General features: G+C 38.7%; 6 protein-coding genes across 7 annotated transcripts; 3 read left to right on the forward strand and 3 right to left on the reverse strand.

The window, feature by feature from the left end:
- Positions 1-16,433: 16,433 nt before the first annotated feature.
- On the reverse strand, positions 16,434-19,556 carry selenop2 (selenoprotein P2). The gene is made up of 5 exons (XM_057334197.1): positions 18,949-19,556; positions 18,574-18,822; positions 18,240-18,452; positions 17,669-17,777; positions 16,434-17,164 (listed from the first exon to the last, which is right to left on the reverse strand). The coding sequence occupies exons 2-5, from the start codon at positions 18,789-18,791 to the stop codon at positions 16,868-16,870; spliced, it is 837 nt and encodes a 278-aa protein (XP_057190180.1). The 5' UTR covers positions 18,792-18,822; positions 18,949-19,556; the 3' UTR covers positions 16,434-16,867.
- A 171-nt stretch (positions 19,557-19,727) lies between these two features.
- Positions 19,728-23,602, reverse strand: si:ch73-382f3.1 (uncharacterized protein LOC100151273 homolog). The gene is made up of 4 exons (XM_057334196.1): positions 23,120-23,602; positions 22,824-22,977; positions 21,288-21,460; positions 19,728-21,123 (listed from the first exon to the last, which is right to left on the reverse strand). Exons 1-4 carry the CDS (start codon positions 23,267-23,269, stop codon positions 20,749-20,751), a joined length of 852 nt encoding a protein of 283 aa, XP_057190179.1. The 5' UTR covers positions 23,270-23,602; the 3' UTR covers positions 19,728-20,748.
- A 176-nt stretch (positions 23,603-23,778) lies between these two features.
- On the forward strand, positions 23,779-26,485 carry toe1 (target of EGR1, exonuclease). Its single transcript, XM_057334194.1, has 7 exons — positions 23,779-24,244; positions 24,340-24,380; positions 24,469-24,565; positions 24,648-24,806; positions 24,899-25,158; positions 25,285-25,447; positions 25,759-26,485. The coding sequence occupies exons 1-7, from the start codon at positions 24,131-24,133 to the stop codon at positions 26,413-26,415; spliced, it is 1,491 nt and encodes a 496-aa protein (XP_057190177.1). The 5' UTR covers positions 23,779-24,130; the 3' UTR covers positions 26,416-26,485.
- Positions 26,486-26,666: 181 nt separating this feature from the next.
- On the reverse strand, positions 26,667-64,063 carry tesk2 (testis associated actin remodelling kinase 2). 2 transcript variants are annotated; one of them, XM_057334193.1, is made up of 11 exons: positions 64,045-64,063; positions 58,909-59,208; positions 47,847-47,968; positions 40,687-40,735; positions 33,171-33,317; positions 32,468-32,550; positions 31,845-31,929; positions 31,665-31,748; positions 31,491-31,577; positions 30,360-30,501; positions 26,667-28,711 (listed from the first exon to the last, which is right to left on the reverse strand). In XM_057334193.1, exons 2-11 carry the CDS (start codon positions 59,131-59,133, stop codon positions 27,807-27,809), a joined length of 1,929 nt encoding a protein of 642 aa, XP_057190176.1. In that variant the 5' UTR covers positions 59,134-59,208; positions 64,045-64,063; the 3' UTR covers positions 26,667-27,806. The 2 variants fall into 2 exon arrangements, with proteins under 2 accessions (XP_057190176.1, XP_057190175.1); XM_057334192.1 differs by lacking the exon at positions 64,045-64,063 and adding an exon at positions 63,509-64,038.
- Positions 64,064-65,069: 1,006 nt separating this feature from the next.
- tmx3a (thioredoxin related transmembrane protein 3a) lies at positions 65,070-76,469 on the forward strand. The gene is made up of 14 exons (XM_057334195.1): positions 65,070-65,094; positions 65,182-65,236; positions 66,581-66,626; positions 66,767-66,847; positions 66,959-67,058; positions 67,306-67,383; positions 67,482-67,548; positions 74,312-74,410; positions 74,660-74,717; positions 74,818-74,871; positions 75,001-75,057; positions 75,172-75,301; positions 75,389-75,457; positions 75,644-76,469. Exons 2-14 carry the CDS (start codon positions 65,230-65,232, stop codon positions 75,860-75,862), a joined length of 1,065 nt encoding a protein of 354 aa, XP_057190178.1. The 5' UTR covers positions 65,070-65,094; positions 65,182-65,229; the 3' UTR covers positions 75,863-76,469.
- Positions 76,470-76,608: 139 nt separating this feature from the next.
- Positions 76,609-81,817, forward strand: dsela (dermatan sulfate epimerase like a). Its single transcript, XM_057334189.1, has one exon. It carries the CDS (start codon positions 77,406-77,408, stop codon positions 80,985-80,987), a length of 3,582 nt encoding a protein of 1,193 aa, XP_057190172.1. The 5' UTR covers positions 76,609-77,405; the 3' UTR covers positions 80,988-81,817.
- The last annotated feature ends 62,362 nt before the right edge of the window (positions 81,818-144,179 follow it).

Here is a 144,179-nt window from a genome sequence, read left to right on the forward strand (position 1 = left end):
GTTGCTGTGGAAAAGCTCATTTTGTCTGATTCGTAGTTTAATCTCAAAGCGACAGATATTTCTTGCCATTATGTCGGAGGTACGCCTGTCAGTTATATTTCAGGTACACTTGGTGTGCAGCACCTGTTCTCAAAGGAGTTTTTGATGTGACATCTTTGCCTAGCCTTTCAAAATTTTGATTGTCTGAACCGGCATAGTTGGGATCGTGTTGCTAGGCTGCTGTCTGCAGAGCCCGCCCTCCACTCATTACACAGCAATCTTCATTTTTTGTGGGCTGCGAGCCCGTCTGTTGTTTTGTCTGCAGCGAAGCATCTTCGAGCAGATTTCCCCAGGATTCCCCAGCGCAATATGCGCTGGCAAATTGATTTTTACGATGTTTACCTTTCCCCATCTTAATAATCAATCCGTAAATTAGCCATTGTCTGACTTGAAGTCCCTCAGAGGTGTTCTGGAAATGAGCTGGTTAATTACCTTATCATACCTCTGGCGATGAGCCACGAATTAGGAAAAGGAGAGCTTTACATAGTTTCAAAGCATCTTAATAACTTATTCTACTTCCCAGTGAGCTTTTGGATCATAAATGTTAGTCAAAGTTATGTTCTTTTAAACGTTTTTATTTTTTTACTCTCTATGTCTGTAAAATGTGCAGAGTTTACTTTAAAAAGGCCATTTGTAGGTTGATTCTGTTACTGATGCATATTTTGAAAGTGTACATTTTTTTGCTCTGTACCTTTTAGCATTCCAACATCTAATAAAGGCACTTTAGAGGGCGGGACTATATGTTTGTCCAACAAATGCAAGACAGGGGGAATGTTTACAATAGAGGGTATGCACATGATGTCACCGCACACATAGCGTCACGTGAGGTCAAGCGAGTGGCTGAAAGACTGAATGCAGCAGTGTTTACCGTTATCTGTACTCTATTTAGAAAGGGAAAAAGTTGTTGTGCGATTGATTGTACAAACAGATTGAACACGAAATCTGAGATTTCTTTTTAAAGACTGCCGATCAGATAGAAAAAATGTGAACGAATCGCTGCAATTTGCTAAAAAACAAATGGATACTAAAACGTGGATGTTTGCAAGCCATTTCATATCAGACTCAGCTCAGGTAAGTTGTTTTTGTTGGTCCATACCATAATACCGTTACCTACTTACTTTCTACACCTTATATGTTGCTTAAATGTAAATGTACTTCTTTCAACATTCTAAGCAGATGTATGTCATTCAAACTTAAAGATTAACGTATTGTCAACACCGTAAACATTTAGATGATGTAAATCATGTAAGATTCGGTTTGTTAAACCCCACATGTTTTGCTCGAGTAGAAAATGTTTACTTAAGGCTTGCTTTGTGTATTTCCCCCGGGGTTGAAATCAGGTACAAAATAAATATCAGGAAACGCAATTCCGCGCAATATTTCAGTGTACAAGGATACCTGGTTCATATCACCGTCGAGTCCAACTGCTTTTAATTTCAGCAAATAATTGCGTTTAAATCCCGGTTTCTTTGTTTCTCCTATTGAAAGTGTTTTGCCACTCAAGGGGTGTGTTCCAGCATCTTCACGTGGTGTTAACGTGGAAAAGTGACGTCAATGCATACCCTCTATACCTGTGGTTCTTAAACTGGGGGTAGAGTACTTGGGAATTGTAATCAGTTACTGATTACAAACTACATGGCAAAATTTGTAGTCAGTAACGTAATCCCTTAGATTACACATTTTTTGTAACGTTTTTGATTACATTTAGATTACATTTGTTTACAAGTGTCTGTTTTATCTTTACCTGGTGTATCTATGTATCCACAACACTTTTCTTGTTTAAATTAAATTAAATTATTAAAAAAGTACATACTAGAGAAATAAGGCTAGTTACAGTAAAAATACATAAAAATAATTGTCTATATTGTATATTGTGTTTTTGCTGTTTTGTACATTGCCTATTTCTATATTATTGTATATTATTATTATTTTTATTTTCATCTGTGTCCTGTCCTGTTGCTGTCTTTCTGTTGCACTGTGGAGCTTCTGTCACTATAGCAAATTCATCGTATGTGGAAACATACTTGGCCAATAAAGCTCATTCTATTCTATTCTATTCTAAATAGTTAAAGAATAGAAAAAAGGCCTTACAGTGTAGATATTAAGTGTAGATACCAAATCAATGTAAATGGCTGTAATATTCATGCAGTGATGGGCAAAACCAAAAGTATTCAGACGGCAATCTGACAATCATCTTTTAATCTAAACCATAAACTTTTAAAGGGGTCATATGGCATGAATACATGTTTTTTTGTGTCTTTGGTATGTTGTAAATTGCCCATGCACTTTTAATCTAAACCATGTAAATTGCAAAAATTAAAGTGTCGGAACAAAAGATGCATTCTATCTTAAAGAGAATGCTCACCCAGACCTGCCTGAAACGTCTCATGTAACCACACCATCAAAAATCTACATCAGTTCATGGTATGATTTTACTAAGACCGCCCAAATGTATACGCAAGTAAGGTGGGCGTACCTGTCAGTACAATTGCTTTGGAACCCGAAGTTCCAAATATGGTAAGAGGCGTTACATTTCCGTCACACGCTTGCAGTATTCAACCAATCACTACGCACTGGTTAACTGGCCAATCATAGCACACCTTTCTTTTCAGAGCGATGAGCTTTGTAAAAAAAATCTGCGCGTTTCAGAGAGGCGGGGCAAAGAGGAGATACAAACATGCATGGTATGTGGAAAATACCGCGTTTTTGAACTTTAAATCGTGTTTACACATTGCATTACATCTAAAACAAACGATAATGTTCATTTCAGCTGTGTCATATCACCCCTTTTATTTAGATTAATAAATACCTGCATATTTTATAGCCACATTAATAACTGTTTGCTAATAGCAAATGTAAATGTTCACAACAGAAAGACTGGATTACAAATGAAAGGTACACACAGTCGCAAAAACAACAAAATTAAATTGTGAAAGATTAAAATTATCACGCGCCTGTGCTTGTGATTATTTTATACAACATCCAATTTAGGCAATGGAGAATATACTGTATAATCACATGTATTACCTTTGTGAAGAAAAATTGGACAATTCAGCAGCATCAATCTATTTGGATTTATGACTAATGCAGTTTCGCAATGAATGTTGTGATTTACACTTATCGTGCAAATCCTAGCATTATTGTTGCTAGATTGTGAAGATTAACACTGTTCTTGAACAATGCATAGCGAACATAAATGCTTGTAAAGAAAACCATGTTAGACTCGCTATCATGGGTTGGTTGGTTGTTTTAACAGTTAAAGTGGTAGGTTTACCAAAAAAATAAAAAAGTAATGTAATGTAATCTGTATCAATAAAATAGTCATTGTACTCTGATTACAAGTATTTTAAAATGCAACATAATTAAAATTACAAGTACTTGATTATGTAATCCAGATTACAAGTAATCAGTTACTACCCAGCTCGGTACATCATACATTTTATGCAATCAAACATCAGAAAAATAAGACCACCAACCAAAACAATTGATGTTCCAGCATTGTATAACTGAATATGTTTTATATTCAATTACAATTCTAAGTTTAAGATTATAAGTCTTTATTTGCGGCGCCGCAAAGCAATGCACCCTAGGGGGCCTTACCACGAAAAAGTTTGAGAACCACTGCTCTATACAATCATTTTTGACACAACAAAAAAATTACACACAAACAAAACATGAGGTTGGTGTTAATACTTGATTTACAAACGAAATATAGAAACCAGTCGGTCCTATAAAGGTTAATATAGGGCTAGACATTCATTTTTGTTCACAACCCATTTTAGCTGGCAACCTAATTCTGTCATTGATAATTACAATAGAAGTGACAGCAGACAAAGTGTTGTAAAACTTTGTCTGCTGTGTGTTCCAAAGTGGTGTGGAAAGATAAACCATTGATAGGTGAAGAGTGGTTTGTTACCACCAAGAGAGGGATTATCGCTGTGCTTTACATATGAGAGTGCACAGATTCTCAAATATGAGCCTCCGCTGGTCTCTCCACATGCTTGTAAGGTAGAAGAGTTTCTACTGAACACGTCTGCATTCCTTGCGAACTTCGGCTTCCTCACAGCTCTTCCCTTGCTGCTTAGCCATGTAAGCATATCTCTATGCTGTGGTATCTCCTCTTTCTGTTACTGAGACAGCATTTGACTCACTTAACAGTTGTGGAGTGTTATACAGAACCAAGCTGTGTTCAGCTCAGTGTAGGGGCCTGCAGGTGGGGGATCAGATGGAGAGAAGCCCTAGGCATCTTGTGGCCTGACTACATCCACTGGCCTGGAAAAGTCACACGTGCCCAGAAAAAATGACGCCAGATTACCAGCAGCTTCAGTGGTGTAGTGAGAAAAACACGTGACTAGTAGTTTTGTCCGCATTTTGCTGAACTCACGCTTCTTCATTTACACATCACATATCAGACCATACAGGCATTTATTTCATCAAAATGAAAAAAAGGCTAACCGGTGTTTTAATAATAAAGTGTATGGTAAGGTTAGGGGTAGGGAGGTCTTTGTTGTCCTGATTAGCTGGCATCCATTTCAGCATTTTAATTAATTTGATCATTTGCAGTCTATTATTATTGTTTATACCAGGTTGAATGTTTCAATCTGATTGGTTGACAAACGTTCTTTGGGTATGCATTAACTTTCAGTTAAACGCACACCTATGAAGGTGTTCCAGGACTGCTGACCGCATTACAGTTCCATATCACTTCGCCATGTTTAAACAACAGAACAGGTTATAGCAGTTCTCAACCCTGGCCCGCGAGATCCATTTTCATGCCGAGTTTGATAAAACACTCCTGTACAAGCTAATCAGCGGCTTCAGTAACAGACGCGTTCAATTTAATACGGGGCTGCGCAAATTGCTTGGCGTATCGCATTAAAGTACCGCGAGAGGTATTCAGACGCATATGGAGCAGTCGGCACTTGAATCGCTCTCGCGGAACTTTAATGACATACTGTACACCGAAAGATTAGCGCAGCAGCATCGCATTAAGTTGAATGCATCTGTTCCTAAAGACGCTGATTCGCTTGTTCAGGTGTGTTTCATCAGAGCTGGGGCTAAAAAAATGGATCTCGCGGGGCCAGAGTTGAGAACCACTGGGTTATAGTGTAGCCTACAGGACACCACCTCACACAGCACCCTGCTCTTGATCTGACGTTTATAATGTCAAACTTTACTGTTAATGGAAACGTGTGCAGTTTCGTTTCAATAAACAAAGCATTTCAAAAACAAGAAATACATATACTGAAATCGAATAAATAAAATAACTAAATTGAAAAACAAAATGCATTAATAAACACTGATAGCCTAGTTCGTTTTCCTCTTCAAGCTGCTTATAACTGATAACATACAGTATATATTTTGATAGACCTACTCTTTCAAAAGTTTGCGTGATTTTTTTTACTGCTGAAGATAGAAACAATATACGAGAAACAAATAATTTATTATCACTGGCTTTTCTGTCACATTACCGCAAACACGCAGGTGTGCGCGCGCGACCTCTCACACGCACACCACGTGGCTCAAGCTTCCGAGTCCGTTCGCTCTAACGGAAATGAGATGCGCAAGAAAGTAGTCCTTACCATCAACAGCATTTTAAAGACGACATTACAAACATTGAAATTAAACATTTGAACAATGTCCTGTGGTGTGGTAACCATGGTATAAGCGGAATATTTGACTCCGGTCCGTTCAATTATTCGAAAGTTAATGCACACCCCGAGGTGGTAATGCGGCCACGACGCGAAGCGCAACAATACTTTGTTTACCTTGCAGTGTCGAAACGGAATGGAGTTTAATTTATACCGACTCTGAATGAGCCAGGTGGAATGGATTTGATGAAGCAGACGCGTGGAAGTGAAGGCTAAAACGCGAAATGGATTTTAATTTATCAAGCATTCCTCAAGTGGAACGGATTTGACTGACCGCTGAGTCTGCGCTAAATGAGAGTCGCTAAAAGTGGGTGGGTCGAATGTCATTGGTCTTAAAAAGTGAGTATGTCCTGTTTATAAATGTTTATTAACAGCTGCTCTCATGCCAAATTCATTCATGTTTTGATGATCTTTTTATTATGGTGTGAGAAATCGGTGTAATAAAAATGGGAGCACTACAGAGAAAGCAAACAAAGATCTCTCATCGAATCATGTCATCCAGTCAGTGTTTCAACTGTAGGAAGCAGCAGTTAGTTTGCCAGAAAAATAAACTCTGGAGAATATAGGCCTATGTGACCATGTCTGTAAAAACCCAGCTAAAGTCACTTGTAATTCACTATTTTCAACATAAAATCATCCTACATAATGTAAAGAACATTCTGTTAAAATATAATATTGATATATTTAATATTGACTGAGTAAGGCCATGTCACAGATTAAAATCATAGCAATGCTTGAAATCAAACTTGTTAACCTGATTTTTCCTGACAGGGTCACATACTGCTAAAAACAACATTTTACACTTTTTATTTATTATTTTAAAGCATGTTTAGATAAATACTTAAGTTCTGTCATGTATGAAAATATAGAAACCGTGGCATATTTGTTTGAAAATTGTTTGCTAGCACCTTTGCTAGCACCTGGTCTTTTTTTGTTGTTCCTTGCCACAGCTGCTTTAGTTTGCTTACTGAGTGATATCTTTGCATAATATTTTTGCATATTTGTTTTCATTTTTACAAATATTTTTGCATGATTTTCCTGTACTAAAATGTTTTATTTTCTGCAACTATGCACAGTGGGTAATGCTACAGAAATAAAACGATGTAGTAAAATAGTCATAGTCGACACCTGAGGGGGCTGGTTCTGAGGTTCACAGTGCAGTTTGCTCAGCAGAGCACTGGCTGAACGCTCTCTCTGGCACATAAACCAGCATCATTTTGATGGAAAAGAAATAACAGATTAGCTAATGCTGGCCTAACTAGTACACTTGGGCCCGTTTTTTTATAGACAAGGCTTAGCCTAAACCAGGACTATGCCTTAGTTAATTTAGGCTATTTAAGTCGCTTTTATTGAAATGCCTTAGAAAAACAATGGGACTGGCATATTTTAAGATATGTCCCAGCAAGTTATTTTCAGTTAAGACAGCTCAAAATTCATTTTAGTCTGGGACTAGTCTTAAGCCTTGTCTGTGAAACTTGAGGTCTTGAGCACTACAGCCACACAGAAAAAAGTCTGTAACGCTGTGAGAAGTCCTGCTAGATAACATTAAAGAGAATAAAGAAGAAGAGAATTTCTCAGTATGTTTGTAAGATCTTTGAAGGTCCTTGATGACATGAAGAAGCTCTTCCTTGCAATTTGACATGTTGTTGAGTGTTGTCTCTCCTCAAATAACGCAGAGTGTGGAATGCAAAACCTGCCGCGATGATCCTCAAGAAGGCATCGTATCACTCCAAAGAGCAGCCCTCATGTTTATACCCCAACACTTTCATCTCGCTCTGCATGCATCATATCACCGTCAGGAGGAGGGCTGACACTGCGAGCGCTGATATGGCTGCTCCCCCCTCGCAATCTCTCTCCATCTCTTTCGTGAGTGCATCATAAAAGTGGGGGTTTTGCTGGAGTAAATTAACAAGAGCCCTTGATATGCAGATCAGTGCCTATTAATCAAAGAAATGAGATTAGGATTTCAAATGGGGATGAAGAAAGCCTCCATTATCTTGCTGGAGTGTCATGTTTAATAACGTGGAACGACGGTGTAATTCACAGCCACGGCAGGCCCGGGAGGAGAGACCATCCCTCGGCAGCCCCCTGCTCAGCGTCAGGTGACCCAGCTAGCTCGCGCTGGGGTGAGGGGAGCCACTCGATGTAGAAAGAGAGTGTTGGATAATCAAAAGAGCACGCTCCTGCGGGAAAGTGGAGGCCCCTGCGTTCGGCTTTGATGTTAGTGTCTTGCCGTGCTCGGTGGGGCTGGGCCTACGCATAACATAAATAATGGCTGGCTAAATGTAGAATCTGCTCACTCATGCATCTGTCGAACAGACAGCTTGGTCGGCATGCAGACGCTTTTGCTCGCCGTGGCAAGCCCCGAGGTCGAAACGCACGTACGCACATCCGCACACAAATAAAGTCCTACATATGCAGATGTTTGTGCAAATGTATACAAAGCAACCTTTGCTTGCAAAGCCTTCATATAAGGAAAAAAAGAAGGCAGAGGTTTAGATTCAGTAGTCCATGGGGGATGCAGGAAGTCTCTGCCACATTAGTATCGCCATTCGCTCTTAAACACGCCTTTAACACAGAGTTGTCTCACTGCCCTGAACACAATTGATTTTGACAATCTTTCCGCCATTGGGAAAAACACATAACTCACCGATGACTGCAGGCATGCATTGCTCAGCTCCTTGGGAGCCACAGAAATTATACCAGCATTAATGTTTAATATTGCCAGGGACTCAGGAGATGCACATGTGTGCAAAGTCCTTTGTCTTTGTGTCAGGCGAAATGTGCTTCGATGCAGAGCGAAAATCATTTCAAATAAAGCACACACAGAGAGCAAGGGAGAGAAAAGAGAGTGTGTGTGTGCTTTCCTTTGGTCACTTCATGGTGAATAATGCAGAAAGAGAGCAAAAGACGACGATTGGGCCATGCAGGCCTCATGAAGGCTTGGCCCACTGAGAGCTGACCTGCACAATTTCCTGTTGAAAACAACATTTTGCAGTTCTAAAGGAATGTTGTTCTTACCGCATATAATCATAGGAGGAGGGATTATTGCGTGTCTGTTTGTGGCAAGTGGTCATTAAGGTGAGCAAAGCTGCCACTGCATGGATAGCCGACAAAAATCCTTAGACTGAACACTGCAGTGCAACATTTAACTAGAATTGTAGTTCTGATTATTAAATAAAATATCTGTATAGCAGATACTCTGCAAAAATTGAGAAACAAATTTTTTCTCAGCTTAGATATTGGAGTTTTGGTTTCTTGCCACTGCTGACTTTAGGTTTATGGTTTTATACTTTGATAAGCTTCATTCAGTTTCATTCTCACAGACACTTCACATTTTTTCTTAGTAAAACTAATTTAATAGTATTATTGCAGATTCTTCATGTATATTATAATCTAACATCACATCTTGATACATTGTGCTCCCATAAGGAAAAAAGTTAGATTCAAGCATTTGGATGAAATGACAGGTATTTTGATGCACCATTATTTGAATGTTTTAAATATGATGTCATCAGGTCAGTCATCTTGAAATGCAAAGACCACCATTCCATGTACAGTGTTTTACATTTCATGTTTTCCTTTTTCTTTTTTACTTATCCAGTTTTTCCCTCATGTCTCTACTGCCTGCGCGCTAATATGCATTTACTGTAAAGTTGCTTTGCAACAACGCAAACGTTTGCAAAGCGCTATAGACATACATTTGAATTGAATTTGAATTGAAAAACTCTAAAAAGAGAATGTCCCACCCCATCCAGCCTGCAACCGAATGTAACAAGTCAGTTTTCATGACATAACTAAAGCCTATTGGCTTGAGCCCTCTCTATATCCTTTCCTAAATTCTTGTTCCAATAAAAACAAAAATGAGCACAATTTCAAGATGGCAGATCAGGTGAGAAGACGCTTCATTATACACGTATATTTCCTGCTGCAAAGTATTGATACAAAATAATATTTTACCCAGCGTATGTAAATTAATAGCCTTTAGAAATGTTCTCTGCATTCTAAATCTCATTCATGCTCAACTTTCATATTATACAAGTTAATAGAACCTTTCATCTCTAAAATAAACTCAAAATGGTGTTTAATGTTATGTTATTCAAAGCTCTGCTCTAAAGAAATCATTTAAAGGAACCCAAAAATGAAAATTCTGTCTTCATTTCCTCACCCTTAAGTTGTACCAGACCTGTATAAATTACTTCGTTCTGTTGAACACAAAGAAAGATATTTGCAATTTTTAGTTCTGGGACATCATTCACTACCATATTGGAAAAATCTAAATGGTATAGTCAAAGGTGCCCCAGAATTGTTTGCTTTTCTAAATTTTTCAAAATATAACAACAACAAAACACAAAAATGTTTTCTACTATAGTGAATGATGTCCCAGAACTAAAAACTGCAAATATCTTTCTTTGTGTTCAACAGAATAAATTTATACAGATTTGGAACAACTTGAGGGTGAGTACATGATGACAGAATTTTCATTTTTGGGTGAACTGTCCCTTTAACCAACAAGACTTTCAACAGCATGCTTTATGTTTGTATACAAGTCAGAATGTCACCTCTTTACTGTTTTTATAAAACCTTCACTCCAGTCCTTAGCAGATCTTCCTGCTGTCCAAAACGAAACGCAATAACACATTAGCCGTCAACCTTCTTGACACCGCATCCTCCAGGCCGCTCTGATCATGTAAGTGGCTGTGGGAGAGTTTCTCGGGGGGCTCAGAGGGGAAGCTAAGACAGGCAATGACTGAGATTTGCTAACCTTTTTGTTAATCCTCTTTGTGTGAAAACCATGGCTCTCCTAAAGCATCATCATCAGCAGTTCATTTGCTGGTACTCGGGGCATGTGTGATTACTGACAGGCAGCGGTGAGGAGGTCTCAGCCCCTCTCTGAGTGATTACTAATTACAGTTCAGACTGAGAGGGCGGCGGCTTGTGGAGGAAAAAAACTTGAGCCCGAGCACAATAACACACTTAAGTTCACTGCAGAAGGAAAACACTGCACAGTGCAAAAATGTTTTCTTATCTTGCTTTCCAGTAACATTGTCTAAAGGTCTTTAAAACAAGCTAAATTTACTCAAGAAGCAGAAGTGTATGTTAAGAGGTTTTCAGAGAATAAATCTTAAAAATATCATTTACAAATTGTTTTAAAGATACATTTTAAGATTAAAAACTCATGTGAGGTTTATGTTCATAACACAGCCGCCAATTTGAAAATAGTCTAAGAAAGGTAAACCTACTTCAGCATATATTCTCTAAAGTCGACTTAATTTTACTTATTTAGCTTAAAGACACACCAAAGTTCCATAAAATCTGCAGCTTTGTTTGATGCATTGACATAATTTACCCTGAAATTAGGGCATGACATACTGAGTGGCTCCTGTTTTCTAAAATAGCCAATGTTAGATTATCCAGATTCTAGAGAGCTTTTGATTGGTCAGAAAAATTCGAAGTGCAGAATGATGTCATAAAAATCATCCATTTAGGTGGAAGTGAGAGACTGTGAGTTTTGAAAGCTTATATCTTCTAAATGTGAATTTGGTAAAGTTTTTGATCTCACAGTTTATCTATATCCCTAATGCTAACATATTCATAAAACACACAAAAAAAGATTTTAACAAGCAAATTTCTTGTTCTAAGAATTTTTAGCTCATTTGTTTTTTCAAGAAAATAAGACAAATATAATAAAAATTTTAACTATTATTTATTACTAGAACTTCTACAGATATGACTGAAAGGTAACATGGACATGAAAGCCCATGTCAGATAAGGAATACTGCTGACACGCTTTGCAAAGAAACCCAACAACTTTGTGACCATCAAATACAAAACTAAAGAGAAAACCGAGCAAGGGGAGGTGGATAGATTCCTCATCTTCTTTTCCTCTTTACAAGCATTGTAATTTCTGTCAGTCTGCATGAGAGGTATTCACATCCTGCTCTTTATGCACTTTTAACAAAGAGAGGCAGAAGAAAGAACGACTGCGACTTAAAGTGACAGCAACATTAAACTATTGCCTTCATCTGGCATCTCACAGAGAAAGTGACATTAAGAGGGGCTCTAAAAGCTGTCTGTTCACTGTAATGGACTATGGAGGGGCCATTTTATATTGTGTTGATGGCATTACAGGTAGCATACATTTTAACAGAGGAAGCGTTATCTGGGCACATTCTGTCAGATGACAGAATTTAGTCTACTGCTGCTTCCAGTAGAATAAAAAATGAAACTTCTCACTTGGTCTTTAGGAACGAATGCATAGCCTGCTCTGTGTATTTATGACATGCAGTATTTTACAAAAAAAACTATTTTGAAAGGCTAAGAATATTACAAATATTCAAACTGCATTACATTTAAGAAGTAATTTGGGAGAGCACTTCCAATTTTAAGTGCCTATAATGTCACCTAATTTTATGCAGGAGTCTAAAATACTCCAGTCTGAAATAGCCTGCAATTCCATGCCATTACCTTCCCCAGCAATGAAAGCACATTCCCACTGTTTTGACACATGTCACTCAGGTGACAAGAGCGCTTGCACTGTATTTTTGGAGTACACTTGCTATTCAGTTCAGCACAGAGCAGGCTGGACCCATTTTTCAAATGAAGTCTTGAAGTGCCAATTTTGTGCAATAATCAGGTTGTAACATGCATATGACTATACAAAATTCTTTAAAAGCATTCTTCAAGCTTGAATCCCTGTTATATTTAACCTGCCTATTTATCTTATTTTTAAAATAGTAACACTTTACAATACGGTTGTATTTGCTAACATGAACTAGCAATGAACAATACTTCTACGACATTTATTCATCTTAGTTCATGCTGATTGCAATGTTTACCAACACATTTAAAGTTAAGGGTTGTATCTGTTACAATTAGTTCATGCACAATGAACAAACATAAAGCAATTGGCATTGACATTAGCAAAGCTCACAAAATGCAGAAAAGCAATATTGCTCATTGCTAGTGCACATTCGCTAATGCATTTTCTAACGTTAAAAAATACGTTACCTAAACAATGTTGGTTTGTTAGAGCTAACGTCGTTCAAAAAGAGGCCAGCTGTACAAGAGGCAGAGCCCTAACTAAGACCCTCCCCCCAGCTATGCTCTGATTGGTTGACCTGGTCCAGCGAGTGGTAAAACAAATGAAGTGTCACTGTGGGAGATTAGATAAATAAGTCAGAGGGGAGCAGAAGGTGGACTCGGGTTTATTTCAATTTGGCCAGATCACTAGAGCATTGCAGGGTCTCAATCCCTAATGACCAATGGGGGAGGGGATCGTATGAACAATCGTCTGTTTGGAGGAGGGGAGAAGATACAGACAAATGGCTCAGAGATAACAGATTAAAAACAATCCTTCAGACAAGAGTCCTGAGCGCCGCATTCGGTATGAGATCTGGGTAGACAATATTTTTATTCAAACAATCAGGTGTGTACAGTGAGTTTGTACGTTTTGTGTTAGTGGTTATCATGTTCTCTTGGTCTTCTTGGCGAGGTAGCTCTGATAATAAAAGTTGCTAAACAAAGCGATTAGGCTGAAAGCGTAGGCAAGCACTACTGCATTCATTGAGTCGGGGAAGTCACAGTCAGCGATGAGGTTGACCGCAGAATGAATGGTCACAATAAAGAACTGCAGCTGAGGGGACAAACAGAGGCAATGACACAAATACAGTGAGTTATGAAGCAAAGCTAAAGGATGGTCATTTCTTGATTAATGATTGTTTTGATGGGTTTGCAATATAAGCATCATAATATATTACACAAACAGAAAATTATTCTATACACTATACACTTATTATGAAACTTTACATTTTATATAATATGTATTAGTAAAACTTTACAATAAGGTTTCATTTTAATTAACATGAACTAACAATGAACAATACTTCACTGGGTTATACTTGTTTAAATGTACAATACATATTTAAAGTTAACCATTGTATCTGTTACCATAACACATATTCATCTTTCAAGTTCCCCTAATATATTAATTTACTGTAAACTTATTGTAAACGATTGCCTATATATATTAGATCGGCAGTCTATATGCTTTATCGGATCAAAGAAGGTTGGAGAGTGGAGACCCTAATTTACAAATTTACCAGCTGGAGACAAGTGAGGTAGCGTTTCCAACTCAAGTATTTCTGCATTTGGGGTCCCAGTGCAGCCAGACCATAGTACATGTACATCACCACATGAACAAATGAATTAATGAGGCCAATGAGGAAAGCTGAGGAAGAGTATTGGTCAAAACCAACAAATAAAGCTTTTAAACTTGATAAAATACCAAAAATCCATGAAATACTGGGTGTTTCATTTGTCTAACATCAACATTTGATTTTCCGAAGCAGGTCACCGTCTAGTGGTGCCAGGGCGCAACTGCAACTACCATACTCGGAGACAAAAGTGTCTTCATCTCTCTAAATGTTCATGCATATAAAACCTCTAGTGAAAATAATTGTTATTGTTATGTATATTCAGCAAAACCTTTATTTGAGTCTTTTTATTAAACATTTTGAAAACCTATTTTTATTGGGGTCTCTAAAAAATGCTGGGTTCTTTTCAGTCCACGATTGGGTCAAAAAGGGATGAACCCAACCTGTTGGATTAAATGAACTCAGAAAATGTCCATACTGGACCCATGGGTGGAAACAACACAACAAGTGTTAATTTATAACCCAGCGGTCGGGTTTGTCTCCTTTTCACCCATGTGTATTAATATAAACCAGCATTGTTAGACTTGCCACCAAACTAAGATCCTGTTGATTACTTCTGCAAACTGAAAAGATCTGTTTAGTAGAACTACTTACACTGCCCTCCTGCCACATACTTGACTCCTGCCCACCAGTTGAAAATCATTGTGCCATGATGATACACGTGCAAAAGTGTCAGCTGATTGTTCTTTTTCCTCAGAATGAAGAACATCTGATGATAATAGCATTTACTTATTAATGTTCATAACACCTCATATAACAGGCAAATCGTTTTCAGAGCACTAGATTATTTACTATCGCTGAGTTCAATTACTTTGGAGAAATAAAACCACCAGCACACTCTGGCCATCTGTACAGCATCAATATTGCATCTCATTTGTTTGTTCAAATACATCATGTTACTTTATAGCCTTTTAACGTATGTTAGCTGATATCAATGCAAATCATGTATGAAGCAGTTGTGATTACCCGCATTGCCAGTGGGCTTTCTGAGTAGTCAACAGGCTGACAAAACAAACTGTAATTTGCCAACCAAGATGATGCAGTGAACTTTAAAAATGAAAAGGTTAAAGTTTACAAAAATGAATACAAAATTAATCTAACTTGTGTTTGCCATGTCAGTTCTTTTGGCCCATACCTCATAGCACATATAAGCAGAGAGGCACACCATGGAGAAATTGTAAATAATAAGAAGAGCCTTAATGTTGACTGGTCGTCTGTGTGCCATCAGCTTTGGACCAAGCCAGATGATGAAAAGGTAACACAGGAAGATGAAACTGACAGGCAACGGAGAGTAAACCAACAACCATCCATCTGTCCTCTTGTCTGTGAGAATGCATGAAGTCTTTCGTTAGCCTCTTAAACGACTTAACGCCCTGTAATTTGTAAAGCATTGGTGCTGTAACGTTACGTAAATGTGAAAAATGAAACTACTTTCTCGATTACATATTGTTTATATGAATATTATATGAAGAGATCACATTTGTGGAAAAAACACAGGCATGAAACTCTTGAGAAATACCTCCGTTTTGTAAGAACCATTGATACAGTAGCTGTAGTTTTTGCCATGACGGTGGCGATGCGGACACCTGATGCAAAGCGATTAACCAGATAAAACGGGTGTTTCAATATTTATGAGCAAAAGTAAAAAACAAAGTAGGCCTACCAGACAAACATAAATACAAACATATAAAAAAAAAACATTTATGAAAAACTTTGTTTAATCTATGAAATTAAATGTCTGTTAAATGACTTACCATTGCGCTACCTCAGTTTTCTCATTCAAGAATGTTTGAATGGCGCCATCTATCGGAAAACAGACGACAACTCGTTACTCGGGTGTGTTGGTGTGTAACAACGTAACTATGTCAATTATGATCGCAATTCAAGTTGCGAGACACACACACACACAGGAAGAGAGAGAGAGAGAGCGAGAGATTCCTCATGCTCTGATTAGGAATAAGTTAAGCATCACTGGGTCACTAAGTAGTTTACAAATCTTCTCTTAGAGGGATTAAACAAATCTCTAACTAGTTTCAGATGTGTGTCTGTTTTTTAGTCGCTAGCCTATAAATGCAGTAGGCCTACGTACGTGTCATAAGAAATTATCCAGTTTTTGTAAATTGGCCAAAGACAATATTTATTTATTTATTTATAATTATATGTATTACGGCAAAGGTGACTGCAAGATTTTTTGTCAGATTGATTACCTTTTGTATTACCACAGTTTTAATAAAAAATACCATGGTTAAACTATGGTTATTGTGGTGAGTCCATGTTAAATTTGTGCTTACTGTGCTTTTACTATAGGCTACAACCAAAGAATCTATGGATATACCTGTAGTTAAAATATGGCTAATGTTTATATGGTTAATTATATTTGCAATCATTGTTATGTTCCACAGTATGACACAATCTTATTACAGTAGATGCTTTGATGTACTGATGTAAATTTATTTGAGAACACTCTGTCACACTTAACATAAAATTTCAGATATATTAACAAACAAACAGCAGTTTTTGTGGACTGACAATAAGCAAAGCTCTTTGTTTCAGCAACTTTAGGAAACGTGAAAGGAAAACTGATGCACAGTGTTGCTGTCCCCTCTGCTCAACATCCATAAGCAGAGCCCTGTTCCAGGTTTAAAGTGCACACTTCATTAAGAGCAGTGAGGAAAACACTCATCAGAGGCATCAGAAGTCCCACCTAATACAAAATCTGATATAATAGCAGCTTTGTTGTGTTTTTATATCTAGACAAACAAATTATGTAAAAAATGGCAAATCTATTCTAGTTGCACATTCACATAGTCTAACAGTGTGTACAGTGGACATTCATCTGGTTCAAGGCCTTCATATCTCTACAAGTGAGTGTTTGTGTATGTTGCCTGTAGAAATGTCTGTTGTGAAACTCTGTTGCAAGTCATGTACTATATGATCGTATCTGAGAGAATAATGTAGTCCCTATCTCTTTCTATTGTGGTAACTATGTTTTGGATGAGAATGCTGGGTTGTGCTCGTTGATTTGCTGGACACTTCAGTATCACCTACACTGCTGTTACGGTTAGGTTGATGATGATGATGATGATGCTCATGTTGATGATGATAGTGATGATGATGATTCTGTTGAGGACTGGATTCCAATGGCTCAACTTCAGCAGGCTCTGTATTCTCAGCATGTCGACTATTGTCTCCAGTGGGTGCAGTGTCATTGTTTTTCATGCTTTTAATGTCCTCTGATACTGTAGAATTGACACTCGTCTAAAACAGCGTATGAACACTTTGTGATTATTGTGAATATTTAGTCAGTGTGACAGTTAAAAACACAGTGCTGTATATACAGTGGCACCTGAAAGTATTTGGATACTGAAGCCAATCTTATAAAAAACGAATTACATCATTAGAAGCAAAAACGGGGCAAAGTAAATGAAGTCCCGTCATTCAGAGTTTTGCTACAACTGTTATACCATGCATGCCAGTACTATAAGAATAATCATGAAGACGTTAATTGTACAAGTGTGTTTGGTTAGGATTGGAGCTAAACTCCAGGAATGTAGTTAAATAAGCTTGAAGTACGTTTGACTTAAACATGCCCATTTTTATAAATAGTTTTTGTTTAAATAAATGTTTTAATATTTAATTGTGCTACCTTTTCTTTCAAATAAATGCACTTTTGACATATTCATATTTATTGAATGATCTTTTTCAACTTTAGTGTCTAAATACTTTTTGGGGGGGCTCACTGTATTGCATATTGTTACTCACTGAGCAGTTGCATATGTCTGTATGGTATGTGGCCCTGATGGCAGCTTCTACATAAGGGTAGGTAAGATAGCTGTATGGCAGGACAATATGGAAGGTCAAATATCCACATCTGTGGAGAATAGAAATACAGTATAAAACACTGAGCAAAAACATTGAAATCAGTAAACAATACATACAAATTGTGTGTTTTCCTAAAGCTGCATTCTATGGCACCATCTCTATAAAAAAAATCACTTGAATTGCAGGTTATTTTATTTACTTAATTTCACGTGTGTTTACATCAAATAAAAGCAATCAGGCATTTCTTGGGGAATCCAAACCTGAACACTCAAATTATAAATCATTATTATAAGATGACCATTGTGAATCGGGGAAGGTAAAGAGAGAGTTTTAAACACCGACCCTTAAGTAGCTACTTGTTCAATAACTCATTTTGTTCATTTTTAACCAAACAATACAGGTTGCAGCTTAAAACACTTCTACATAAGAATACAGCTGAGTCATGTAACCCCAACTGGTCAAACTGGTCATATTAGTGTGTAGTATGGTTCAAAGTGTGTTTTGTTCATACCTATCATACACAAAGAAATCATCTTTGTCTCCATCCAAGATCTCCCAGACATCATTTTGCAGTGGGCTTTGCTGATATACAGGGATGCCCTGTGCCACCCTCCTCTTGAGCTCCCAGTACATGGCTCTGGACTGAGCGTCCTGCTCATTGACAATCATGAACGCAACGTCTGTCACATTTCCATGAGCTAACTTGTCACGCAGGTCCCCCAACCTTCAAAACAGAGATCAACTTATTTTTAATACTTATTTCAAGTGGAATAAATATTGCACAGGAACTGAAATACTCAACAAATATAGGAACAGACTGAGAGACAGACAAATCCTGCTCTGACCTGGCAGCCTGCGTGAGACAGAAGTGTCAGCTCGCTTTAAGAAGAGCCACGACGACTACATTTCCCACAAGCTCCTTCATTGGAGCCTTGTTAGCAATCTTCCAATGAGGAGCAGGCTTACAGATCCTCAAGCCAGTAGTTTCTTTCTCCACAAACAGTGGTGAAGCCTCCAGCAGAGCCAGAGAAGCAGACAACCATAGAGGCCAGAGAGCCGTCATTATGTCTGCTTAACTTCATCCACTGCAATACCTAAAAAACCCCAGAAACAATCAGCTTCTCATTGAGTAACCTAAAAATGTATATGCTCGGCACATTGTTAGTTCCAGCACATTCATGTTATTCCACATGTTTATGATACAGAAAAACCACACAAACCTCAATCGCTGTTCCTCCTCTTGGGGTTACAAATAAGAACTGAGGGTAAGTTATTTGGTCCACAGTTTTAAGGGCACATTGGACATCCCCTTCCCCCTTAACAAACAAAACAAAACAAACCGAGACCATGTGATTACGCTTGGACATACTACAAAGTTTACAGAAACGTCTTTCATGTGTGCGAGTAATACAAGATAAATGAACTTTTTGGATAACAAATTAAGTGGCATCTTCAGTACTTGGACATTTTATTTGTTCCCACGGTTAAAGAATATTAAACATCAATTGATTGAAAATACTAATGAATCACACACTAACAAGTGAAGCTGTATATACTGGAAACTGTTTTGTCTATATATCTGTCAGGGAAGCTTTCTCTTTAGCGACTCAAAATTTCCTTTGAGAGGAAAAGCTATAAAACTTAAGTATTAGTTGGATTAGTGGTTTTGTTTATTGTGATTTTAAATAGAATCCTGAATATTATTATTTCATTGAAAATTCGGGAAGAGATTTAAAGTGAAGAAAAAATTGTAGTTTATGAGCGACTAATTCTTATCCGGATTTTTTTTTCTCTGGCTTGATTTGTTAGCCGTGTGCTACTGTTTGCTTGAGCTAAATATTTGGTCATCACATCATGCGGAAAACAAGGACGTCTATAACATTCTTGACCTGGTCAAACAATTTAAACATTACTCTTGTCAGTTGCCATCATTTTAGAAAAATAATTCACTAAGTATACACTTAACTATATTTTTAATTTAAGTCAATGAATAGCTTGCTCATACCCTTTTATAAAAAAGCCTGGGGTCTCAGACATCCATTATTGAATTAAATGCAGCCTATATAAATAAGAACATCTTTATCTGGCTTCAGACTTGCAAAAGTTAATATAATTCCTTCATTTACACAGAACAAAACATTCTTTAAAGGGTCTTACACAATCCAATGGACAGAGTGATTGATTTTTAGTTTGCAAACAGCAGTGTTCACCTTTAAAATGACTGGACCAAAGTACAAACTCTGATTCATGGAGCAACAACCTTTAGAAGGCAAAATCTCCACGGAGGCATAAAAGCCAACAATTAAGGAACTTGTTTCTAGTGACGCAGTAAAACCCTGATGAAGATTATGCAAAATATAGTTAAGAGGGAGCATTTTTGAGAAACAGTTGTAATTGCTAATGTCAAAGAAAGGGATACGTCAATGAAACATCTTAAATTAATAAAAATCTGCTCAGACGGCAGTGGCAAAGTGTAAGTAAAGGGAAAGATAAAACCAGAAATTCTGGTTTCCTAACAGAATTATCAGTACCCTCAGTGGCAGTTGCATGTGGTGGTTCTAGAAATGTAAGATGTGAATCCTCTATGACAGCTAAACTCTTTCACTAGGTGATACAGGTCAAACATAATACAAGATACAGCATTACACTTTATATAACGCCAATTTCAACCTTTACCAATATCGCTTGTACCAATAACTTTCCAGGTCTGATTCTCAGCATTGATTCAACGATTCCAGCTAAAGTGATTCCCAAATGTTCCTTAATATTTACATAAACAACAAACAACTGTCTAGCTAAACGTAGCAAGAGCAAAATATTCCTTCCTTTCTTGGAGAAAAGAAAACAATAACTCAGAAAACAATGAACCAACTTCAGATTCGTGAAGGATTTATGTAAAAGGTTTTAAATGCAACCCAAAAATAAATTAACCCAGTTGACAGAAATGTCCTATGTGATTCTTGCTATATAGTATGGCCTTTGGCAGATTTAACAGTCAGTTCGAGCATTAGTGCAGTTTCTTATGTCATAATTCCAATGAGTCCTTCATCACCCGTCGTGTTGCCCTCTGGACTGTCACAAGCAGTTATGATGCCTAGGCCAAGTTCTGCCAGTTCATCCTGCATGCTTGTGGTCACCATCATTTTGGGCTCCAGGCGATTACACAGCGTCCTGTAAGATGGCAGGGGGTAGCCCAGTTCCCTGAGATATTCGTAGCCTTTAACTCCCACTGCGCAGCGGATTTTTCGGGCTGTCAGTAAAGTGTCATGGGACCACACTGCCCTTCGAGAACGTTTGGCTAACGTTAGGGCACGTATCTGATCCTCATACAGGAACATCTGAAGCCCTTTCTCGATTTTACTCAGTTTGTAAAGACGTTTCTTCATCTCTTCTGCCTGTATAAATAAGAAATGATAAATACAGAATACTAGACAAACTGGGTTGTTTTCAAAGCATGGTTGGGTAACGACAACTCAGCAAAGACTGTAAGGTGAAAACTTCCCAGTATACATTTCATGAATCATGTTTTGAACACCAATTATTCTAATGATAAAATGACCTCTCTCTGCAGTCTGACTGTGTGCTGCTGTTGCTGTTCCAGTTTGGTTTTGTAATGCTGGCAGAGAGAGCAGGGTCTTTCCTCCTCTGACCCCTGAACTCCATCCTCCTCTGAATCCACAGGGGGCTGGCGACGGGCATAACCATGGTCCCCCATGTTCAAGTCCTTCTCCACTAAATAAATGACATGACGCAAATAGAGAGACCACAAATGAACAGTTTAATCCAAAAATATATACAAATTCTGTCATTATTCATTCTCATGGTGTTTTCTTAAGTTGGTGTCATAATAAAAAATACCTTATGGGTCAAAAGAAAACATATGGGTGAACATATAATGAAAGGATTTTAAATTATGGGCGAACTGTTGCTTTTAGGGCATACTTACATGTACATTACTGCTTTAATTGGCAGACACTTTTATCCAAAGTGACTTTCAATCTACAGGTGCATCTCAATAAAGTCGTGGAAAAGATAATTTATTTCAGCAATTCAACTCAAATTTTGAAACTCGTGTATTAAATAAATTCAATGAACACAGACTGAAGTAGTTTAAGTCTTTGGTTCTTTTAATTGTGATGATTTTGGCTCACATTTAACAAAAACCCACCAATTCACCATCTCAACAAATTAGAATACTTCATAAGACCAATAAAAAAAACACATTTCAAGTGAATTGTTGGCCTTCTGGAAAGTATGTTCATTTACTGTATATGTACTCAATACTTGGTAGGGGCTCCTTTTGCTTTAATTACTGCCTCAATTTCGGCGTGGCATGGAGGTGATCAGTCTGTGGCACTGCTGAGGTGGTATGGAAGCCCAGGTTTCTTTGACAGTGGCCTTCAGCTCATCTGCATTTTTTGGTCTCTTGTTTCTCATTTTCCTCTTTACAATACCCCATAGATTCTCTATGGGATTCAGGTCTGGTGAGTTTGCTGGCCAGTCAAGCACAGTAACACCATGGTCATTTAACCAACTTTTGGTGCTTTTGGCAGTGTGAGCAGGTGCCAAATCCTGCTGGAAAATGAAATGTAGCCAAGTGAACCAAACTGAGAGACCATTTTGAAGGCTCAGGAAACCTTTGCAGGTGTTTTGAGTTGATTAGCATGTCACCATATTCTAATTTTTTGGTGGGGTTTTGTTAAATGTGAGCCAAAATCATCACAATTAAAAGAACCGAAGACTTAAACTACTTCAGTCTGTGTGCATTGAATTTATTTAATACACGAGTTTCACAATTTGAGTTGAATTACTGAAATAAATGAACTTTTCCACGACATTCTAATTTATTGAGATGCGCCTGTATATTTTTTAAGTGGTATGATGTGCATGCCCTGGAATCAAACCCATTGCCTTTCGACCAACACCAATTACCATTTGAGCTAAATCGACCATTATTATAATAAATTAGTAAGATTATATATTAGACATAATAGATAATCTTATTACATTATTAATTAAAGTTTGTATTACACTGAATTGTTTGGGGATGTTTTCTCTAAAAAACATAAACAAATGAATGCTTCAATAAGTTTACCTGGCTCATTTTTAACAGGTAACACCATCTGAGGGGTAACAGGAGAGGGAGGGTCCGGTACATTGAAAAGTGTTGGTATAGCATTGGGTTTGAGTTTCCTTCCCCCTGCTGGTGATCTGGCAATCTCCTCAAACTGACTCTCTTCGAAATGATCCTGCCAAGTCATTGAAATAATGATTTATGACAATAATATACATCGTTAACTTAAGAGGACATCAGGAAGATGACTTTATTTGCTTTAATTGATCAGTGTAGATTAATAAAGTGATCGGAATACTTTTCTGGTGCGTACTTGCCTGGCACAGTCTCGAGCAGGGAGTCGGTACAAAATCACGGCGACAGTTTACGAGCCACTTTCTCGTGCGCACGGGGTCTTTGGGAAAGCGAAACAGCTGCTTTCCTATAGATGTGGAGTTCGAGCAGTTTGGAGCGGAGCATCCACCCATTTTTATTTACAGTCGCCAAATGTGTAACTTTTCATCTGGGCAAAACAACGATAACACGTAACGATAGAGGTCTGCTAGCAGAGGACTTAGCAGGTGTATTAATAAAAACTTTTCGCTTCAAAAAATAGATCCTAGTTGCTTCAGTAAACAATAGCGTTGCAGGCCGTCTCTTTAATGTACTGAGTACGGCGATTTGCTTGAGACAAATATATTTTTTTAGTATTAAGTGAAATGCGGAGTTTGTTTGAGCCAAAATGGCGGCGGTAACTTCTTTTGGTGATTGGGATGACGTAAAATATGTGCGGTGACTTTAGATTTGCCTGTATAAAATTCGTTAATATTTGGCACATGTAAATTATTGTAAATCGTTGCACATAGGGCTTAGGTATGTGACGATAATACAATAATTTAAAAAAGTTATAAGTCAATTTTGGAATATTTGTTTTTTTAGAAAAACGATAGATCAAAATAGGGGCCACCTTTGCCAGTGACGTAAACTTCTGCCGGAAAGAAAATAGACACTCACATGATGCGCGGAAGGGTGCTTTATGAAAGTGTACGGAACGAAGTTAAGGGCATTAACGTTTATTCACTCTTAAGAAAATTAATAATCCGTTAAAAATTACTTATGTAACTGAACTATGAACAGTGTGCGTATATTGAAATGTGGGCTCGTCGATTAATTGCCGAAAATATTGTTTCTCCACATACAAGTAGAACAATCACCCAATTTATTTACCAAAAACATATCCGATATTTAGCGTTTAGAAATACTGCTCTTAAGTCAGGCCCAAAAGGAAAAACCTGTAACGTTATTCAGCGAAAATCAACACTGGTCATTTTAACTAGTGGGTTTAAATAATGACGTCCTCAATGATAATTCCAGTAATAGATGTGCAGGGCAATAATTTTAGGCAGCTGTGGGCAGCAATGGTTCTGGCCATTAAAACGTCTTCATTCATTGCAGTTGATACGGTGAGAACGACGTCATTGTTTATGAACGGAATAAATTGAATTGATGTGTTTAATACTCCAATGCAACATTATTTATGTTGTCTGGTCTCTTTTAGGAGCTAAGTGGTCTTGGGTCAAGGAAAGCTCTTCTATCAGAGTAAGTTATATTGGGGTTTGTGACTTTGCATTTTCTACCACGCAATTTTAGTTTAATTTACATGAGAAGATTCTCACTCTCTTTAAAGATCTATTGAAGACAGGTACAAAGCCATATGCCATGCAGCGCGCACACGATCAGTACTGTCTTTGGGGATTGCATGTTACAAAGAACTTGAAAACAAAGTAAGATTTAGATTTAATGTGCTTTACCTATGGTAACATAACATTGTCATTACCTCGATTCCTTATAATGTTCTGTTTCTAGGCAGACAGCACATACCTGGTCCAGGTTTACAACCTAACCTTGCTTTGCACAGAAGAATACATCATTGAACCCCAGTCAGTGCAGTTTCTTGTGCAGCATGGATTCGACTTCAACAAACAATACGCTGAAGGCATTCCTTATCATAAGGGGAATGACAAAGTAAGTATCTGTTAGTTATTCTATAAGGAAAACGCGGATTTAGTACAACATTAGCATTCATTGTAAACTTTATGTGCTTGTTTTATGTTTAGGGAGGTGATGCCCATGGGGTAAACATGCGATCATTATTCGTAGAGCTTCTTAGGGCAAACAAGCCTTTAGTGGTCCATAATGGGCTGATAGACATGGTGTTCTTGTACCAGTGCTTCTATGCCCATTTACCTGAGCGACTGGGCACCTTCACAGCAGATCTGTCCCAGATGTTTCCTTCAGGCATCTACGACACAAAATATGCAACAGAGTATGAGCTGCGATTTACAGCATCATACCTGGAATATGCCTATAAGAAGTGGTAAGTCTAATGTCTCAGTATGCAAGTTATAGGAAATGTGTTCGTGGTTCCAGAGCATTGCAATTACAATATGAAAAAGATGTAATGTACAATGTATCTATACGATCTTTTCTTTGTCCTCCACAGTAAGCTGGAAAATTCCAGAGCCATTGAAGGTGGCAGAAAAGGGACTCATGTGTTTCTGGAGTTTTGTAAATATACAGGGAACATGCAAAGCTACATAGACTACAGGCCTTGTGTGGACAACCAGGATCATGATAGTGCCCTCAGCATCTGTGTTCAGTTTTCAGTGAGTTCTTTCTTTTGTCCTAAAAAGCTTTGTAGAAATATACAACCATTTTTTTTCTTAAAGGTAAACATGCCAACTCTGGTGTAACGAGAAGTTTTTTTGGAGCACATCACAGAAAAAGTATAACAGCAGCAAAATAAAAAAACAGACATTCAATTGTCAGACAAATAAAGATGCCTGTTGGCCATTTATTATTATTTACTGTGGTAGTGATCTTCCATTATTATCCATTACAGGACGAAATTGTACAGTACAATTGCTACTGTATGTAGTTTTGCCAGTGTAGTAATCTATTTGTGCTCTGCTTTTAGTCATATGGATGGTGTCCCAATGGTTCTCAATGCCCCATGTCACATGACACAGACCTTATAATCCAGAATGACGAGATCAAACGAGACAAGAAAAAGAAGAGAAAGCGCAAGAATAAAACGAAAGATGGTGAAGAGCATACGGACCAGCCTCCTGATACATGCGAGTCCCCAGAGGGCAAGAGGACACATTTGGAAAACATGGAACTGGATCTGCTGGATCAGTCAGTGCCCATACAAGAACCCACACTCTCAGAACAACAGGAGACAGTGGATGAGGAGCCAGCCGATAGTGCAAATGCATCAGAGCCTACAAAAACAACTAAGAATGGGAATGAAGAATCTCAGCCACAAGGGTCCTCTATGGATCCCGATAGACCAAAGGAGAAGAAAGTTGAAGGAGGAACTCACAGGGCAGGCTTTGATGCGTTCATGACAGGTTACATTTTTGCTTTCGCCAGGAATCTGACCGCAATGACGGAAGAAAGCAAATCTGCAGACCACGTCCCCGGATGTCTCAATAAGCTGTACCTCAGTGGCAAGTCTGTCCCTTTACACATAGCCAAAAGCACCTTCACCAAATCTTCAAAGGCTCATGTGCACAAGATGGACTTTATCTGGGGGAAAAGCCCTGCTGTTCAGACTGAGGGAAGTGCATAAAAACTTATTTTCTAGATTTATTTTTGTGCACATTTTCGACAAATAAAATTTGAGTTTTTAAAGTAATTGACTGTTTTCTTTTGTTCTTGGCCTGACAGTTTTGTCTTGTATTGTATTTTAAAGAACTCATTGGATATTATGCCCTTGTGATTGTGTATATAATATAAAGAATCAAGAGGCTTCAGAGTTAAATGCATAAAGTACTGTTTGGTATATAGTTAACATATGTGGGGCAATAAGTAAAACCACTATAAAATAAGACATTTTGAATTTATTTAAAACAAATATAAACACACACATGCATTTCAACATTTAAAGCCATATAAATGGTAAAATAAGTCCTGATCTGTCTTTGGTAGAAATATACATCTCTGATTCCGATACAAATCTACAAACGCTGAGCAAACAGTCGGGACCAAACAAGCAGAAAGTTTGAGTTAAAAATACACTAGCAAAACATTTCCACATTTACATCTCTATTCATTAAACAGTAATAACAACACAGTTTTCACAGACATGTAGTAAGACATGGTAAAATTATTTTTTGCTCAATATAAATATCAAAATAAATCCTCTCTATAAAACTATCATGCCTCGGTTAAATTTATTGCATAGAAATGTAGTGACAAACAATAGATTAAAAAGTTCAAACCATTAACTTATTTCAAGTGCAATTATGATTTTAAGTAGATACAGACATGGACATTTGTGAAGACCTGAGAGGTCACAGAGTGAAAAAGATGTTCTGAAATCACAATGGCACGCACCACTGGCAGAGGACGCCAACTCCCAGGAGATTAAGCGAGAGCAAGATGTACTACAAAAACTTGGAATGTTTCTAGGATTTTTTTTGTCTAGGCCCATGCAGTGCAAAAAAATAAAAAACACCCTAACAAACACCCCAAATAACCTTTCTCCTAAAGATTTGTTCTTCAGTAACTTCTAAAAACAAATGGCAATAAATTGATGGCCAAAGCTGCTCCCTTAAATGTGCGTGGACAAACTAGAAGCATGTTTTAAAAGACAAAACAGCATATGTGGTATGTGCAATCAACAGCATATTGAGTTTTAAAGGGGTCACAGAATGTGTCTTATTTGTAACCCTGTGTAAGGTGACATCCCATATACCCTCAGTATGAGTTCTTCATAGTGTGATGGGTAACTAATACATGGACCGGATCAGTATCTCACACCCGTTTCTTGTTCTCATTTCAGACACTGTCGTTTACTCCAAGTCGTCCTGTATGCTTACGTTACAAGGATTACTCTTTTCACTCCAAGGAACAATATTTACATCTTTAAGCGCTTTAAATATTTACCAAGAATATGATCTCTGTTCACATGTCATCTCATCAGTTCAAACCTAAGGGAGTCAGACTCCAGTCTACCATCTAGATATCACATCTGGAGAAGCGGTCTGTCGCTGTGGACGCTTTGCCGGCTGTCAGGACAATTGGACACAGCTCCTGGGGTTCAACGGACATGCTCAGAGTGAGCGAGTTCTTATTGGAGATCAACACATCCTCCTGGTCTTCAGCCTCCATGTCCACACAAAGGCCCCCGACGCTTCCGTTCTGCATCTGGCTGAAGATTCTCTCTCTCTCATCTGCAGGGCTGCCTTTGCTGCTGGAGCAGTCCATGGCCTCTGCCTCTCCGCCATCAGAAGGGATCAGAGGTGGCCAGCTCTCTAGCGCCTCTCGTTCACCTCGTGGCCTGTACGGAGGGATCTCTGTTACCGCATACTTCCTAGCCCAGCTACTCAATGCCCTCTGCCTGCTTTCACCGCCGGGCTGTCCTGCTTCGCTCTTGGATGCGGTATGAGTTGAGAAGATGGTCTCCGAGTGGGGCAGCTGAGGGGAGACAGGGAGAGACCGACATTGCCGACCCGGAAGCTGCCAGGGCTCCGGCCAGGTGGCGGCGCAGTTGATGCCTGTGGCTCCTGTGCCGATGTTGGGCTGCGGCTGGTATGAACTCTGACTGCCATGGGGCGAGTGCAGATCGAACATGAGCGAGAAGACTGATTTGCTGGGCATGTCGTAGAATTTGATCTTACCACCCTTTAGGTCTTCTCTAGCATTAAATGGGTTGACTTTTGGGACCCCGTAAATGAACTCTCTAGGTCCTGGGTTGTAGTAAGGGTCCTGGACGTTCACTTTGCGGGCAGGCTTGCGAGAGAATATGTCTGACTGGCTGCGGGAGAGCCAGATGCTGCGACGTGGACGAGGCGACTTGGGTGGAATCTTATCATCTTGGAAACCGTGAGGATTTAACCTCTTTATTCCCTTATCAACAAGTCCTAGAACAAGAGTAGCGATTGAAACCACATTAGTTTTTGATTCTCATATAAAGCCTAAGAGTGCATTTAAAAAAAATACAAACTCAATCAAGGACATATTTTAAGTATTTAACAGGTATAATTTTGGTAAGATTTTTTCCTATGAAGAGACAACTATATATTTTTTACTTGATTGTTAGATTGATTCTCCCAATAACATAAGTTATGACAATGGAAGAACGCAAAAAACGTCTTGATGGCAAAATTACACACTTTAAAGTGATAGTTAACCCAAAATTAAAATTCTTTCATCATTTACTCACCTTCTTGTCATTTAAAACATTTATGACTTTTCTTTTGCAGAACACAAAAGAAGATATTTTGAAGAAAGTTGGCAACCGAACAGCACTGGACTCCATTCACTTCTATTGTACTGACACAAAACCAATGCAAGTGAATGGCGGCCAGTTGACAACATTCTTCAAAATATCTTCCTTTGTGTTCTGCAGAAGAAACTAAGTCATAGGTTTGAAATAACAAAAGGATGACAGGATTTTTATTTTTGGGTGAACTATCATTTTAAGCTTTAAAGGAGCAATCTTGAACACTAGGGGGTACCAAAGTAATGTTTGTTTGAGTGAAACTAAATACATGCAAAGCAAATGGCTCGGTCATGTTTACACATGCCCAAATCCAAAAATACAGCTGAGTTTCTCTACACATTAAAGTATTTTAGAGAAAAACAAACCTGAGCTACTAAAGTGGTAAACATTCCTGACAGCATATAGACCCAAATTTAAAGGCAGCCTGCATCTGGATATCTGACATCTTCATGCAGGCTATAATCTCGTCCAGCCACACAATATTTTGTTACTTATTCCTTCTATGTTCAGGATATAATTTAGTGCTAGGCGGAAACAGGGCTGCACGATTACCCTTACAGAAAAGACACACGAAATTCTCATGTGCAAAAAACACATGTGATCACACGTGAAATGTGTTTTTGGAACATTTTGGTCTGAATTCCATGTGAATTCCCATGTGAAACCCATGGGATAACATGTAAAAACCCATGGGATAACATGTGACATGTCTCCACATGTGATCACATGTTCTTCACATGTCATCACATGTTGCACAATGGGTTTTTACATGTTATCCTAATGTGTTTCACATGGGAATTCACATGGAATTCAGACCAAAATGTTCCAAAAACACACATTTCATGTGTTTTTTTGCACATGTTAAACACATGTTGTATACATGTGATCACATGCAAAAAACGTGTGAAATTCATGTGTCTTTTCTGTAAGGGTACAGAACAGCGAGGGAGTGAGAAAATCTGGCAACCAGACACTGTGTGTGTTATAAAGCAATTCCTATTAGAAAAGGAGAGTCCAGCTCATGAAAGCCCCTGGATATGAGATGCTACTGCCTTTGGCCCTGCTTGTTTACTAGCTACTCTGTATTACATGTGTGGGTGTTGGATAGCATGAGCATGGCCTTAGGGATGACTTGGGAAACCATGCAGTGGTTCAATACACATTTTGTGTTCACCACCACAGATAATGAATGAATGAACACCATTCGTAATACAATCATAATGATTTTAGTCCAATCACTATTTCACACGAGTTTGTGTGAATTAACACAACCCTACAGAACTCACCTTTAGGAATGGGTTTTTTGTCTACCTCCACTGCAGTTAACAGCATCCTCTCTCTCTCGGATTCATCGCCTTTCAGCTTTTTCTGGATCTCCTCTAGCCTCTTTACTATGTCTGGAAACGACGGCCTGAGCTTTGGATCCATCTGGGATGTGTGTGGAGGCAACAAGAACATAAAAATACATCAGCATCTAAATCTGTAGGTTTCTATCTCAAGTATGCTACGCTGCACAAAAATCATAGTGGGAGAATAATCTTAAACACTGTTGATGTGTAGTTGCTTTTCTGTTGTTCGACTGCTAAAATTTAATTGCAACAAGAACAATAAAACAATATAGAACTATTTTAAGTAGGGTTAAAAATCCGGAACTGGTTCTTTTTCAAACTTGATTCCATTACAAAACAAAAACAGTGATGCATGATGAAAACAGATCTTTGTAATGTTTGTTTGTTGTTGAGTTCAGCCAACAAGGTCAACACATCTTGCAGGGCTCTAGACTCATTTTTCCCACTGGTCGCACTGGTACGACCCACTCTTTCAGTTGGTCACGCCAACTTACAATTTGGTCGCACCCTTTTTTATAGTAATCATAAAGACCTTGCATAACTACCTCAGTTGATGAATCATTCTGTTATTTTGTCACTCTGTCTTTTAAAATAGTTGGATATAGACTGCTTCATATTTGCACTTTAACACTTGCGAGCCCAATAAATCCAAAATAAATGCAAAGAAACTTTGTATTTGTTATTTTATACAGTTACACTTACTAACCACTCTTGTTAAATGGTCTAAGCACGCTTGTGTTCTAATGTGTTTTGAGTGACAGACTTGATGGGTTCAGTCAGTGAGTCTCGTGAGTTCAGTGTTTGATATACGAGTTGTTTCAACAAAATGAATGTTCAAATGAGTCATTATGTCGCGAATCGGACATTAGCGGACATTGACGCGCTGTTTGTTTTTCACGGCTGTTAGGACATCGGTCAGATCAGACTTTAAATAAACCAAGAATGGTTACTGTTTTCTGCTATAAACATGGATTTAAGGGAACAAAATGTAATAACTGGAGTCAGAACCAGAGGTCATCCCATTTCCTACAATGCGAGATGCAATTTGATAAGAAGAAACCCTCTCACATTGCAGCAGTTAAAGGCGAGTTGTAGGAAGTCAGGTGGACAATCTCCAACCATGTGCTGGAAGGCGTGATAATCCAGACCAAAGTTCTGTAATGGAGAGACATGACTTTTTCATGACAGGACACTAAATGAGAAGTCATCATACAGAACTGTAAGATCAAGTTGTGGACTTACTTCAGTGCGTGGTAAATAGTCAGGATCAGCCTGTATCCTCGCAATGATCTCGCATAAAATAATTCCATATGAAAAGACATCAGCCTAGACATGAATACAGAGTAATGATAATGTGTTGTGATAAAGGCTGGAGGAAACCATTTAATAGTGTTGAGCGCACAGTACAGCTGAGAATCTAACCTTCTCGTTGTACGGCTCGTCTCTTAACACCTCTGGAGCCATCCAGAATGGAGATCCCACCACGGACAACTTCTCCCCCTCTGAACTGAACACATAGACACAAATGGTTAAACACCAAAGCCAGATGTGTACAACTGCTTACATATGGAAGAAAAATACAGGTACTTATTATGGATAAGTCCTATTAATATTATAGATGAGATCTATTAGTTGACCGGTGGTTCAGACAACCCATCGACTTGTTGATTTCAAAATATGTAGTTCAAGAAACAATTGAACCATCTGAATCACCTAAAAGTTCAGTAAGGCCAGAAGCACTCACAGGAAGTCTTTGATCAAGCTAATGTGTTGTGAGGTCATGGGAGAGAAAGGGTTTTCTTTGAGCCGCTCTGGTATTATTAGCTCTCTTAAAAGTTGACTTTGGACGGTATGTTCCTTCCAAATCAGATGTCCCCACCCCACGCTGGCCTTATCGTTTGCATCTCACAGTCAATTTTACTTTTATCAAGTTTGCACCGCAAATCATTGCATTTGTAACTGCTACTGGTGGTACATTTATTGCATTTTCCATAGATTTTCTAAACTGGAAGAAAAGCATCACCCCCACGTTGGCTCTTACTTACTCATCACTGGGGATTTTCTCTGCAAGGCCAAAGTCTCCGACGACCGCAGCATAACCATTCTCATCTGACTTGATCAGGCAGTTCTGAGATAACATTAAAGAGAAAAGACAATGAGTACTAGAACATATTGCGTCTCCTATGGGACACCCTACACTTGAGATTTCAACTGAAGTCAATTAGAATCACTTAAACAGAAAGTAATGATGTAGTGTGCAAGCCAAGGGGTGATTCCCAGAGCTAATAATTACAGTAAGTCCCATAGGTGCTAAAAGAGAGAATGCAACAGCCGGCGGTAGAAACAGCATGTCAGAGCATGCCACCGATAGAAGCACCTGTTTCAATGCTGGCTGGTATACTCCTCTTGTTTATTATGTAATGATATGAAACCTGTGGACAAGTGTACCATACAGGTTCTCTGAAGAGTCTTAAGAGAGATATACATTTTATTAGCTGCATGTTTCCTGGTAATCAAACCCATGATCTTGGTGTTGCATGCACCTTGCTTTACCAGTTGGGCTACATGAAATGAAAGTCATTTTTGTTTAGTAATGACAAACCATTTTGGTTCGGTGTTAGGTCCCCACTTATTATCCACTGTCAAATTTGGGTGCTAAAAAAACCTAGTTGAGAACCACTTCTATAACTTAAAAAATCAATCGATGTGATTATTGCTTACGATCACAATGTTAAAGAAGGCCTTTACCTTGGACGTGAGATCTCTGTGGAAAATGCCCTTTGAATGAAGGTAACTAAGGCCCATGGCAATCTCTAAGGCCAGTTTGACGCGCGTGGCCCAGCTCAGGTACTTATTGCTGTCCAGCAGCTGTTCCAAGTTGCCACCATTAATGTACTGAGAAAAAGAACACATCGGGATCAAGTTAATCCTTTATAAAATCCCAAATCATTAAATTAAAGAATGAGAAGTAGGCAATACAGTGTCCTCATTATCCCATAAGGAAATTAAACAATATACAGCCGCAGAAAAAAAATAAGAGACCGCTCCAAATTTTCATTTCAAATCAGTATTTCTAGACGTACTGTGGACATTTCAGTCCAGTGTCTGTTGAATTTCAACGGAATCAAACCTCAGAAGCAAATGTGAAAGACCGACAGCATGACAAGACACGTGAAAACTGTGATAAAAATCCAGGTTAGCATACAAAACATTTTTTTGAACTTTTCCTAAACAGATGTGTTGATTAAAAGTGAATACAAACTTGTTTTCTATGCAGTATTTGAGGTCTGAAAAAATACAGAGCATATTATTCTGTTATTTTGACCTGTTTCTCCAGTTTCCATTTTCTGCAAATAAATGCAAATAGAAACAATATTTTTACTTGAAATTTGGTAAAAATATTGTTAGTAACAAATGATAATTTTACCTAAACACATACCTGTATATAGTAAATTTTAAAATCAGGAAAACAGTCTCTGAAATGGTGATTTTTTTCCGTGACTATATTTATTACACTAAGGGCTGGAGCCTGGAAGTTCATTTTTATGGGTGGGGGGCAGATTTCCACCGTAAAATTTCTATCTTTTACCAATGAAATGGCCTCTGATCTGTATTGACATTTCATACATAAATATAGTGGTATTGTCTGCATCTATGGTTCAAAAATTTCTCAGTGAATCTCGCCCATTTCCACCACTGGTTACACTTGACAGAAACTTTTGCATTATGGGGATCATAATTGTTTTGATGGCCACACTATTTACTTTTTAAAACAAAGAAGTTCATCCAATCAATCTCCTGTGGTTAAATATGGTCAACTCTCTAGTGGACTGGTTTGAAAAAGTCATAAAAGCCTGCAAAACAGCAGTGCTCAGTAGGAGGCCTTTAAGTGCTTAAAAGCAGCCTTCTGTTTCACCGACCATATGCATGACAGCGCCATCCAATAATTAAAGAATTATTCTGCAGGAGACATTGCAGCACTGAATGGTTTGTGTGATTAACTAATCTCAAAGATTTGTTTCAAAGATAATGTGCCACACATGCTGCCACAGGACACCGTCTCATCTATGTCCTAATTTTGGGTTTTCTGAAATGATTTGCCACGGCTGACTTAAGGCAAAAGTATAGTCCGGCCGTCCGCGTCCGCCCACATGACGTAATTTTCGTCATCAGGAGGGTCCGTGGTCCATTTTTGAGACCGCGCAGACGGGACGTGTACAACAGCGCCTGCGCGAAAAAATGTTGAATCAGCCGAGTCCACTCGGTGACGAACTGCGCATATGTCGAACTCTATCTGCACGTATCCACAATTGAGTATGCTCAAGAAGCTGACCGGACATGTTTGTGCGCGAGAAGGACAAGGAAAGTCAAGTATATCCGGCGCTTTAGCTGAGGAGCCCTTAGTATGCCCTTAGTATCACTGCAGTGAGATATCAACAGAAAGACGAGACGGAGGGGTCGAAATGACAGCACCTAAGAGTCGGTACCATGACCCCACTTTGTTTATCAATAGACTGTACCTTTTCAATGCTTACTAGTAGGGCTGTGTATTGGCAAGGGCCTTTCGATACGATACATATCACGATAGATAAGTTACAATACAATATACTGAATACATTTCGATACGATACATAATTGCAATATATTGCAATACTTTTCAAATAAAAAAATGTTAAAAGAAAATAGAGCTGAAAATACAACTTTCTTTGGACCACCTGGGGTATTTTTAACATCCCACCAATAGAATCCATCACGTACCAGTAGACACCATTATAGTTTCAATTAAAACTAATACAATTTCTATTACAACCGTTCAATCAATAACATTTTCTATTGTGTTTTGGGCAGAGTTCTATTGTTTTTTTTCAGCAAGGTTGTTTTGCTGCTCTTCAGTTTGATAGCGTTAATGTCCGTTTGTGCATTCTTTAGATTGCATTTTAGGAGACAGAATATTTATTTACTCGCAGTTATTGTTTGACAGGGAGCACAAGGATAGAGTCACTTTCGCTTTTGCAACCTAATAGTCTCGTGTTACCGCAGCAACAACCTCATAGTCCGTCAATAAAAAAAAAACTGTCTTTGCTCCACATCGCACATCACAATGAACACGTTTCATGCGTGCTCTAAACATGCATCATTAAAATCAAAGCGTGCCCACGCATCGGCTCTGGAAGCTGGAGCGCCATTCTCACTCCTGCTTGAGACAATGGGCGTACAGTATGTACTGTATGTGACGTTAAAACGTGATTTTAATAAATGTATCGATAGTAGAGGTTGGACTATCAATACTATCATGAACAAAAATATTGCGATAGTTTACTGTATCGATATTTTTGCACGGCCCTACTTACTAGCATATGATGAAGATCACCGGTTACAGCGTTAGCACACTGCATGACTTCAAAGTTAAAAATTTAGGTAAAACTGGACAATAAATAAAGTCATTTCTCATTTAGCATGACAGTTATTGCATTACAATAAAGATACTAAGAGGCGTCTTGGATTTCCAAAACTAAATATATAGGTCCCACACTCTTTACCTCCTTGGGCATTGCTATTTTTGCTCAGTTTACTTAAAGAGACCAGAAAACCATGTCCATCAGTATTCAGAGGTCCAGACAAGTACTGGAATAAAACCTACTACTTATCAGGGTAGCATTGTAAATTATAGATGCACCGATATATCGGCAAATAATCGGTATCGGTCGATCGAAGCAATTTTTCCCACTATTGGCCGTTAGTTTAAAAACAGCACATAGTAAACGTTTAGCTAAACTGTGTGGTTGGCTACGCACTTTAATCCCATTCCTCTTTCTCTCATCATCCCGCAGACCTGATCTCTTGTCCAACATACATCCCCATTCCATCTCAGGGACTCCTGGAGCTGCCTGGCTTATGCCGTCAGTCTGCTTCCTCTCTCCAGGGTTGAACCTCTAACGCTGCTCTCTGCATTGCACCATTTGATCAGCGATGACTAAGTACTGCCTGGATGATGAAGCTCAACAGAATGAAAGACCCATGCTCACCCACCTTCTTTATAGGTCTATATGGAGCTATAATCCACTTGGTGAAACGGTAACCTAGAGTGCCGGAGATTTGCTCGGTGCTGCTGACGCAGACTAAAGCAGAAGATGGTGACAACCATCAAGTGGGTTGATTTCCTAGCTGCTGAGTGATAAGAGCTCATTTGAAACACGGTCAGCTCACTCAACAGCCTTTAAATGAGGTGGCTTTGCTGGTATAATAGCTATTGAAAAAGGAATTCTTAATGACAGGAGCAACATAAGGCCATTGTGGCTTTCAATATTAGTATAATCATTCAGCAGGCCAGTGATTACCCACGATTACTATAGCACTAATACCCTCTTTCCGTCAACATCCATCAGGAAAGCAGAGCGAAGGTCGAACGGCCACTGGCACGCACAATGCTGTGGTTTGAAAGCTATTGCTTATACTTACAGGGGCTTTGCACTTGCTATAAGTAAACTTCATACCAGATGTATCCAGGTGTCAAGACATTGAGCAGTTTACCAAGCTTGTATACTATAAACCAGGGGTCGGCAAGTAAGTTTGGCATCGGGCCAAAAAAACCAATTACGTCGCTAGATGGCGGGCCAGAACATAGTCAAAGTATAATTTAAGAAATTAATTGATGAAAAATGCAACTAGAATAGCCTACTTTAAAAAATATAGTTATTATATAATTATATATAATTACATATAGTCATAATTATTTAACGTAGCCTATTTAACGTAACGTAACGTATTTGACGTAATAGCGCTGGGGGGTACGCTATTACTTCGTGTCGTGTGATGATAACATTTAAGCTAGCTAGATGGTGAGAGAAAATGGCACTATCCTGACTTAAACTGAGACATTTATTCAAGAAGTTTATTATAAACTGAAAACAATTAGGCTTACTAGACACATTTTATGTCAGAGCGGGATCTGAGCGGGATTTTGTTTACCGGTGAGTGCGAGCGTTTGCTTGGTCCGTGAGCGACTGAGCGAAGCCCACAGTCATTGAGCGAAATATTAATAGTAGGCTGAAAAGAGCAGTTATGTTTCAGTCTGACATTCTGTGATATATTTTTTGTATTTTTTATTTAAAGTGTGCCTAAAATATCTGTATAATAACTGATAAAGTATATTTGATTTTCGTTACTTTATTTCCGTGAACATATAACTGCCATAGTGCAACATTCAAAATAAACGCACAAAAGATGAAATGCACTATGAACACCTTTATTATTACTGCGGTTAATAAAATAAACAGGCCCTAAAAAAAAAAAGACAAAACCAAGGGGAAATGCGGTCTTGTAACGTCAAACCTCAATCGTTACAGCATTTTAGAATGTACTTTTAGAAACTTGGACAAAGTAGCTGCGTCTTCGAAGGCTGCATGCATCCTCCGGAGATCACATTTGTCGGCTGAGGCCGGAGGTTTATTCAGGTTTTATTTCAGAAAAGCAACTGTTACATTGGGTAAGTGACACAATGTCTTCTTAAGAGAAATAAATATAAATGTTATAATGTTTTTTTAACTGAAATGAGCCTGTATCAAACCTCTTGTTGCCCGCGCACCTCCGCAAATGGACGAGGCGTTTGTAGTTGACGCGCATGCCGTTGCCGTTGCGCTATTATTCAGGCTTAAGGCTCATGCATTGTACATGGGACAATAATCCAGCAGCAAAAAAGTAAATCACCAAGAGGACTGAGCGAGCGACTCTGAGATTGAGCGAGCCTGTTGCCGACCCCTGCTATAAACTATAAAACTGGTCCCTTGTGATTTGATTCAGTTACTTCACAATGCATTAACACAACTCTTTAAAAAAAACCCCCAATTTACAATGCAAAACTTGGACAGTAGCCTCAAGAGTACTTTTGCTGTACATCTAGGACCTTAAAGGGATAGTTCACCCAAAAATATAAATTCTGTCATCACCATCATCATTCTGTCATGACCGCGAGCGCGTTTTCCAAAACAGACCAGGCATTTGTAAGTAAGCTAATGAATGGGAATTCACACAGTGTGTGCATGCGTGCCTTTGCGATCGCGTTCAGGGCAGGGGATGTAGCCTACCTCCTGCCGCTCACAGTCACGTTCAGTCCATTCACGATCATGTTCTGATGAAAGAGAAATGATAGAACGGGGTATTACAAATTGCCCTTATTGTAATCCGTCATAATGACGGACGGCCTTCAGATTTTTCCATCACTAGTAAAAAAAATCTGTCAATTATGGAGAATGTTCGGTTAATGCGACCTCGGAGTAAAACATGGGGGAAATTTTGTTTCTTGGCTGAAATATCCCTTTAACTGGCCCCCATTCAGTACAATAGAAGTGAATGGGTGCCAGTGCAGTTCGGTTACCAACTTTCTTCAAAATATCGTCTTTTGTGTTCTGCAAAAGAAAGAAATTCATAAAGGTTTGAAATGACAGAAGGTTGAGTAAATGATGACAGAATTTTCATTTTTGGGTGAACTCACACTTTAAGTACTTTAGAATGAACCATTAAGGGGTTTTGCATTAACAATTAGTAACCATATTATATTATATATTATCATATCATTTACAACCAACAACCCTACATAGTCTGAAATGTTAAAAATACGTTACGCCTTAGGGAACGGCTGGTGGGCTCTCTCTAATAGAAAACTTCCCCTCAAGCCATTCTGAACAGAGAATAAACTGTTCAATGTCACAGTAAGTCTTTTTTATTCACAGGGGGAAATGCCAGTGATTAAGAATCAAAAGTACCCTGCGAGCACACTTGGATCAACTTATTCCAGTCATGAATTAACATTGAGCAAGTCAAATGCTATACCCGATTTTTCAGCAAAAATATGACAAGATTTACAAAAGTTTAAAGTGTGTTTTTGGCTTCTCCTTGGTCTCAAACATCAACTCTTATTTAACATACATTCACAAATATTTGGATTGCATTCGTATGTAGCAAGAATAACAGTGAGGCTAGAAACCATGAAAACATGATCAGGTTTACATTTACAATTACATTTATTCATTTGGCAGACGCTTTTATCCAAAGCGACTTACAAGAGCATATAAACATTTTGTCAACACGCTAAACAGTACCGTTAGTTTACAAGGCCATGCTACTAGGAGGATTAAAGCTGGAGTAAGCCAAGGAGAGAATGAACAATATTTACAAGGTTATAGCATAAATTCTATTAAAAGGCATTTTGTTGTTGAATTGTTAAACTGCTGGTTCCAGTTAGTGTTGTCAAAAATATAGATATTTCGATAAGTATCGATACTGAAGAATCTGAAACGGTTCCAATACCCATGTCCCACGTATCGATATCAGCTGCACGGCGTTCCCGCTCTCTTTCTTTTTTCCGACAGTGAGTTAACGCACACTGCACGTGAACGCATAACAACAGAGCCCCGCCTCCTCTCACAGACTTGACTCGTTTGTGGCAGTTAAATCGTGTTTATGTTAGAAAAGATGGCCAGTCTCAGTAACACATCTGGCATGGTGCACATCAACAATTACAGTATGGGCCTATGTGAATAAAAGCCAATTTAGCCAAATAAAAATGTAGGCTATTAACTAACATTAATGAACAATGAATGAGCAATACATTTGTTCAAGTATTTATTAATCTCTTTTAAATGTTAGTTAAAAAATACAACTATTTATGTAAGCTCCCCTGTTGAAAAATCCAGTATATGCTGGGTAAGGTATGTTTTTATCGATGCTGGTTTGATCTTAAACCAGCTAAGAACCATCTTAAACCAGCATATGACCATCTTAAACCAGCACATGAACAGTTTAAACCAGCACAAACCAGCAAACCAGCATCAAAACATACCAAACCAGCATAGGCTGGTTTTTTCAACAGGGTCTGGTCCATTAATACTGACAAATACAACTTTGATTTTAAATAGTAAATGTATTCGTAAAATTAACATTAGATTAACAATGAATAAATAATGTAAAAATATATACCTCATTGTCTAGTCTTGTTCAATTTAACTTCAAATAAAAATAAAAAAGGCCTATATTGCTATTGCTTATTAGGGCCTTATTGCTATGGCAGTTTATTCCCCGTGGTATCGAAAATGGTATCGAATATCAATTTTTTTTAGGTATTGAATCGAAGTTAGAAATTCCAGTATCGCGACAACACTAGTTCCAGTGCAGGCAATGGGAAAGAGTATGGCCATGTTTAAGGTGCTGTCCGTGGTAAAGAGTCAAACTTATATTATTATATTTAAACCTATAGTATGTCACTTACCTCTGTGAGAGCATGAAGCTGACCTTCCTGCACACACACGCCCATAAATCTACACAAACACAACACAAGAGAGATGTTAGTTTAATGCTTTGCAATACACAAGTACAGCTCCAAAACATCAGCATCTACAAACCCGATTCCAAAAAAGTTGGGACACTGTACAAATTGTGAATAAAAACAGAATGCAATGATGTGGAAGTTTCAAATTTCAATATTTTATTCAGAATACAACATAGATGACATATCAAATGTTTAAACTGAGAGAATGTATCATTTTAAGGGAAAAATAAGTTGATTTTAAATTTCATGGCATCAACACATCTCAAAAAAGTTGGGACAAGGCCATGTTTACCACTGTGTGGCATCCCCTCTTCTTTTTATAACAGTCTGCAAACGTCTGGGGACTGAGGAGACAAGTTGCTCAAGTTTAGGAATAGGAATGTTGTCCCATTCTTGTCTAATACAGGCTTCTAGTTGCTCGACTGTCTTAGGTCTTCTTTGTCGCATCTTCCTCTTTATGATGCGCCAAATGTTTTCTATGGGTGAAAGATCTGGACTGCAGGCTGGCCATTTCAGTACCCGGATCCTTCTTCTACGCAGCCATGATGTTGTAATTGATGCAGTATGTGGTCTGGCATTGTCATGTTGGAAAATGCAAGGTCTTCCCTGAAAGAGACGACGTCTGGATGGGAGCATATGTTGTTCTAGAACTTGGATATACCTTTCAGCATTGATGGTGCCTTTCCAGATGTGTAAGCTGCCCATGCCACACGCACTCATGCAACCCCATACCATCAGAGATGCAGGCTTCTGAACTGAGCGCTGATAACAACTTGGGTTGTCCTTGTCCTCTTTAGTCCGGATGACATGGCGTCCCAGTTTTCCAAAAAGAACTTCAAATTTTGATTCGTCTGACCACAGAACAGTTTTCCACTTTGCCACAGTCCATTTTAAATGAGCCTTGGCCCAGAGAAAACGCCTGCGCTTCTGGATCATGTTTAGATATGGCTTCTTTTTTGACCTATAGAGTTTTAGCCGGCAACGGCGAATGGCACGGTGGATTGTGTTCACCGACAATGTTTTCTGGAAGTATTCCTGAGCCCATGTTGTGATTTCCATTACAGTAGCATTCCTGTATGTGATGCAGTGCCGTCTAAGGGCCCGAAGATCACGGGCATCCAGTATGGTTTTCCGGCCTTGACCCTTACGCACAGAGATTGTTCCAGATTCTCTGAATCTTTGGATGATATTATGCACTGTAGATGATGATAACTTCAAACTCTTTGCAATTTTTCTCTGAGAAACTCCTTTCTGATATTGCTCCACTATTTTTCGCCGCAGCATTGGGGGAATTGGTGATCCTCTGCCCATCTTGACTTCTGAGAGACACTGCCACTCTGAGAGGCTCTTTTTATACCCAATCATGTTGCCAATTGACCTAATAAGTTGCAAATTGGTCCTCCAGCTGTTCCTTATATGTACATTTAACTTTTCCGGCCTCTTATTGCTACCTGTCCCAACTTTTTTGGAATGTGTAGCTCTCATGAAATCCAAAATGAGCCAATATTTGGCATGACATTTCAAAATGTCTCACTTTCAACATTTGATATGTTATCTATATTCTATTGTGAATAAAATATAAGTTTATGAGATTCGTAAATTATTGCATTCCTTTTTTATTCACAATTTGTACAGTGTCCCAACTTTTTTGGAATCGGGTTTGTACTGTACAATTGAACAATTTTATGGGACATCCGTAAAATGTGAGCATAGAGGTACATTAAATGTGAGCATAGAGGTACATTAAATGTGAGCATAGAGGTACATAGTATACTACAAACTCTGATGCAATGACATAAGGACAGTATTAAAAGTCCTGACAATCTCTGAGGCATTTGCCTGAGAGGTTTAGTTTATGCTCTGTATTTGTTTCATCTGTCAAAAACTGCTTTTACAAATGACACCATAAACTCAGACAGGTTAATAGTGCTGTACATCATCACAAGCTCTAAAACATGAGAAAGTCTTCAGTACACAAGAGCAAAACTCTTATGTGAATAAGAACAATGGCACGGCAAAGCAAGATTTCCGCCATAAAAAAGTTTGCTACTTCATCACCGCCTCCTTTTGTTCAAAGGGTTTATATAACAATAAAAGAAGCAAAACAAAATGCTATGAGTTTTCTACTGGTACATCTTTACCATGTTCAATTTCATGTGGACATTTAGTAGTTAATTCACAATGGCTATGTTGAAGCAGGCAACAAAAATAAGATTCGTTTCACTAAGGGAGTATTCACACCAGGAATGTCCGCTAGTTCACTTGCTTTGGTCCGGACCAAAAACAATGTTGATTTTTTTTGTTTGGTGTGGTTCGCTTTCACACTGCCCTTTTTGCAAGTGAACCAAAATATGTAAACAAAACCACATGTGTGCCAAGGTCATCCATTCATTCATTGGTCAGAAATTCTCAGGCGGGGGCAAAAATTTGGAGCTCCAGGTCAAATTAGGGGTGTGCACAACTAGTCGAATGATCTGCAATAATTATTCGAAAATTAAAAATGCTATTCAAATAGCTATGTTTCATAAGATTTAAAAACTGCGTCACCACAGCAGACACTATTAGAATGCTCATTCTCATTTAACGATTCCTCGCTTCATCTGTAACGACTTTATAAAATGCTACATAAAAATTTACTTTTATTTGTTCCTAATCTTTGTTCACTCAGATCACAAGCTAATTTAAATATTTTAAATTTACACACCAGCTCTTACCCCAGATTGCATTATGCTTGGCTCACATCACCATATGAAAATGTTTAAAAAAACTAGTAAGCTGGTGAGCCACAGAATTTGTTAACATTACTTAATACATTAGCTATCAAAAAAATACCAATGTTATATTAAATGATACCATTATTTTATTTATTATCATTAAGAGCGGTTGTTCTTTGTAAATTCATGTTTGTTCGTTAAAAGTACATAATAAAACGTTAAAAGTTATTGCCTGTAAATAACTTTCTAATTGAAGTTTGCACAGATATTTTTCATTTCAAAACGACAGACACTGATAATAAATGACAAAGAGAAAAACATTTATATGCTGTGGTGATCAGTGAATTAGTAAATATCTCAAATGACGGTCACATAATAAACAGACTAACAAGCACTAATGTCTTGGTTGCGGGATGTTTTAGGATCTTAACTCACACAGTCAGCATGGAGGAATGAAGCCTGTTTACTTTATTTATATCAACATTATAAATTAATATAAACGAGTGTTCTTGTCAGATCCGGTTATTGTTACTGAACAAACGAACAGCAGCGCTTTTTCTCCGCTGTCAGCCTTATTGTTAGGGTTTAAATGCTGTTTTTATGTATTTGTTTTCTTTTTCTTTTTCCCAACGTCGCTAATCTTTTCAACTTAAAAAACACATATACAGGATATAATATTAGTGCGATAGGAATATGTAATTATAAGTATAAGCTTGATGTGAAATTGTGACGTAAAATGACATTTTCATTAACTTAAATTAAATAAACGAATATTCGTTTTTATGAGCTCAAATATTGTAAAATGCCCATCCCTATGTCAAACCAGTGAGCTGTGTTGCAATTAGAAAACTGCGTTCTCCCCAGTTCGGGCTCTACATCATTGACGTTTATTTTGTCAGGTTTTATTTCAGAAAAGCAAGCGTTACATTTCAGGTTAATGAAATTAAAAGATTGAAACTACAATGATTAGGCTTCGTCTTAAGAGAAATAAAAGTTGATTTTATATTGTTTTTTAACTGAAAGGAGACAACCTGATGACGTGAGCAGTGGACAAAAGCCTCCAGAGGAGCGCAATATTTCGCTATGGGTAGCAAACAACACTTTCCCATAACGCAACTCTGACTACAGGAGCTTGTTAACTCTAAAAAGGTGCAGTTTCGGCATTTGGGTCGGATCGAGGTCAGGCCATGTTCACACCTTAAACGAACCGCACCAGAGGTCGTTTTGAACCGGACCGAGACCACCTCCTCAGCTGGGTCTTGGTAGGGTTGTTTGGTCCACACTCGAGTGCGATTGCTGTATTCACACATGCCCAAAAGATCCGCACCAAAGATGGAAACGAACTTGAGTTCGATCCAATCGAACCAAACAAGACAAGTGTGAATACCCCCTTAGTTATACAGTATAGGGCAGTATAGCAAAAAAAGGCTAAAGTGTACATTTTTATAATGCTGGATCGTTTCATTCTGAATTGAGTATAGAATTGAATGGTTTCGCACACAGCCAATGCGTGAAGAGCAACGTGGCATGTTATTCTCAGTCTCCCATCCTCTCTTCCACAGTGACGGCTGCTCCTTTATGTCTCTTGACCAGTGTTGGGTGTAACTAGTTACTAAGTAATTAGTTACTGTAATTTAATTACTTTCCCCTTGAAAAAGTAAAGTAAGAGATTACTCTTTTTTCTGTAATTTAATTAGTTACTTTTGATGTAATTAAACTAAATACTTTGTGTAATATATGTGTGCGTAATAGTGGAATTGACATCAAAATTCAAAGTCTAACTTTAAAATGTATGCTTTAATGTATAATTCTCACATTTGTAATACTTTGGTCAGTTAATAAGAGTACTTTATGTGGTTTTATATTATATATTTGAATTAATTAAAAGAGCTCTTTCATGTCTATCCTTGAATCACTTAACTAATCACGGTTGATATAGGATATAGAAAGCAATTAGTAATAAGTAACTAAATACTTTTTGGAGAGAGTAATTTGTACAGTAATCTAATTACACTATTGAATATGTAATTAGTAACTAGTAATTACTTTTTGAGAGTAACTTACCCAACACTGCTCTTGACATCTAAAGCATTACTATAGTAACTAATGTATCTATACCAACCACTGTCAAAGCTGTCTGAACAAACAGATCTGATTTCAACACTTTCAAACACTAGCATGAACAGCAACACATCACATTTACGATCAGACTGAACACCGAAAAAAGGCACGATATAGACATGCAATACAGTTAGGTCCATAAATATTTGGACAGAAGCACATTTTTTGTTATTAAATATTTATGGACCTAACTGTAGCCTTTTAATTTGCTCTCAGTGTATCAATGTCCGCCTTGCACGACTCATTAGACAGGGTACAAATTTGTTGCTGTTTTGGGACTTACAGCCTCATAAACTCAAGGCATGATTTTTATTGTGGCTCTGTGTGTTTGGATTTCATTAACAAAGACCCCCTCAGCTCTCTCCTGTCTGCAATACAGTCTCTCCACCCCCGTTCGACAACACGCAACAATGGTGAAATTGTCAAATGCGCACAGCCTCTCGCTCTCTCTCCCTCTCGTCCACCAACAAACTCATATTCTGCTGTACACACAATAAGCAATGTGCCACAAAAATGGAAACGATACTAAATGTATTTAAAAAAAGACATTCAAATGTGAATAACAACATTGCTTCTGTAATAAAACAACCATTCTAGGTGGCCTACTGACAGACAAACACATTGAATTAGGCATTAAAACCAAATTTTGACTAAGGTAAAGGATCTGAAGATCTGAACTACATGTCCAACATTCAGTTAAATTCTCATGTGCCATGTTCTGTTTCAGCCCCAGGTAATCTCATCTGACAAAACTCACTAGCTTAACTCGGCTGATGTGAAGAACCAAGACGACAGTTTTTCCAAGGACCCTGATCTCAATGAAATCTACACTGGATATGTAGTTTCAGTCCATCTATTGTTAATGGATTTCTGACCTGAGACTGGAGGCAGAGGTCATCACTGCATTTCCATCCAAAGTGGAAAAAGATTTAAATTGAAAGCAACGCTCCAAAGCCTCACCGTGTAAAAACCTGCAGTCATTTGGAGACACTGGCAGTACATAAAACTCCTTGTTCAAAGAGTGGGGAATCTAATATTGATATTAAACTACATCAGCCACTGCTTTTTTGTGCATGTTGGTGCCACATTTTCCTTTGAAGTCTATGTTAGCTTCATTTTCCTATTTAGTTACAAGCTTGTTAAATGTACTTTTATTGCATCAGCTCCTTAGTTTGTTACTGTAAACCTCAACTGAAATAAAAGCACTTCATAAAGTAACCACACAGACACACAATGAGCAGAGCCATAGACTGAATTTACGATTTGTGGTGTTCTTTTTGGTCTTGAAGTTCTCATTGCATGTTTAATTTTAACTTATTCTCTAAAAGTAAAGCAGATGAACTTCTTAAATTAATTTCTCAGAGTGAGTTCGTCAACTGTAGTATAAAGCAGAAGACCCTACTGGTACATTCAAAAGGGGCGTCAGCGTTAACGCTTATCATTTACTTTGAATGGGTGATGTCATGCGTTGCCGAACTGAATTGTGGGTCCATCGCCATTGTGTCACTGGCGGTGCTCGCAGCGAAAATTGAACATTTCTCAACTTTTCAAGCGCCAACACAGACGTCAGCCATTCAGATTCGCCATATGCAAATAACCTACTGCAGGCACTAGCCAATTGTGACCATGCAAGACCGGAGAACAATGTGATTGGCTGTTGTCACTATGACGATCGTGTCAGGGCCACACTTCAGACACGCCCTCCGTCAAGCGTTGACACCCCGTGTAAATGCAGGGTAATAGATTAATACAAAAACAACACTTTAATAGATTAACAGGGAGAGAGAGAACTGTATACATAAATACAGTGGTGGCCAAAAGTCAAAATGTCAAACTTTGGAAAATTGACAACTTTACTTTTTATTCAAATTTAGTATAATAGAAAAAAAATTTGTATGCATGTTAAACAGTGCTCAGAGTTGTGATAAAATTTTAGAACACATAAACAAAGCTTAATGACTAAATGGTCAAATGGTCACAAAATATTACTAGAAAATCTACAACTTTCCTGTGAGCTTTTTTGTATATTTGTAAATTTTTGTATATTTCTGCTAAGAAATAAATGTGGTTTGCCTTTTTGCCAAATAATGTCCAATAAGTACCTTAAAAGTTTTGTCCATTTTGTACCATACAACGCTACATACAACTAATCTAACCAGAGGGAGCATTAAAAGCAAATAAATCATAAATCCTACGGTGTCACCGCAAACATGTGAAGATGGTAAAAAAATGAAGATAAATCTCTCTATTAGGGAGTGTACAAACCTGAGAATGTTGGGATGGGAGAGTCTGTTCATGAGCTGAACCTCTCGCAGCATGTTGGCACGATTACTGCTCAGCGTGTTCATCTTCAGAGCCATGACCTGGCCTGACGCTCTATGACGCACCTACAACACACAGACCAAAAGCCATTGCTCATGTTGCGTCATGCAAAGATTATTCAAATACAAACCAAAGAAATGTGTAAATGGAATGTATTTGCACATAATACATCTTAAAATGAATAAAAACAATGCAACAGTGCAACTAGACCCATACCTCTCACATGATACTATGATTTTCGACTAGAGATTGTTAAATTGCATGGGAGTCAAGTAAAATCCATAACATTCAACTGCCAACAGCACTCATAAGAGAAGTGGGGCCCTATTTTAACAATATAAGCACATGGTCTAAAGCGCAAGTACATTTGGGGTGTGTCTGAATCCACTTTTGCTAGTTTAAGAACGGGAAAACTGGTCGGTGCGCCAGGCACGTGGTCTAAAAGGGTTGTCCCTATTCTCTTAATGAGTCATGGGTGTGTTTTGGGCAAAACGTGCAGTAAACTATTCTGAGTCGTTGCGCTCGCACCTTTTACATGGCGAAATTTGCAAGTTTCTCCTGAGAGACCATCTACAGGACAAGCCGGATTTTTTATCTTTACGTAGCCTACACAATAATAATATTTTAAATTGTAATCCATTTATTTTTTATATTTGGCATGTTTGTGTGCTGCTGCGCATTCCTCTGTGTGTAATAAGCAGAATGTACGTGGGCTGTGCACCCGCCTATTACTAACGTGCTCTATAAATAACAAAAAAATATTGCGCCGTTGACTTTAGACCAGGTTTCAGTTTCAGTTGCCTCAAAAAAGCAACGCGCCAACAATGCACATGAACACAACTCGTTTTCAGACCAGCACGCCCATGGGCGCAATTGCATTTGCTATTTAAACAACGTGGCTCAGGACATGAAAATGCGTCAAGCTGAAACTAGCAAAAAACACTTGCGTCGCACCTGGCGCCGCATTGCGCCGATTGTATGATAGAGCCCAAGTGCCATACATTTCTAAACAAAGATATTTGTTAAAGATCATTCTAAAGCAACCAATATTTTAACACGATAGAAAGAAAGGAAAGTAACAAACAACAAACGCTGCACAAGAATGGATGTTAGGGCTTTCACAACAACTGGGAAATGTGCTTCTGCAGAACAGTTTCCTTGTTCCCTATTTCATCTTGCTGACCAATAACAAGTCATTCAGGAAATAGATATCAACCACAGGATGTCCTCATGAGTAAAAAAATAATAATAATCTATTCCTGTAAAATGCTGAATTTTTCTGAAACTGCATGGGAGTCAAAACACTGAGATCTGTTGTTAAATTATGTGAACATACAGCCAAACATTCATTGCTTTTTACTATAAATACATGATGCTTACATAACTAGTTGATATGCAATGAAAACAATTCATCATTTCCTGTACTGCAACCATAACACCCCACTCCTGTTCTGCTATGCCCACCTGCAGTGAGAGCCGACTGCCAGACATGGACCCAGATGTTGCCTCCTTTATACAACTCAAACTCGCAATCTGTTCTGCTATTATCAGGTCGCAGCTTGTTGCCCAATGAGCTTGTCTCTACGCAACAAATCCAGTGTCTTAGGGAAATATTACAGTTCCGCAAATTTAGATGGATTACAATATTGCACAACATGATTATTTAGGGATTCTCTATCTTGCAGTGGGGGTGTTGATATTTGTTCAAGCTCCTGAAGTGGGTAGAGATTCAAAGTCATTTGTTCCAATCAACTGAATAAGACTATTGTTGCATTCGCTTCCTAGACATGTTCGAACAGATCCAACAAAGCAGCTGGCATTTGGCTCATCTCATTACCCCTACCTGTGCCACATGCAGACACCCCCTGCCTGCCACCCTAAAGCCATCCGCTCAGTTCTAGGTCTAAGCCACCTGTGGGAGGAATAAATATAATGAAGGGAACCAGTATAATGGATTTCCTTTCTGGACGGGTAATATCCCATCAATTCCAGGATAATTGGGTTCAGGGTTACAAACTGAAACAAAAGTCCTACTCACTAGTTTGACAGGGCTCTAAAATTAACTATTTACGCTGCTAAAATTAGCTGTTTGCATGTTGAATTCAAAGACCTCAATATTTACATATCTCAGAAACTTGCCTTATCAGGGCTCTAGACTGCGACCAAATGCTCGCATTTTGCGACTATATTTCAGGCCGGTGCAGCCATTAAGAAAAACTGGTCGCACATGCTGGAAAAACAGTTGCAAAATGTGACTGCCAAACTGATCATCAATAATTTTTGCGTGTTATAAATTTAATGTGCAGAAATGTTATATTGCACAAGCGACGCATCCAGTCACGCCAATTCGTCTCCCCTCCTTCAGCCATTCCCTTATATGTCAGTGCCCCCACCCGCCAATGATGTAATTTGCACGCTTGCAGAGCTGGTGAGAGACGCATTTAATGCTATTGATGATGAAGCAGAAGGTACAAAACAGCAACGATAACAAATTGTGTTGCGTGTCTTGTATGCAGTGTGAGGCTAATGCAGAAAACATGTGTATAAACGGAGAGTCCGAGAACAAACTACTAAACTGAGTTCTCTTCAATGTCTTCTTACTCTAAAACGGACATATAAACACAAAATTACGTCAAATGTGTATACTTGCTCTTGAAGGGGCAGCAGCATAATAAAGACCTCGGTTTATAATGTTCATCAGAGAACAAAAGGATGGGCCCAAAACACTCACTGATATTAAAGGCGCAGTTCTTGAAAATCAGCGGCCACTAGCTTTGTATTATAGTTTTGCAACGAATCTCTGAGTCATTTGCCCACCCCTCCCTTTCGAATTACGACGGAGGTCGCAACAGTAAAAAAAGATGTCGTCTACTGAGACAGCGGATAGTAGTGATACAAGCAGGTAAGGCAATATATTAACGTAATTAATCATTTAACATGTATTCTATTGCGAAAGTTACTGTTACAATTCTATAATTAGATATATTTCTTGCGTGCTATCTAGTACACGCTGAGAGTAGTGAAGTAACTAAAGTTAGCTAATCATAAATAGCAACGCTGTTCAAAGCGTTTGATCTGACAGCGACATAGGCAGTTAGGTGCAAGTTAGTAGACGTTTGTCTCCCCCTTTGTAAAGTCAGGAACAACCGGAGTACGTACCGCAGGGACGGAAAAACATTATTATTCGGAGGTTATATGGCCATTTGTATAAAATGCTAACGTTACCGTTTCAACAAAACAGTTGTTTGGTAAACATTGAAAAAGTGGAAACATTGAAAATGTTGAATTATCTTACCAGTCTAGCAGAAAACAGACAACTTCGGCATCGCCTTGAAAACATTTGTCTTTCAACAGTGCCTTCCATCTGGTAATAGATACACCGATGTTTATCCTGGATTTCTGCCGCCGTTTGTCTCTAATTCGTCTGGCAGCATCACGTTTGCGCTTCTTTGACGACGGAGATTCACGCTCTGTCGGCGCTTGTGCACAATACGCATGGTCCTCCATTTTATCAAAACTTCTAAGACAGAACAATCAGTTGCTTCAGCTAGACGACGACTACTCCTCCTCCTCTCCGTACTACGACTTACTACTTTGTGCGTCTTCAACTCAGTGATGACGCAAGCTGCGTCTAAAAACAGACACGAAGACCAACATATACGAAACGCGCTCTGTAGAGCTGTTTGTCCGTTAGAGATTACTGTACAAAACATGGCTGCGCAACATAAATTCGATGTAGATAGGCCCGCTCCCTATGTAGATACAACTGGTTTATTCTAAGGTAATAAAAACATAACTTTTCATTACGTAAGGTTTTTATACACATCTAAAGACACAGTTTTGTATGTTATATTGCATTTCTGTTAATAGATCATACAAAACATCCCGCACTGTACCTTTAAAGGAAATGTGTTCTCCTTATGACTTGTTTAGATAAAGAAAAAAGTAGCATAAAATATAATTTAGTTGTTAGTTGTTAAAATATAATTTAGTTGTAGTAGTAAAGTCGATTACGATTATTGAACAATTATTTTGTTTTTGTTTATTTTTCTTTGTTTTTTGCCCACGTAGATCACTGACAAGGTTTGTAGTGTAAATATGCCCAACTTATTTATCATTTACATAACATTTATCTCATGTTATTTTTAGATAATCAAAGAAAATACAAAGTATTTATGGTTATTTATTGACCATTTCGAATAATAGACATCCTTGTTGTTATTTTTTGGAAACATTTCCTCTGCCACTGAAGACAGGAGAACAAACGCAACACAAATCATCTGTCTGCATGTGTCGTGAGAAATCGGGTGTACTTTGGGACCCTGCCTGGAGACCAGTCCTGCCGTCATAAGAGCTGTCACCTGAAAGAAACAGACGGAGTTTAACCGAGTTTTTATTAGTTGAACGGATCTTAAAACTCATCAGTCTGTCTAAAGAAATATTTAGTAAATGTGTTTCAGTATATCTATATTTCTCACAATATGCACATTTTTGGACTAAAGTTCTGGAAGAATGTCTCGTATCAACTGTACCCGTTTTTCACGTATATTACATAAACACAGAATATTTGATTTCCATTTGAATCAGGTCATTTAAAAGTAGAGATTTTAAGCTTTCTTTAGACATACATTTCATGTTTGTGTGATAAGTATTTGCAGAGTTTTGGATCAGTGATGCATTTCAGAAATGACTTATGTGAGCGGAGTGGAGGCGGCTTATAACGCGCCCTGTTTATTTTCTTTATTTTACAAAATAACAACACTTTGATGTTATTGTAAGCGTACACATGTAAAAGTAGACAACTTACAGTTTCTAATAATGTCTTGCATATATGTGTATGCCTAAAATAAATAGAATATTTGAAGTCTCTTTTGCTCTGATAAGAAAAAAGTGAGGTATAGCGGCACGCGTCAAAATGGATATTAAAGGGAAAGTAATCGAAATAACGACATTAAGAAGCTCTAACCGACATAATTTTCCAAAGTCGCTTTCGATTACTTTTCGATTAATCACACAGCCCTACTTGAAGGCAAGGAACAGAGTCTTGAATTTGATGCGAGCGACTATAGGGAGCCAATGTAACTTGGAGGAGTGACGTGTGCTCTCTTCGGTTCATTGAAGACCACTCTTGCCGCTGCAAGGATCATCTGTAGAGGTTTGGTTGTGCAAGCTGGAAGTCCAGCCAGTAGTGTATTGCAGTAGTCCAGTCTGGACAGAACAAGAGCCTGGACTAGGACTTGCGTAGCATGCTCAGATAAGAAAGGTCTAATTTTCCTAATATTGTAGAGGATGAATCTACAGGATCAGGTGGTGCTGGCAACATGACCCGTGAAGTTTAGCTGATCATCGATCACCACTCCCAGGTTTCTGGCCGTTCTGGAAGATGTGATGGTTGATGAGCCAAGTTGAATGGAGAAGTTGTGATGAATCTTTGTGTCGGCTGGGATTAGAAGCAGTTCTGTTTTTGCAAGGTTCAGCTGCAGGTGATGGTCCTTCATCCAGAGCGAAATGTCACCTAGGCATGCTGAAATGCATGCAGAAACAGTCGGATCGTCAGGCTGAAATGACAGGTGGAGTTGTGTATCATCCGCATAGCAGCAGTTATAGGAAAAGCCATGTTTCCGAATGACAAAGCCTAGGGATGTCATGTATATAGAAAATAGCAACGGACCAAGCACTGAGCCACCCCTGTGTCGAGATGTTCGGACTCCGAGACCTCACCTCTTCAGGATACTCTAAATGACCTACCTGAGAGGTACGACCTGAACCATTGTAGCACCATTCCAGAGAAACCTATAGCCTTGAGGGTCGACAGGAGGATGTGGTGGTTAACGGTGTCAAAGGCAGCAGATAGATCTAATAGGATAGGTACAGATGAGTTAGAGGCGGTGCTTGCCAGTCTCAGGGCTTCTATGACAGAGAGCGGTGCAGTCTCAGTGGAATGACCACTCTTGAAACCAGACTGGTTTTTGTCCAGGAGGTTGTTCTGCATGAGAAAGGATGAGAGCTGGGTTACACACAACACGTTCAAGAGTTTTAGCAATGAAGGGGAGGAGAGATACCGGTCTGTAGTTACCTAACAGTGCAGGATTAAGAGTGGGTTTCTTCAGTAGTAGGGTAATACAGGCCTCTTTGAAGACTGTGGGAAATGTACTAGTGGTGAGAGATGAGTTGATAATGTGGGTCAGAGCGGGAACCACCGATGGAGAGATGGCCTGGAGGAGACGAGTGGGGATGGGATCTAGCGGGCAGGTAGTTGGGTGGTTAGAAGACATGACCTTGGAAACGTCATCTTCAGATAGGAGAGAGAAAGAGGAGAGCGGGCATGTGTCGGGGGTTTGGGCGTGATCAAGAGGCAGCGGCGCAGAGAACTGACTGCTGATGGTGGTCGTTTTACTAAGAAAGACGCAAAATCATCAGCTGTAAGTCCGATGGAGGTGAGGGGGCAGGCGGGCAAAGATGAGCAGAGAAGGTTTTAAAGAGAGTACGAGAGTCAGGCGCGTTGTTGATTTTAACGTGGTAGAACTGAGTTTTCTCAGAGGAGACATCAGCAGAGAAAGAAGAGAGGAGAGACCGAGGTAGTAGGTTCTTTAGATTTGCGCCACTATCTCTCAGCAAACCTGAGTGTGGCACGATGCTCACACAGAACATCAGATAACCAGGGGGCAGAAGGGGATGCACAAGATGGCCTAGATGTAAGAGGGCATAAGATGTCTAAACAGGAGGTTAGTGTGGAGCAAAGAGTGTCGGTGGCGCTGTTAGTGTCCAAGAGAGCTGTTCAGAGGGAAGGAGCATGGCGGATAAGCGGGAGGGAGAGAGTGTTCGTAGGTTGCGCCAGAATGTGACCAGTGGGGAAGCATGTGTAGTGTCTGGAGAAATTAGGTCGAGATCAAGAGTGATGAGTAAATGATCCGACGTGTGTAGCGGGGTGACCTGGGAGTGATGAGTGGAGCAGTATCGTGTGTAGATAAGATCTAGTTGATTACCAGACTTATGGGTTGCTGAAGTGGGGACTCGCTTGAGGTCAAATGACGCAGTCAGGTTGTTGAAGTCGGCAGCCTGTGGTTTTCCAAGGTGGATGTACCACCAGAGGAGTACCATCCTCAGGGAAGGATGACAGAAGAGTATCCAACTCCTCCAAGAAATGTCCATTTATATCTATGGAGCCAATTATTAAATTGGTACTATAGCTATTGTATTCTTTATAGATTGAGTCACTTAATGTTGCTCTTAAAATGCACCAGGTTGCAGCATTTACTTTTAAAATATGCAAAATTTTCTTCGGAAGGACCATGCCCCTGGACCCCCCTAGCGGAAAATACATTTAGCCCCCACAGTCTCACAAAATTTCTGTGGGAAACACTGCAATGCATACCACAAACAACACAGAGTGAGAACTTCACAAGGCACAAAACCACAAGCCTGCTACTTTCACTTTACGAAGCTAGTGAGAAACAGAACTTCCTCACACAAACCCTAAAAGCTACTTTAAGCAAAAAACTAATTAAATCAATGGGATATATAAACACTGGCAGAAAACTTTTGGAGTGAGAGAATGGGATCAGGGCATGACCCAGGTAAGATTTGAACACTATGTCCATGTGAGCCAATGACTCTAAGTTAAACATTGTGATCACGTGCACTTCTGCACCACAGCTTAAACAATATCTTAACAGATTTAAAGCCAGAGTAACTCTGACAGCCAAAACCATCAAATAGATTGTATGGGTGGGTTGCACCAACAAGGATTAAAGTAAACCGAGTTTAAAGCTAATCTAGGGTTTGTTGATACTAGTTTTATTTTAATTCGAGTTGTGTTTCACCACTTAAATTTAAACAAAGATCAACAAATCATAAAACATTAGGGCCCGGTTTCACAGACACGGTTTAGCTTAAGCCAGGACTATGTCTTGGTTGAATTATCGCTTTTATAAAAATCCCTTAGAAGAATACATTACTGGTGTGCATCTTGAGACAAAACAGTGGCACTGATATATTTTAAGATATGTCTGGGCAAGTTATATTAAGTTAAGACAGGTCACACATCCATTTTAGTCTTTTCCTTTTTGGTCACACTAGCCTTAAGCCTTTTCTGTGAAACCGGGCCTAGATGTTAACTTTTTATATACATATTCGACTGGGCTCAACTGATTTAATATTATTTATTAAAAAAAGGATTGTCCGGACCTCGGCTGCAAAGAAAAGATAGAGAGCACACTCCCAACCCCCCCCCCCCCAAAGCCGTAAACCTAGGGGAAACACTGAAATTATTATATTATAATTAAAATAACAAGCATCAAAGATTAATTTCAAGCATTAATTCTTCAAAGACTTCAATCTTTGAAATGGCATTATTCAGTCAATGTTGAAGATGTTGTTATATTTTCACAGAATATTCTATAGGATGATTTTATGTAGAAAACAGAAAAAAGACTTTTGATGGGTTTTCACAAGCAGGGTCACCTTTTGTAATGAACAACGTTCTTATTGGGAAATTATTTAAAGATAGAAATATTTCTGGTATGAATGGCATGGAAAGGCCAATTTAGTAAGTAATTTTGTTTTCTGTTTATGATGAGAGCATTTTAATTGTTACATCACATTTGTTGTTTGTATGTTGTCAGTATTTTTTTATTTACAAATATTAATTATCAGACTTCTATTAAGAGGGCATCCCTCTAGCCACAGAGCCTACAATACAAACACATACACACACACACAGAATCACGAGCAGGTGGGCCTCTGGTGGCCGATTGCGACTGACCCTGGCCACTGGTGCGGGAAAAACAACTTTCCTCTTCTCAGGATGTCAGTCTTTTTCCGTTTAATCACAGACGTTGTGCTTGTATGTATTGGATAAGAAAGCAGGGCATCTTGAACTTGATGCTTCACAGCCGACCACCCAGTTTACCACCCAGAGGGCCATGCTCTCACTTCAGCACACATTACATTTTATTATAGATGTGTGTTTTTTTATTATGTAAACCTCATCAGAAGCTAGTTTAAAGTTAATCCCTAACTGAGAGATAAATCAGGTTGCTCCATGCTCCATTAATGGTTGCTCCATTAAAATAATGGAGCAACAGAATTAAAGTTGATCCAGATTTACTGTAAAATTAAAACTTGTATCAAATGATAGCTTAAATATAAACCTGATTATCTTTAAACACGGTTTACAGTTTGGTGCAACAGAATTATTAAATAAACCTTGATTTAATCTAGATTTAAGACTAATCCTTGTTGGTGCAACCCACTTTATGTCTACAGCTTTCAAAACAAATCTATCTGTTCAAAAAATAGCTTGTTTTACCACATTTAAAACAAAACACAGATATCAACTTGTATCAGGAACAAGTTTAGGGGTAAAATGTTCTGGCATCAATTTAAAGGATTATTTTAGCCAAAGCTATGTTGGTTTTTACTAAAAATACCAAAAGTTGATATCAAAACGGACAAGGGATTCCCAGATCTGCACCTTTGTGCTCGACTTATCACTTGGTTTTCAGATCAAAAAACAAGTTATACTGAACGGCTCACTTTCCTCACAACAATACCACAGGGAACAGTACTTGGTACGTTACTGTTTTCCAATAACATGTCTTCTATTAGGGCTTGGCGGTATGACGGAATATTCCGTTACCACGGAATAAAATGTCAACCGTAAGAGATTTTTCTATTCGGTGGAATGTAAATAAGTAGGCGTGGTTAACGCAGCGCTCTGCAAGTTGGGCGTTATTCTGAAAAAACAAGTGAATTAATCCACCCATAACAAATTAACGTATCAAATATTCTTTTGACCTTCTTTCAGTCTGTAGTTTTGTGATCTGCTCCAGTCCGGCGCTTTCTCTCTCACCTGCAGTGTTCGTGCAGGGATCTGCGCTGTTAATAGTTTTAATAAAGTTTAACTTCGGGAGAGCCAAGGTGAAACTTGTGTTGAAACGCGTCATGATGCTAGCCGGGTGAGCGTTTTGACGTGACACGCCACTTTCCCTCGTTTTGGGAGACGCATGTGGAGTCACCAGAGACTCGCAGTGCAAAGACAAGCGCCACAATAAACAAACCTAAAGACGCAACACACTAAAAATGCGCATCTAATAGAGAGTCAAGAGCGATAAAGACCTTCAGAGACCTACACCTACGTTTTATAACACCAGTCATATACTGTACTCTCATTGTTTGTGCATATATTCATAATTAATTGTTATACTTGTTGTCTATCTTCCTTCTGTATACATATGATATAGTTAGAAGATAAATATAAATAAATAATAAATCTCATTATCAGAACTTAATCTGATATCTTCAGTACATTTTCATAACTTGGCTGTTTTAACTACAGTATGGTGAGCATTTAAATTAACTGTAATAAATAAATAAAGGAAATCAATCTAAGAAAAATGAGGTATAAGATATAGAATTATAATGGAATACTGTTACCGTGAAATATATCGTTACCGTAAAATAAAATTACTCATTCCATGAAAAAGATTTTTGGCCATTCCGCCCACCTCTATCTTTTATTATTACTGCAGTCTGCAGGCAACATTGAATTTTATTAATTGTACACTTCCATTTCTATCAGGGTAATCTCAGAAAATGTCCATTCCATCTAACCTGCATGACTACGATCATCTCAATTTAAATCATAAGACTGATCTCCTAACACTGTGTCTACACCTGACAAAATTTTAAATTATAATGGGTTCTAATGAGTTTTATCTTTTGCCGAAAGACAGTAAAACGCCTTAGAACCCATTATAATTTAAAATTTTGTCCACACTGGATGCGATGCGGCACGGAGCACCGGTCGCGTCGGGTGTAGACAGTGTTATTCTCCTAATTAAGACCTCTTGCACTAAATCTCTCAGTTATGGAAGCCACACAACTATCAACATAAGGGGCCTCATGTAGAAAAGTTGTAGAGATTTTATCCATATGAGTGTATGCATATATTTACTGTATGTTTAGAAATCTCGATATATTCATGACATCATCATCATCGTACCTTGTAGACTTCAGAAAAGAACCCAGAGCCAATCCATTCGCAGATAAAGTCATCAAGTCGGGTCAAGCAAGAAAAGGCACTGATGAGAGCTCGGTATGAAGAGGAACACACTCTGTCCAGCTGTGCCGGGCTGGTATCCACTCCTCCTCCCCCACCATCAAGGTCCTCCAGTCGATCTGGCCTTGTGGGGAACCCAGCAATGGAGTTGCGTTTGCTCCGCTCCATCGCTACCGTTGCACAACTAATCTGGTAGAGTCCTAGTCAATCACCTGTTCACATATTTGACTGTCCTTGCCAGACCTAGAGAAACAAAAAGATAAGCAAAATATTTCAACATGTTTTTGAGCACATTCACACACAGCTGTAATGCAGGTAAAAAATATCTGAACTATCAGTTTATAATATCTGAATGCGCCACGTGATTCAGATACTACAATTATCAGCTTATAATATCTGAATGTGTAAATATAGGTCACTAATAACAACAAATTGCGCTATTTAGCCACCTAAAAACACAGCAAGGAAGTATAGTTCACAGTGATCAACCCAATTTTCACGACAAAAAAAAATGCACATAACATTACATTGCAGTATATATCGTCAGGTGTCTTTACGGGATCTTCAAGGGATGTGTGTGAACGCACGCACAGATTCCAGAAAATCACTGGTAGTGTGAATGAACAAAATCTAACGATCGTATTTTCCAGGATCTCTGTGTGAAAAGGGCTCAAATTAAGTCAAACGCACACTTTAGTTTGGAGACAGAGGGAGTGCACGAGCTCTCTGCTTTCCTGCACTTATCACAAGCGTGTCATTCACCACTCATAAATCGCATTAAATGTTCAAATAAATCTTTGGCGGGGCAACTAGCACCAATGCAACACATCGATCGCATTCGAATATAGAGCCCCGATTCATCTAAATAATATAAAATCCAATTGTGGATACAAGTTGTCCAAGTACATTCCATTTTTAGGCTTACACATAAAATGGGGTGACAAAACACAAGACTTTGCCAGTATCTAAAAATTGCCTTTCAACTCTTGCAGTGGTGCACCCAAAGTAAAAAGCCACTTTAAAAATATCAAACACCCATGCAGTCCATACAGCGTTTAACAGATGAGTCCAAGGCTCTATACTGCATACTGCATTTTGCGACTATTTTTCCTGCCAGTGCGACAAGTTTTTCTTAATGCAATGCGATACAATGAGATTTAAAATTACGCCCACCTTAACTACGTGTAGATTTGGGCGGTCTTAGTCAAATCATGTTACGAAGTTACGTAGATTCGCCGGGGTGTGGTTACACGAGGTGTTTCAGGCAAGTCTGGTTGAGCATTCGCTTTTAGATAGACTGCATCTTTTGTTCCCACACTTTCAGTTGTGCAATTTCACGTGTCTAATTATGCATGGGCAACTTATAACACACCAAAAACACAGAAAAACACATACTTCCGCCAAATGACCCCTTTAAACTTTAAGCACTAAACTATTGTATAAAGCTCTCTAACAATACTGCAAAGCATACAAAACGTTATACATCACGCTACATACTATTTATTTGTATGTCGCTATTGATAGAAGCCAAACGTGTATCAATGCAGCTTTCATGAAGAATAATCACTGAAAGCCTTCAGGTCTCGCGGGTTGTTTGAGATATGCGCGCGCCCAGAGAGTCAGAGCACAAAATACTAAACGGAGTTTTCTTTCATGCCTTCTTGCTCTGAAACGGACATATAAACACAAAATAACGTCAAAATTCCCATATCAACAAGAAACCTTGTAAAGGTATTCAGTTTCGTGACCAAACAGTTGGGTAACAAAACATGTGTGTTCCAGTATATTGCGCAAGCTCTTAAAGGGGCAGCAGCATAATAACAAAGGACGGCCCCAAAACACTCACTGATATTAAAGGAATTGTGTTCTCTTATAGGGGTTGTTCACAACAAATAAAGGAAGAAAGTAGCTTTAAGAAAGATGTGCTTTAAATATGGTAAAGTGTTGAAAGAGAGTTTACATATACAATAAAAATAATTAAATCATAAACAATTGTATTAATTTCTAATTGATTTATTAATGTATTAAATACATTTTAATTGAGTTTTAGTGATTCTTTTTTCTTATCTCACCCCACGACTCTGGTGCTATCAAATTAAGGGCTGGTGCCACCAAGTGCCACCTCTCTCAAGTGTTAGTCTAGAGCCCTGTGGGTCTACTCGCTAAAGTGAGATAAATCAACAAAGTCCATTTCAGTAGTTATCTGCTGTAATGAAAGAGACACTCATTTGGCAAACTTATGATATAAGACTATGCAGGCAGCCTTTCTGTTTCCATTTAAGAAAATGTTGAGCTGAGAATGTGGATCTGTGCAATTTACTGTAAAAACTATCAAACCCAGGGCACCAAACTTGAGGGTTTAAGAAATATTTTATTACAAATTTAGTAACAACTAGGGATGGGCGATATTATATCATTTGCGATATACCGGTAGAAATTCCCCACGATAAATTCTAGTTGATGACGTATTTCTTTGTGAGACCCATTCACAGCTCACATGTGAAGTGAAAACGGGTATAGCGGAGGGCGGACGTGAAGCTGAGAACTGTTTAATTCGATTTCTTTTATCCGCATTTTTCTGTTCTCTTTCTGTAGCGCGAGTCATAGACAGATTCAGTGTATGTTGCTGTGAGAAGAGAAGGTTCACACAGTTCAAGAGAGAGTGATTGACAGCATCATGCGATCGATCGTTTCCACCCAACAATAGAATATATACAGTTTTAGGTATGACATGATGTGTTTATTGAGCTTTAGTTCATTTAACTTTTCTTTACTACAACCTTTTGAAGTCGAATCTCACTATTATATTTTATATTTACAAAAAAACTGTAGGTATATTTTAGGAGCTGTTTGATTTGGGGTAAGTTTTACTTTTTGATAATATTTGTTTTTCTGAGGGTCTAGACTACATGCAGCTACTATCACTTGACACAAAAAACAGCGGTGGATGGCGTTATGGATATATCGTCATTTTTATCGTTATCGCAACAAATACCAGGAATTATCGTGATAGAGTTTTAGGGCCATATCGCCCATCCCTAGTAACAACCTTTCAATGAGTGGCAACTTTCAAACTTCAATTATTACATATTGAGGAGTACCTTAAAGGGACAGTTCACCCAAAAGTGAAAATTGTTCCAAAGTCCAAACCTGTATAAATCTCTGTCCTGCTGAACACAAAGGACGATATTTGGAAGAATGTCAGCTACCAAACAAATCTCATACCCTATTTACTGCCATAGTAGGGAAAAAATATTATGGGAGTCAATGGGATGAGATATGTTTGGTTACTGACATAATTCCAAATATATTCCTTTGAGCTCAGAAGAACAAAGAAATGTATACAGGTTTGGAACAATCTGAAGATAAGTAAATGATGACAGATTTTTCACTTTTGGGTGAACTGTCCCTTTAAGGGCACACATGTTCACCTTACAAAGTTATCCGACATGTAGCTATAACCATATGTCTATGGCCACGACAATCTCTCATCTGTCAAAACAACAATATACACCTTTAAATGACAACATCACGAAGCAGGGCAACAATGATTCAGTAACACTAACAAAACAACATTTTGCTGACTCTAACCTTTGCACAGTTACTGCACAGTTATTTTGATCCAGCACTACTCCTATAAAAATATCTGACTCATGATGATATGTAACAGCTAAGCAAGACCAGTTAAGAGCAAACAAATGAGGAAAAAGACAAACATAAATTCCAACAGAGACTGTAATGGCTTGATTTACAGAAGGTCATAAGTATTTTAAATCCAGTGAACAGTTGGTGTGACTCTTACAGGCAGAGGATGTGAACAACAGCATGCCTGACATTCCACAGATGTGAAAAAAGTAATGAGAAGGACTTAGCTACCTTGTAAAGCTCATACCTGAGATGTCTGCTTGCATTTGATAAAGATTACACTGGGAGAACAGAAAGGCAGTGTTTTAAAAACAAATCTTCTTAGGATGTTATTGTAATTTACAACGTCAAAAATGTAATATATACAGGATTATGAGCACATATAAAATGTAAATAGAGGATGTTCAGCCAAGATCACCATAAGGTAACCAAGGCTTCGATGTAGGCCACAAACGACGAACTTTTTAACTCGTATACATTTCCTACGAATCTAGGTGAACATGTAAGCAGGTTTATGCACTAGACAGGAAGTCCAATAATTTAGCACACGTTTGAGCGTTACATGGTTACCAAGGAAGCCAACAGCAAGGCGACGCGAGATACAACTCGGAAGTGCAAGTGTTGCAATCCGAGATCGCATAATAGATGCCGACCGAAAGTAAACTCTGTTGCTGCGTCCCTGTTGCCTGAGCTGCAAAACAATAACTAAGTTATCTCAATACCGCTGAGAATAGCGATCAGGTGCAACAGCATGCTGCCATTAAACAAGATCCCAAAACGCTTTTTAATTGTTTACTGACACGAGCAACTGAACGCCTGGTTAAAAAAATACTTCCTTCCAACTAAATACTTTGTAATCAAGACACCCGGTAATTCCTTTCAAAATGAAATGTCTCACCTGTTCACCATGCTCGAAACTGAAGCAAAGCAAAGATACGCTGATGGTCGACAGGCCTCATTTAGTTCCATTGCATTTAGGCAAAACAGACGAGGCCCGTACACTGCAATCCATCTTTTTACATGCAGAGATAATTGCTTGTTTTGACCGTGCGTCAACTGGGCTATATTTAAACTCCTACACGACTGAAACACGAACGCCCCATGACCTTCTTAAAACCTAACTTAAGGCGAAAAACACAAGCTTTCCAAAAACGAACTCGATATACAACGAGTGTTCAAGCATGCACAAACACACAACTGCGTATGTTTTGCTGTCCGGTGAAAGAAATGAAGTGGTCAAGGGAAGATAAATAACGCGCGAGTTCTTTCTGCCTCCTTCCAGGCGCTGCTCTTTGCCCAGTTTCTATTATGTACGACTAATTTAACGATCAATGCATTCCCAAATGCGTTATTCCCGCTCAGAGTGAGTAAAAATACAGTGAAGTAAATTCAACACTTCCAAAACAGTTGCCTCTCCCCACGGACCAAACTTACGTTTTCTTTGATAGAGAGATTGACGTCAGCGTCGGCCATACAGATACAAGGGACTTCTTAAACGCTATTATTTTTAACCAATCAGCGAGGAGGGTATACCAGGATGGGCGTACACTTATATGGATTGATGTGTCTTCGCGCCAATCAAAATGGTATCTGAAGAAACCGTTGTCCAATGGTATGTTAAAAGGTCTGGTACAACTACAAACACGGAATATGATGGCAGTAATGCGTTCCACGGCACGTAGGCTTTTAATCGCATTTTATTATACTGTGAAGGATAATAACGACAAAATTGAACTAGATAAACAATTGGCAACATTTTTTCAAGCAAAACAGTAACGTTACTATAGTCGTAGGATCAATGCATGATACTTTTCTTTAAGCCCAGTTATGCATCCGAAAGGAATGCAGAATTGCAAATGGATTATAATGGCGCCATCTATTGGTAGACAACGCGGTGTTTTCCAGTCAACATTGTATAAATGATCGATAGACGATTAGTCACTGGGTTATTAACAAGTCAAGTATTCGCAAATCATTTGTATAAAATGATACAAGCCTTTGCTTATGCAAAGGCTTCTCCCTTATCAATGTCAGTTAAAATAGCCAACGAGTGGTGTAACAAGCATTATGCAACGATTTAACGTCTGACCACTGAACATAGTATCCCCAGGCCCATCTGATGAAGAGTGATCTTATTTAATTAAATGTATTTATTTAAGAGTTATTTTATATTTAAATCTGAACTTTAATTTAAGCCCTATTTAAATGTTTATTATATATTCATTACTTTATACACCTATTATACAATGTGTTGAATTGACATGCATAGCGCAAATGTGGATAAAATAAATGCATCGAGTTCAATAAAGTGGAGGCTCGTCCAGAACCCGCCCCAATTCTGTAAATTCCTATTCAATGGGGTTAATCTGTCAATCGGCCAAGAGCTTTACAACCAGTCTTCAATGTCACTAACCTCACACACCTTGTGTGACATTTAAAATATACGGAGACAGGACAACAAGATGAGGAACGTAATAATTTCAGGTATTGTAATGGCACCCTTCTAATCTGTAGCATACAACTGCAAAATGTTATATTTAACTTAATTATTTAAAACGATATGTTTGATAGCGCTTCTGGCGGTCGTTGCTGTGGTGTCAGGATACGTGGAGGAGCTCGATGAGAAGTGAGTGATACATAGGCCTATTGTAAAGAAACAGATCGTGTTTTTTTATAGATAGATAGATAGATAGATAGATAGATAGATAGATAGATAGATAGATAGATAGATAGATAGATAGATAGATAGATAGATAGATTTAATTTAATTTAATTTAATTGACTGCAACATTCAACTATTACAGGTTTATGGAACACCGTCAGAATGAGCTTTGGCTGGTGGAGGTGAGGGAGCACATTACGATTAATATAGATTCTGTAATAGAGTTATAATTATAAATTTGTGTCATTTTAGCTGTGCGATATAATGATGTGTTATATTGCAGTTTTATGCTCCATGGTGTGCATACTGTCACACATTTGAGCCAATATGGTATGAAGTGGGTGCAGAGCTGAAGAGTATGGGCTCTCCTGTTAACGTTGGCAAAATTGATACCACAGCTCACAAGTAGGTTAAACTCAAGTGTCTACATACATGTTAAGATTTCCTCATAGATTGCATTTCTGAAATTATATTAAACATTAGCTAAATGTGTGGCATAGTCCATGTGGGATATTAATATAGTATGTAGGATATTAAGTTTGTATTCTTTTGTAGTATGTAGTAGATGACAGTATGGTAAGGCCACACCAGGCCATTGCTTAGCAACTAATTAGTAGGCTACTTAAATGGCAGGATAGGCTTACCCGCTGTTTAATAGGATTAGTTATGCAAGCCTCATGCTCTCGTGAGAGTCAGTTCGTCAGACTATTTACTTATTCTGTATTGAGCTGAGTGTCTTGTTAACCACATGGCCATATGGCACAAGTTACATTTTCAGCAATTAGAAATCCTTTGACGTTTTTGGAAATGAGCTTTTCCGGGTCTGCCTATTGCAGACACTGTTTTCTCAGTTTAATTCCTTATTAAATCCTGGCATAAATCCTGGCATAATCCTTATAAGTAAAATGTAGCTCACAGCCTTACACCTTATGTTTAACCCCTCTATAAAACATTATTTTGAAGGGATAGTTCACCCAAAAATGAAAATTCTGTCATCATTTACTCCCCTTTAGATTGTTCCAAACCTGTATACATTTCTTTGTTCTGCTAAACACAAAGGAAAATATTTGGAAGAATGTCAGTAACCAAGCGGATCTCATCCCCCATTGACTATAGCATTTATTTTCCCTACTATGGGAGTCAATGGGGGATGAGATCTGTTACTGACATTCTTCCATATATATTTCTCTGTGTTCATCAGAACAAATAAATGTATACAGATTTTGAACAATCTGAGGGTGAGGAAATGAACTTTCATTTTTGGGTGAACTATCCCTTTAAACACAATATTTTTTTCTCCCTCTTTAGGTATTGCCTCAGAGTTTAATATTCATGGATATCCAACGATAAAACTGTGAGTGTTTACAGAAGCTTAACTATAATCACATGAGAATTATGTGCAGTATATACTCTGTATTCTTCTTTTCATATTATATGAAGAATAGTGTATTGTTATTGATGGATTTCTACTTTATTTTTCTATATTTTAAAAAGCTTTAAAGGAGAGCTGTCTTTTGACTACAAAGGACCACGAACAAAAGATGCTATTATAGAATTCACCAATAGAGTTGCAGGGTAATGCTTAAATTAATATCATCAATGAATTGTCTTTTGTGTTGCGCAGACTTGCATAGTGTTATTCCAATGCTAAATCTAATGCTGTCTCTTTTCCTCCATTGAATCTAGACCTACGGTAAGACATCTCTCTAGTGTACAGTTGTTCCAGCATGCCATGAGTCATCATGATCTTTTCTTTGTCTACATTGGAGGGAAGTCGCTCCTTAAGGTAAAAATAAATGTGAATGAATAGGGACTATGCATGTGCAATGAATTAATTACTTGTTGATAATTATGAAACATTAGAATTAAACATTGTGTTTATTATTGTATTTATTCCCATGTAATGCAATGTTATACAGTACACAGATGGTTCAGTGTATTTACTGAATTCATTTAATGGTAACACTTGAAAAAAATCTCTTGAGAAGTCATTACTGTTATGTGGTATTACATTTATTCTTGTTATTTATTAGGCACAATACCACAAAGTTGCAACTGAGTATATTATCCACACATATTTTTTCTCTGCCTCTGTGGACGTTCTTCCAAAAGTAAGACATTATTTTCTATTTATACTGATTATTATTCTTTATCAAAATCAAATGAATTAATATTGTAACATAAACATGTTTATTCATGGTCATTGCAGGCAGTGACTCTTGATGAAGTTCCTGTCATTGCTGTTTTTAAAGATGGGACGTACTACCTGTACAACGGTAAGATTTCCTGCAGTCCGACTGCAATGTATCTTTTTAGTAAGCGATATCAGAAACTCGCAGGGTTTCCAAGCAACAAAATCAAACTCGCTGTCAGCGTCTGAGCTCCAGGCTATTTCCCCTCATTGCCTCCCGAAGGGTACCGTTCCATTGGGGCACAGATGGCAGGTGGTAGCGGAATGCTAGGGCATCAAGGCAGAGTGTAACTAGGAAAGGGCACCAGTAATGGGAATTAGGCAGGCGTGAAGAACGATGCAGCACCCTCAATACAAATACCAAGCCACGACAGCCATGTACCATCAGGGTGTTTGTTTGCTGCACTTCTCCATTGTTAAAGAAAGTCTTATTGAGCCAGTGGTTGAGCAGGAAGGGATTAGCACACTGAACCTGGACATGGAACACTGAGCTGTCAGATGAGTCCTCCAAAACATGAATAGTTAGCACATCCATGAAGCCAGGTTAAAAGATTGGCCAATTTGCAACAGGTATTATGTACAGCATCTTTTGTCTTGCCTTAAAATAAATACAAAATAGAATTTAATTATTTTAAAATGTAATTGTTTTTTGGTTTGAGCATAGATACAGCAGTGTTATAGCCCAGAGTTCTTGTTTTATCACTCCAAAGAATTTCCTGGCATCCATGCAGCAGTGTAATGTTCAGTTGGCTCAATATGTGTTTGACACAGACACACAGGCTGTGTGATTTCGTCAACAGACAGGCTGTGGTGCACTGTTAAGAAATTGCTTTCATGACATAGTTTCTTAGTAATTTGTGACAGTCATTTTTCATAACATGCATCACACTCCTTCTGACTGACAAGATGTGTTAAAGTAACAAAACATTATTGTGAAAAAACATGTCACAGCACACAAATCAAAATGGAAGCACATATACATTTTCCCAGCATCATATGAGTATAGCTTATATAGCAATATATGAATAACAGTTATCTTGAAATAGTATAATATACTGTAAGTACTTACCCAAAGCTTTGCACAGGTTCTTGCATTTATGAAATAAACAAATGAAAAGTCGTAGTACGTGAAGACATTATTATTGCAGTAATGGGCTTTTACCATTCTAATCCAAAGAATGAACAGAGCGCAGAGAGATAATAAAGTGCTTCATGTGTCACATGGCCTTTCTGAATATTTTGTATAAGCTATCATCCAATACCCACCCTATAAGTTAACAACTCGACTGTGTGTACTCTGTATAACCTATTTTGCATGATGTAATACATAGTCAATAAAGAAAAACACCAGTCTGGTAATAAAATGTGAGATAATTTGTTGCTTATGAAAAGATGTGAAACATTCAGAGAAATTTGCATAGACTGTAAATTCATTCTTATTATTTGGGAATTTTAACTAGAAAAACCCGTGGAACTAGTTATAAATAATTGCACATTGGGGTTGTTACCAAAAAATATTAACTGGAATCTTTCAAGTCACAAAAAAGTAAACCACACAAATAAACCAATAGCTTTTAATTCATAACAATCACTTGTCATATAGACTGAACATACATGATTAAGCGCTCCTGTTGACAGACATTACATTTGAAATACAACATCAAACTTATTTGCTGAACTACAAAAAAGGCCTATTGAAAAAAAAAACGACGCAAAAGATAGGTATTTTGAGTTTGTGAATTCCTGTGGAGAAAATCACTTGCTGCCCTCCATCGATGCATGGCTATATATGTGGTCTGCAATAAAGAAAACATAGGTTAAAATATAGAAAATTAATTTATTTGAGAACAGTGTGCATGTGTGCCTCATCTACGTTAGGCTTGTTAGTATAGCATTTAACTCATCTTGACTATCACCTCTTCTGGATTGATATGTCCTGATCAGATGTTTAGCACGGACTTCCAAGGCTTTGTGGAAAGTTGAGTGCAGATTCCTCCAGTGATTCTTTTAAATTCTGCATAGACCTGGAAATAACATTGGAAAACAGAGGAAAACATGAAGGAATAATTCACCCAAGTTCTCAAATAAATTACTCAAAACCTCATGCCATCTTAGCTGAATAAACTGTGCTGGCAAAAACACAAAGCAAGCCCACCTTACCCTAATATAACTTATTATTATAAGTTTAATAGATTTCAGTCAGTCGCATCGAAATGGAGCACCATACAGCAACATAACGTACACAACTTGGCTTTTGAGAGAAAAAGCACATGCATATCTTAACTTTAAAAATATATATATCATACACGGCAAAATTACATTTAAAACCTTCATTATACAGATTTAAACATTGCGTGTTATTAATTAGCAGGGTGAAAGACTTTGTTCCATTGACTAAAATTGAAAGGTACAGTGCGGGATGTTTTGTATGATCTATTAACAGAAATGCAATATAACATACAAAACTGTGTCTTTAGATGTGTATAAAAACCTTACGTAATGAAAAGTTATGTTTTTATTACCTTAGAATAAACCAGTTGTATCTACATAGGGAGCAGGCCTATCTACATCGAATTTGTTATGTTGCGCAGCCATGTTTTGTACAGTAATCTCTAACGGACAAACAGCTCTACAGAGCGCGTTTCGTATATGTTGGTCTTCGTGTGTGTTTTTAGACGCTGCTTGCGTCATCACTGAGTTGAAGAAGCACAAAGTAGTAAGTCGTAGTACGGAGAGGAGGAGGAGTAGTCGTCATCTAGCTGAAGCAAATGATTGTTCTGTCTTAGAAGTTTTGATAAAATGGAGGACCACGCGTATTGTGCACAAGCGCCGACAGAGCGTGAATCTCCGTCGTCAAAGAAGCGCAAACGTGATGCTGCCAGACGAATTAGAGACAAACGGCGGCAGAAATCCAGGATAAACATCGGTGTATCTATTACCAGATGGAAGGCACTGTTGAAAGACAATGTTTTCAAGGCGACGCCGAAGTTGCCTGTTTTCTGCTAGACTGGTAAGATAATTCAACATTTTCAATGTTTCCACTTTTTCAATGTTTACCAAACAACTGTTTTGTTGAAACGGTAACGTTAGCATTTTATACAAATGGCCATATAACCTCCGAATGATGTTTTTCCGTCCCTGCGGTACGTACTCCGGTTGTTCCTGACTTTACAAAGGGGGAGACAAACGTCTACTAACTTACACCCAACTGCCTATGTCGCTGTCAGATCAAACGCTTTGGACAGCGTTGCTATTTATGATTAACTAACTTTAGTTACTTCACTACTCTCAGCATGTACTAGATAGCACGCAAGAAATATATCTAATTATAGAATTGTAACAGTAACTTTCGCAATAGAATACATGTTAAATGATTAATAACGTTAATATATTGCCTTACCTGCTTGTATCACTACTATCCGCTGTCTCAGTAGACGACATCTTTTTTTACTGTTGCGGCCACCGTCGTAATTCGAAAGGGAGGGGTGGGCAAATGACTCAGAGATTCGTTGCAAAACTATAATACAAAGCTAGTGGCCGCTGAATTTCAAGAACTGCGCCTTTAATTTCTGTCAGACATACAACGTAAACACTTAGGCCTAACGTTATATCTTAACTAAAATCTTTACTTTCCCTCGGGCACATACCATATAACACACCCTTATATACAGTATATCTTCACAAAAACATGGAATATTTGTGTCTTTGTCAATTAATTTAGTCAAAAATTAACATTTATTTACTGCTATACTTACCTGACGTGAACTTGAGAAAACGGCTGGCTGACTTAAAACCGGCGGAAAGTGACTCCGGCAGTTATGTGCGGATTGATCCCGAATGAGCAGTGATCCTTCCAACTAAAGACATCTTAAATTCAATAGCATATACACTCTCACAAATGTACACACACATACAGTATATGTTCTCCTAAATATTCATCTAAATATATATATTCAGAAGAAGGTTTATTTCAATTGTGGTATATTGGGGATTATTTCTCCATCCGCTCCTTCAGACTAAAGTTAAAGAAAAGATAAGTTATGAATGTTAACTTTGCCCTAGGGCCCAGTTGCATAAACTTAGCCGCTAAGTTAAGACAGCGTCTTAACAACTAGTCTCACTCACTAGCAATTAGTTAGGACTAATCAGCATAGGCGGAGTTTCAAATTTTTGCCTGGAGGGGCACCTATCCGTCTATCCATGAGCTCAGATATTTTTTAAATACCATACCATATTTTCTACATTTCAATTAGTTATTAGTTATTACCTATATAATTTATACATTTAAAATACATTTACCAATAACAAGGCTAAACAAAGGAGAAATAAAAACGTATATCTTACCTAATGTAGGAGAATTCGCCTCTTTTTCCGATTTGCGTAGATGTCCACGATCTTCTCTTCAGGTAAATTTGCAGTCAAATCGTTCTCTATGTGCCATTGCAGACCAGAGCCAGTTTCTGATTCTTCTCATAACTGAGAAACTTCTTTCTGATGTAACAGAACCAACGGGCAGTGTGAGAGCAAGCTGCAGGAGTCGGTAAAAGTTTGGATATTGATCCTTCCGCACTTCATTTTTAAGCTTTTCAAGGGTGATCGGCGATGCAATCGCACATTTCACTACATCCATTTCAGCAGTCACAAGCTGAAAGCTCACATACGTGCTTAGTAAAGGACCGATGCCGTTCTTGTCACAACTGAATACAGCATCACATGCCATGCTCAGGGCCATTGCGTCAGTTGAGAATCGCCTGTCCAATTCGGCCAGCATAGTGTCTAAAACAGGGAGATACAACTGACATTTAAACGTCTGTGATTCTGATTTGCGGTGCAAATCAGATATAATTGAAATAATATATAAATGAAATAATTTTCATCACGCTGGCCAAGTGTGGTTGGTACCAAGTACTGCGAAAGCCCGGAAGGTGGTCGCAAGGTTCTTTTTCGTTTTCTCACAGTTTGAGGGGAACTCTCTGCACAAACACCAGAAAAATCCTCACAAAACCTTTTCACCTGCATTCATATTGCCTCCCATGAAATCTCCTCTCTGCAATGCTGGAGATGTGTTCTCAGGCTCCTTACTGCTGTGGCTGCATCGGCCATGGTTGTACTTGCACCTTGCAGTCTTTTGTGTGTTACGTGTACAACTCTAAGAACTTCCTCAAGAATAACTATGGAAGTAATGAAGCGGAGACTTGTAATGTAGTGATACAATCCACTTGCCTCCACGGACCACTTTTCTCCCTCTTCTTCCATCTCTTTCAAACAGCGAGTGATGGCAGCATACTGTGATTTGACAGCATAAACACATCTAAATTTGCAAGCCCAACGTGTTTCGCTTTGCTGTACTAACTCCTTTGATTAAAGAGCCAGTGTTTTCTGCATCATCAGAAACCTGCAATGGTTGCTTGGCTCTGCAAACATAGAGTACAGTTTGTCAATCACATTTAAAGACGTTTTAATATCTCTGTTCACAGTGCATGATTCAACCAGGACAAGATTCAGCTTATGCGCCATGCAATGCACATACACAGCAAAGGGGAATTCCTCTTTGATTCGTTGCTGAACACCACTCAAATGTCCCGACATTACAGAGGCTCCATCGTATGCCTGGGCAATTATGGGAATGTCCTTCAGCCCACACGACTGCAATCCTTCTTTAATGCCAGAAACAATTCCTGCAGCATCACGAGAATTGGAACAGTCAACAAAGCAAATAAAACGCTCCTTTATCTGAAGCCCCTCTGTGTATCTAATGCAAACAGAAAGTTGCATTAAAAAAAGTTGAAAGTCTTTGACGACTTCGCTTCATCAGCAATAACAGCAAGAAAACCTGTCTCGTGTACTTTCTTGGATATTTCTTCACGAACGAGCTCTGCACACAATGCAATAATTTCATTCTGAAAATCTCGGCTTGTACAGTTAAAATATTTGGACTGCATGGATTTGAAATCAGGGTCGTATTTTGAGAACAAATCGCATATACTCAAATAATTCCCCCTTGTTTCTGCATCAGCATCTTCACGATGTGAAGTCAGTATTAGCGGCAGTAGAACAAAAATCAGACGTTTCAGAGTTAGGTACCTCCACTCCTTTAGCTGTAGGTTTGTAAAAAAAACGTTGAATATCCATTTTGCATATCTCTTTTGCGTTTAGACTTAAGCGGGAACAGAACGAGAGGAGAGGGTCTTGACGTTTAGACTAAAGCGGGAACAGAACGAGAGGAGAGTCTACTCAGGCGATACTTTGAGTTTCGTGCCAGAGGAGAAAACATTAATTTTAAAATAATTTAGGCTTAACTTACTTACACTAAAATAATAAGATAATATAAAAAATTGAGAAAATGTGAAAAAAAAAATTTAATCATAGCTCTGGCAAAATCAATTGGCTCTTGTCTGGGGCGGTGCCCCTCCAAACTCCGCCTATGCTAATCAGTCTTACTTTTCATATTTCAGTTAGCCCAATGTACCTTTTTATGTAACGGATTTAAAGAAGGTATGACCAGTCTTGAAGAAAAAAAATAGATGACTAACTTCTAAGACTAGTCTAAGCAGTTTATGCAACCGGCCATGGCATGGACTACATTTGTCTTAATTAGTTCAGCCAACATTCGCCATTCTGAATGTTGACTGGATTTGAAAATAACCCTTCGTTTAATGCTTTTCAAATATATTTATGCTAACTTAAAATAATATGTCTTCCTAACTAAGCCTGAACAAGAATATTGGTTCAACTTGTATATTTTTGCCCTTCCAACATTTAATTCCGTTTTTACAGTGTATGACGCTCTATGACATTTTATGAAGTACATTCGTAAACTCTAATCCTTCATTTTCTTATTTACACAGAAGTTCTTGATGGTGATCTGTCGCCCTGGGTAAACCGAGAACGCTTTCCCTCTTACTTCCAAATTGATAACTTCAGTCTCTACCAGATGGGAGAACTAAGTAAGCCTGTTTTTCATCATCATGAGCGCAAAGCCAACTGTTTTTTTAATATATATTTACTTGATCTTTTTTACTCGAGTCTTATATTTACACACTTCATTATCATTAATTAACAGCATGTTTATGACTGCAAACGTTCTGCCACTAGGTGATAAATCATAAGTGTGCTGATGCTTTGACATTGTGTGAGCATTTGCATGCATGCATAATCAAATGCACTGTTCAACACATCTCACACTTCCCTCACAGGTAAACTTGTGGCATTGGCAGTAGTAGATGAGATGACGCCATCTGAAGAAAGCATTCTGTAAGAGACCACTAACGCAAAAACACCTCTGGGTTTTCCAGCACGAAATATTTGACATCTCTATTCTTACTCGTAAACATCAAAATTTCCTTCCTTTTAGTTACAAAACTCTGATTGAAAGGTTATCTACAGAATACAGAGATCAATACAAAAAGTATGCAACAAATCCATATTTATTTTGAAAGTGTGAATATATCATGTACTTTATCATATCATTGAATTGTTATTCTTTCTTTAACTGAAACAATGATGCGTTCACACATTCAAATGTGTTTTATCTCAGCGATTACCAGTTTGGTTATGTGACTGATACTGAATACATCAACGGAATTATTATGGGGTGAGTTAAACTGACCACTTCAGCAGTTACAAAGAAAAACAGTAACATACTAAAGGTGAATATCAAATACTACATAATATACACATATAATAATATAATTTGTTTCCTTCTTAGAGAAATCATGATGCCATCCATCATTGTGTTGAACATGTCCGTTGATGGATACTTTCTACCAGGAAGTAAGATTGAGACCATTGAGGATGTAATTCACTTTCTCAACAGTGTATTGAGGGGCAGTGTAAAGGTACAAAGAGTTAGAGGAATCTTTCCGTAATTGTCTGCTTGTGAAATACAATGTTTTAAATGAATTATCTACTCTTACTCTGATCAGTTACTCGGAGGAAATGGAATATTGCAGCAAACTAAAAGACTTTTCTATAAAACAAAGTCTACCGTGGTGGTAAGACTCACATACTTTGTGATAGATTCATTTTTATTGTTTTTCATCGATACATGAACTTACGTAAATATTTACCAGATTCACTAAAACACACTGCTGCTGTACTCTTTACCTGTAATATTTACCTGTGTCTGATATTTAGGTCACTGGTGTCCTACTAACTAATGTAAATCTCTCTGATCTCAGACGTTGTTCCAGACAGCTCCGGCCTTCTGCTGTGTTGTGTGTGCACTGCCAGTGGGTATAGTTGTAATAATTATCTGGGGTACGTGTACCGCTCTACCAGCAGATGACGAGAGACTTGCTGAAGAAGCCACAAGCAGCGCTGCATCTGATGGCAAGAGGGCAAAATTATTACAACCTGACAACAGAGAAAAAACCTCAGAAGAAAAGAAAGAGGATTAATGTGGAATGTGATTATAGGATTGTGTTGACAATGTTGTCATATACATACTACTGCTGTTCTCATTTCATTTTATAAATTATTCCAAAGCCCTGTCATTGGTCTGTATATTCCATTTTTACGGTCATGAGTCCAACTTTCTAACCATTAGGCCACGACTGCCTGAAAAAAAAGGTTTATTGCTTCTGTATAGGCTATTCAGTGGTGAACAGTACTTAAGTAGTTTTACTCTGTCTGTTCTGTTCTGTAGTTTTTACTTTGAAATTTTTTACTTCACTATTCACCATTTTTTATTCAATTTATCCTACATTTCATACAAAGTAAATACATTTTACCTGTAATACTTGAATACATAAAACTTAGTACTTTCTTACTTTTACTCGAATAATATTTCTGAGTAAAAATACTTGAGTAAAAGTAAGAACTGCTACATTTTTAACTTACTGAAGTATTAAAGGTAAAACGACATGCATTTATGAAATGTAATTGAGTAAAAGTATATATGCTTTAGTAAATAAATTACCTGAAAATTTTCTTGAGATTAAAATAGTACTGTCCTGGCTATATTTATTTACCCTTATTTTCTTCGTTTTCAATAGCATGAACTATATTCTAACCTGTGCCTAATAAAAATGAACATGAAACTGCAGTTTAATATACCAATTTTATTGAACAAATCATTAAACTCATAAACGACCTGGATGCGATTTTAAGGCGCCATCTATTGACCACAATAAGACTAGCAATACTGATGGTTCTACTAGATAACTCGAGGAAGATGGAAAAAGTGACATGCTTTAACTATAGCTCACAGAGACAGTGCTGTGACGGGAGAAGAACTCAGATTTATTTACACAAACCTCCAGTAATCGCGTAAAAGACCCAACGGACTATTTTATTTGCCACAAATCAAATCAGGAAGGATCACCATCCGGACGAGCCTCCGAGCAAACGATGAGTTGTCTTCAGTTTAAAGTAAAGTGGATTAGCGGATTATCTCGCCTCTCGTGTCACAGAAGCACTAAAATACGTTAACGTCGATGTTACAAACAGCGAGGGAAATGAACTGGCGAACACTGCGACTTTTTCTGGGACTCTTTTTCATCGAAACCAGCAATAACCTTACGGTCAGAAATGGATCGACGGCTTCTGTGTCACTGCAGAAAAGAAAAGTTTCTTCTGCGTTCCTGGTATCCGCTAACGCATGAGACTAAACATATATATAAAAAAAACATTTCCGGGAAATTATTAAAATGACGTGCAAACAAATGCGAGGATTTTGTTAAGATTGCTGACAGACGCATTTCTTTTGTGGACTCTTATGAGGTTTTTGCTTTTTATTTAGTTTTTCAAACACAAATCTATTTTATGCGAGTTGGATGCAGTTTCTCAAGGGAATTTGAACAGAGCTTAAACACCCGGGAAAAGAGGTCTAGAAAAGAAAAATAAATGCCGCCCTACATGTAACTATAACTTTGACTCATTTTTTGGTTTCTGTGAAGGAGGAGCTATTCAAGAGAAGCCTTCACATCTGTTTCTTGGATCATGGCTGTGGAGTGCACACAGAGGTCTGCGTCTCTGCTCTGTCTCTTGGCTGTGATTCAAGTTTTCTTTGGCATCTCCTCTGCGTCTGATAGATCTTTGAATGAGGACGCTGAACAGCGAGCAGGCAATATCACCATGTCAGCACATCTTCACCCCAAACTATACTTTGATCAGAACGAGGTGCATTTGATGAAAAAAAGGGCCGGCACCACACACGGACACATATTCACAGTTATCCACAATGCTGTTTCCACCATGTTATCCAATGCAGCCGTTTACCAGCCGCCGGAGAACCACGAAGATTTCGGCAAGAAATGGAATGAGATTTACGGCAACAATTTACCCCCCCTCGCTCTATACTGTCTGCTCCAGCCCAACGATGCGGCCGCCTCTCAGTTTCTGATCGAGTACATGGATCGAATGGTGAAGTATCCAGACTGGATGGTATCCAGTGCTCCGAACGATGAGGTGCCGGTGGCCCACTCGCTCACTGGGTTTGCCACAGCATATGATTTCATTTACCCCTTTCTCGACACGCAGAGACGATTCCGCTATCTGAAGAAAATCAGATCGGTTACGGAGGAACTTTTTGAGTTATCTAAGCACAGAGGATGGGGGAGGCAGTTTCTCCAGAACCACCAGACAACCAATATACTAGCCATTCTCATCGGCGCTCTCGTGGCGGGGGAACATAATGACCCCGTGACCATGATATGGAAGCAAGTCTCAGTCAACTACATGGAAAAGACGATGTTTCTTCTCAGCCACATTGTTGATGGTTCTCTCGACGAGGGTGTCGCGTATGGAAGCTATACGGCAAAATCTATAACTCAGTATGTTTACTTGGCATTGCGTCATTTTCAAATAGACAACACGCAAAACAACTGGTTGAGGATGCACTTTATGTTTTATTACGCTACTTTGCTTCCTGGATTTCAGAGGACGGTTGGCATCGCCGACTCCAACTACAACTGGTTCTACGGGCCAGAGAGTCAGCTTGTGTTTTTGGATACGTACGTGCTCCGCAATGGCTCGGGGAACTGGCTGGCACAGCAGATCAGGAAGCATCGTCCAAAAGACGGACCCATGACGCAATCGGCAGCACAGCGCTGGGCTACTTTACATACGGAGTACATATGGTATGAGCCTGAGTTAACTCCTCAGCCTCCGGCGGACTTTAATAAAGCAAACATGCACATATTCTCCAACTGGGGTGTGGTGACATATGGAGCGGGGTTACCTCGAGCTCAGGGTAATACGTTTGTGTCCTTTAAATCTGGAAAATTAGGAGGCCGGGCCGTGTATGATATCGTCCACGCCCAACCTTATTCTTGGGTGGACGGCTGGATGAACTTCAACCCAGGGCACGAACACCCTGATCAGAATTCTTTCACCTTTGCTCCGAATGGACAGGTATTCGTGTCTGAGGCCTTGTATGGCCCTAAATACAGTCACCTGAACAATGTACTGGTATTTGCCCCCTCCCCCACGAGTCAGTGTAACCAGCCCTGGGAGGGGCAGTTAGGCGAATGTTCAAAGTGGCTGCGATGGGGAGAGAAAGAAGTCGGAGATACAGAGGGGGAGGTCATTGCTGCCTCGAAGCACGTGGACATGTTATTTGTGAGCGGAGAGTCCGTGTCAGCCTATTCATCTGCCATGAAGCTAAAGAGCGTGTATCGAGCGCTGGTGCTTCTCAACTCGCAAACATTACTAGTTGTAGACCACGTGGAGAAACAAGAGCACTCGCCTATCAATTCTATGAGTGCGTTTTTTCACAACCTAGACATTGACTTCAGGTACGCTCTTCAAAGATCTTTCGAAAAGTACAACGGAGCTTTTATGGATGTGTGGGATGCCCATTACAAAATGTTTTGGCTAGACATGCAAGGATCCAGCCCCGTTGCCAGGATACAGGAGGCAGAGCAGGCTGCCGAGTTCAAGAAAAGATGGACGCAATACATAAACGTGACCTTTACTATGGAGAGCCCTGTCACCAGAGTGGCGTTTCTGATGCATGGCCCATATGTGAAGGTCTCGGACTGTAAATTCACAGACGTCAGTAAAAACGGAGTGCGGCTATCCGTGATTATTAATGACACGGAGACTGTTGTGTCGGTTGTTACAAACTATAAAGATATCGAGGCTAGACAGAGGTACTTGGGCTTTGCAGGATTTGCTAAAACAGAGAACAAGAATAAAATAGTTCAGTTCGGCCAAGGAGTTCAACACTTGCCGAGTCATGTCACAAATATTCACAGGCAAATATTTGACTTTGGACTGGTGGTAAACATCTCTGCCGTACTGACTCTGTATTTTGCAATAGGTTTTATGATAAGGAAAAGAAAGTTTCACATGTCTTTTAAAATGCTCATTCGTTGCACTCTCATCTGCGTGCTGTTTTTGTGGGTGACTGAACTTCTCTCAATGTTTTATGGCTGTGAACAGCTCCTGTGCAATATTAAACTGAAAGACCAAAGCTTGTACGATAAAACAGACGCCAGTGAAGAAATCCCTGATGGTTTACCTGTGATCAGCATCACATCTATACCAGGCTCGGGTATGGAGATCCTCCAGCACCTTTTCGATAACAGCTCTGACTTCGTATTCCTCCGAGTCCCATCCATGTACCTCCGATTCCCTTCATCTCCATTGGTCTCTCTGGTGGACTCGTGTGAGTGGTCCAGAACAGATGCACAGAATGGACGATTTAGAGTCATTCAAGGATGGTTCCACTCCATAGTGCACAATGCGAAACTGCATCTGCAGAACATTCAGTTGTACAAGAGCAATGATGAGACGGGGCGTAAGGTCAAGAGAAAGAAAAGGATGCTGCTGTCAGATCAAAGGAGCGCTGGAGGACGCAAGGCTGTCCACATGGACACAAGCTACATACAGGAGCTGAGACGGCACCTGCTGAAGTACCCAAATGCCCGGCCGGTGTTGAGCATGGGCACTGGCGGGTGGTTCTTAAAGCTGCCGTTTCTTCAAGAGGTCATTGGGCGTTCTCTTCGCTCGGTTCATGTGGTCAGAGACCCCCGGGCGTGGATTTACATCATGCTGTATGGCAGTAAACCCAGCTTGTACTCAAGCAAGAATATTAAAAGACACATAGCCAACATGTTTAACAGCGATGGTCATGGACACGGGGGCGCTAGGACGAACCCAGAGTTTCTATCTTTAAAGAAAATCCTCTCTCAGTCAGACCCCAATCCTGTACGGCTGCTTGCTGAACTGTGGCTGGCTCATAATTCTGCAGGGTTTAGGGTGAGCCAAAGCCTCCCATCAAACACTTATCTAATAGTCAAATTTGAGGATATTGTACATTTTCCTGAAGAAACAGCTGGAAGGATCCATGACTTTATTGGAATACCTTTGGCACCGGCGGCTTTAAACCAGCTGACATTTGCCACATCCACAAATCTGTATAATCTGATATATGAAGGAGATATATCACCTGCCAAAGTCAACGTTTGGAAAGAGAATTTGGAATCAAATGAGATTAAACTCATTGAGGACACATGCTGGCCTGTTATGGAAAGGCTGGGTTATACAAGACATACTGTCAGTCACTCTTTCTTGTGAATCAATGTCAGTGTTTTATATGCATTTTTCATTATTTACAGACAGATTGTGTTTTTGAGGAAATTTGCATTCAAGACCCTTTGCAATTTTTCTTGTGAAGGATTTCAAAAACGACTTGTTTTGTGCTCTGATTCCAGTATATTAAAACAATGTTTACATGCTCCTTCAAGTGTTATACACAAAACTGATTCGTGAATATATGGTATGTGGTCACGGCTCACCGACAATCATGGAAGTATTTCCCACCAGATGGGTTTCTTTCGGGTATGATCACTATTGTTTTTAGGTCTGTTGAAAGATATTAGCTACAGTATTTATGGTAATGTTATAGTTTTGTTCATTGTAACTGTTCTATAGAACGGTAATGTGAAAAATAATTGACTCAAAAATATTGAAGTCTGGTGAGTTCAGTAGTCAGTCAATCTTGTTCATTGTTCATTTTTAAAGCGTCACCAGCACTGCCATGCAAGGTATCATATATGTCTACTAATGTTGTTCTCTCTGCGTTCCTACAGTTAATGGCTAGAAGAAAAATGTCTTGACACCATGTATTTTTTTAATAAACAAATGTACATAAACTCAACAGCAATAGCAAACCTGTGTTAGTTTGTAAAACAGTATGCTCATGTAATCCTAAATGGAGCATTTCACAAGCAAAATAAGTACCTTCTGTAAAATCACTAAACATCGTATTTCTCATTTTAATGGGAAGAGTTTTAATGCGGTTTGAGGAGACTACTAATGTGAAATGTTTTAAAAGGCACAATGCAAATGGGTTTTCCACTGGCTCTGTGTGCATATGGAGTGTGATTATCACTGGGATAACTGAAATGGAGGAAAATAAAGAGAATTTATGTGATTTTCCATATGCATATGCAGAGGCTGTATGTATGTGTGTGTGTGTGGTCAAAGTCTTTGTGCTCAGCATCTGTGAACTCGACAGCAAGCAATTTTTCAAAGAATAGAATCTGTTTTAGAGAATCTGTATTATATTACACGCAGGTATAGTCAGCTCATTCATTTGGTCATATAGTGTGGAAAAGACTCCTGGTTGCTACTGTATGTGTAATGTGTATGTTTCCTCTGTGATTGGCATGAAGTGATTCTCACAAATTATGCAATAAAATGCACTTAAATTCTTAACTAAAACGACTAATATGCATATACACAGGTAAAAGAAATACATCAGTGATTGTAAATTAAAGATACATTGAAATGACAAAAACAGTAGCCAGTACACTTTCATGAGTAATAATGACTCGTGGTAGTGTACCTTTGCTAATCCAGAGTTCAATCAACTCTGTCGATGCATGTTTTTAGTCCAAATAGACTCCATATATGTTGTGATGTAACATTCTATGAAAAACTTTAATTATTTTACTTTGAAGTGAAAAATGATGTCATCATTTATTCACCATACCATGGAAGTCAATGGAGTTCAATATTGTTTGGTTACCAACATTCTTCAAGATATCGTTTTTGTGTTCTGCAGAAGAAAGAAAGTCATACATGTTTGGAATTTCATGAGGTTGAGTAAATGATGAAAGAATGTTCATTTTGGGCGGAACTGTTCCTTTTAGACATGGGCAGTTGTGGCCTAATGGTTAGAGAGTCGGACTCATGGCCAGAAGGTTGCCGGTTCGATTCCCAGGGCCGGCGGGTAACAACTGAGGTGCCCTTGAGCAAGGCACCTTACCCCTACTTGCTCCCCGGGCGCTGTAGTGATAGCTGCCCACTGCTCCGGGGGTACGTGTGTTCACTACTCTCTGGATGGGTTAAATGCAGAGGTCACATTTCGTTGCCTTGTACATGTGCAATGACAATAAATTGAATCTAATTCTAATTTTAGACGAGACACTTTATTCTATAGATTCAAAAATGTATTTAAGCCCACATAATTTCATTATTGTCCTTTTGCTTTTATCTTAGGTGATAAATCTTGCAAATTTTGCTTGTTTTTTTGTAATAAAGTAGTTAAAAGTCAGCAGCAAATCTCTGGTGTGAAACAGAAGGTAATAAAACATCTTATTATAACTCATAAAAGTTTCACCAGCAGAGGGCAGCAGATAAATAAATATCCCACACATGTACTTGAGCTGAATTAATTTTGTTCCTAAGTAGTGAGTACCTTACTACTGTATACAGAACATTCCTTAATATTTAAAGCATTAGTGCTAAACTTTTTTTTAACACCAAAGTTCATCATTACAGCTAAAAAGAGTGTGACATTGTGGTTTCATAAAGGTGTTAACGTATTAGCGACGTGTTTAATTCACTATAGTGTTTTAGGCAGAGGCAAACAGTGACTGTGTAAAAGACAGATACAGCAACAGCTCCTGCATTCAAATGAACAAATCCTGCCTTGATGCTAGATCACTTGCTCCGAGCCGCCAGAAAAATGTATTTGTTTCCAGATGACGGTATTGAAACCCTAGAATCGTGCCCCTCTAATGGGTCTCATGAAAGGGATTGATAGTTTTCCTGATTAGCAGACAGTTCTCGTGCCTTCTAATGCGCCAATGCCTTTAGTGAGAGTCAAGAGCCCAGCCTGTATTTGATCATTCACACTGGGCATGTACCCGTTGCAGCGACTTTGATGAATTAGGTGGTGTTGTGAAACCGGTGCTATTTATTCTTCTTAATGTCAAGCCTTTGGAAAGAGCCTACTGATAGAAACATGTTTTAGCATTATCTATTGCAATGAAGAATTCACATTCGCAAGATGAATGAAGTTTATTCGGTTTATGGTCATGTGGTTGCAGCAGATGTTAAATTTATACTAATAAATGTATCATATGATCAAATTAGTCTCCGCGATCAGACTTAGTGGTTTAGGCTCATCCCAAAAGAGGAATATGGCATGACGTGGTTGAATGCTATGAACTAAAAAATATGATAAGCGAGTAATGGTAAAGCCCAGATTGCTTTAGATAACAGAGCATTCCATTAAAACAACAACAACAATAAAATGGCAGAAAAATACAATCCTAGAGGAAAACATAAAATTGATGCCCATGTAAACGCATCCATTTACTGTCCGTTTTCAAAATCCACTTCTAAATCTGCTGCTTTCAAACCATCTGTAGCCTCTCCTCTGAATCAAACGCAATACAATCTAAATGCTAATCAATTTCACCAACAAGCCCTTTTAGTACTGAAGGATTTTCTTCTGCGCTCTGGTGTCCAGGAATCACGAGGCATCGCTGACATGCTGGAGATCAGAGGACCTTTAACATTTTTCTTTCGGGAATTAAAAGGTTTCGCTACTTGTGCTGCCAACACCTCCCACACATTATTATGAGAATATAAAACATTTTGTGATTATTTTCAATCGTACATCTGGAAAATAAAACTCACATTTTACATCCGCACTCAAAAGTGGGTCTACAGAGCACGTATTATTATAGCTTTAAATATATCTAGTGTCCGTGAAGGGAAGGGCCAGCGCGCAAGGTGAGGTAGAGCTGTTGTAAGACAGTGGATAAAGTGAGATCCATACTCCATTTTGGAGGATCAATGATTCAGGAGACCGTGAGGAGAGTGGGATTAAGTTAATAACACTAATAACCACGGCCCTCCCTTTAACTATGCCAATCTCTAAAACTCAGCTCACGATAAGCCCCTGTACCCTTTGTTTCAACTGTGTAAATAATTAATGTTATTGTCAAGACTTATGTTTACACTGTCAATTCCACTATATTCCTGATTGCAATTATACGGTAATGATTAGCACTTATTGTTTACTAAATATGCTATTTAATGGAAAATGAGCCTATTATTATAACCTAATGACTCAGAATCTGCAAACTCCCTATTAACACGAGGCACAACACACCCGGCATTAATTAAATCCGGATCTGTGTCCTCCGAGCACTGCAGTCCAGTTCTCCCTGTGGCTGGAGAAGGGCAAATTGAACACAACCTCAATCCAGGATTTTTTCCCAAATGAAATAGTGAAAGCAGCGCACACAGTAATTAAGGAGACAGCGCCCCCTGAGTGCCCTCGCTCTGGCCCTGCATCAGCTCACAGCCCTTTAATATTTCATCAACATCTCTCCAGACCTCACCTCTGCTCATAGAGAAGCTACAACAAAGCTGTCTTCTGTCACTCTCTCCAAACCATTGACTTGACCCCACAGACTACAACTGACTTTCTCAAAACTACTTCTAATTACCTGTTACACGTCTTTTCAACATGGAAGAGTCTTTTCCGAGGATATATTCATAAACTTACACAGGACAAGAGAATTGCCTGAGATCATTTAAAATGAAATGGCGCAGCTATAGGGAAGAAATAAATTGAAAATCGCAATGTACAATTTTGGTCTTTACAGTATCGGAATGAGCGTATCCTAAACCCATGGGCGAGGACCCATTGGAGGGCAAGTCTGGTGCCAGCAGCCACGGTAATTCCAGCTCCAATAGCATATATTAAAGTTGCTGCAGTTAAAATGCTCGTAGTTGGACCTCGGGCGCGGGCCGGCGGATCCCCGGATGCCCTTGGTTGGGTGTCCGCCGCGGGGTCCGAAGCGTTTACTTTGAAAAAATTAGAGTGTTCAAAGCAGGCCGAGCGCCCGCCCGAATACCCCAGCTAGGAATAATGGAATAGGACTCCGGTTCTATTTTGTGGGTTTCACGAACCAGGGCCATGATTGAGAGGGACAGCCGGGGGAATTCGTATTGCGCCCCTAGAGGTGAAATTCTTGGACCGGCGCAAGACGGACGAGAGCGAAAGCATTCGCCAAGAACGTTTTCATTAATCGATGAAGTTGAAATGAAAGTCGGAGGTTCGAAGACGATCAGATACCATCGTAGTTCCGACCGTAAATGATGCCGACCCGGCAGCGTGGGGTAAACCACGAGTCTTTGGGTTCCGGGGGGAGTATGGTTGCAAAGCTGAAACTTAAAGGAATTGACAGAAGGGCACCACCAGGAGTGGAGCCTGCGGCTTAATTTGACTCAACACGGGGAACCTCACCCGGCCCGGACACGGAAAGGATTGACAGATCGATAGCTCTTTCTCGATACCGTGGGTGGTGGTGCATGGCCGTTCTTAGTTGGTGGAGCGATTTGTCTGGTTGATTCTGATAACGAACGAGATTCCCTCCTGCTAAATAATTACGCGGCCCGTGCGGTCGACGTCCAACTTCTTAGAGGGACAAGTGTCAGCCACGCGAGATGGAGCGACCGGCTATCCGTGGCCTTCCCACGGCGCTGCGGTATCGCTGCCTTCAGGAGGGATTCCGACTTAGAGGCATTCAGTCGCAATCCCGCAGATGGTAGCCTCACGCCAGTGGCTCATCAGCCAAGCGCACAAACCAAATGTCTGAACCTGCGGTTCCTTTCGTACTGAGCAGGATTACTGTCGCAACAACACGGCATCAGTAGGGTAAAACTAACATAAAAAGATGATAAAAAGGTGATTAAAAGATGTCCAAAGGCATTTCCTAGATTCTAGAACGTGTTATGGTCTTCTACTGCAGTGCGTATTTGGAGTTTCCGCACGAGAGCGCCCTCTGGCTTTCACATGCAGCAGCATTTTCCCGTACTTCACTCAAAAGCTGTGCATACATCACGTGATATTTATCGTCGGTTTATCGTGACAGCCCTAATCATGAGGCCCCGCTTTCGTAGTCCGTACTCATACTGAAGATCAAGCGAGCTTTTGCCCTTCTGCTCCGCGGGAGGTGAGGGAGGCTGCTCCCTGAGCTCGCCTTAGGACACCTGCATTACGGTTTGACAGGTGTACAGCCCCAGTCAAACTCGCCACCTGCCACCTCACCGGGTGAGTGAGGAAACGATAAGAGTAGTGGTATTTCACCGGCAGCGCCTGCGCGAGGCGGGCTTCCCACTTTTCCTACATCCCTCATGTCTCTTCACGGTGCCAGACTAGAGTCAAGCTCAACAGGGTCTTCTTTCCCAGCTGATTCCACCAAGCCCGTTCCCTTGGCTGTGGTTTCGCTAGATGGCAGGAAGGGACAGTGGGAATCTCGTTCATACATTCATGCGCGTCACTAATTAGATAACGAGGCATTTGGCTAGGTTTCACTGGACGAAAGTGAGGAGGGCTCCCCCTTCCGGCGGTGTTCAGTAGGAGGCCGTCTCCCATGCTACTACAAAACGCTAATCCGAGGTAGTCTGTAGCATACTCACATCAGCCGAGGGGGGCCAGTTGCCCGAGCCGAGCAACACAGCGAGGCCGCGTCTTGACTACTCACGGTTGTGAGAGCAACCGTAACCAGGACTCCCGTCCAGTTTCCGCATAGAGGCCTGGATGGCGGTTCCCCGCCATCGTACCTCCGTTAGGCAACCAGCACCTGACAAGAATTACCTCAATCAGGGCCAGCCCACCCCCAATACAAGGTCGTTCGATCACATATGGGGCGTTCTTGCTACCGTAACGACACAAGGCATCCGAGACTGCTATAGTGCCATCACAGCCCGAACTGTTAACCTGGGGCGACAAGCCCCACACTCACTGCCAGTGCCAAGACACTAGACCACGGGCGGGGCACACCATTGCCCCTATGCCGGATGCTAGTTTTGGGTCAGAAGATGGTAGGTATGGCAATACCTGAGAAGACCCGTACCCCGGAGGAGGCCATTCCAGCGAGCTAACTCCCATAGAAATTTGAATAACTATTGGCAGACCACTCGACCATCAGCCTAGGTGACTACCCAGCACCCCATTCCTAGTGCTGTGTACCCGTGGTAGCCACACTGGACCCCGACCCAAGTGTGTGATCACCCACAATCACTATCTCCGGGTAAGAGTCCAGCTACTAGATGGTTTGTTTAGTCTTCCGCCCCTATAGCCAGGTCTGATGACCAATTTGCACGTCAGGACCGCTGCGGGCCTCCACCAGAGTTTCCTCTGGCTTCGCCCTGCCCAGGCATAGTTCACCATCTTTCGGGTACAGTTGCGCGCGCGCGCGCTCTCGCTCCGCCTTCACCTTCATTGTGCCTCGGGGGCTCTCTCGCACCCTGCGACTCTCGCGTCAGACTCCTTGGTCCATGTTTCAAGACAGGTCGGGTAGGTGGCCATCTTTGACGCGGACCCTGTGCACCCTTGTCGAGGGCCTGGCTCCGCCCTGGCCGCCCGACCGAGGAAGGTCCACTCCGGTCGACGTCCGAGCGGGGAGCGGGGGGCCCCGTCCCTCCCCCGCGAGGGGGAGAGAAGGCGCGGAGACACTGCCCGCGGCCCCGGGGGAAGCGGCGAAGTCGGGGCGAGGGGGCGCTGTAAAGCTAAACCAGAGCCCCGACCCTTCCTGTCCGACCTGGACCCGGTTGCGGCGCACCGCCGTGGAGGAAGTGCAGTAATTAAAAATACTTTGCTTAAATATGCTTAATAAAATGAACTTAAGTAAACTTATTTTTTTGTAGAGCAACGTGATCTCATTCATTTCAATGTAGAGCCGGTGACACGAGCGGCAGGAAGTGGGCATGTCTAACGACGCGACAAAGTTGATTTGCTCAACTTTATGCAAATGATGAGCGACTTTCGGGAGCGCCTACCAATAGGAATAAAGCAGCGGAGCTCACGTCATCTGTCTCTCCTGAGTTACTGCAGGGTTTGTTTATAAATGTTCCTAGAGCTACCAAAGCTAGGAATGCCTTCTGACGACCTTGTAACAAGAAAGCACAGTTAGGATGTATATAGCTAAAATTATTAATCATTTTTATATGCTTACCATTGTGAGGTAAGGAGGTGGTTTTGAACAGTGACTTATGTTCTTGATCATTTGCAGTTTTTTATATTGTTAACAAAAACAGCTAATTATAATAATCAATAATAATGTGTATCTTTTTGAATGGATATATTGACAGAAATGCAATATAAACTATGTACATATATACATATATATATATATGTATATGTATACATGTTTTTTTATCTTAGAATGGGCTATTTCTATACACCGCGGGTCCCCTTACATGAAATTCACCATGTTGTTTCTACAGTAGACCTAAACGGACAAACTCTACAGAGAGTAAATACGTTATCTCCTTCGGCAAAGAATCGAAAACTTGACGACATCTTAGGACTGTGTCAGACAGCCACCGTAATGCTTTGAAATGGAGGGGTGGAGTGAGCTGTTTGTTGCAATTTGCAAACCCGACTGCTAGATGCCACTAAAATCTCCACATTGCTCCTTTAATGTGAAAAAATAATGAGTGTTTGCAAACAGGTTTCTTGAACACCTCTCGCCCAAGCATTTACATTTTTACTGCATGTACATTAAACTAGGATAATAATTTAGGATTTTAACATAATGTGCCATCTAGCACCTTTAAGCAACATCTATTTGAACCACACTGTCATAACAGTTCAGTAATTGATGAAATGCAGAACGTCGTGACAAAGAGGTAGTCTGCAATATTTATACAGCAACCATGCGGCAATTTGGGGATCACAACCATTTGATCTCTAAACTGAGCTCTCAAAAAAGCTTTCAGCGTGAAGAGAGCATCGGGTCTCAGCAGTGCACTGAGATCTAGTGGCAGCAGCGTTAGTAAATCATCAGAGTAAACAGAGATGCTGTGCTATGGCAGTCATCTGAGTGAGAGCCGCACTCCTCTGGCCAGAAACTACTCCTGCGCACCTATCAATCACAGCCGGTGATGACTGCTGAAAACATCCACTCAGTGAGTGCTACCCCTGCACATCAAAGTTATGGGTCACTCGTATGGAGCGCTCTACCTCCCGGATATTGCACTTCTGAGGCACAATGCCGCTTTTATCACCTGTGTTGGAAGCGTCTGCCTAAAGGAGACAGGTTATGGTAGATCGGTTGATCTGTTTCCTGTTTCGCTTAAAACCCTTTGCAGCCTGGCTGGTGACATAGAAGACATAAACAAAAAGAAACTAACAAACCACTTTTATTGTTTAATTTATGTATTCATTTTGTGCTGGTATGGTGTCAATGGAGCATAACTTTGTAACATACGCAAAGAAAACAGAAGTGGTAGATCTTTAAACCTTGCATTCAACACACATTACTTTTCACCAAGGTCTCGTTCAACCAGGAAACCCGGTATAGGCTTTGGTAACAACATAATGGTCTGAAAACTCCTTGACATACACTGTACATCTTAAACAGAGTCCATGTGTTCTCCCTCAGAACGGGGACTACATGTCCTATACTGTCTCTGCGGGTAGCATAACCTCCACTTACTCCAGTGGGTATGGAGACCAGTATTCCAAGGACATGCACTACAAGCTTGTCAAGCCACTACTCTGAACAAGCCTACTGTCTTTTAAAATATGGACAACCTTATTTTAAAGGGGAAGTAGTCTACATATCACACGCTTTCCATTAGTAATTTTAACATGCATAAACTTATACCTTTATTGTTTAGTGCAGGGGTCTTCAAAGTTTTTCGGGGCAAGGACCCCTTAGATGAGAGATGCACGGAGCAGGGACCCCCTGATACTAAATGTGTAAAAACAGAGCTATTTAAATAGAAACAACCCATATTGTCACATTAATATTATGTTAAGACGGTACATTAGGACTGTTATGCATGTTATAGTTGCACACACATCATTTTCTGTGTATAATTTTTTATGTTAAAATAGATTGCTTGATTATTTTAAGGGATTCACAGCATCATACATTTTCATTTTACTGTGAGATGGACAATTTAACATTTACTTGCTCCTTTTTCCTCTCTCGTGGATCAGTGTTGTCACACCTGTTACATGCAGAGCACCATATCAGACTAACGAGAGCAACTGCAACGAGTCCGTGGCATTTTTGGGGGAACTTGGTTGACTTATACCATCAGTACCACAGTGCACATTTCATTGATTTTAAAAGCGAGTGATAGTTTTGTCACAGTTTATAATTCAGACACGGTGTGTCATTTGCCTGTCAAATTTAAATTTGAACAGCCTTCCAAGTTTAGAAATATATGAGAAAGCTGTTCATTTTCGTGTGCACTCTGAACTCATTGGGAGGGAGAATGCAGTGATTCTAAACCGTGTGTAAGTTGATAGATATATATGACAGCATCCACCGTAAACTTCCATGGTGTATCCAGATTAAAAAACATGACTTTGAATTAAGTGTAGGACAACACAGAAATAAAATTATAAACCTTTTCTGTAACGTGTCCACAGATGATGGTTTCAAGGAACGGATGGTGAGTAAAAAAAGGTTTAATAATAAAAGGTGTGAACAGGAACAAAACAGGGAAATCCAATAAACAAGACATCCACGGAACAAGAAAACACAAAGAGCAAAAACATCCACAGAACAAGGGGTAATCCACAACAGCAAACCATGAACCAAGTAACATTACATTAATAACCGATCATGAACTGACCTAGAGGGAGAACTTAAACAGAACACATAACAAGGGCTAAACAGGTGATGGGGATGAACTAGATGATGGGGTGCAGGTGCAAAAGTCAATGAGGGACTCGTGAGGGAGCGTGGGAAAAGGACATCCTTGGGGCAAAAACGGGGAAAAAAAGACCAGGGGCAAACGGGAGTGTCACATTTTCAGGACTAAACATAATAGCTGAAAAGAAGGTACTATTTAAATTATACTTTATCTGTAGTTTTGATGTTAGGATGGTACTTCAAAACACTTGATGCTTACATGAAGTTATATTAGCCTAGCCTATTAAAAGAGTTAAAAAAAAAACATACCATCCCTTCCAGTGCATTCAGGGCCCATACTCATGAAAAATCTTAGCGCAAAGAGTTGCTCCTAGTGACAAAATTCTAAGAAAATTCTTAGAAATGTGGGCGTTTCCCCTTAAAATTACAGAAAAGATCCCAGTAAAGAAGAAAGTAAATCATAAAGCATCTTAACCCTTAAAAGAGCTCTTAAGGTCCAAAATTTTAGGAGTAGCGAGGAGGACTTTTAAGAGACTTAAGAGTTTCTTTAGCAGCAGAGAAAATGGACAAAACACAAAAAGTGAGAAGAAATGTGTTGCAATCAGTGGTGGACAGTAACGAAGTAAATTTGCCTGAGTACTGTACTTAAGTACACTTTTTGAGTATCTGTACTTTACTTGAGTATTATTTTTTCTGAGTACTTGTACTTTAACTTGACTACATTTGAAAGACAAATATCATACTTTTTACTCCACTACATTTATAAAAAGGTCCAAAAGTAGAAAATGGTTTCTATGCAGCGGGTTTTCCTGTGTGCGCAATTTATCTGGCTTGCGATCTTCCAGGACCTTTTACTGTTGCCAAGTATTTCAGTTTTTCTAAGCTCGCGTTTTTCCGGCAAGTTTTGAATGGCCATTTGGCAGATTGTTTTAACGCAAATCTGGCAACTCTGGGATCTTCCCCGCTAAACTAATGTAAACGTACGCGCTGCTACACCATTGATAGCGCTCTAAAAAGGCAAATAGAACAATAAAAGACGAAAAAGGCACATGTTAAAGTGTGGTGTAATCATCTGTGAGTTACGATCAGTCAAAGATCGTAGAAACATTGTCATGAAAATGATCGGCATAACGGCTAAACGGTAAATAAGCATCACATACACCCTGAGCTACCGTGCATGTTAACTTCTGATCTGCTGCTTATCATTAAAGCGATTTGGAAATGAATGATGTTTTTACTGAAGTAACTATAGTTGAAGTATTCCTGTTGAAATAAAAACAATAGAACCCTGCCCAAAATACAACATAAAATGTAATGGATTTAATGGTTATAATGGGAATTGTACTATGGATACTTGTTGTCTACTTGTATGTGAGGATTTATTGGTGGGATGGTAAATCCTATTGGAATAAAACCCCAAACACACTACAAAGAGGAATTTTATTTAAAAATCTCATTCTAATTAAAAAATTCATTGTTTTTTTTCAGCAGGGATGGTATTTGCAGTAAAACCACAGTATCCACAAATTTACCATTTTCTAAATATAGGAACCATACTCCAATTAATAATCTTTAGTAAAACCACAGCAACTAAAAATACCATAGTTTCATTATACTAGCTATAGTTTATGTTTGTAGTTAAATTATGGTAATACAAATGGTAATAAATCCAACAAACACATGGCTTCTACACTTTACTATTTACAAGAACCTTACTACTTACTGGTAAATTGCTGCTAAAACTGGTAAAGGAATATACAAAATAAAAGAACACTGCTCATAAATACATATAGGCTAGGGGGCTAATGAGGATAATTAGGCTAAATGATCATACAGGATTATATCTAAACTAAACATATATGTGCTAAACATATAAAGCTCTTAAAGGAGTTGCTCACTGCAAAATTTGCCCCCATTGACTTTCCATAGTAGGAATAAAAATGACTATGGAAAGTCAATGGGGGCAAATTTGAAGTGAACTACTCCTTTAATACCACTGATACTGTGAGCTACTCGTGTATTCAGTAGGTTGCTTCAGAGGCATAAGGTATACGACAATAAAACAATGCACAACTGACATAAAGGAAATTTACTTTTAATACTTGAGTACTTTTAAAAGCACGTACTTCTGTACTTTTACTTAAGTAAGAATCTGTCTTTACAACTTTTACTTGTAGTGGAGTAATATTTGACCAGTAGTATCTGTACTTTCACTCAAGTAAGGAAGTTGTGTACTTCGTCCACCTCTGGTTGCAATGCATGACAATTTCCATATTACTTTTAAGGTTTTCAGATTGTGTGTGTGTGTGTGTGTGTTCAACTTTTGATTATCTTGGTTTTGGTTTTCTTCTATAGCTGCTTTGATGCAATGCAAATTGTAAAAGCGCTATAAAATAAAATGACATTGAATTGAATGACAGTGAGTTAATAAGACACAACACATTAGATGTTTGTGACCGATCCTATTAGAGACACGCTAACATCTCCAAAACAGCGCAGAAATGCTAGGCCAGAAATAGAAGAAATCACTACATTAACATATTTAGCAACTGGAGAAATGCAGCTATGCAGCAGAATGATTTGGTTCTGTCACAATCTTCTATAGTGATCACACAAACAGTTACAGCACTTACAGAGACTTATTGTGTCACTGTTCATTTTCTATCAGATATGTTGACATTAACAGCATGGTAAATAAAAAAATAAAGAATATATGTGTGTGTCTGTGTGTGTACGTGAGTATGGTAAAACAGAAAAAAATGACGTGCAATTTCAAACTAATGACCCTATACTTAAAAGCGCTCTTCTTCCTTCTTGGCCAACCAATCAATCACAGTCTTCAAAAGACATAGCAACGGGGTCAGCCCCGCCTCCTCACTAAGATAAAAGTTGTTGTCTTTTCCTTGCTCAGAGTTGCTCTCAGATTGATCCTGAATCACTTTTAAGCTAAGACTCCTACGTAGAAGTTTTTAAGCTAAATTAAGAGCTTTCTTAGAGGATTCTTAGAAGCTTTAAGAATACGGGCCCTGGTCTTTATAAAACATTCCTGGGGGTCATAAATCACTTTGTATTTCTCTACCTCAATAATTAGCCGAGCGTCATCCATCGCGCTGCCGTCTTGTACTTTCTGGACCACCTGCTCGTCTGCATAGAAGCACGCAATATAAACACTGTTGAATATTAATTTTGTACTACACAACATTTGAATCAGCTTTTATTGCTTAATTAAACAAATAACATAAATAAAAAAGGTAATAAACTTCATTTATATGCATTTATGGTGATATATATTTTGTGTCAATTCGTGTTCATTTTGAGCATGATACGTGTGCTATCGCTTTAAATCAGTCCGTGCTGTACAGCAAAAATAGACTCGATGCGTAAACGATCGCTGCACTGACACACCGCATCTGCAACGGACGGACCGCATCCGCAATGATCTAATCCATGGGCACTTAAAAAAATATGCACCGCATACGGAGTATGTGTGAAACAGGCATAAATGGGATTGTAGCCACGCATCCAGTGTGGACAAAATTTAAAATTATAATGGGTTCTAATGCGTTCTATTGTCTTTTGTCGTGCCGCAGTTACAGTCTTGAAAGAAAGACATACTGTAGGACAGGTACTTATATGATTTAGGCACTACCTGTTTTTTACGATGCAGATGTAGATGGACGTTTTTGTCCGCACGCATAGTTAAAATTGCAATGCGCGCGACCTTCAATCAGTCAGGGAACATTTTCACATTTTCAACAAAAAGTTGTCTGAGAGTAAACATTGATTAGTGGACCCCCTGCAGTTCCACCCCCGGTTGAAGACTCATGGTTTAGTGTACTTAGTGAACAAGGCACAAAACAGTAAGCTTATAATGATTTAAAGGATTCCTAGGGCATATCAGTTTCACGTCATTGTTTGTGGTTTCATGTAGAGATGCAACACAGAGGCTAAAGTTATGGATTGCAGCTTTTATGTTAGTGTTAGAGTTATAATATGCTTTAACTGTATATTATTGGAACAGCATTTTGGATGTGACTTTTTCAGTCAAAACTTGAAATAAAAACTCAGAGAGTGTAATTATTACCAATATATTGAACCATTTGTTTATATTTTCCTAAACCCCTGATGATAGAGTCCAGACATCAGGAAAACATCAGTCTATACACGGTTTATATTTATGATGAGGGAAATAAACATGGGTTACAGATATTACAAAAATAACTCTTTTTTTTTGCAAGACAACACTGTAGGATTTCTGTGAATTAAAATGTAGAAAGCAGAAGCAACAATACCAAACAAATGAAGATGTGTTGTCCTTAACTTAACACATGTGTTATTTCTTCGGACAACACAAGTAACGGTTTTATGTTATAACTTGTGTTAGAAATCAACAAGATGTGTGTTGAAAGTAACACATGATGTGTTAAATAAATAACACAAAACCAGGTCTTTATTATTAACACAGGAGTGTAGAAGGAGTGTAGAAAATAAAACAGTTAATAATACATAATAATATTTTATTCATAATTTTCATGTGCCTATTTATGAGGAATATGGGCTGTTATGGTTTTTGAAAGCAGAATTTGTTTGATTATGGAAATAATGCTTTAAAATTAAAAAAGGGCTTTAAAAATGTAAGAGAGACTTCACATTTAAACTACCAAATATTGACATCTAACCCATCAAAATGAACAAAAACTTATTTCATGGTAAGGTTGGAAAGACCAGTGTTTACATATTAATTGAAAACACACACCAATCATTTATTATGACTTTTATTTGAAAGCCATACATTCTATCATTGTTCCAGCCTACACTCACCTAAAGGATTATTAGGAACACCTGTTCAATTTCTCATTAATGCAATTATCTAATCAACCAATCACATGGCAGTTGCTTCAATGCATTTAGGGGTGTGGTCCTGGTCAAGACAATCTCCTGAACTCCAAACTGAATGTCAGAATGGGAAAGAAAGGTGATTTAAGCAATTTTGAGCGTGGCATGGTTGTTGGTGCCAGACGGGCCGGTCTGAGTATTTCACAATCTGCTCAGTTACTGGGATTTTCACGCACAACCATTTCTAGGGTTTACAAAGAATGGTGTGAAAAGGGAAAAACATCCAGTATGCGGCAGTCCTGTGGGCGAAAATGCCTTGTTGATGCTAGAGGTCAGAGGAGAATGGGCCGACTGATTCAAGCTGATAGAAGAGCAACTTTGACTGAAATAACCACTCGTTACAACCGAGGTATGCAGCAAAGCATTTGTGAAGCCACAACACGCACAACCTTGAGGCAGATGGGCTACAACAGCAGAAGACCCCACCGGGTACCACTCATCTCCACTACAAATAGGAAAAAGAGGCTACAATTTGCACGAGCTCACCAAAATTGGACAGTTGAAGACTGGAAAAATGTTGCCTGGTCTGATGAGTCTCGATTTCTGTTGAGACATTCAAATGGTAGAGTCAGAATTTGGCGTAAACAGAATGAGAACATGGATCCATCATGCCTTGTTACCACTGTGCAGGCTGGTGGTGGTGGTGTAATGGTGTGGGGGATGTTTTCTTGGCACACTTTAGGCCCCTTAGTGCCAATTGGGCATCGTTTAAATGCCACGGCCTACCTGAGCATTGTTTCTGACCATGTCCATCCCTTTATGACCACCATGTACCCATCCTCTAATGGCTACTTCCAGCAGGATAATGCACCATGTCACAAAGCTCGAATCATTTCAAATTGGTTTCTTGAACATGACAATGAGTTCACTGTACTAGAATGGCCCCCACAGTCACCAGATCTCAACCCGATAGAACATCTTTGGGATGTGGTGGAACGGGAGCTTCGTGCCCTGGATGTGCATCCCACAAATCTCCATCAACTGCAAGATGCTATCCTATCAATATGGGCCAACATTTCTAAAGAATGCTTTCAGCACCTTGTTGAATCAATGCCACGTAGAATTAAGGCAGTTCTGAAGGCGAAAGGGGGTCAAACACCGTATTAGTATGGTGTTCCTAATAATCCTTTAGGTGAGTGTATTTCTTCACTTACAGTACAGCAGCATTGTAATTTTGTGGTCTGTGGTATTCTGGCACTGCTAATATTGTTGACTCCGAATGACTTATTGCTTGTGTTGAAATTTTAATCATTTCTATATCACATTAAAAACCATCTGCTAGAAAGAATTAATGTAAACACATTCAAAATATTCTATGCTTGAAATACTGGTTAATTTACCATTTTTCATATTATACAACAAGGTACAAAACAAAATTAGGTGTTTTTGAAAAAACATGCAGCTCTTTAGCAGCAATTATAGCAATTTGTGGTGTAGCTGACCTTCTATACTGATTCAAGATCAACCAAGTTCAGCACGCTACATTCAGTTCTTTGTACTTCACCTTCAAAAGACTATAAACCTCTTGTTAATTCATGAACTGTACATCAACAACAATGTTCTTAATTAAATTTATCAAATCAAAGGAAACAAATTAGGGCTGTCAAAAGATTAATCGCGATTAATCACATCCAGAATAAAAGTTTGTGTTTAATAGGGCTGTCACGATTATGAAATTTGATTGACGATTAATTGTCTAATAAATCATTGCGGTTATGGCGATTAATTGTCTGTTTTAGGGCTTTGACATTTAATTCTCATACATTTTTGATTCAGCGATTGAAACGACCATATTGTTCTGAATACAAGACTATGTTTTTTTCTTGGAAATACATCGGAAAACATTGGGTCATCATATATTTAAGGTTTAGGCTTTTACCTGTCAATAATACAAACACCAAATACTTGTAAATGAAGTAAATTGATCAGGTGTGAATTGAAGCCACCATTAAAATGCTATCAGTCATAGAAAAGCTTCTAGTCTGTTTTTTTCTCAATTGCAAGACTACAGTAAAATTTTACTTGTGTGTTAATGAAATTTTGGTAGACTGGTTTTCACACTGAGATTTGCTTAAATAATATTAAATTGTACTGCAGGTAATTTGTATATGTTTTAGTCTTTTTTAAGTGATTGTGTTGTGGTGGTACATTTGACAAGTATTACCATGCTTTAGTAACAATATATACACTAAAATATGCAATATGCAGATGCACTACAGCTCCCCCTAGTGTCTTCTATAGAGATGTGAAATAATTGCGATGATCCGAAATCATCGCGATGAGGTCAAACAATCGCGATGAGACGATTATTTAATAATCGTGACAGCCCTAGTGTTTACATAATATTTATCTGTGTACTGTGCATAATAATTTTGTATTTATTAACACATACACATCCATGCATATATTTAAGAAAAATCTAAATATTAATAAACATTTATATATAATTTCCATTATTGGTAAATATAAATAAATACATGTAAATATTTCCTAAATATGTATACTTGTGTATGTGTTTGTATTTATAAATACAAAATTAATATGCACAGTAGATAGACATATATTATGTAAACACAAACTTTTATTCTGGATGCAATTAATCACGATTAATCTTTTGACAGCCCTAAAACAAATATTATTTTGCTGCTGTCCTTCTGAAACCGTATTGCTATATTTTGTGATGTTGCCATAAACCTTCATTGTAAGTCACCCTCTATGTTTGTCAGTGGGTTTTGCAAATATCTAACAAATAAAAAGTATTAAAAAGTGTTTGTTAACTTTGACAACACAGTATGTAATTATTTTAAAAACAAATTGGGCCTCATTCTTGAAACATGAGCAGTACTAATTTTTGTGTAAATCGTTCTGAAATAAATTTTTGGATTCATAAAAATGTTCGTATTTTCAAAATGTTAGTTAGAAAAAAATGTACCTGCTCCCTACCACGTGTAAATGGTGCGTAAAACATTCAAATGTTCTGTGTTCTTTTTGACAAACTGATTACACTGAATTTTTGATGCACTCTATATTTCACGAGTTCCTTTGCCCTGTCTTTTGGTTGTGGTTAGAAGGGATACAGCTACCTCCACTGGGCATGAGCACTTCAATACGGCATAATTTATCACGCTGACAACAGTTAATTACTATTTTTTTTAAATTGTAAGGTTAGGTTTAGGGTTGGGGAGGTGTAGGCGTTAGCTAATGTAATTTATTGTAATTTTAAGGTGAGATTTTGAATCACTTCCAGCCGTAGCTGTATCCCTTCTAGCCACAACTATAGATATTAATAACTAGATGCCGCATTAGCATCTCTTTCTATGGGCCGCTATACATAGGAAACGGTGCAAGCCGGTCTGTGTTGCCAAGTCTGCAGCTTTTAGCCAATCACGAGTGATAGTTTGCCACCGCCAAAGACAGTTTTGCAACCACCAAAAAAGAAGCAGCAGCCAGCACTCAATATAAACAGGAAATATAAACAGTCAATATGACGAAGTCTAAGTGGGCAAAATATAAAAAATGTTATAAAAAGGTGTGGGAGAGTGATTCTGAAAAGTTGCGTTCAGCTGTTTTCTTCAGCATCCTGTCAAGTTACAACCGACACCCTGCTACTGTTCTGCATTTAAAGGTAAGCTTAAGATCTCCCTCTCTCTGTCTGTCTGTCTCGCTCTTACTTACACACCTGTTTATAATGAGTAAAATGTAGTAACAGTAATAGTTAAAATAATATTTGAAGTATAAAATATCATTTCAATACACATTGTTGAACTCGTTATTAACGAATTGGGTATATGAATGATCTTTAAACTAAATCTACACTGTAAAAGTGCATTGTGTGTGGTGTGAGGGCGGGGCCATGGGCCATAGATGTGAACGTCTTATGTTGTCATTTTGTTACTGTGGTTCCGTTGCTGCTGGTGTATGTCGCTAGCCATAGCATGGTACATTAATTGTGACATTTAAAATAGCTAAAAATATTAATTAAATATTTTGGGCGGTTTTGTGTGCGTTTGGGCGGGTTTTGGACCGTTTTTGGGCTGGAAACCTTCAACTCTATCTGGCAATACTGTTTGCGAGTCGTTCTGATCACAATGTGCGTTCATACTGGCGAACTCGCGGTGTACAGAATAACGCTGATTCAACGAGCCAACTTCACAGCTAAAAATATTACAATGATGTACAGCAAGTTAATTTAGGAAATCTTTTCAAGACATTTAACGTAAAACACCTGAACAGCCGTGAAACACAGCTAATACAGCTCCTAATATAGCTCTTTTACCTAACTCGTTTCACTGTGCTGGTAACGAAACAGCGCCTCCATTGTGGCGTAATGCTGCAACTGCAGTCACAAATGACTCTTTGTTTGACAGATGTTTTGGTCGTCAGTCATTATATCATATTATATCATATTATAACTGTGTTGTCGGTGCTCATGGAGAAATACTCACCAGCACATTATCATTGCTCGTGGCCGGAGAGTGCTGTGTCTGGCGGGAGAGAGAGGCGCTGCTGAGGTAGGAGCAGCGGTGGAGTTTGTGTGCAGAAAAAGCAGAGACTTTGGCAACAATCTTTAATAAATCATCTTTTTTCCTCTCCGCTGGTGTAGCTGCGTTTCTTTGTTGTTTTATTTCCCTGCGACTTTAACTTCGTTTTGCAGCTAATGTACCACACAATGACACCGCTGTGGGCAGTTCTACGTTACTAATTCCGCCGCTGCGTTAACTTTCTCTAGATAGGCCCTGTCCCAAATGGCACACTTGCGGTCTCATGGACTTAAACTGCGCGTTCTCGCCAAGTCTATGAGTCTGTAGGGTGTCCCATTTGTCTTTTTAGCGCTCAGAAGTCTGCTCACTAGGGCTGTAGTCAAGTCCACCATTGTCAAGTCCAAGTCCAAAGAGGTTCGAGTCCAAGTCAAGACCGAGTCCAAAGAGGTTCGAGTCCAAGTCAAGTCCAAGTCCAAAGAGGTTCGAGTCCAAGTCAAGACCGAGTCCAATTGAGACAGTCAAGACAGAGACAGAAAAAAAATATTACTACAAGACCACATACTTAACTATTGAGAATTTTTGTGATGCAAGAGACAGCATATCTTCTATTTTCATTATTGGTAATGATCAAAAAGACAATTTTACTTTACCTTAAAATAAGGTAATTTTATTTACTTTAGGTATAGTCACAAAGCCGAAGTGCAACTTCACATTTTTTTTATTGAAGTGTAACAATCCTATTCTGCCAATAGAAAATGTAACAAATAACCAGCAAACACTTGAATATGTTCCCATTCTTGAACATATGACTTAATGTCCCCCAAAGTAACCAAAACCCCCCACTTTTTTAAGGAACTTTTTAACACATTTGTGTGCGTGCGTGCATGTGTGTGTGTGCGCCTGCCCGTGCTCGTGCGCAATCGATAGAAGAGCTGCCAGAAAGAGCAGAGGCCCCACGGCTTGTTTAAAAGCACGTTTCGGTGCCCATACTTAAATAACATGTTCATATTGAAATGACAATAAAAATACGATCAATCTTATCTTGAAGCCCTACTTTCTAAACTCATAACTACTTTCTAAAAATATTCAAATGCAATGATATCTCTGAAACATGGCATTAACTTACCTCTCTTTGTGATGCCTTTGCAGGTTTCTTACAAAATTCGACGTTGTCCCACAGGTTTCGGAGAAAGTTTTGTTGCAAAAAAGTTTCCTTTTAAGCACACTGTCGATAAATTCTTTATGGTTTGTAAAACCAAATGTTATTATGCCGCTGCTCGCTGACATCGTGCCTGATGAATGATTGATGAGTTCAGTTCGCGCCGCGGACGAATCGTTCATTTGAACCGGTTCATTCTTTTAAGTGAACCGGTCGAACCAGTTCACCGGAATTGTTCGCGTTTAGCGTCTCCCGTAAACACTTAATATTACCCACAAATTAATTCAGTTCTTCACTTTCTGGCGTGCATGACAGTCCCGAGGACTTGAACCAATATACCGGAGTTATTTAGTTACATCAACAGCACACACTGAACTGAACTGCTGTGTGAAGAGAGAACTTATGAACACGCGCGGATCTCGTTCTTGAGTCGAGTGTCGGCAACAGTTTTCAGATCACAAGAAGCATGCTCTATCAATGTTTTGTTTTGAAGGAGAAAATATATATACTATATATATCTGGACTCGGTCGAGACCAATGACCAAGTCCGAGACAAGACCGAGTGCAAATACCAACGAGTCCAAGACAAGTCCGAGATCATAAAAAACCGTCTCGAGTCCGGACTCGAGTACTACAGCACTACTGCTCGCGAGCGCCTCCTTTGTGCCCTGCGGTCTGCGGCGAAGCCCGCATTGATGCGACTCCACTGAAGTCCCCTACCCAGGAATCCTTGCGAACGCCCAATCACAGAACGGATGGGAGGAGTGTCGTGGATGTCAGACATATACGTAAACATGACGGATACATTTTAAAATGTATGTTTTGATAAAATTCAAAATTAATTTATTAATTAGTTACTAATTCATATTATTGCTTATTTATTTTCTATTAAGCCAGATATTCAAGAATAAAAACTTTTAATGCAGTGCATTTTCTTACTTAAGGTAATAAGCCATGTTTTGTTGTAGATTTATATTGTCTCTGGGCTCTGTAAAGCTGAACAACACAGCTTCTGTATTATAGAGAAATATTAAATAACAACTGCATATTAAGAACACATTATGCACATTAAGTAGGCTATAGTGTAAACAAATTAATAAATATACATTCATGACGTCATGACAAATGAATGCATTACAAACATAAGTATTGCATAATGCTCGGGTGGCATATCAACATATGAAATACAAACATATGAAATACAGAACAATATAAACCGGCAGCTCCAGTCCCAAATAACAACAATGGGACAACAAGTGGTCGACTTCACGCGGCGCTGCGCAGACTGATCAGCGAATGACAACAAAGTACCGCGAGAGTGATTAGAATGCACCGCATGCTCTTTCCGGCGTGATGTCCTCAAGTCTGTCCCAAAAAGCACTCCCATGTACCCTTATGGACTCGTGCCTAGTGCCCTATAGGTCTGCACTTCCTGACGTCACCAAGTGTGGACTCGGAGGAGGTCCACAAGACCAGAGTGCGCCATTTGGGACAGGGCCTCAGTGTCGAAATCGTCTCGCGCATATACGGTGCTAATGGAATGGTCCACTCTAATCTATAATGGGGGGGTTAAAACGTTAACAGGAAATCCCAGGGTTATCCTGACTATTTTGATGATTACTTGGGGCTCTACGTGGCGCATAGAGCCCCAAGTCCACCCCTTCCTTTTGGAGGCCCCTGGTAGCTCGGCGACCCAGGCGATTGCCTACCTTTGCCTAATGGGCAAGTCCGCCCCTGGCTCCGGTTTGTTTACTCCACGAGTTAGGAGTGGAAGAATTTTGTTATATAGCTGTCAATCTTAAAATTATTTTATTTATGAATGTTAAGTTCTGTTATTTGGACTAGGGATGTAAGGATTTTGTTTCACAGATCTGGCAACCATGCCAAGCCAGCCCATTAACACTCAAGAGCAAGCTAACTTTGTCTGATTCTAAAAACATATTTGTCGTTGTGTAAACTCAAACATTAAATTTCCTACACTAACACTTGACAACAAGGAAAGGGTATACAATTTTTCGGGAATTGTTGTGGCATTCTAGCAAACTGCGTGTGACGTCAGTGGACCGTTCCAAGATGGTGGACGCGTATAGGTGCCTGGAGCGCTTGAATGCGGCATCTAGTTATTGATATCTATGGCCACAACCCTGTCTTTTTTTTGTTTTTTACTCTTTAAAGGGGTCATATGACATGGCTAAAACTAATATTATTGTTTGTTTTTGATGTAATGCAATGTGTATACATTATACAGGTATATTTAAGGTTCAAAACACTGTATTTTCCACATACCGTGCATGTTTGTATCTCCTCTTTGCCCCGCCTCTCTGAAACGTGCATTATGTACGCTCTGTTAGCCCTCTGAAAAGCGAGGTGTGCTATGATTGGCCAGTTAACCAGTGCGTAGTGATTGGTCGAATACTGCAAGCGTGTGACCGAAATGTAACGCTTCTTACCATATTTGGAACATCAGGTTCCAAAGCAATTGTACTGACAGGTACGCCCACCTTAATTGCATATACATTTGGGCAGTCTTAGTCAAATCATACCACGAACTGATGTGGATTTGTGGGGGTGTGGTTACACGAGGCGTTTCAGGCAGGTCTGGGTGAGCATTAGCTTTTAGATAGAATGCATCTTTTGTAATTTTTGCAATTTTACGTGTCTAATACATGCAAGGGCAACTTATAACACACCAAAGACACAGAAAAACACGTATTCGCGCCATATGACCCCTTTAACCCTGGGTAAAATGCAGACTTCGTCACTGTCCCTTTTAACACAGCCAATCACAGTGGAGGAGAGGTGGGACAAATAGTACATTGACCAACAATCTCACTTGTACAACACAACAATGGAGAAGTTAACATTGCTGGTTATTGCAGTTTTATATTCATTAATAATCTTCAAAATAAGATATTCGTAACACGTTACTGCCGTAGATATTCCTAATCATAGCAACCAACATGTGTCCAGATAAACGCGCAGTGCATCCAAAGAGCTCTCAAGCGCCACCAGCTGGTTATTTTCAGAAGGCATTATTTCAGCTGGCTAAAAACGCATTGGTGGACACACGTTAATTTATTCATTTATTGTTAGGCATACAGCCTATTAGTCTTTTATTCATTTATGTAATATAACGTGCCAAACCTGACAATGGAATCCAGAGGATTCCACAGCATTCCTACGTAATTTGCATAGCATTTTTACTTTACAAATTACAGACATGGCCGATTCGCACGGGATTAAGATCACAGACAACCTCTGCAATTATTACAAATGGCTAGAAGTCCCCAGGTTATACTAATCACGTGCGAATAGGGCTATCAGGGCATATCAAGCGATCTCTAACAAAGCAATAGTGATGCATAGTACAAAAATGTTTTACTCGATTGCTGCGCAATTCCTGTCGGATCCAATATTGATGGCACAGCACTGCTTTTTAATTTTAGTCTCTCCACAAATCCAGCGTCGACCTGTACATTGTTCACAAAGGAATCCGTGGTGAAATGAAGCGAACAAACACTCAATGTTTTACCCACGTGAGCTGGAACTCACGTGGGTAAGTGAATTTTCGGGAAGGTCCGTTTTACGTGCATATATTTACGAATGTTTCATGAATGAGACCCAATGTTTCTTCCCATTTCCTGAAAAACCAAGGCAGCAGAATTATTTCCATTCAGATGTATACACATATCTTTCTATGAATTCTTATTATAGCTTGCATGAAGAAAGCTTAATAATCTTATTTGCTTATTGTTTAAGATATGTGTGAAAAGTGTCACAGGACGTAAGAATATTATGGATGAAGGCAAGTCTACTTCAGAACACAGGAGTCCCCTGGTGAGGGGTTTCATCCTTTAAAGCCCACCTGTAACAGTTGGGACTTTATCCTTCTCTGCGGCACTCTGGACCCTCTGGGTGATGACTCACCTAACTTGTGAAAATGAAATCTTTTCGCAGACCGCCCTATTGTCAGAAAGCTGGCATAGGTACTTCACTTTTGTGTCTTGAAAAACTTGCCACGTCAAGTTTATACGTGTCAGCAGCACATCATGTCGTGGTGGGAATTTTTGTCAAAAAAGGTTTATTTTCTATAATTTTATATCTAAATGTATGCATTACTCTATGAAATGTAAACAAATTAATCTAAAAATGAGTCACCTTCAATACCATGCTGCATTTTTTTTTGTGCATCTTTTGGCAAACATGCAATTACGAAAGCTAACCGATGACAGGATGAGTAATAGAAACAGTGTCCTCTATTTCTGAGAGGCTTTGTATAAGGTTAATTCTTGCGTGAGCATATCGAGAATGTATTGGAAGAACTAATCCCATCCTAATATAAGCAAACGGTGCAAATCTCTTTATCTCAAAATATGAATATATATTCAACTGGAAAATTATGAGATGAGGTTCTGTTGGCTCAAAAACCGACATTTAAGGTTTCAAAACAATAGCCATACAGTGATACAGTAATGATTAAAACAGCCGACACCTAATGCGTATTCTCATCTGTATCTCATGAATCTCCTGTAACGTCCCCTTTCTCTGGAACTGTGAATGTTGCATTCTCTTATGAGTTTCTCCTCTCAGTAATATGGCATTTTTATGGCTTGGTAATATTAGAATTCTAATTCTACACCAATGGTTTTCCCAGAGCGTCAGCCTGACTTCAGATGAGTTTTTAATATTATATCCAATTTGTCCTCCATTTTGTTATCCAGCACTTTTAGAGCAGGGAAAGACACATCTATATGTGTGGATACTCCTATACCTCTCTATATAAGATATCACTTCATAAATGACATTATAGGAACATATCTTGATTTTATATACTGTATATCATATTCACTTTGTATCAGATTTTGTCAAACATGACATCCTGCGGAATTTGTTCATAATGTGGTATTTGCAGATGGAATTAGTAAAAGCATCCCTTCAAATCTTCCATCGTTCCACACAACTGAATCGACACACAGCATGCAGAGTAAATCAAGTGAGCGTCATCGCATTGGAAGATGTTGCATAAACCCCAGAGGATAAGCTGATATTCCAATAGACACGTTTTCATAAGTTCTCCAAGCGACAAGTCTAATAGATTTCCTCAATCAATGGCAGACGATATTATCCTGAAGAACGTAATCTTATGAACTGTGATATGATAATAATGGGTTTTCTGTCTTATTGATCATCTGTTGTGCTCTCTGATACGTTCAGGCTTACAGAGTAAATATGCCGAACAGTTGGTTTCCATCTGTTTTTACGTACACATTGGTTTACTCAATCACACAGTACAGCGCATTACAGAAAATCAGGCTTTACAATTGAGTTTCTTTAACAGCATAAGGTTATTTATGAAATCAATTATGTTTCAAGGCATTATGTACGCTCTGTTAGCCCTTTTGTGGGTGGAATTTTGATGCGAGCTAATGAACAACGTTGGAGAAATGGCAGCGGTGAGGTATTACGAATATAATGCATATCATCCTGACGTGACAACGGCAAAGAAGCTGTTGCTGTTTGTCTGTTTGACCCTTAACTGAGATGATTTTCATGCCGGTTACACTTTAATTAGAGAGATTATACTGTAATTGAGCTGCTACGGAGCCGTCACATCTCTCCCTTCCACAGAGCTCGCAGAGCAGTGCAGCTTAGGCAACGTCGCCTCTAGAGACCACAGACCAAATGCTCTAAATCCCCTCAACCAAATATTCATGCAGGAGACAGAACATAAAAAATGGAGAAAGAGAGAAATGGCCTTTGGAAAAAAGCAGAAAGGCGAGGCACATGTAATTCCATGTGAAGTCTTGTACTTATTTCTATCAGGTGGCTTGTAAACTAACAGCTCCAGGGGGCAAAGAAGATGACAAATATTGTTCATAATGGTTGAAAACTAATGAAGCGTGAGATGCCAGCAAGAGCTAGGAGGGGGCCAGAGGCGATCTCACTCTGTTGTCTCCCGTATCCTTTATAGCCCCCTCCTTTTCTGTTTCTCTCTGGAGCCGCCTCCCTCTCCTTCCCTCGCTCTTCTGTTCTTCTACCTTCGTCGTTCCTCTTTTTTAGCACAGAGTGCGTGTTACATGTGAAGGTAACACGCTGTTCAGACAGCAGGGAGCTTGCTATACCAAACACCAAACAATTATCATAAAGTTATTACTATTATATTTTGGGGCATGATGCGGCAGACCATGTTAACAATAAAAAAAACAGTTTGTTCACCTAAAAATAAAAGCCATTACTTACTCATCTTTAAGGTCACTGTTATCTTTCATTAGCCCACATAGAAAAAGAGACATTTAGGCACTGTGATAGACATTTTCTTTTGATATCCATTTCTTGTTTTTTAGGTAAAATGTGTTTTATAAGCAAGCATTAAAAAGCTCCTGGTCTGGCTTCTCCAGCTCAATAGCTTCCTTGTCTGACTCTCATTCAAAGGGTTGTAAAGCTGAATGTTGATCAGTGAAAAATGAAATCCATCAAAATGCTGCTGAGACCGAAAGTGATGCGCGAGAAAAAAGCTAGTTTGTCAGTTGCGATATATAGGCTGTCATGGTAGACAAACAGTCCTATGAGAATTAAACATAACTCTGGTTAGAAAGCTAAGAACTAGACTTTGGTTTGCTGTTAAGTGAATTGATTAAAGGCACAGTGTGGAAGATTAAAGAGGATCTATTGACAGAATGCAATATAATATACATGCCTATATCTTCAGAGGTGTATAAAGACCTTACATAATGATGTTTCTATTATCTTAGAATGAGCTATTTCTATCTACATACACCGCGGGTCCCCTTACATGGAATTCACCATGTTGTTTCTACAGTAGCCCTAAACGGACAAACTGCTTTTCAGAGCGTGCTTTGTAAATACCTTACATTCTTCGACAAAGAAATGAAAACGTGACGACATCTTAGTCCTGTGTCAGCCACCGTAGTGCTTCGGAAGAGAGGGGTGGAGTGTGCCACTGTTTGCGATTCACAACCTAACCACTAGATGCCGCTAAATGTAATACTCTGGACATTAATTAATTATAATTATTAATTGTGATAACTGACATCTGCATTTGTGTTCGACTGTAATTTTTCTGACCAAACATTAAGCAAAACATCTTTCAGAAATATGTCTTGCAAACATGAAAAGTCATTATTTACCCACCCTCCTGTCGCTCCAATGTAAGCTGTTATTTTTCAGTGGAACAGAAAAACCGAGTGTTTTGAAGAATTGTTATTCAGCTCTTGCCATACAATGGCAGTTAATAGTGACTAGGGGCTGTCAAGTTCCAGAAAGTACAAAAGAAGAACACCAAAAAGCACCGTAGGTAGTCCACAAAACACCTGCAAAATCTGAACCACCATTATATGAAAATCTTTCTCATTCATGTTCACATCCATAATTCTGAAATGGCGAATGGTTTTTGGTTACTAAAGAACCATTTTTAATGCCTCCATTTTGGAATCTGTTCACTACACAGGCTACATTTACATTTTGTTATTTAGTAGATGATTTATCCTAAGTGATTTACAAATAAAGACCATTGCAATGCAGGCCTGGTTTCACAGACTAGGCATATGCCTTAGTTAAATTAGGATATTTAAGTCACTTTTATTAAAATGGCTTAGATAAAAACATTACTGGTGTGCAATGGCAATGACATATTTTAAGATATGTCAGGGCAATTTGTTTTCAGTTAATACAGCTCAAACTTTTAGTCATTTTAGTCTGAGTCTTAAGCCTTGTATGTGAAACTGGGCAAATGTTTAGGTTTTAAAGCTACTTTTAGGCAATTGAAGGGTATGTTTACATGACAACGATGTAGGGAAAATCTGGCAAGCTTTTTTTTGCCTTTTTGAAAAATTTCACATATACATAACATTGTCAATACAATCTGCAAGCACATTCACAAAAACAAGTAAAAATGCTGTATTGCGCATACTGTACCAGGCTGGTGGATGACGATGTCACTTTGTACAGAATACTAAGAGCCTGTGCACATACGCACACCCAGGTTTAACCCAAAAATGCTATGTGTTTAGGATTTGATGTAAATAATGCATCTCCGCTGGTCGTGGTGATGCAGTAAATCTACACTTTGCTGGAGAAACGTTAATAAGTATTTTGAGTAGCAGTCCACCATTGATGCTGAAAACGTAAACACATGCGCATGACATCACAGTTTTCACAAATTAGATTTTTTTGTGGTTTACACGTTAATAACAGTATCATATCATGCAGGTCCCCAACATGCTGTTTTCATGTAAACGAACAGCCAAAATGCTTAAATAGTTATCAGATTTTAGTTAAAAAAAAGTTGTCATGTAAACTCACCCTTTGCATTTCAGCGCAGGACCTCCTCCTCACACAAACTACTGAATGATTTTGAATAATAGAGATTTTTTGTGTGTGTTCACTGTTTTTGACATTCCTTGGTGACTATAAATTGTGGTATGGCACATAGTTCCAGTTTACATTTTGCTTAGTGTCGCCAAGATTAGCTCACACTATCACCGACATCTACAGTCCCACAGGTTCTGCTCTTATGACTCTTGCTGCGGTAGACAATCAATTCACTCCTGTTTTTTTGCAAAAGAAAAAACACAGAGCTTATGAGCAAAAAAGCTGACTTCATTCATCTCTGGCCTCAGACAGACCAACAAGAGCTGTTTGTGTGTCCTGCACCTCAATACTGTAGGTGCATCGACAGACTGATTAAATCTGGAATGTTTCAGATTTTCGACAGCAGTGGACTTGGATAGCATATCACGCTGCATTACGACTTTATGACAGGTTTGGTATTCTGTGTGCCTTATAAAAATCTAATTGCATTATTTGGCTCTGGTCTCTTCCGAACGTAATTGAATTATCCATCGGTACCTTTGAGACAAAGAGAAACAGAAAAAATGTAATGCATTATTCATATTATGCTCTGCAAGCTAAGTAAAACAGACCACGCTGTTTATGGTAACCCTTTTGATTTGTAATTATGTATGAGCTTTTGTTTCTAACTGCGTGTTACTTCTGCTGGTTTTTGTACTCTCAGCTAAAACTCTTAAAAATTTCTCTAACGGGACAAATTGCTGTTTGTTCAAAGATAAGAATGTGTGTAAACTATTAGACACAAAACAGACAATATGCTTGTAAGACTCATCCGTGCTTTAGTTTAGCCGCGTTTAGATGACAAATAAACCACTTTAAAGCCCCCAGCTCCACCACATCTGAAAGAACAAGAGTACCTTATGAATATAAATGGACAAGTTGGAACCACAGGGCTGATTACACTAATTTGATCTGCTGTTCATAAACCGTTGTATCACATGCTTTTGACAAATTGCTTTATGAAGTGGAGGAAAAAGACCCAAGGAATACTAAAAGCAGGCCACCAATACAATTGTGTTAACGCGAACAGCTAAGGCATCAAGGAGATATAAAGGGTAAAACAGTATTTGCACGTTTGTGTGCATTACTGTGTGTGTGAGGGATATTGTTCATTGTCATGACTCAAACTTTTTCTGACTGAGTCAGACCTCAGAAGGACAAAGAGCTACAGTGTAATACAACAAAGACCATAACAGCTTTCTGTCAAAAATGATATATATTTTGCTGTAAAAAGTATAAACTGACATATTTATGGTCAAAAATATATTTATGTTTGTAGAAATATATAATTAAAATGACGTTTTTATTTTTTTACTGTACTGTATATATTTTTGTAAATGACACAGGTTACATTATGAGGGAAAATTACTTTGTGTCACATTTAATTTCATTTTTAAAGGCTGCATTTAATGTTGTTTAATATTACCAGATAGTGTTGTGTGTTTGTGCCGGTAACATTGTATGCATTGTTCATGTATATATTACAAACGCCAATTCCAATGAAGTTGGGACATTGTGTAAGATGTAAATAAAAGCAGAATACAGTGACTTGCAAATTCTTTTTGACCCATATTTAATTGAATGCACCAAAAAGACAAGAAATGTAATATTCAAACAGATAAACTTTTTTTTTGCAAATATTCACTCATTTTGAATTTGATGCCTGCAACACGTTCCAAAAGAGCTGGGACAGGGGCAACAAAAGGTTGGGAAAGTTGACCCTTACAGAAAAGACACATGAATTTCACATGTTTTTACATGTTTTTCGCATGTGATCACATGTATACAACATGTGTTTAACATGTGCAAAAAAACACGTGTGATCACATGTGAAATGTGTGTTTTTGGAACATTTTGGTGTGAATTCCATGTGAATTCCCACGTGAAACCCATGGGATAACATGTAAAAACCCATGGGATGACATGTGGTGACGTGAAGAACATGTGATCACATGTGGAGACATGTCGCATATGTTATCCCATGGGTTTCACGTGGGAATTCACACCAAAATGTTCCAAAAAGACACATTTCACATGTGATCACATGTGTTTTTTGCACATGTGAATTTCGTGTGTCTTTTCTGTAAGGGGAGGTTTGCTCAAAAAACACTTGTTTGGAACATTCCACAAGTGAACGAGTTTATTCGAAACAGGAGCATCCTATAAGGCTCAGTCATTCACAAGCAAGGATGGGGCGCGGTTCACCACTTTGTGAACAACTGCGTGAGCAAATACTCCAACAGTTTAAGAACAACGTTACTCAATGTGCAATTGCAAGGAATTTAGGTATTTCTTCATCTACAGTCCATAATATCATCAAAAGATTCAGAGAATCTGGAACAATCTCTGCATGTAAGAGACAAGGCCGTAAACTAACGCTGAATGCAAAATATGCTGCCATCCAAGCAACGTCTTTTTCAGGGACGTCCCTGCTTATTTCAACAAGACAATGCCAAGCCACATTCTGCACGTTTTACAACAGCGTGGATTCGAAGGAAAAGAGTGCGGGTACTAGCCTGTCTCCCATTGGAAATGTGTGGCGCATTATGAAGCGCAAAATAAGACAACGCAGCCGGACTGCTGAGCAAATGAAGTCGTACATCAAGCAAGAATGGGAAAGAATTCCACCTACAAAGCTTCAACAATTAGTTCCCAAACGCTTATTAAGCGTTGTTAAAAGGAAAGGTGATGTAACACAGTGGTAAAAATACCCCTGTCCCAGATCTTTTGGAACATGTTGCAGGCAGTGAATATTTGCAAAAAACAATAGTTTATGAGTTTGAATATTAAATATCTTGTCTTTGTGGTGCATTCAATTAAATATGGGTCAAAAAGAATTTGCAAGTCACTGTATTCTGCTTTTAGTTACATTTTACACAGTGTCCCAACTTCATTGGAATTGGGGTTTGTAATATATACAGTACATGAACAATGCATACAATGTTACCGGCACACTGTATAACTAAATGTACATCTAATGACAAACACACATTAAATTGCCATACCATAATGCCTGAAATCTTGTTACAATATTACTATATTAATACTGCACATTTTTGGGAACCATAACTCCCCGTTTTTACGTGAGTGTAATATGTAAGAGGATTTCTTTACAGTTCACTAATTAGAAGAGACCCATTAGCCAATATGTTGTACTGTATTTTCAATGAATTTGTCTTTAGCCCAATTACCAGACATCAAGGAGAAGAAGCTATAGCAATGGACACTAGTACAGGCTTAAACAAACCTCCCGCTATTCTCAACCTTAGGTGTTAAACATAATGATGTATAATAAATGTATTATTAATGCTCTGCTTCCTTGACTCTGGTAATAGAATCCTTCCTGACGCAACCTGGCAGACTGATGCATGAATATGTATCGCAAGGATTACGGAACAGTGTCACGCTTACAACGCAGGACACAGATAGCCGTAGATGTGATTTTTGCAACCTCATCCCGCCAGGAGTCATTCAAATTCCGAGTATAAATGCAGAAACGTATTTGCTATTCATAGTTCCAGTGGGCACCTTTGCCATCGATATCAGCGTGACACCTTTTTGGCGCTGTAACAGCCGAGAAGTCAGAATGTCCCATAATTCTATTCTGCCCCCTCACTGACTTTATTAAGCACTACGATATCAGTCCTATTTTTCATAACGTTCAGAGAGAAAAAAACAAGTTGTGTGTCGTAGCAACGATTGTTCTACAGAACTGTTTTTGTTTGGATCGAGCTGGAGACAGATTAAGACACCTCACTCGGTTCAGTCTCTGAGCTTCTGTTTGGAAGGAAGAATAGGAAGAAAATGTCTCTAGCTTTGGCTGTATGACACTGTTGCAAAAGAACATTGAAGTAATAAGACTGGATTTGACCAAAGGTAACTTATGTCCTTCAGCTTTAATCTGTGCTGCAAAAGCACTATCCAGCGCTATTGATGCAAATTCTGTTTTACTCGATAGAAATCATAAATTAATACTTGAACTTATTTAGAAATTGCATGTATATGCAGGATATAGCTGTAATATCAAGAAGCCTCTCTTATTTTTACTCCCACATACCGTGTAGTTTAAACAAAAGGAAATAAAAAACCGAGGGGAATGGTTGAATGGTTGACTCTGCTTCTGAGATATGGCATTTCTCTTCATTTTCTCTTCTCCAATGAAGACGGAGAAACAATCTGTTCAGGTATTAGTACAGGCTATTTTTTAACCAAAGCAGCTATACTTAATGAACATTGTAAGTAGAAGCGTACTGGCATTTCACCCCGGTCTGATTGTGAATTGTTGTCTCTACTTTTTGAGACCCTGACAACAACCTGGCTGGATGCCAGATATCGTATTGTCTGATTGCAGATGTTTACTTGTTATCTTGACATGTCACAGCTATTTCATCATTTTTCTATGCAGCTAAATCTGGCCCAGCATCACCTTGCGTGTCGGGAAAACAGCTTGACAATAGAACCGATACATAAAGTCCTCCAATGAGAATGACAAACACGGAATATCAAATTTTGTGTACTGCCTAAAGAAAGGAGCAGCGAGGTCTGCGAGGAGCTCTAAGATCGGAAGACTGGACGGGAAACTCGCACGTTCTGAACTAACGTAATGCCAAAATACTCAAAGGAGGGCTTAAATTTGAGCGTGACGTGCAACAGATTTGCCAAGCAAATACCATTAGGTGTTGAGAATTAATTGTATCTTTTCAGTGGGGAGGATTTTCAAATGCAAATGTCAGCTCATTTTAGCAGGTAATACAAAACTGCCAGAAGGCACTCGCAATGCAGTCTCTCATCATTAAACCGAGCTGCCGGATTTATCCGCGCTCGCCCAGGATCTGCACTTTCCCAACAGCAGTTTCGGTGATCTCTCTTGTCATTTTTTCCTTTTCCCAATCCCGCTACTCTTACTAAATTGATTTAGCTCGCTCGCTCGCAACTCTTTGTGCTCCTTCATTTAGAGCGATAAGTTTAATTTGTGCGTTATCGCATTAGAGCGCTATCATCGCGCCTTTTGGCAATTAGCTCGTGCGCTCAATGTGAAAAGACTGAATGGGACGCAATATTGCTTCTTCGTATACACTTGCTGAAAAATTACAGCAATTTAATTGTGATCTGCATCAAATTAGGATCAATGCACACTGATGATTGTGTTTGATAAATAGACGCACCACACCTGTTTAGACATCGTGAATTCACAACTGGCACTCTCTGAAAGATCAAGTGGTGACTGCTGGGGCCGAGAGAGACTGAGCATTTTATCCGCCCTGGCTCCCGGCCAGCTACACGCTACAGATACATTTAGGAGTAATGGCTTAGCCAAAGCAAGCGTGCGTGCCGGAATCGAGGGGGGAGGAGTTTCGGTGACTGGAGAGAGGAGAGCTATCAGTTTAATCTCCCTTTTCATCAGGAATCGATTAACTGGTCCAATAAAATTAATTACGTCCAGACTTCAGCGTAATTACCAACATGATGGCTGTCTCCCAAATTCAGATTCAATTTCTTAGGAACAGAGAGAAGGCAAAATTAGACGGGAAATGGAAATGAACATACAGTATATGTAATACACTGACTGGAAAGATAAGAGGCCCTGCCCCTCCCAGTAGCCTCCGACGCAAACCCACACAAGGGACGCTTACAGAATTGAAGCTTTCCTCTCGGAGGAAGCGAGACACTCGTTATCATATCAAAGCCGTCTTTTTACCTGTAATCTATGCAAATGTTTATGTGATGTGACAAGCCGTGCTAGATGTTTGCACGATGTGCTAGCGCACCAGCTGCTAAAATTCCTGGTGTGGTATTGGATGCAATTTATGCAAAAAAAGTTGATGATGTCTTGATGAGCTGATTTGATTTTGAAATGACTTCCAGGGGATGAATAATTACATTTAAGCTTGCTATATGTGGCTATAAATGGTACGAGTGCGTTAATCTGAAAGGCGAGATTGAATCTTTCTTGATCTTTTGCAATGAAGAAGTCTGACGCAGACTTTGAGAACTCAAAACTGCCTCCACAATAAAAAAACACACACACTTATTAAAAATAGGATGTAAAACTAAAGGCTGGAATTCACTAAAAGACTTTTGCTAAGATTTTGCCCAGATATTCAGTCTGCAAGTGTCTGATGTCTAGTTTTTAAAAAATCTTTTCAGATTTTTAAAAAGTGTAGTGTATTCCAGCCTTATAACAACATGAATATTTTAACACAATATATTAACACATGACAGCTGACATTTACACATCAAAAATGCCAATTTAGTGTTTTAGCGTCTTGCCTTGCCTATACAGTATGCTGCAATGAGGACGACAGATTTAAATATTATTTCTGAACACTCTAGGGGTGTCACAATACGCAGATACTGTCAATAACAATGATATTTAAAAACCATGATTGTATTTATTATGGTAATATCATACATACACTGTCACTGGGGCAGTACCAGTGCTTGAATTGAGGGGGGGTCCGGGACGCCCTATTAGGTAAAAAATAGGGTAAAAATAGGCTTGGGGGGTCCTTCGGATATTTTTGTATAACAATAATAATAGTTACAAATCTAAAACATGTGCAGATAAGATGAAAAAGAATGCTATAAATTCCCCAGTTGTACTCAGAAATATAGTTTTATACTTTCTGTCTCTCTTTCTTTGTACAGTATTTATCCAGTACTATGGTGCGACAAACTCAGAACACATATTTAAGAGGGTCATTCTTATATTTTCCCTATTCCAATCAGATACTGGTGGGTGAACTTTGTGTAAATAGTAAATAGGTGGGCTATTTGCACTGAGTGTAAATAGACATTCCAACCAGAGGTCGCGTTAGCCGAAAATTCTCCGTCATTGACAGATTTTTTATACCAGTGACGAAAAAATCGCGGGATCAGCGGAGACTCGCGGTGCGGAGCCAGAGGCGTGTAAACAAGATGCTATGACGCCCACCACCGTCTAATTTGTTTCGCCATAGTTTCAAAAACGAACTGAAAAACATTTAGCATTTTTATAACAACACAGCGATCTCTAACGTTGTTTGTGGCGTTGTTTGTGGATCTGATTCTGCAAAGCGTGCATCTGTCATTCAATAAGACCCTCTCGTCGCGTGCTCTCATACACACACAGGCGCGCACAAACAAGTGGTGCAGTGTTTACAGACTTTTTTCCTTCAGAGAGCGATAGGACTAGCGTCGTTTTGGATAAAGTGAGTGGAAAAAAAGTCTCCCTGCATCTTCTCCTTTCATGACCTAACAGCAGCTTAAAGTTACTTATAAGTGAATAAATGAATTATTACAAAACAGCGTTTACAAGCACATGTCATTGTTACTGACTGGACATGAACATTTGTCTGTAATTAGTATTTTATGTCTGACAACAGAAACATTAAATATGTAAACGACTTCGGCTTTATTAGGTATTAAAATACAGTAAGTTCGAAGAACGCATGTACGTCGCGATGACATCACAAACATGCTAATTGGCACGTAATATCACCTTGCACCATAGTGACGGGAAAAAATTGATTATGACAGATTTTTTAGGACCCTGTCCGTCAAAATGACGGACAATGAAAAAGTCCAGCGCAACCTCTGATTCCAACAATATATTAAGAATTGTTTTACATATTTTTTATGAAAAACTATTTAAAAAAAACTATTTTTTGGTCCTGCCCCCCAAACAAAACATCTCATGGTGAAGACCCCCATAAGACCCGAGCACTAGGCAGTACCCTTTATATCCAATATCCTAGTATGTACCAATTATGTAGAGATAAGTATAGATTTGGTACCAATATGTACCTTTGACGTACTACAAATGTTTACTTTTTGAAAGGGTGCCACCTCAGTGACAGCTTTTGTATCTTTTTTAATAATATCGTAAATGATTTAGCACCCATTTAAAATTTTGAATTAAAGGCACAATGGTTACAAACTGTCTCTTTTTGCCTCTCTACACTTGTATTTTGAGTAATTGGCCAAATGTTGCACTTTACAGATAGCTACAACTGTCATGGTTCTGCCCCATCTTCTCTTGCTTTTCTTGATCTAGTGGCAGAATCATGACAGAACCTCTTGTTTCATGTGGAAACGGGCATTCTGGCACTGATGGAATTCCATACTCTCCGGTCTCGTCATTGTTCCTGCCCTCTTGTTTCCTCGTTAGTGCTCATTATGATTTCATGCCCCACACCTGTCCTCTCTTGATTTTGATCCCTTAAAATGCCCTTGTGTTTTCTGTCCTGTGCTGGTTCATTGTCATTTGTCTGGTGAGTTCCTGTTCCGTGTCTAGTCTAGTCTAGTCTAGTTTATTGTAGTCCTCGTTAATTGTTATCTCCAATCTGGTCAGTGTAGTTAGTCTTAGTCCTGTCTGGTCATGTCGTCTTATCCCCTTGCTTTATTATGTTACCCCCTCGTGGCTTTTTGTTTTGTATTATTTATTAAATGTCTTGTTAACCCCTTACCCGCTGTCTGCGCCTGGGTCCTCTGTTCTCTGTCATTGTGTCTCACCCTGTTTCATGACAACAACACCATAAGAAGACAATACTCAGTCCAACTAGAATTTAACTAGCGTTTAGTGCAAGATGGGAAAAGTTTGTCAAATGTTGTGCCGTTTCTGTTGTTGGGTAGCAACTGCAGCTTTACATAATGGCACAAATAAACAAAAGGCTAAACTTTAATTTCACCAAAGGCCCCGATCATGTCAATCTGATTTTAACACTTTTCTTTAGCATATACCAGATTGGATTGTTTCCTAAACCTGTCACAATATAATGATTTAAATAGCAGTTCTTAGGCTCATATGGAGAGTAAATACATCTTAGGAAATTAAATTACAGCTGTTTTGTGTGCAAGAAAACCTTGCCTAACAATATAAAATGATTTAACAGAAAATGCTATGTGCCCTTGATAAGAACTATTCCCAATTACTTAGCTTTCAGGCTGGAACAAAAGTATCTTATGATATTGAATTGAAAATATGTGGGTGGAGTTAACACAAGAATAAGAGAGTGTTGATATTTTAGGGCACTTCTTACAGCCTGCCAGTAACTGCAATTACGACACAAGGGACTCATGCAGTCCTGCAAACCATCACAGTTCAAGTACGAACAGCAATTCCACAATGCTGATTACAAAGCCTGTCCTGTTTATTTATTCACGCCATATTTTGGATTGAAACAAGCGCTTTAATTCGAGACCGCAAGTCATCATGTTTCCGTGAGTATATTCGTTATATCCGTGTGTTTAAGTTTAACCACAGGGCTGCTGTTTATGGTCATAATTCACAACCACAAGCTGTCATGTAGGAGGCTGCTCATTATATAAATGTGTGAGTTAGACTGTAAGTGAGATGGTTGCAGACACCAGCAACAAAACTCTGTTAATTACCGTATATTCCTCCTGACACGAGTGTGGGCTGCACCACGAAATTAAATTAATAGGTTTGTGAGTTAGCAGGGAAAACAGAGCAGGGCAGGATCCCGAACACGGTCAACATACACCTACACCTGAAGAAGCCTCAACTATATTTGCTCTGCCCACAAGAGCTGTCAACATCAGATATACAAAAAGACCTTGATTTCATGATCGGGCAGACAAAAGGGAAATTCTGTTTTGTATACTATTCAGTTGCATCTGACATGACAAAGTTAAATATATACTGTATATATATATATATATATATATACAGTATATATGTACAATATCATTAGCTTGAAATATCACAAGTATGTTCTGTTTGTTTTATAATACATCTAATGTGTGTCTCCGAGGAATAGAGGCAACACAACACAAACAGCAAAAAGGCATTTCTGAGCCAGTTGCCTTTCTTTTCACTTTGTTAGTTTTCCCTCTAGAATGTTTACTATGGCTACAAAAGAGTGCAATATACCACACACACATCTAAACACAAGTCTCGTGTAAGCAGCTGCGGACTCCGAGCCCCGAACTCCAACGGAAATCAAAAAGCCTTATGGTGCTTTTCCTCCATGTTTACATTTACATCTTCTATTCTGTCGTGATGAAAAAAGAATCGATGCCTCAGAGCTTGTAATAAAATGTTACGCGCGTAATATTTCGCGTCAAACCACAGCATGGTGAGCGATGTAAGCAATACAGCAGGCCTACAACCGAGGTTTCCCCAGAGGTTGCGCTTGTCTTTTTTTATGTTGGGGTTGCGTTGCAGAGGCCCTAGTCAATTTCACCACTACCACTATGTGATCACAATGTCAAGAGATGGCAATTTCGCCATTTGCAAGTTACAGCCTTACCTCGGGCATCAAATAGATGGATGGACAGAGCTCGGATTGACGAGCTTTACGTGTTACCGTATACAAAACGTGACGTCGTAACGTGACAGATGGCATAAGAGTATTACTCGACGGGCACGGGTCCCGTATTAAATTCAGCTTCCTATCACGGTTTCCTGAAATTGGTTTATCACACCCTGCTCTTGGTGCTCTGAGCCTGTTGACATTGATTATTTCGTTTCATTTAAATATCCAGTATTGATCTCATGAGCGATGCATTAACTGGCTCCCCATCTCCCTATGCACTTCCCTCAACCAACTTCTGTTTATAAGAGGCAATTATCTATGTAACGCATGCATGACACAGATTAGTTAGTTCATGGTGACAACAATTTAAGACAATTAATCCAAAGGAGATGATGGGCTGTGCCAGTGGGAGCGAGAGTTCGGCAAAACATCTGCCCACAGTCATTCGATCCGGAGCAGAGCTAGTCGCCTAGTTTTCACTACATTTATTTAGAGGCTTTAAGTTGCCTGTTAACAGGGTCAGACCCTTTCATTCTCACGAGTCTGTCATCACCTCTTACCTCCCGTCTCCTCTTCTCCGCTCTCCTGTGAGCTATCCTACTTCTAACAGAACTGCCGTGCGCATGGTTGCATTCGCACGTGTGCATGCACACACGCTTACGTAGACAGACAAATGTCTTGCACTAGATGTCAAATGGAGCATCATGTCTACTTTAACCTTCATACGAGAAAAAAAACGAACATCTGGGGAATACAAATCTAATGTAGCTTGTACATTATTAATGACTGCATGCAGATGTTCTTAACTTGAGGTCTAGGAGAATCCATGATGCTTTGGCAGATGAACATATTTAAAATGTCTTCTGGACAGTGCTAGATTAAAAATATGAAACCTTTTTAACGTTCGCATTTTGTGAAACTGAATAATGACGGTCATTACTTTGTAGATTTATGAAAAGACATTTGTCCACATTTATTAAATGAGCCTGCTGATCAAAGCATGATTTCGTGAATAATATTTCAGATATAGGCAGACGACATATTTCTTCCATCATTCCTGCGCAGAGGTATGGGACGCTATATTTCAGCAGCTAAATTTAGGTGGATCTTATTGATGGATGAGTCTTTATGCGCCTGGCCTCTGTAGGCACGCCTGAGTTCGACACTGAATCAGTCGGTTAGCGCTGACCCACTTTTATTTCTTATTCCAATAAAACATTGTTATTATTATTACTTGCATCGGTATTATCCGCATTAATCATCTGCAAGGGACCCCGTGGCTAACAGAGACGCACGCCCCATCGAGTGATGTAGTGCTCCCCACAAACAAACACACAATGACCCACTTAGAAATTCAACACGAGACCACTCTGCCTGAGTGTGAAATAGCAATTAACTCCAATTTAGACGACCAATTCAGCGGACAAGAACCTTTAGAGATTAAACAGATGCTGCCATGGCTGTGAGGTGTGAATGTTGTCATTCCAATAATGATTTTGCTGAATCCACAGCAGTATTTGGAAGGCTTCAAAGGCCTTTCTTATTTGACAACCCAAAGTCTTTCCTGAGCAAATTATGATCCCTGTGACAAAATTTGCATTCCTGAGAAACCGAAAATTAATTAAAGTTATATTTTAGACGTGGTAGTATCTAATTTAAGGACAAAAAATGCACCCCCTTAAAAATCGATGTAGACGAGTATTACCAGCATGGTGAAGAAAAAACACCTCACTGGTTTTTGCTTTACCAGACTGTCATTAGGGAAGGAACTGCCACCCATTAATTAGTGACGGTTAACATTAACATAAAAAAACATTAATTAATACCACAAATGATCCAAACCTCAAGAGATGTCAGAAACCTTACTAAGCGTTTAGAATTTTTTAAAGCCACCAGTCTTGTGACTGGCTGAAAATAGAAGTCTCTGTTCCTCATTCATTCAGTCATGATTAGACATTTACGACAGCGAGCTGGATGAGACGCATGCTATAATGAATGATGAATAAACTGCGCAGATAGATGATTGCTGTTGTTGCTGATTAAGTGTCTCCACTACAGCATCGCTGATTCTGTCAACAATAAAGTAATTACTTTTGCGGATATTGACAACACACGCACATGCACACACATATCTGGTGCCTGTCGTAAAATTGACAATATACATTTAATAATATAATGAGAGACCATGATCCGTGTTGAATGCTTTTGATTATCTTTATTTTGCTTGGAATGGATTCTCATAAAATATCTTTACTACTTAATAGTCTGTCCGAGATATATACCCAGTAAATAAAATGTTCTCACTATATACTGTAATGTTGTCATATGTAGCACATAAAGATTTCAGTAAGAAGAGAAAAACACTTTCCTAGAACGTTCAGCTGTATATGAAGCTGCAGATGTGATTCATAATGTTATGTTTGATAAGTGTAAATAGGACGGTTTGTCTAACTGAAGAAAACACTTGTAGGCTTTATGATTATACAAATTCCAGAAGGGAAAAGTTCAGATGCAGGGATTGAAATTGAAGTGTTTTTCTGTTTTTTGCTGCTGTCCATCAGAAACCTTGTATCTCCAAATAAACCCTGTATCTCCATAATCCTTATCATTAGTCACCCTTTATGATTGTCACTGGTTTGTCACTCTTGCAAATATCTAACCAATAAAAAGTATTAAAACGGGCTTGTGAACTTTGACAACACAGTATTTAATCATTTAAAAAGAAATCTGTGTGAACGATTGTGTTTTTCCATTTCCAAAATTTTGTTAAATGCTGAGATTCTAACAAAGGCGACGGTGGTCATTTAAAGCAAAACATAGCCAAAGGACTTGGACATCTTTGGCTTTGCGTGCTGGATGAACAGGCTGACAGCTGAATATTTGAAGCCGGATGATTTGTAGATCCAGGTGCATCATTAATTAATGATTATGCCCAGGTGCAAGTCTTTTGTATGGACACAGTAGTGTGGGATAACTGGAGGCAGGGCTTTTGTGAAAGGAACGTCAAAGAACTGCAGATGGTCAGAGAAGGGAGTGCGTCTATGCCAGGTGCTCTAACAAGAACGCCATACAACCTAAACCTCATTGACCTGTAAGGGGAATCACCTAAAATGGTAAAAATCTACTTGAAACTTACACCACACAACTTCCGTTTCACAAGTTGTTTTTGATAAACGATTATGAGGTCACATGAATATAAATATAATGACCTGCACAGATATAATAAATTGTAACACTAATAACACTAAATAATAAATACTGCAATATTCCTTATAAAAAAAATTCAAGTGAATTTAAGCTGGTTAAGTTTCACTTTAATTTGAGCAACTCTGGTTTTATGGCATTGTTGTTTGGTTGTGTTTATCGTCATAACTTACAGTACACAGCTAAAAGTGCTTAAAGGAGCAATGTGGAGATTTTAGCGGGCATCTAGCGGTGAGGTTGTGAATTGAACTAAGAACTAAGATGTTTATTAATTATTTGGTTTATTAATTCAGTGTAGTGCCACAAAACTCCTCCCTTTCGCAATAAGTTGCAAGTAATATCAGCAGTTATCAGATTGTGCATGCTACTATTATTACTATTAAGATTTTGGACTAATTCACAACTGGAAATGTTATGTTTTAAATAGAGATGGAAATAAAGAAGCAGAAGTTGCATTTGCAGCTGTTGAAGTTAATACGGGTGCACCTATATAATATGGGCCTATATAAAAATAGTTTAGCCTTGATATATCCGCTATTAACAGTGGAGAGGTAAATGACTCCAACATTCTTCATGTTTTACAAAACTGTAAGGTTAAGATGAAGTAAAGTCACAGCAGGTGACAATGTATCAAGGTAACATTTGTGTTTGACTTAAAGTTCATGCCCTGGTAATTAGCTCCCTCATTTACATCATTAGTCAAGAAAATTCATCTTAATAGTTGACCTCATAAACTGACTGCGTTAACAGCATTGTGACATTTCACTGTGGAAACTGACGTACTTCATGTACTCTGTTTCTTTCTCAACTAATTCAATACAGAAGCCAATAAATTAATGGAGAAATTTTAAATAAGAACATATGAAGAGCTTGGTTCCAAAATGAGATAACTCCGTTTTTTAAAACTTTTCAAAAATCATGTTTTTTATTGTGCATTCCAATTAATATCAATTAAACTGCAGTTGGTTTGTTTTGATTTAAGCCATAATAACAAAAAAATACAGCTAACTAACGCAATAAAACACAATAAAAACATGATAACATAATAAAAAACATGATTTTTGAATTTTTTAAAACGGAACCAAACTCTTCATATTTCGTTCTGTGATCATGAATGTGATCATTTTTATGTCAACCTTAGAGAGAACGATCGAGTCATGTACTCAGCAAGCATACATGCGCGTCTCCTGAGGAGCTCGATTTACAAAATGGCATAAGATCAAACAGAGAACTCGAGATGAAGTTCAAATGCATTAATTAGATATGAACTACAGAGCTTTCATTGAATATTCAACATCTCTCTGAAAAATTGTTGGAATTATTCAAGAACATATTCATGGTTAGGTCCCAGTGAAATTACAGTAGATGTTCTACTCAAAGGGTTCTCACAAAACACACTAATGTTGAACATAATGTACGATAGAGACATACGTGACTGTCAATCATCATATTTCGATTGAGCTGAAAGTCAAAGAGCGCTGGAACAATCATCGCGTCTCTTGAAATGTTATTTCTATGCCTGTTCAGGTCTCTCTGCTTAATGGTCCACAAATTCAGTCCATTGAGCAAACTGACCGCTCTGCCGACCAGCCACAAAGACATCAATAGCATTATTATGATGTTACAGTAAGACGTTATTTAGCCTTTCTTCTCTGACCAGGTAAGAATGAGAGACACTTGATCATTCTTTTGGTCAAAATGAGAAAGATTAGCAGCAACTCCACTGAGATTTCACAATAGAAATGAAAAGGTCAATCTGTGTGTATTATATGAAACTTCTTCTGATATAACATCCATAAAATGGCTCCTCTGGATTTGATTGGTCAAGTAAAAAAAATGTGATTTAGTAAACAGGATGATAAATGAAATAACATACTGGATTAAATTTCTTTATTTTAATAAGTCTGAGAGGATCTGACTTCCTGTTTCCTGTTTCCTGCACCCTGCATCGCTGCCGGCGGCTTGTTTGTATCAGTGCTTTTACCACTTCGCTCTAATATTATTGTATTTTATTGTCGTTGCTAACTTATCCTGATATCTCAATAACCCTGTTCTTGTTATCTACTTGAAGATTCTAAACCAAAAGTGATAGTTAACTTAACGCCGTTAGCATAGCAATAGCGTGTTAGCTTGCTTTCTGTTTACACTGTGGAATATCATCTTGCCTCTGGTTTGTCTTGTGTGCTAACCGTTTCTCTTTTTAAGCGATTATACTACGATCCATCGAGCAACCTTGGTAAGTTGGAATTGCACTTCAAATCCGGTGAGTTATGGCTTCTATTCCTATTGTTGTTACTTGCACCTCATGTCATATGTTTAGCTTAGCCTTCTCTGTCAGCTGCGAGGGTTTTATATGCGATAAATGCAGGGAAATAGTTAGGCTGACAGAGAAGATCTTAGAATTAGAGTCTCGCATCCAATCTTTATCTGAGGATAGTAAGAGTTTAACGACGATAGAAAACACTTTGGATGCGAGCAACATTAGCGCACACAGCTCGGTTCCGGTTGAAAATCCCCCGCAGCTGGGAAACTTCGTGACTGTGAGACGGCGTAGTCGCAGGACAAAACATCACTCGACCGTTCCGATTACAGTCTCGAACAGGTTTGCCCCGCTCAGTGACGCACCGACTGAGAAACCTGCTGAAAGTGCCCTAGTTATCGGTGATTCTATTGTTCGGAACGTTAACATAGAGGCACCAGCCACCATAGTCCAATGTTTACCGGGAGCCAGAGCGCCTGACATCAAGTCAAATTTAAATGTGCTGGCTAAGGCTAATCGTAAATTCAGTAAGATTGTCATTCACGTCGGCACAAATGATGTTCGACTCCGTCAATCGGAGATCACAAAAGATAACATTAAAGAGGTGTGTGAGCTCGCAAGCATGATGTCAGACACTGTAATATTCTCTGGCCCCCTCACTGCTTATCGTGGTGATGAGATTTATAGCAGATTATCATCACTAAATGGCTGGTTGTCTGAGTGGTGCCTGCAGAATGATATAGTTTTTATAAATAACTGGAAGAGTTTTGAGGGCAGACCTGACCTGTTGAAACGAGATGGTCTCCATCCCTCCTGGGCTGGGACTTCCATCCTGTCTAGAAATATGGCAAAAAGTCTTAATGCTAATGCTAAAACTTGACTCGCTGGGGCCCAGGTCAGGGAGCAGACAGTATGGCTTAACCAACTGTCTGCTTGCCGTCTCACGTCGCAGAATACACAAAATGTACAACATGTAGTAATCCGTTCTCCCAAACATCACAAAATAGAGACTGTGTCTGTCCCCCGGATTAGCAAACATAAAATAATGCGTAAACCTCTTGAAAGTAATTTAATAAACGTTAAACAAACTAAACATGAACAAAATACAGATAATCAACTGTTACGACTCGGATTGCTAAATATTAGATCTCTCTCTAATAAAGCACTTTTTGTTAACGATATGATAACAGATCATAAAATAGACATGCTCTGTTTGACAGAAACATGGCTAAAACCAGATGATTATATTGCTTTAAATGAATCTGTCCCCCAAGATTATTATTATAAACACGAGCCTCGTCTAAAAGGCAGAGGGGGAGGTGTCGCAGCACTTTACAATAACTCTCTTAGCATTTCCCAGAAGTCGAACTCTAAATATAATTCTTTTGAAGTCATGGTTCTTCATGTTTCAACACCTAATACTAAAGATAAAACACTTTTTAAATTGATTCTAGCTATTGTATATAGGCCTCCAGGGCACCACACAGATTTTATTAAAGAATTTGGTGGGTTCTTATCAGAACTAGTACTGGCCGCAGATAGACTCCTTGTCGTTGGTGACTTTAACATCCACGTAGATAACGTTACAGATGCCTTAGGAATGGCTTTCAAAGACACTCTTAACTCCATGGGCATTAGTCAACATGTGTCAGGACCCACTCACCTTCGTAATCATACTTTAGATTTAATACTGTCTTACGGTATAAATGTGGACGACGTTAAAATCCTTCAGCAGAGTGAAGACATTTCGGATCATTATCTGGTATTATGTTTGCTTCACTGGCCTACGGCTGCAAATAAAACTCATTGTTACAAATATGGTAGAACAATAACTTCAACTACCAAAGATGCGTTTCTCGATAATCTGCCCGAATTGTCTCAAATCATGAGAAATAACGTTGAAGATCTTGACATTACCACTGAAAATTTTAATTCCACCTTCTCGGTAACGCTAGACAAAGTTGCTCCACTACGTTTAAAGAAGATTAAAAATGGCAGCCCCACACCGTGGTATAATGAACACACTCAGGCTCTAAAGAAAGCGGCCCGAAAAATGGAGCGCAACTTTAAGAAAACTAAATTAGAGGTATTTCGTACAGCATGGAAGGATAGTATTCGAAAATACAGGAAAGCCCTAATAACTTCTAGATCCGCCTACTTTTCATCACTAATAGAAGAAAACCAGCACAACCCTAGGTTTTTATTTAACACGGTGGCTAAATTAACAAAAAATAAATCGTCAGTGACTTCTGATCCTGTATATCAGCATAGCAGTGATGAATTTATGAACTACTTCACATATAAAATCCAAGATATTAGAGAAAAAATTATAACAATGCAATCAGAAGTGAAACCCGCTGAACAAACTAACTACAGCGCCCTTAAGGAGAAAATGCAATTATTTTATACCGTAGATCAAGATGAGCTGTCTAAAATTATTAGATCATCTAAATCAACAACATGCATACTAGACCCTATACCTACAAATCTACTGAAAGAGATGCTCCCAGAAATTATAGATCCTCTTCTTGGTATTATTAACTCATCTCTGACATTAGGACATGTGCCTAAAGCATATAAGGTGGCTGTTATAAGGCCCCTTGTCAAAAAACCCCAACTCGACCCTAGAGAACTAAGGAACTACAGGCCTATATCGAATCTACCTTTCATATCTAAAGTTCTGGAAAAAGTAGTTTCAACTCAATTATGCTCCTTCCTCCAAAGGAATGACATCAATGAAGAATTCCAGTCTGGATTTAGAGCATGTCACAGTACAGAGACTGCTTTGATCAGAGTTACAAATGATCTGCTATTGGCGTCTGACCGAGGTTGTATCTCGTTATTGGTGCTGCTAGACCTTAGTGCTGCATTCGATACCATTGACCACAGCACACTCCTACATAGACTCGAAAATTATGTCGGCATTAAGGGAATAGCTTTGAAATGGTTTAAATCTTATTTATCCGACCGTTTTCAATTTGTAGCAATAAACAATGAGGTGTCACGCAAATCGCAAGTCCAGTACGGTGTACCACAGGGCTCAGTCTTAGGGCCTCTGCTCTTCGCATTATACATGCTACCTCTAGGAGATATAATAAAGCGACACGGAGTTAGCTTTCACTGTTATGCTGATGATACTCAACTTTATATTTCCTCGAAGCCTCATGAAACACAGCAGTTCCATCGAATAATGGAATGCATAGTCGATATAAAAAACTGGATGAGTAACAACTTTTTATTACTGAACTCGGACAAAACGGAAGTGTTACTTATTGGACCGAAAACTGCTATAAGTAACAACCAAGAATACTGTTTAACTATTGACGGATGTTCCATAAAACCCTCGTCGTCAGCAAAGAATCTTGGCGTTCTATTCGATAGTAATCTGTCATTTGAGAGCCACGTCGCCAACACCTGTAAAATTGCGTTTTTCCATCTTAAGAATATATCTAAACTACGTCATATGCTGTCAATCTCAGATGCAGAGAAGTTAATTCATGCATTCATGACATCAAGACTAGATTACTGTAATGCACTGTTAGGTGGTTGCCCTGCAGGCTTATTACAAAAACTCCAATTGGTCCAAAACGCGGCAGCTCGAGTTCTTACACGTACAAAAAAGTATGAACATATTAGCCCGGTTCTGTCAACCTTGCACTGGTTACCTATAAAGCATCGCGTTAACTTTAAAATCTTGCTTATTACCTATAAAGCCTTACATGGTTTAGCTCCTCAGTACTTGAATGAACTCCTTTTGTATTACAGTCCTTCACGTGCATTACGCTCTCAGGCGTCCTGTCAGTTGGTAATACCTAGAATTTCAAAATCAAGTGCAGGTGGTAGATCCTTTTCCTATCTAGCGCCTAAACTTTGGAATAGTCTTCCCTGCACTGTCCGGGAGGCAGACACACTCTGTCAGTTTAAATCTAGACTAAAGACGCATCTTTTTAATCTTGCATACACTACTCTTCCATAATATAAATCTTCAGAGGGTTTAGGCTGCATTAGTTAGATCAACCGGAACCAAAAACACAACTGATGTACTTGTTGCATCAAAGAGTACAGAACAGTACTCTACTCTCAGCCAGTCTTGTCTCATTGTTCCAAGGTTACCACAGCGAGCAGGATGCAGTTCATGGCCTGACCTGATGGTAGAGCGGAGAATGGGAAGTGGGGACCTGACAAGAGCTGAGATGATAGAGCTGGATAAAGAAGGACGCGGTCTCTTGACATGTCTTCACCACAAAATTTCAAATGCTATTAGATTATTAATGATAATCTTAAACTATAATTTATTTTATTATTAAGTTTATTTATTTTATTTAGCCTTGTTGTGCAAGTTCTCTGGAGCTTGTGCAGAGGCAGCAGCTTTTGCCAGAGGGGAACTGGAATCCCCTGGTTGGGCCTGGGTTCTCCTGAGGTTTTTTTTCTCGATTAGAGTTTTGGGTTCCTCGCCACCGTTTGCATACTGTTTTTGCACTATCTGCCTGACCGGGGGGGCTGCTTTAGAATCTTAAAGTTTTACTTAATTAATATTGCATATAGGAATTTATTATCTGTTATATTTGACCTGTGCTTCTCTCTCCTTTATCCTAAATGTGTGCTCTCACTGAGCGTGTGTGTGTGTGCGTACTTGTCTGTGTACGTACGTGTGTGTGTGTGTGTGTCTGTGTGTGTGTCTCTGTGTCTGTGTGTGTTGGTGCGTGTGCGTGTTGTGTGTGTGGAGTGTTTTGTGTGTGGGTGTGTCTGTCTTCTGTGTTTTCAACCTTTTCTTGTTTTTGCAGGTACAACTTTGATTGTTTTGCTTGTAGTCAATGTGTCTCATGTACAGCTGCTTTGTAACAATGAAAATTGTAAAAGCGCTATATAAATAAAGTTGAGTTGAGTTGAGAGTTGAGAGTTAATAGACTGACGTTTTAAATGTGCCAAAAGCGATGTCCAATTTTGGACAACTGACATTTTCACTATTCAAATATTTAATTAGATGCATTAAAAAAAATGTATGCTGGTGTAAAAATTACACACAACACATTTGCATAGTTTACAAATAGCCAAGAAAAATGACTACAAAATATTTCAACTAGAGAGGATCCACAAATATTAATTACAGATGCAGACGCATTTTTTAAAATCAGAATAAAAAACGTTCATTAATGTATTGGGGTTAGCCTTTTCTGCCAATTTTTTTTGCCTAATAAATACCCTCAAGGTTTCGTGTTCTGTCCATTTTGTACCATACACATCATACAGTATATTGATTTCATTAAGAGGAAATATTATACCAATATAATCCCAGACATTACTTATAACCACTACTGTATATTTTTCTCATAGAAATATATATGGATGTACACTGAAAGTACTGTAACTAATAGATGGTTTGAAACCAACGTTTGAGGTTGCCAAAAATCCATTACTTAAAGCCTGAATTAGAATTTATGAGTGTTTAGCATTGGCAGTCGACATCAGCTACCCAGTTTTTTTGTGTTTTACATAAATTATAGATTAAGTGAATTTATAAAACACACCACAATAAAGCACGCACGATTATTATAATAAAAATGCAAGTTAAAACAACAGTTAGGTGAAATACCATGTATGTAAATTGTTAAAATAATAAGAAGCAACACAGACTGTGTAGCGTCTGTTCCAGAGAATCCAGTGCATTCATATACTGTATTTCAAACTGAACTTTCTTATGTACTGTACAGCACAAATATAACAACCGGGTGCTGGTGTTGAGTAAAGAACAGCCTGTAATATTTGAAGCCAAACCCATTTAATGGACTGGTTCCAGACAGCGCTTTAGAAAACCAACCATGACTTTATTCTGTCTGTGCTATGCTCTCTCCCACCTCTCACCTCACCTCCTGGTTGTTCGTGTGATATGATGTGTTATTGAGATACCGAGGAGCAGGGAAGTAAAACTTGCTGTCTGATAATGATCAGACTCCCCACCTGAAATGGCAGAGGGGGGCATGACAAGCGTCAGGGGCTGTGAAGTCAGGATCAACACCGGGCTGATGAAACCAAGCACTTCCTGCGCAGTCGTGCACTTCAATAAACGGATCAATAACGTTGTACAAGCATCATAAAAATGACACTGAGCCAAAAAGCATTGTTGATTTTTTTGTTTTTTTTGTTTACACTATTAGTAGACGATGCATCCGACATATGGTGGACGACCTTTGAAAGCATGCCCACTGAAATATTAGTGACTGTGATGCTGGCTCACATTCCATTTATAATCTGACACAACAAAGGAAGGGCAACAAAGTTCAGAGCAGTGACAGTTTTATATAAGTGAATCATAACCACTTTAGGACCTATTTTTTTCCACTTTGGCTTTTGCCGAGATTCAGTTCTGCTGTCTTAATTGCCAAGCAGCTCTACTTACGTTAAGTGCACTAAGTCCTTGTCACAGAGTGATGCTAAGGCCCAGTTGCCCTACGTGCGTGCGGGAACAGTTTGATTGCTATTGTTATTTCTGACTCTCTTTACCAGCCTGTACTCTGCCCACTTTGGTTTCGGTATAATCAGTGTATGTCAGAAATGCTTGCTAGATGGTATCACGCTGTGTGTTTTCTCTCTCATTCTCTTTCTCTCAGGTGAGGTTTTGGTTTGGCGAGGTTATCAGCAGGCTGTGTTTACCCCCGCCCCCCGCAGAACCGACTCGACGTGACCGACCCCAGCTCGCCGAAGACCATTACAGAGTCTAAGCTCCAATTTCTCTTAGTAAACACCTGAGACCGCAATGTGTTTGAATTCCTGGCAGATCGTCTAGTGGTTGTTGTTGAGCTAAATGCTCCTTACATTTAACAAAAGCTGTCAAACACATTTTGGCAAAAACATCCTTTTCACCACAACTAACGTTTAACATTATTCATGATACGGACGTTGCATCAGTTGGTTTTGGTGAATCAACTTGCTATTTGGTAAATACAAACGCAATTGTTGTCGTGTCAGATGCACTGTCATCAGCACCATTATCTTGAATCTGTCAGCAACTAAGTGTCTGAGTAGTGAGCCGACACCATGTCCTGTGAATAGGGTACAAATTAGGTCCCGAAACACTCAAATTAAGCAATTTTTCTTTTGTTTTCAACAAATGGTTTGTGAAGGGAGGTGCTTAATCGTACGATGTACGATTATGTTAATAATCAATAATGTTGACTGTCAACCTCAGGAGGTCACACTAAGTATTAGTGTATAAAAACAGCAATAAAACGTTACAATAATAATACATTTGAATATAAAAAATACAATATTAATAAATTCACATATTCTCAAAACACAAATTCTTTTTTTACAAGAACAGGGTTATGTTCATGTTAAAGGTCCAGTGTATTTAACTGAGGCACAGTACTGGCTTAAGCTAAGCCTTGTCTGTGAAACCGGGCCAATAACTAGTAGGCCTAATGTCAAATTCATTCATAGTTGCTTTCTTTATCAAAGATTTTTAACACAGCTAAAAACTGACCCTACCTATACGTAAAACTAGGTTTGTTTGGGCTCGCTAACACTATCCAGAAGTTGGGGAGTAGAACGATACTAAACAAAAAAAGGTTCACTGTCGTGTTAACCGTGTCTGCATTGCACTGAAGTAGTTTAGTAAAGTTATGAGGGTCACTGTTCAAAGTAATCAGTGATTTTCTTTATAAAATAATCAAAACATGCCATTGTCTTTTTTAATCGTATGTAAAATGTGTTAATTTATCTATAATGTTTAAAGTTTAAAAAAATGTACAGTTCCCTAATAATACTAATAATGGTTACTTTTCATAGTTGCCTATGGCTTGTAATGATACCTGTTAAAGGGGTCATGTGGTGCGAACACGTGTTTTTCTGTGTCTTTGGTGTGTTATAAGTTGCCCATGCATGTATTAGACACGTAAAATTGCAAAAATTAAAGTGTCGGAACAAAAGATGCATTCTATCTAAAAGCGAATGCTCACCCAGACCTACATGAAACGCCTCGTGTAACCACACCCCCACAAATCCACATCAGTTCGTGGTACGATTTGACTAAGACCGCACAAATGTATACGCAATTAAGGTGGGCGTACCTGTCAGTACAATTGCTTTGGAACCTGATGTTCCAAATATGGTAAGAGGCGTCACATTTCCGTCACACGCTTACAGTATTCGACCAATCACTACGCACTGGTTAACTGGCCAATCATAGCACACCTCGCTTTTCAGAGCGATGAGCTTTGTAAAAAATCTGCACGTTTCAGAGAGGCGGGACAAAGAGGAGATACAAACATGCACGGTATGTGTTAAAACATGCCGGACATGAACTGCATGTGGTAAATCAAACTAAGTCATAAGTCTGTGTTTTGTTGGCAATCGGCGCGTACGTGCATAATGTAAACAACACGAAGGGATAATGCGATGATATTGTGTGCTCGTGCTGTAGTTCCGACCCCCCCTGCCTGCCTCCAGCAGCTCATCTTTTTCCGGAAATAATCGTACAGCTGTATCTCTCTTTTATAAATTTGATCAAACTAAATACTCTTCGAAGATACGACGTATGCAATACCACTGTATAGATACTCAAGATTAATATGATATTGGCAGAAACTGCGGGTGTTATCCCACCTTTAAACACGGAATTTGTGCATTTAAAAAAAGCCATGGGACACAAAGGGGACCGAATTCGTGGAAAGTGCCACATGTACTTACTCCTCACTTTGTCAAATGTAAGGAAGAAGTAAAGTCCAAAGCTACGGGAAATAAAGTTAGAATATGAGGAATGAAGACCTTGGAAAGGCAAGGGCACTTAAAATCTGGAATTCAATTTTTCGGACAGATCTCCCTTTTTCTTGACTCTAATCGAATTTCATTTATCCCACCACGGCCAATGAGCCTATCACTTTCATTCCAACCCCCCTTTTGTCATACACACATTTGCATGGTGGCGTACGGAAGGCAGGGATTATGGAAAGTAATGATTTTTCAAGGCCTGATTTACTCCTGCTGGAGTCCGAGAAGGAATTAGCTCCTGGGGGCGGCGTGGCGCCGAGGAGAAATACCTGCCTACAATGACACGCGGGCGGAGAGGTGACCGCGTGGGGATTTCAGGACGTGATTGAATTGCGGCGTGTGAAAAACCTAATGGTGCACATTTTCTGTGTGAATGATCCCATAAATCCTGGGAAAGGATGCCAGGTAGAAAAACACGGCTGGCACGGATGAGCGCAGGATTGGATATTAATGCTGTAGTAATAAAGTGTGTCTTTCCTTCCAAAACCACTGTCCTCTCTTATGGTGCGCAATCTGCTCGTGATAATGTCAATAAATCTGAGGGGAAGAAGACAGATAAACATGCTGTTACAGTGTTGATGCTGTTGTCAGCTTTTACTGCTGTGACATGCGAGTGACGTATAGCAAACAAGAACAATGAGACCCACAGTATGAAAAAAGCTAAAAGTTAAACATAGTACACAGCATAATACTCACCACCGTTTTGCCTGGAAAGACTTTTCTTTTCTGACAGCTTCCCATTGCACCTTCTCCAAGCAGTAGGTGGGAGCGAACTTAAATCTCTCTCCGGGAGTCACTACGCAGTCTTTGCTATTTCTGTAGATTTAGAAATGAAACTTGGTAAAGAATCAAGTCAAAATGTGATTTGCATAAAGTGCGCCAACAACTTTGCAAAAGCCACAAGCACATCAGATTTCCACACAAGCCACAGTGTAAAGAATTAGGTCGGTGCGACCACAAGAGTTCACATATTTTTGCCACGGTGACTTTCCCCAGAGAATATTGCCAGCCGCGCACTTTACAGCATTAGTTAAACCCCAGACGAGGCCAAACTTCACGCAGGTGGTGTCACGGCTGTGCTGACAACATAGTCTTTGCCATCAGTAAGAGCAAACAGAACGTTCGCTCTCTTAAAGCTACCTTGTTTCAACTGGGCATGAGATATTAAAAGCGTTTTACAGCCCAATTAATTGCCTTCACATTGTAATAAGTCGAAAATGTATCCCCCTGGATTTAGAAGGACCTAGTTAGCTGTTAAAACTAAAATTAAGCAAAGCTATTAGAAAGCTTCCAAAATTATCTTCAAACTGCACACGGAGTGAAATAAACCTAATTTTGATGAGATTTTGATGAGTTCATGGCTCTGGGAACAATCAAGTCAGGTTTAAACTTAAAAATCTTGAAAATCTAAAATTTAGCAAGCTTAATATAGCGTTTACATTGTGGTTCCTCTCCAGGGCTTCTTCAGAGAGAGAGTGTTCTCTCTCTGAACACACATAATAAAGTATCTTCAATAACAAATAAATTCAGCACATTTATAAATCTTTTTAAAGACTACTGGGGTGACGAATTCTCTCTGGATCTTTCCCAACCAAGCATCTTCTAACAGGGCTGACGTGTAAAAAAACATTGACTTTTAGTATTGTGGTAATGAGATTCCTCTCACAAGAGTGATTTTTGGTTGTTCGTGTGTTGCTGTTGTCAGTTAAATCTTTGTAGATGCTGCCGTCTGAGGCTTGACAGGAGAAATGGTCAAGAAATCTAGCAGACATTTCAGAGTTTCTTGAACAGGAAGTTCAAGTGCTGAAGCTTAACAGCTGTTCAGCTGTGGAAGGCAGAGCAGGACTCATTATCCGACTGTCTGCTGAGAGTGTTGTTGGGGAATTATTGGCACTGGCATATCATTAACAAGGATGCTCTAGTGCAGTGCACTGCTGAAAGACACATTCAGAAGAGCTCGCAGTCTTGGATCAGAATTCCTCCTTCCTTTGCATATACAGTTTGAATTATACATTTCTACCGTTGTCTCTATACAGTTTATTCATCTGTGAGTTTGTTATGCACAATGTTTTGTACCAGCTATGCAGTGGCGGCGTTTCACCACAACCTAGGGTATGGCAAAATTTTCTCTGGCCATACAACAACGACATTCCAAAGTAACAGAGCCATAATTTATACCACCTCATATCTAAACAAAACGTGTACAAGAATCCACGAAACTGAATGAATGCACGAACATGCACAAAGACTTCAAGATAACAAACCCTATCCTCATATCATTTAAAATGTGCTTTTTAAAGCTCTAGTTTCTGCAGCAAAAGGGCGACTCCAACACAATATCTACTAAACCATCTGCCATTTATGTTGTGTGTGACCATTGCTTCAAACCCACAGCCTGATGTTGTCAATAAAACACACCAACGACAACGTTAATCGGGTACGAGTCTAAAATATAGGCCAAACATAAAATGAAATGAATAGCAAACAGGATTTAATATAAAACATGTCTTACCTCGCAGTGCACTTTATTGCATAAGTAGCGGCGAGGTTAAAATCTGTGACAAATTCAAACAAATGAAAGCATAGGTAATCCAAAAGACGCGAGGATATTTAGTGCAATGAACTGCGACTGCGCAACACTGGCACATGGAGTATATTTTTTAATTATTCACAGATACTTAACAAATATTATTCATTTTGCAATATTTATACATCTGAATTGGGCAGATGAGATAGTTATGCGACTGTTAAAATAAAAAATTATAATTGCCAATTTATTGGCATATGTTGATAATAAAGACCTCCCCTTACCTTACCATACACTTTATTATTAAACACCTGATTAAATAGTTTTTAGTTTTTTTTGTTGAAAATAAATGCCTGTATGATCTAATATGTGATGTGAAAATGTAGACAAGCGAAAAGTGGATTCGAACCTGCAGAGTCAAAAAGATAGTGTCAAAATTAATGGTCACGCATCTTACTCCCTACACCATTAAAGGAGTTGATGAGTGAATGTCGTTTTTACACTCTAAAATACACATGCTTCTGACGCCCATGCTAAAAACATACAGCAGTCTCAAATATTTTGATTATCTCAATGAGCATGAATATGCACACTTTGTTTCCACTGTTTTGTCTGAATGCTAGGGTATGGCTGGCAACTGCCGTACTCTGCCATACGCAGACGTCATCCCTGCACCTATGTATGTTTTTTCTCTTTGTGCATTTTTTTTACTGCTAATTGTATATAAACTCAAATGCACACGCGTTTGCTTGTTTAACCCTAATATGTAGGAGATCTTTACGAATCCTCTGGCGAATGCAACATAAATTGACAAAACGTTGGCTATGAACTTTCAGGTAAACTACTCCATTATTTAGACACAATTTAACAGAAGGACTCTTATTTCTTAGTAAATGGAGAAAGTTTTGTCCGAGAAAGACCTCAATGAGACCAAATGTACAAAAATAGACGATTCTAAATTTCCATTTTAAATCAGCATTTCTAGATGTATTGTGGCCGTTCCAGTCCAGTGTATGTTTAATTACAACAAAATCAAACCTCAGAAGTGACAAAGTCATCCAACAGCAATGTGAACGACTGACAGCATGACAAGACACATGAAAACTGTGATAAGAATCCAGGTTATCGCTTAAAAAAACAATTTTAACTTTTCATAAATACATGTACCATACAAATATTACTGTTGTATTGCTTAAAAGTGAATATAAACCTGAGGTCTGTATTTGAGGTCTGAAAACACAGCATCTTTTCTGTTATTTTGATCTGTTTCTTCAGTTTTTATTTTCTGCAAATAAATGCAAAAAGAAACAATATTTTTATTTGAAAGTTCTGAGAAATGTTGTTAGTAGATCACAGAATGAGACAAAAATGATCACTTTACCTAAACACTTACCTATAAATAGTAAACTTTAAAATCAGAAAAACGGTCTCTGAAATGGTCTCTTCATTTTTTCCACAGCTGTATGTATAAATGAAAGCCTGTTGGGACTAATAAGAGTAAAATAGAGTAAAAGTCATTTGCCCCCTTTGAATGACAGAACTTAATTATCAAAGAAGTTCAACAAGTGTGAAATATAAGTGAAACCCTATTAATATGTTTCACTCATTTACTACATTTGTATGTGCCGTCACTGTGGTTCTGACTTTGCTTTAGAAATAGCAAGAATAAAACCATACCAATATAAATGGTAACACCAATTTAGGTGTTATGGCATGTCATCATATGTTAATATATGATAAATACAATTAGGCTACATCAATGAATTCAAAATTCAAAGAACCCCAGTTTGTAAAAGCATGGTGATGTACATTTTAATTTCTGTCCAAAATCATAAAGTGTATTTGTGCTGGAAGAAACACTTTACATACTAATAAGCTTGCATTGGCAGCCTCAGACCCAATCAATAAGATTAAAACAAAAACAGCAAGCATTTCTATATGCGGTTTTGTTTCTTTGCTTTATTGCTACACTAGTCATTTAAAGGCTTGTTTACCAGTACCTGAAAGTTATTGCAGTTAAGTCAGAACAGAAATGTTTTTTTTAAACCGAGGGCTTTATGCTTCAGAGTACGGTACCAACAATAGAAGAGGTAAACATTTCCATTCCCTTTCATTCTGAAAGTTTTTATTGTTACGAGTATTATTCTAATAGAACTGTGCATATATACCTCACACTGTCACCATCAGCTGGGCTATTATTGTACCTTTATAGGCAAGTCAAAACATAACGTCACATCACAAAGATTTTGTCAAAAACATTAAAAGAAGGATAAAACTGTTACCAACGTGGCCCGATGACCTGTGCGGAGTTCTTTACATGTTGTTTCAACCACAGCCCTGATCAAACAAATCACAATTTGCGATCCAAAAAAACACTAGTAAAATATCAACTAATGACAGATGACTTATTAATACGTCCTTTAATAAAACTAATATGTTCTTACGTAGTAGTATAGTATGTTTTGTGTGGAGTGTGTTATCTTGTTCAAAACAACAAGCCCGGTCAGTATCAATGCAAATAGAATCTTACTAGCACATCCAACCCAGCAGGGAATAAAGCCTGTGAGAGGTTCGGTCAGACCGTGTGTGGTCTACAGGGAGCACCCACAATAAAAGCCCAGTCCCTCAGGACCTTCCAGTTGCTGGTATTAAATCTGTGACCACACGACTTAATGCTTCAGCTCTTCACAAACATTAAATCGACGACTGGAAGTTTGCTTGCAGATGGAAATGTTTTAATTTCATGTCAAATAAGATGTCCTTTTGAGAAATGTTTTGTAAAGAATGATGTGGCATATCCGCCAGTTATTAACAGGAAATGTATTGCAATTTAAGGATAGGATTTCTAACAGACATGGTGAAAAACAACTTACTAGTGCTGCGACCAAACTTATAAATTCAGTTGTGTTTTGCACCATCAGCATAATTTTATGCGGGTCTGTTCGAGGCCTATGAACACTGAAGAAGAATTATGCTCCTTGATTCAACCGTTTTCTCTTTGACAATTTTATGCGTGTTCAAACAACTAGCTTGATTCTTTTTAGTTGGGACTACATGAGTAATTTGTATTGTGTTAAATTAGGTGGGCAGAAGATTTCCTGCTGTCCCCAATGTGTTTTGCATGCGACTGTATAATGAAAGTGTATAAATAGTGTTATTTTATTCATTTCTAAACAATATGAAAACAGAAGAATTGATTGGTATTGTTTAGAGCAGGGGCTACCTGAAGAGATAAAATCATCCAGAGGGCTACTTGTAGAATATGATAAGAAAATTATTTCAGACCTTAAACTGTGTGATGCATTATTTTTTTTGTTATACTTAACTTTTAGGGTTTATGTTTTTTGTTACAGTCCATTTCACCTTAGTTATACCACAATAACCATTCACAGAATAGCGTATTAGAGTGGTTAAATGATCATTTTTTTGTGTATTAATGTATACGAAATTGTTAGAAATACATGAAATACAATGTTTTCATACAGAAATTGAATAATCAAATGTAAAATAACACTGCATAAACTCGACTTTAAATTAATCCTACCTTCACTTAAAGAGCTAATACATGGATCCAGCATACTGTTACAAGTGTACTATTTACATTTGTTAAAGCAGGGCCATTTTTTCACGTACTTTGGAATTATGTCATTGCGTTATGACGCCATTACTTATTCTAAACAGAAATTGTCTAAATCCCCACTCAAGCGCAATGGATTCTGTGCAGCGCTCTGCTGCGACCCGTCTCGCCAGAGCGCCATTCACATTGTTTAACAAATATTACATATGATATTTGTTCAAAATCTTCGTTAATGTAAATAGTATAGTCCCGAGCGTCATTCATGTGCAGCTCTAATTTTTGAGCCCTGTGCGTGGCGGGCACCTCAAAAAGCTGTGTTTGGCAGTTGAAGATGCGATGCGACGGGTCTGTGGAGTGCGCATACAGTTATGAGAACCAAGGTGTTTGCATGTTAAAGACGCAACACGGCACATCGTGGGAAACGATTATGTTCAGTAAAGATGCGGCGCAGCGTTTTTGTTTGGTTTGTGACACCCTTTACGGTAAACTGCGGCGCAAGGATGCTCACAGTGCTTGCCACGTGTCGCACATTGTACCCTATCCTTTACGTAACAATGCGTTATTTTTACATGTGGTAAAATCACTATAATAACTGTCTTATTGCTTTTTAAAACCATTTTTAATGCAACAGCTAATTTGTCATTTACAGCAGCCTGCATTGAAGACATTACACACAATGTCATATATAATACAGAAGGTGTAACACTAAATGAATACAGTATTTAGATGTTCAAGTTTGATTTGCATTTACTTTAATATAGACATCCCATCAATTTCATGTATTACTTCTAATGCAATTCCCAATGCATTTGTGCGGGAAAACAGTATAATGTATCTGCATTGAAGACGCAAGTTGTTTTCACACCACAGTAAATATATGGATGGTACCAGAAGCTGGGTAAGGGGAAAAAACAATGACAGCTGTTAAAATGATTTTCAAAATGTAAACACCAGGCTTAGTCAGCTAAGTTCATATAGGCTTTCCTTATTGTATCTGCTAGGCCCAGTTAAATGTCAGGTAGTTTTCATTATGTCAGGATTGCTGACTTTATTGCTTTGTAAGCCTAATAATAGCAAATAACAACAGATTGCTCTTTTTACGGATGTAGTTTCATTGCTTCATTTTCCCCCACATCTGTTCTTTCCAGATCTGCAAACAAAAATCATTCCACGTTCGATTGTGGGCTGTATATTACCAGACTAGGTCTGTATTATTTATCACGGTAAAATGAGAAGCCACGTTCATTGCAAAATTCCAGAATGGTTTTCGCTGCTGAATTTTTGTCAAATTTATTCACTCATGAATTATGTTATTATCAACATTATTATGTTATTATCAACATTATGATGAGTTAAGGCAATGATATTTGAAGCCATGCCACCCACCCATTACTATAAAGCACGTTCATCATGTTTTGTCATTTTTTCCCCATATACTGTATGTTTTGACACTTAAGTCGCACTTAAAGAAAAAGATAAATGTCTTTGCATTACACAGCAATATATCAAACCAAGTAACATTTGTTTTAAAGAAAAAATGTGCAAGGCACTTCTCAGGCAAAACATTGAAAAAGAAGGCTAAAAATAATAAAAGAACAGATATAACGGCTGAAATTCATGCAGTGTTGTGACAACTTCTGTTTGTCAAACATCAGGTTACTCTATTAGCACACATCTAGAAAAACTTGATATCCATGTCTCATTTAAGTTAAGCTCTATAGCATCATTTGTGTACAGATGCCACTTGCTTCACTTCTGATATTTTTTCTAATGCAGTGACATTCAGACATGATTAAGTGTGATCTAAAATTCGGTCAATATTTACTCGCTCTCGTGCCGTTCCACAGCTGCACGCTGTTTTTTCACCGTGGAACACATGTCGAATAATCCTTACATGGCTTTATTTTCCAGAATATCACAGTTCACAGTAACCAAAATGTCAAGCTTCAAAAAGAACAAAACATCTTAAAATCTAGTCACAGTAGCCTGTGTGATGAAGGCACCAAAGTCATTGGTTCTCACGTATCCTGGCCACACAATGTCACAATGTCAAACCTGTACTGAAGTCACAATGTTTGGAGAGCTGACCTATTATTAATTTTTGGAGTTTGACAGATTGGTCACTAGGTACTGCTATTGCATAAAAAACGGGAAATCTGAAGTTATTTTACATATAAATTATATATTTTCTGTTGAGAAAAAAATAGTGTGCGGAACAAATAACAGCATACAGGTTAACATATAAACTCTAAAAAATAATTAATGTGGCTTAGTAAATATCACAAAAATAGGGTTTTAGGACCCTTGCTGGTTTTAGGACCCTTGCTATTCTCTATATGCTGCCCCTAGGTAACATTATTAGAAAACATGGAGTTAGTTTTCATATGCAGATGATACTCAGTTATACATATCATCTAGACAAGACGAAACCTGAAAATTAATAAAACTGGAAGAGTGCCGTAAGACATAAAACATTGGATGACTAGTAATTTTCTTCTGCTAAATTCAGATAAGACAGAGATATTACTTATCACACCAAATACCTGTAAGCAGAATACTACAAATTACACCAGCACCAGCTGATCGTCACGTCCATCCTCATGCGAAAACCTGTGGATTTCATGTGTATCCTCCTGCGAGATCCTGTGAACTTAACTGATCATCCCAGCTCCAGCCCAGGCAATCTCCGTCAACAATCAAGAGCAAAGATGGACCCTTGTTATTTTAATACTAATACTAACTTTTGTTTATTTTTGTCTTTCTTCCTGTAAAGCTGCTTAGCAACAATGAAACGTTGTGTGTAAATAAAACTGTATTGAATTAAAAAATAACAGTTCACTGATTTTTGAGACAAGGGACAACACACGTCTAGCAATTATTACTGCTATTAGGTTTAAAAATGAAAAGATTTCAATTGTAAATGTTATAAGGGATTAGTAATAGAATGTATTTAACACAATGAAACACACTTCAATTTAACTGTATTATTATTATATAAAATCTATGACTCAATCATTCATGTGGAAGAAAAATGGGCAGCTTGTTTTATCAAAAGCAACACTTAATAATATATCATATAAAAGCAAGGTTGTTTTTCAATGAAACATGCGTGTTTCATAAGCTTTCAAAGTTGTGTTCCCACTTTTCGTCAACACCGTCAGACATTCATTAAATTGTAATAAAACCAGGGAATATCAGCGGCAGCTATCACTCTAAAGGACCCCCATGCCACATTCCACCTCTGCAAAAGACATCAATGTCAGACAGGCTCTGGTGAGTTTTATAGTTTTGGAATATTTTAAATCCTAATGTTAATATTTCCGATGTCACAACCATGATATGTT

Source organism: Triplophysa rosa, linkage group LG5 (genome assembly GCF_024868665.1).
Source record: "Triplophysa rosa linkage group LG5, Trosa_1v2, whole genome shotgun sequence".
Taxonomy (NCBI): Eukaryota; Metazoa; Chordata; class Actinopteri; order Cypriniformes; family Nemacheilidae; genus Triplophysa; species Triplophysa rosa.

What these genes read in the sequence shown, in the direction of transcription:
- si:ch73-382f3.1 (XM_057334196.1), bottom strand. Translation starts at nt 23,269, where the DNA reads ATGGGTGGATGCTCCGCTCCAAACTGCTCGAACTCCACATCTATAGGA. An exon ending in ACCTGTTAAAAATGAGCCAG is followed by an intron (nt 21,461 to 22,823) that starts GTAAACTTATTG and finishes TCATTTATTTAG; the next exon opens with TGGAGAAGGACTTGAACATG. An exon ending in CAGTCAGACTGCAGAGAGAG is followed by an intron (nt 21,124 to 21,287) that starts GTCATTTTATCA and finishes TTATTTATACAG; the next exon opens with GCAGAAGAGATGAAGAAACG.
- toe1 (XM_057334194.1), top strand. Translation starts at nt 24,131, where the DNA reads ATGACGTCCTCAATGATAATTCCAGTAATAGATGTGCAGGGCAATAAT. An exon ending in AGGAAAGCTCTTCTATCAGA is followed by an intron (nt 24,381 to 24,468) that starts GTAAGTTATATT and finishes CTCTCTTTAAAG; the next exon opens with ATCTATTGAAGACAGGTACA. An exon ending in ATCATAAGGGGAATGACAAA is followed by an intron (nt 24,807 to 24,898) that starts GTAAGTATCTGT and finishes TTTTATGTTTAG; the next exon opens with GGAGGTGATGCCCATGGGGT.
- tesk2 (XM_057334193.1), bottom strand. Translation starts at nt 59,133, where the DNA reads ATGGAGCGGAGCAAACGCAACTCCATTGCTGGGTTCCCCACAAGGCCA. An exon ending in ACGAGCCGTACAACGAGAAG is followed by an intron (nt 31,749 to 31,844) that starts GTTAGATTCTCA and finishes ATTCATGTCTAG; the next exon opens with GCTGATGTCTTTTCATATGG. An exon ending in TCGCCTTTAACTGCTGCAAT is followed by an intron (nt 30,502 to 31,490) that starts GTGAGAGGGTTT and finishes CACACATCCCAG; the next exon opens with ATGGATCCAAAGCTCAGGCC.
- tmx3a (XM_057334195.1), top strand. An exon ending in GACGTACTACCTGTACAACG is followed by an intron (nt 67,549 to 74,311) that starts GTAAGATTTCCT and finishes TTATTTACACAG; the next exon opens with AAGTTCTTGATGGTGATCTG. An exon ending in AAACAAAGTCTACCGTGGTG is followed by an intron (nt 75,458 to 75,643) that starts GTAAGACTCACA and finishes CTCTGATCTCAG; the next exon opens with ACGTTGTTCCAGACAGCTCC.
- dsela (XM_057334189.1), top strand. Translation starts at nt 77,406, where the DNA reads ATGGCTGTGGAGTGCACACAGAGGTCTGCGTCTCTGCTCTGTCTCTTG.